Genomic DNA, 144179 nt, shown 5'->3' on the forward strand with positions numbered 1-144179 from the left:
ATCTCAAGGTCTTGTTCACGATTGAGGGAAAGAAGGAGCGTGAGATCAATGGGTGGATTGGTGCTGCATCTGCAGTGATGCGGGCGTTGTACCGATCTGTTGTGGTGAAGAGAGAGCTGAGTCGGAAGGCAAAGCTCTCGATTTACCGATCGATCTACGTTCCTACCCTCACCTATGGTCACGGGCTTTGGGTCGAGATCTCGGATACAAGCAGCTGGAATGAGTTTTCTCCGCAGGGTGGCTGGGCTTTCCCTTAGAGATAGGGTGAGAAGCTCTGTCACCCGGGAGGGGCTCGGAGTAGATCTGCTCCTCCACATCAAGACGAGCCAGTTCAGGTGGCTCGAGCATCTGATTAGGATAGAAAATGGATGGAAGGATATTTGTTTCTTATTGTAATAAAACTTACTTTGCTGACTGAATCCAGGACTGTTTTCTCTAAGTTTCTAATAAAATCCCACAACACTACACACGGCTCCATCAGCTGTCCTTTCATCTGGTGGTGGGGATGTCCAGAAGCAGCTGAGAGGCTGACCCAGACCCGGCGCCAGAGGACTTCACCTGGAGGGGCAGTGGGTTTTTCTGGGGGGGGCCCAGTAATAAACTGTGTTTTTTTCAACCCCTTTGCATGTTTATGATCTGTCTGGTGGACGTTACATACATATACTTCCGGGTCAAATCCGCCGTTTTGCGTCACCAACTTGTTCTACATAACTAACTGAAAAGCTAAGATTTGTCAATGTTTAATTTCGATTATGTATGCCAATTAAAAATGCAATCAAAACTTAAGACAAAGTAACCAATTTTACTGAACCTCTTAGAAAAATACTTGCAACTCACCGTTCTTAGCTGCGCCTGCGCACCACAGAGTCACCATCTCAAAACAATCCTTACGTCCAGTTAATGTTCTCCAATAACGCACTTAGTCCACAAGTCATCTTCCAAATCCTGCCCTGCAGCTTGATACCTTAGTAAATTCTTCTTTTTGCACGTAGTTCTCATAATGTTTACATCACGAATACTAGTTAGCATCAGGTTAGCATGCTACTTCTCGGCTGCGTGCTTCTTCTTCTTCTTGGTAAACATTGACTTGGTGCGTTACTGCCACCAGCTGGTAAGAAGTGTAAACTAGGTCTTCTAAACAATATTTAGAAAATCTAGAGTGTTTTCTTTCTAAAAAGCAGTGTTGGGAACGTTACTTTAAAAAAGTAATTAGTTATAGTTACTTATTACTTTGTCAAAAAAGTAACTCAGTTACTAACTGAGTTACAAGATCATAAAAGTAACTAATTACCAACAAAAGTAACTACTTAGTTACTTTTTTCATTAAAGAATGCAAGAATTACTACAATAGTAAAATATAAATGACTAATGACTGGAACATAATAAAATGTATGTCCAAATGTTTTATGTAAACCTGAATAATTTAAATAAGCACTTAACAGGAGGAACTACTAACAGGAGCATTACACTAATCTAGACTATTAAAAGGTCACTGTGTGATATTTAACAAAAACCCAATCAGCTAAAATTTAAAATTGCAAATAGAAACACCTGTAAAGGTTCCCGAGCCTTTAAATGGTCTCTCAGTCTAGTTAAATTACAGAAATAAATGTAATTTTGCACAGCATTCTAATTTTTCCAGCTTCACATAATTGTGTGTTTTTAGTAGCATTTCTGTTGCTGGTAATCTAGTAACGGTTAAATAAATAAATAAATATCCTTTAAAATGACACTAGAAGAGGCACAGATCTGATGGAGGACTTAAATGTACTAACGTGGGTCAGACCCAACCACAGAAGAGCTGAAGCTGGGTGGTAAACACACACAGGTAGTTCTAATAACACCTGAGCTCCATGCCGTCTGAGACTGATGCATCAGTGTTACAGCGGGACTAAACACATGATCAGAAACAGGTTACAGCTGGATGATCTAGGAAGGTAGAAGATCAGGACGTCTGAGCGGTGAACAGGTGAGCGGACCTTCGGGACGTCCCGCTGTCATGCTAAGGGCACGGCTGCAGACCCCCGCAGATTCGCTGCTGCACGCATTTTCTTATCAGTAACAGGAACGACGTTTTGATAAAAGAAGACGTATTTAATTAGTTTGCTCGTTACAGAAAGAAATATTTTTTATTAACGCGGTTATTTTAAACAGAGTTATTCCCGTTGTGTCTACAGAATGCAGCGACTGAGACCGTGAGGGTCTCCGCCCACCCAGCCAATCATCATCGTGTTTGTAAGTGCGTTACCGACACCTCTCTCTCCCAGGCTGCAGCTGAAGTGTGGCGGTCAGAAAGCCTCACGCAGCTGCTCAACGTTTGACAAGCACATAGTAACGCACAACCTTCCGTCCCCAGTAACGGTAACGGCGTTGCAACGGCAGGAAAAGTAATTAATTAGATTATTCCGTTACCTATAAAAGAACGCCGTTAGAAACGCCGTTATACTTAAACGGCGTTACTCCCAACACTGCTATAAAGAGAACAGACAACCCTGTATTTAAGATGGTTCAAAAACAGTTTAAACTGCGTTTTAAAACATTTGAATCAAAAGGACAGCAGACACCCCTGAATTCAAAATGGTAACAAAGAGTTTCAACTTTAATGTGCTTCTTAAAACATTTTAGTCAAACATTGTAGGAGTTTTTTTTAATCTAAGCACATAAATTAACTTTATGTGACCTTTGAAATGAAATAACCTGGTTGTTTATGTACACAAAATTATAATAATGCCAAAGGTCTTAGAAGCAAATCAACACTATGTTAAACTATAGTACAGTATGTGTAACATATTTTGTGTTTAAAACAAATGTATTCCAGAAACTTGAGAGCAGCTTTTCACGAATGTCTACTGAAAAAACAATGTTTTGAAAAAATACTAATTATTTTAACCCATCAACACCCTTTTTGCTCAAACTTGAAAACAAGCTCTATTGAATTTCTTAATAAAACATAGTGGAATTCAAATGTGGGATTTTCAGCTTCTCTGTGGTGAGAATGCATTGCATGTGTTCATTTGCAGTATCTTCTTTGGATTTTGAGTAAAAACACCTCTGGGGTTACCGGCCTGTTTAGGTCTAATACAGCTGCAGTCTGCGTTTTCCTGATGAATGAAATCTCCTCAATAATCTGTCCTTCCATTCTGTCTTGCATTTCCTGGTCAGATCCTTCTCAAAGGCAAGTTGGATTAAACAAGCTTTTCGGGTGTGTAACATGCTTCTTCTGTGCTCGCTGAACACATTTTTCAAAGTGGAAAAACTATTCTCACACAAGGCTGTAGAGGCTCCAAGGGTCAGTGCAGCCTTATATGCAGTGATGACACTAGGCATTGCTTCCAGGCTGCTGTGAAAACGATGAAGCACTGTTTTTATTGTCCATTTCCCTTCATCTGGCGGTGTAAAGGTCTCTGTGTGTTTTAGAATGTGTTGACGGGCAACCACAAACTCAGCTTCATTTACTGTGGTTCCTGTTAGAGCAAGCAGAGGTTTAATTCTTTCAGGATCCAGGAAGGAGGTACTTTCTGGATTAAGAGAAGCCATACTTTCTATCAATTTGCTGTTTCGCTCTCCAAAACGGTGCACAATTTCACCTGCAACAGCATCAATGCAGCTGTAAAACAATCGCTGTTGTTCTTTGATCTGGTTTTCCTGTGGTTGTGCTCCTGATGTCTGCTCCAAAATGTAATCGTTTAGGTTTCTGTTGACACTGCACTTTCTCTTACTCTGATGGCTGGCAGTGTCATTGGCCTCCGTTCCACAACACTCCTTCCACAACTCCATGAAGACTTCCTCAGTGTGCAGGGCCAAAATGCACTCCCTGGCACTGTTCACAAGCTGGACAGCTGTTTGGAGATCCATTTCTTCTGACTGTAGCATCCTGTTGGGTGGCTCAAGAATGGCCAGAATCTTCTGCACAACAAGAGCATGGAAGCGGAAGCTTGGTTTGGACACAGCGCTACGCAGCCCTGCTGCCTCCATCCTTGTGTCTGCTGGGAATGAAGGTGTGTTTTCAACATGATCCAGCACTTCAAGAATCTCCTGAAAAGATTTGAGAATGACTCCTACTGTAGCCAGGTGTCCTGTCCAGCGCTGTTCCAGTAAACGCTTCAGTGTGTTTCCTTTATATCTAGCTGCAACAGTGGGCTTTCTTGTGAACTTGAACAGGGCATTGCAGACACTGAACAGATCTTCAATAGCTCTCTCAGCAGACATGACATGAACTATTACCAAGTGAAGCTGGTGATTAAAGCAGTGCACGTATGGGATTTCTCTGCCAAGTTCATCTTGCAGGAGAGCTTGAACCCCACCCAGTTTTCCTGACATCAGAGAGGCTCCATCATACACCTGGCTGATTATTTTGTCTGTTGTCAGGCCAGCTTTTCTTATTTCTGAGATCAGTGTCTGTGTGAGAGTTTTAGCATCACCTGCGTCTGATGTAGCAATAGTCAGCAGTCTCTCCTTTATTGCATCCGTTTCATCAAGAAAGCGCAGGACAATAGAGAGATTTTCACATCCTGTTGGATCTCTGGTTCCATCCATTTTGACCGTGTAAAAAGAGTTCCCTATTTCCTCAACAATATGCTCAGTCACCTGTCGACTCATTAGTTCTATGATTACATTCTGAATCTCGTGGCTTGTGTATGTTGCATTCCTTGGGATGGCAGGAATTATTTTAGCCAAATTTGGGTCTTTTTCAAAGTAATCAATCAATCAATCAAAGCTTTATTTATAAAGCGCCTTCCGCAACCCTGTCAGGAAGCCCAAAGCGCTGAACATTGTACAGTTGTATGTAAATATATTGAATAAATCAACAATAAAAGAAATTCAAATTACAAAATACAAATTACAAAATACAAAATGGAAATTACAAGATAGATGAAACATTCTGGTAAAGGACAAATGTGTGAAACACATTTGGATTGAGTGGATGGATTGAGTGTACCAATGAAAACTGTGGAATGGATTCAACATAATAGAGGGCCAAAATCAAACATGTTCTGGAAACTCCAAGTGGAGGAGGTGTGTTTTTAGGTGATTCTTAAAGACTGGCAGAGAAGGGGACAGCCTAACTGAGGGTGGCAACTGGTTCCAGAGTAACGGTGCTAGGACTGAGAAAGCCCGGTCCCCACGGGTACGACACCTAGAACGAGGGACAGCGAGCAGGCCTTGGTCAGAGGAGCGCAGAGCGCGTGATGGGGAATGTTTGTTCAGGAGAGTGGCTAGATAGGGGGGACCACCACCCTGGAAGAAATGATAAACAAAGACGAGGATTTTGAATTGTGAGCGATAGGAAATCGGAAGCCAGTGCAGGGAGGTCAGAACTGGACTGATGTAGTCCCGTTTCCTGGTCCCAGTCAGGAACCTGGCAGCGCTGTTCTGCACAACCTGTAGGCGACGCAGTGTTGACTGACACAACCCTGCATATAGAGAGTTGCAGTAGTCAAGCCGAGAAATTACAAAGGCATGCAGTACCCGCTCCAGGTGGGCTCTCGACAGCATAGGCTTGATTTTAGCAAGGTGTCTCAGGTGAAAGAAACTGGACCGGATCACAGAATTGATGTGAGCATCAAATTTAAGTCCTACATCAAGTTTCACCCCCAAACTGGTAACAACTGGTTTTGAGTACGGAGAAAGAGGGCCAAGATCAGCATAACGATCCACATTCCTGCTGTTGGGGTGAAAAACAATGAGCTCTGTCTTTCCCTCATTCAAATGTAGATAGTTGCACATTAGCCAAGACTTCACCTCATTAACACAGGAGACAAAGGACTGAATAGAGTGACCTTTCTCCTGACACAATGGAGAGTAAATCTGGCAATCGTCAGCATACAGATGGAATGATATGCCATGTTTACGAAAGATTGACCCCAGAGGTAGCAGATAAATGGCAAACAAAAGAGGACCAAGGATCGACCCCTGCGGGACCCCCCAGCGGAGCCCCTCCCAAGAAGAAAAAACATCACCCAGTTTAACACAGAATGTCCTGTTTTGGAGATACGATCTAAACCAATCCAGAGCTGACCCTTTGATCCCAACCCATCGTTCCAAGCGATCGAGTAGAATCGCTTGTTTTCCAGAGTAAACTCAAACAATGATAAGAATAAGCCACTACCCGTCTGTCCTGCTGAATCCCATGCATAAGTGTCTCCTCTGAAAGGCAGATTGATAGCAAGAAAAGCTACAATGTCAATGATTGAGCTTACATAATATCTGTTGTGGGCCAGTTGATCTTTGTGCACCAGGGTTGTGATTTCAGAATCAGTCTCAATGCGCATTCTTTTCTCTCTCCAAAGTTTCTCACACAATATGTGGTCTTTTGATGATGCATGCTTGTTCAGTCCTTTATCTTTTTCTGTTGCATTCTTCCAATCTTTAAAGCCTGATTCTTTGAATGTTGAGTCGGATGATGAGGAATGAGAACTAAACTGTCTGCAGGGGAAACAGTATGCTGCATCTGTTTTCACTGAATACTCCAACCAGGTTCTATTTTGGTACCATGAAGAAGAAAAACTGCATTTTTTCCCAGAGAAAAGTCTAACTGGATAATTTTCCAGGCGCACCTGATTTGGTTTATCCACCCCGAGGTCATCTGAGCAGCGATTTGTTTTCGTGGTGCTGCCACTCGGTTGCGCAATTGCCTGCTGAGACTGTGCTGGAGTCACGGAGAGAGGAGGAGCAGAAGCACTTGTAGCTGCAACTTCTGGCTGCACTTGCCTTTTTGATGATGCGTCATCCCTGCTTGTGCTAGTATTGTTTTTCTGTTTGCTAAACCAAGTTCTGATGTCCATCTTAGCAAGCTACTGTACCAAAGCGTCTTCTTCTACTGCATCTAAAACTGTCGATTAGTAACCTAGAGCGCCCTCTGTTGATCGTCTCGAGCCAATACATTTGCATGAGGTGCTGTAACAAGGGCGCCGAATGAAGGCGGTCCCATTTTCGCTGCGCTTCGCGGCCGGTGTGTCCCCGGCGTTACACTTGATTTATTTATTTTATTTAAAAAATTTTATTTATTTTTTAATATTACGTAAAATCTATTATTTATTTCTTTATCGTTCATATATAGTTGTCATTTATTTAGTAAACCTTATTTTTGTTTGTCAATTTTTATTGTGTGTTTTCAGTTTTCCTGTTGCACAACGTGGTGATTATGATATATTCTGTCGTAATCTAAGACGTAATATTAAAAAATGAATGCGTTTGTGAGGAGAGTGATTCAACCGAAATAGCAGTCGTGATTTTATTTATAAATATGACGACCGGAAGTATGTTAGCGTTTTATGTTGAAACCTATCCCGGCCATTCGTTAATTCATTTAGAAAAATTGCAACCGTAAGCATGTTAAATGGCAACTACATATGAACTATAGAGAAATAATTAATAGATTTTACGTAATATTTTATATTGAAACCTATCAATTACAAACGTAAGTATGTTTGCCGTTTTATTTTGTAATGTAGCCCGTGCATTTCCCATCCTGACAGTGGAGCCTCCACCGGAAGCAGCCTGCAGTGGAGGTCTGCAGCCAGGTGCTTTTGGAGAGAGGAACAATAAACATTACGACAAATATTTTGTCTAAAAAACCACCAGCAGAAGTTATGTATGAGAGCCAGGTGTGTTTTATTCTGCTCCAGCAGGTGGCGGTAGTGCACCTTTACGCTGGTCACCGACCACCGGAAGAAGCAGAAACCGGAAGCTGCTAGCAGAGCTAGCTTGTTGTTGTTCTGGTATGTGAGGAGAATATTTGAGGCTCTGCAGTAAAAATGTCTTCACTTCAGTCTCTGGGAGAGTTGATCAGCTAAAGCGACTAACTGCTGCTGCTGCAGAAATCTTCTCACCAGGCTGTGGAAACTTTCTTCTCCTCCTCAACAACTTGGTGGAGTTCTTTCCAGAACCAGAGAAGATATTCTGCGGTCTTCGTGACAATCGGAGCTCCAGAATCAGGTTGTGGGTGAGAAAAGCTTTTCTCTAGACTTCCTGCCCTCTGGATCTGCTGCTGTTCCTTTGGCCAGAACCAAAGCGTTGGATCTTTAATCTCCTGCGTTGTTCTGAAGCAGCATCTTAATCAGCTCTCCTGCTTTGTTTCTATTGCAGCTGTTAGCTAAACACGGCTAAAGAAAACCTGCTACCACTTCAGGATCATCCATCAGCTGGGACTGATTCATCGTGTGTTCTTCACCACCTGGACCTGGACAGCATGGACACAGGTACTGGTGGATGAATGAATATATTGTCAGTCTATTGTAACCCTGGCGTCAGATTAAGTTACCACTTATTCAAAAAATAATAATAAATAGGCCAGACTCTAGGTCCAACAGGATTACCTTACAAATTACCAGTGAGTGGGAAATGGAATAGCTGGATCCAAAGAATGAGCAAAAGAACACAGTTGCACCAGATTTGGAATTTTATATAGATATATGAAAATAGAACAAAAAATACAGCAGCTGCAATAGACATATAATTAAACAATTAGGCCTTTCCCCCTATATCAGTAAACCTAGTCAGGTTGAGCTCAAAGTCAGTCTTCTTTTTGGTCGTAGTCTAGTCAAAAAGAAAGTCTCCTCGGTCTTGTAAAACTCAGGTTCAGTGGTCTGAGTGGTTACCACTGGAATGTTGGCTCAGTATAGAAGAATGATGTTCTCCTGATCGGGATTCAGTTCAGTTCGGGCACAGGCTCGCCATCTCCATCCGGAGAGAATCCAGGACTCCAATCCACTTCAGTCCCGTACCGAGCATAAAAACCTAGCCTGCACAACAATAATGCAATTATTGTTTACAGCAAAATAAAATTCTCATCTCTTATTCTCATAGCTCAGGGGTGGACATTAACTTCAAAACCAACCGGCCTGCAGGGCCGGTAACTCTGAATATTTACCTGCCCCGCTGGTCAGCTGCCAAAACGAGTCAAAATAACAACTGAACTGTTTAAAATGTAATAAACCTTTATTTTGTTCACATTCACAAACATAATAACATATTCAAGTTTGAATTTGTTTGTTCCCTCAACAAAACTCAATTTTGTCTTTACATACTTCCGGCATACAACGCAGTACATCACCAACTCCGCTTTGCTGTACTCGAGCCATCGGCTGTGTTCGAGATGAGCCAGTTCTGCGCAGATTAGACCAGCAGTGATCGGCGAGCGGTGCATGCCGGTTAGATTTGTGTCCCAATTGACGCCGACTTGCTCTGACGTCATGCATACGTAGACAACGATAACCTCGTGAGATCAAGGCGGCCGCAGATTTTGGAGCAAGGCGCTGCAGTTGCTCTCCCTCGGCTGCAAAACCTAGAGGATGACGGGAAACGCCTGGCTCTCACCTGATCTAAGATCTGATTGGTTCATATTTTGATCCAAACATCCGGTGGTAGAACATGAAATGTTAGTTGGTCACATGTATTCTGTAAATCATGTAACGTTGATGATGACAACAATATAGGCCATGAAGAGAAATGTGTTTTGTTTTCTTTTGTCACGTTTCCTATGAGCACTCTAAACCTACAGCTGATGACCTTTACTTATTATTACAGTCATGTTTTCATATTCAATATATGATATCCACAAGCACGTGAGGATGTGTTTCAGCTGCTAACAGGCACCAGAATTAAAATTGAAAATTGAACGAGTGTGAATGCTAACGCGATATCTTCAGCCACCGTCACCCCCGAGCTACACATGTAGGGAAATCCAGAGCCCCCTTCAGACAGGCCATGAAAAACGGAAATGTTCCGGACTCTGTCCGTAAGACCTTTCTGTCTGAATACAAACATCCGGATAACGTGTTCCGGAATTTATCCGGACGAAGCCGCTAGTAACAGGTCCGGACTTGTTACGGACAGGGTGGCTGCTTCAGACTTGTGAGGTAAAGTTCCGGACAAGGGGGAGGAGGAGGAGGAGGGGACCGGGGGACGCTGTGCGCACCTAGATAGCCCGCTGCTGTAGCATGCGGCGAACCACGGCAGCTCGCCTCCTACGGTACCGCCTAGACGCGCGACGGAGCGCTTCACACCGCTTCAGTGATTCCTTTAACCATTGAGCTTCATCATCCAGGTCTCTTATGCGTCTTCGTGTGCGCAGAATTATGCTTAAGCGCCTCGTGATTTTTTATCTTGGGAGGCGCTATAGAAATGATAGTTTCTTCTTCTTCTTAATATAAGTCCGATTCCCCCCACCCCCCCCCCCCCCCCACCCCACCCCCCACCGCAGTCAGACTTCTGGAACTTTTCCCTGCTGTGCGAACGCAGCCGAAAGGACAAGTTCCGGTACAAAAGTGGTGTGTCTGAAAACACAGTTCCGGTTAAAAACCGGATTGAATTGTCCGCAAATGTTCCAGAATGTCTGTCTGAAAAGGGCAAGAGATTCAACTGGCAGAAACAACTGGTTCACACCATAGGCTGGCGCTCTCTCTCTCTCTCTCTCTCTCTCTCTCTCTCTCTCTCTCTCTCTCTCTCTCTCTCTCTGGCTCTCTCTCTCTCTTTCTCTCTCTCTCTCTCTCTCTCTCTCTCTCTCTCTCTCTCTCTCTCTTTGGCTCTCTCTCTCTCTCACGTAGAGGAAAAGAGCTGAGAAAAGATAGAGAGGAAATGGAGGACAAGTAGTTAAAAGAAAAACTACAGCTGAGCCGAGGCGCGCCTCGAATGGGGCGTGTCTGATCTGAACTGAGGAGCGGCGAGCAGCGGCCAGATTTCGTGAGCAATTCGCTTCTCGGCGCTTCGGGCGCTTCCGCGGCCAGTGTGTCCCCGGCGAAACGCCGGCTTTCAGCCACTCCCCCCGCTGCTTCCGTGTTCTCTCGTCTGTTTTCCAGGCGAGGCGCTGCTCAACTCGAACACGGCCATTCTCTGCGCCTCCCGTCTTCTTTAAACCGCCAAGAATCATTCCACCTACGCACATGCTTCTCTGCTTCATACCGTTTCGAACTGTCTCGCTTCTCCTCACCAGTTTTAAAGTGTTTTGCCGGAGATTTCATCAAGAAATCCCATCCCTGTGGTGGCGCGATCTTCCTGCGTGCTTGTGTGTTTCTAGCGTGGTTCCACTTCGTCTTTAATAGTGAACTTATAGTTCACGTGACTATAACTAGAATGTGCAGTACGTGCACGAATCGTACAAGTGCAGTACGTGGCTAGAGGCGCGCAGGTTCACGCGCGCGAAATGAAAACGGCGGCTTCCTGCAGGGCGGGGCCATGATGCAGGTGAAAGCCAGTGTGTAAATGACAAATAAGGCTTGGGCGCCACCCGGGCGGTAAGTCGTCAAGTATTTACCGCCCGACGAGAAAATTTAGCGCCATTGGCGCTCGGGCGCTTTAAAGGTCCACCCCTGCAGCTATAGCTTTTACAATCTTTTCTTTCTTCATCCTTCACATTACCATAGTAACAATTTACATGCATGTACATTTCTTTTCTCAAAATACATTTTGGCAATACATGAAACAGTTTTTAATTCACGTAACTAATAGTTTGAATCTTTTTTTCCAGTTTTTCACCAGTTGTTTTTTTTAACAAGGATTATGATTAGCATGTAACCATAGAGCACATATGTCAGACTCAAGGCCCGCTGAGCATTTTTATGTGGCCCGCGAGATAAATATCAAAAATATATTAAAACTGGCCCGCTGGCCGATTTTACCGCAAAGACTTCAACTCCCATGATGCTTTGCGGCGTCAGCGCGGAGCCGACGCGCCCCCTCCTTTGTGTTGTTTTCCAGCGCCTGCTGCCGGTGTCTGCAGCTCCGCTGTCTCGGACAAACTAGACTCCTCTCACTCAGCGCCGAGTTCACTCAGCTATTTTCTGACGTTGAAGCCCAGAAACGGAGATTCTAGCCGCTCAGTAATGTGTTCACGACTGAAAGAGAAAGTTTTCAAACTAACGTCCAGACAGAGCTGATATAACTCCAGCGAGCAGCGACACGCTCAAACCAGCACCACTCTGTGGCTGCTATCGTTGTGTTTCCTCCCCGACACACAACAACGTGGTCAAGCTGCTCAGACATGTTCAGCAGCACAAACCTATGTGAGCACCTGTTGTCATCTAATGTTGTCATTATTATGATGAAGATGAACAAAACAACAGGAGTCTCCTCCTCAGCTCAGATCAACCCCATGATGCAGGTATCTGGCTGGAACAGGTGAGCATCACAGTAAACCAGTGGAGCAAACTGAGCTTTAAATATGTTGGTTTTATGCTATTTTTCTGCTCCAAAACATGAAAGTTAACAGGTGAGATGTTGCATTTTCATTTAAGATAAAATGATATTTTTATTTTGTTGTTGGCCCGTGAGAAAAGATTTTAAAAATGCTGATTATTTATATATATAGTTTATTTATATATATATATATATATATATATATATATATATATATATATATATATATATATATATATATAAGTAATTAATACCACTGATGTGATGACTTGCTCTTGTGTAATTTGGTTATTCCACATTCAGTGTTAATGCAGAAATAAGTTTGCTTCCAAATTTAAAGGTTCGAAATTGCACATATGTTGATAAAGAAAATGTGCAAATTTGCCGTCACTTTTTAAAAAAAAATTAAGTTTGGCCCTCGACTCCGTCCCAGAGTTTCATTTCGGCCCCGTGTGAGTTTGACACCCCTGCCATAGAGTAATACAAAAATTACACAATAACAATATGATAATCAACAAAACTGACGTTTAAGATCCACAATATTCACATTCATTTGGAAAAATAAAACAAAAATAATTATTTGTTCCCTTCTTTTAGCAGAATTACCATTAACATCCATTAAAATGAACTCATGTGGCTGGCCAAAGTCAATTAGCTTTAGTTAGCAGGTTGCTAGCAGAGCTTAGCAAGCACATGGTGTTAACTCACCAAGATGGGGTATTAGCGTGCTTGACGCGCCAGCACAGCCACCTGGTCTCTCTAGCGTGGGCTCCACGCAACCCACTATAACACATAACCTAAATTAGCCGTCTAGAAAACTCAAATACTCTTAAACTTCTGTTCTGTATAGCGACTCACCCAATAAAAGGTATATACGGCTCGACTCAATCCCCTGAAATATGGTTCAGTGCGGCTCCTCTGCAATCTTCCTCCAGCTCTCCAAAGAGCAAAAAACGGCGCCTGAGTCGCTCACCTTGTAGGAAGGCGGGACTAACGCCACTCTCAACAAATGAGAGGGCAAGTTTAACTCGACGGGAGCGCCAACCGGAATCAGGAACGAACTAAGGAATTACACTTCCGTCTTTTCAAACTAAAAATATTTTCCAAAATGAAAGCATGGAAGTAAGCTGATACAAAAAATAAAATAAAATTAAGGCGTTTTATCTACTGGGTTACGTTATGGTGGGACATCACAGTGAAATTATGAGAATGAGGTTCAATCTTTAAAATAATGATCTGTATATGTTTAGCACTACTGGGATTCTAAAACCCCCCAAAGCATTTTACATCACAGTCATTCACTCGTTCACCGACTGTTGTAGAACCCTGAAGTTTTAGAGTGAATAGATCTCTCCAATGAACGATTTTTGAAGCCAAGTATAGTGGTGATCTGACTCGTTTTGATCCAAATAGTTTTTTGTTTTGAGGGGAGTAAGGGTTGGTTTATGCTTGACGCGTCCGCGAGGTTCGCACGGCTCCGCGCGGAAAAATTGCGTCATCTTAACAACCACGCCCCTCCACCGCACCTTCACACGGCCCAAACTTTCCGCACCGCGCACCTAGGAAATTTTCTAACCACGCGGACGGTTGGACGCGGAAAAACATGGCGGACTGGCAAGAACTAGTAAGGCAGAGGTTCGTAAATACAGACATTTGTATGATTCACCTCTCAAAGATCACCGTGATCAACATGTTGTTAATAATTTTTGGAGAGAAATAGCTCGCACTGTCGGAAAAGACGAGGACGCTGTTAAAAAATGCTGGAAGCCATGTTTTAAACAACAGTAATTTTTACTTCTACTATGGTGTAGTGTTGGATGCATGCCATAGAGCTCCACGCTGCCCCCTACAGTTTGGGAGAATATTGGCTCACCGCAGAGACAAGCCGCATGAACCATAAACGCTGCAAGTTGTGAAGCGCGTTCCATCCGCGAGCCGCATCACCAAGCGGAAAGTAAATGTGTCAAGCATAAACCAAGCTTTAAAGTCCCAAAGTCATCGTCACACACTGGTGAAGTTATGTCCTGCATTTGACCCGTCCCCATGGGGAGCGGTGAGATTAAGCTGTGGGAACTATTTGGTCTTCTGTCGGGTTTCAGTCACTACGAGAATCAGTCAGAGACAGGAGAGGTTATCATCTTGTTCACAACCTACCTTTGTTGTAGCGTCAGTCACGCATCATCATTTGACCAATCACAGTTGGGGAGACAGCATGCTGCAGACACGACGGCAGCGGCGCTGACAGCACGTATGACTGCTGTTGCGTCAACATGTCGCTGTGGTTTAGAGCTTAAAGGCCCAGCGTGTAAAACCATTCTACTCTTTAGCGCCACGCAGTTCAGAGTAAGTATTGCAGCTCCGGTAGCCCACACTAGGGTTGGGCTGTTTTTCCATTCGTCCACCATTAGTCCAATAAATGATGATGGGCCGTGGTTTGTGCATGTGACTGGTTAAGGTATGATTCACTGACTGATTTGTGAACACAGAAGTCTAAAAATGGATTATTTTATGGATGCGCGCCACAAATTAGAATTTTCTTTTAGTTTAACTCATTCACTGCCAGCCGTTTTCTGATCAGAAAAGCTCTTCACTGCCAGCGTTTTTCAGCGTTTTTACTGTTTTTTAAGAGTCACAGAACGTTGCTCTATGATGGATGTCAACGCCAAAACTACCAAAACAAAGAGTAGACTCGCCTCTTACATCAGGAAGAATCCACGTGTTTCGAGCGTTATTTGTTCTTTCATATCCGTTGTTGAATAGTGATCGGTAGAAGCTTTTCCGGTTCTCGCTTTACTTTTTTTCACAGCAGTGGCCCAAATTGATCTCCTAACACATAGCTTTTCTGCTTCCTAATCATGTGACGTGTGATGTAAGTGGATGAAGATCGGCTTCAGAGCTGGGATGTTTGTTCTCACGGTGCGGGGGCTCGTTCCGATGCCCACACAGTAAAAAAATGCCAATGACAGTTGAAGAGTTGTTAAAGTGCTGAAAGGAAGTAGGGCTGAAACGAGTCATCAAATGGTTCGATTCATTAAGTTCCTCGATTCATTTCTTTACTGATTCGAAACTTCGTCAAATGTGCGCTCCACGGTCCAGTGTTTCCCCTAGGAATTTTTCCAGCTGTGGGGGGGGGGGGGGGGGGATGACACGCCTCTAAATAAAGTAAAATTTTCTAGTGCAGAGAGGAGCCAACCCATAGAAGCACTGATTTGATCTCATTTCAGAGAACAATATAACAGGTCAGATGCACCTAATAAATAGAATTACTAACAAACTCAGGAATCTTTTTCTTTGCTTCACTGTTCTGGTGCTGAGAATATCACTAATGCGGATCAAAGGAGATACACAGATTAATGCACCTCTTATTTATTATTTGGAAACTACATTTACTGCAGCTGGCAGAGGCAGAGATTGTTTCTATTGATACACGGAATTTACAGAATCATTTAAAATTTTAATAGGGGAAGACTGCAGGAGGGAGTGGTAAAATACAGGGGGTCCCCAGCAAAAACAAGAAACTTTACGAGTCTGATGAAACCCGCTGTGTTGGGTAATTTCTAATTACTCTCATATTACCTCAAAGAAAGTCAGAGCACACACAGAGGGATTAGATTGATAATTTGTAATCTGCCCTCAACAAACAAACATCAAAATACTCTCACAAACATCAAAATACTCTCACAAACATCAAAATACTCTGCGAAGAGAAACTTTGCAGAGGGTGAGAATCAAACACATCAGAGACGAAATGCAGTTTGCTCACACCGAGTTGAAAACTGTAGAGCGTATTTATTGGCAAGAATACACACACCCACCAAAGAAATACACACCCATAAACAGGCTCAAAAACCCCCTTTGCCTCAGGAATCCACAGAAAACAGAAGGGATTCTTCAGATAATAGATCAACGAGTCTCTTGGCCTGGCAGGACCGCGTTCCTGCATAAGAGTCTCCCAGTCTGGTTTCTATATAATAGAACAAAAAGTGCCTGAAGCAAAAAGGAGTTCCTGAAAACACCCAAATGTAAATAAGTACCTCAAGCAGAAAATAATTCCTGCAAACCTTTAAGTGTAACTCTGTTTGACAAATCAGTTTTTACCTAACAATCCCCCCTGTTCAAACGTAGTTCACCTTAAATGATTATAACAATGAAGGATAAGACAATCTGAGTTGATAACAAGAACATCAAACAACAATGGTTACAGAAACCGTAATTTACATTGTTGAACTCATAAAGAAACCAACTTTATCCGGCAATATATTCATCTTCTGCAAGCTCCTCTTTTTGTCTCAGGAACCACAGCGTTCGTCATCAGTTTGCTTACCATATTCTTCCTAAAACTAAGCAAATCATGACCAGGATAACAATAACAGGCGCAAGAAATTTTAACACGAGCTGATACCAGTTACCAGATACCAGCCAACTCATTAAAATGTGAATGTACGCAGCTCTAACTGTGGCAGAGATGAGGTCCCAGCAGGGTTTCCCTTACCCGTGCGGGCCACCATGGCTGAAATCTTACCGGCACGCCTACAAGATCCCAAGTTTTATTTATTTATTTGCGCTGTTTCCCGAAGAAGCAGCGGGAACTACTATGTTGTCGCTTGTCACAGCCGGCGGGCAGCAAGAAGAAAGGAGCAGGCAGAGCAAGGTGCAGTTACAGCATAAGTTACTGAGTTTAAAATTAGAAAGGTAGCAGTGGATATAATGCTTTTTGGTTTACATGTTTCAATAGCATTAAAATAAACGTGTTGACGATCTTGACAGGGTTTCCTCCAGTGCTTATTATGCCAGATTTTCCACCCCCCACCAGGCTAAGCATCACTTATTCATGTAAAAAAAAATTTTTTTTCATGTCTGACTTTAACCGCATCTAATACTGTATTACGGCGTGAGCACAACAGAGACAACTTAAGATCGATGTGTGAGCAGCCTGAGAGGTCGAGTGTTTCATCTGAACCCTTAAAACCTCCAGCAGGCTACGTTGCACTATTGATGTTTTAGCGCGCGACGCTAACAACTTAGCCACGTGACATGTCTCGGAGAAAGCGTAAAAACACGTTGGACGCTTCTTCTGAAGCGAGAAAATGACGCTTCTTCTTAAGCAGAGCAAGACATCGCCTCGGCTCGTTCACGGCCGAGCCGGTACCGGACTGGGCTCGATAACTGACCCAGCACAGCCACTGGGTCGTTGGAGCTGCCCCGTGACTGCCTGATGGAAATCCAGCGGGTTTCATCAGACTCGTAGTTTCTTGTTTTTGCTGTTGACCACCTGTATTTTACCGCTCCCTCCTTGCAGTCTTCCCCTATTAACATTTAAAATAGGGCTGCAACTAACGATTATTTTCATAATCGATTAATCTGTCGATTATTTTTTTCGATTAATCGATTAATCGGTTTGTTATTGTTTAGCTATTTAACCTATACAAGTGATGGATGCATTTCAGTTAAGAAAAAAAAACATAAGAGAATTGTGCAGTTGACTGCAATCTATTTTATTGCACATGAACACAGTCAGCAGTATAAAATGAGCTAAACAGTGCAAAATATCAGTCCAGAATAATATTTTAGCATTAGCTGGAAGCCTGCTCCTTCCACCATGGATAGTGGCCTCATGTCTTTTACCAGCATGTTTAGAATAGAGTTTGTAAGTGGTATGAATTGCTGGGGGGTGAGTGTCTTGTTCCCCATGTAGTTGTCCATCGTTGCTTGTTTTTTTTTCTGCATAAGAAACACAAATAGACTGAAATAAGTACACATATAAAATAAAGCAGCACACACACTACAACACTAAATCAATATTATATTATTTGAATTAATTAACAATATACAGTGATCATTTATTTTGAGGGTTACGTTCTACAAAATAGCCCGCAACAGGAGATATTCAGAAAAAATTCAAATTTTTTTACTATTAAAAAGCTCTAAGTAAGAAGCTCATGAGGTTTTTACTTTGAGTCGGGAGTGTTTAAATTAGCTAGAGAAATGTGAAAAATGTTTATTTTGTGTAATACTGTTTAAGAAACATGATAAAAATGTGTTGTGAGGCGTTTTACAGCGTTAGACGGTAAAACAGCCTTTTAATAGTAAAAAAATGACTTTTTCTGAATTTCTCCTGTATTTAAAAATTGAAAGCGTACAACTATGCTGCGTTATATTCACCTGGACACAGCTCGTCTGTAAATTTTTCACCGCGGAGTTGTCCTTTTTTGAATGAGGAACATAGTTATGGGTTTGTGCCGTTTTTCTCTTAACGAGAACATTCTTATAAACAGACGTGCTGAATTTGGCAAGCGCATGATTCACAACACGGAGGAGATTCTCGATGGCATCTAGTCAATCAGAAGTAGAACACCGTAGACTGACGCGGCAAAAAAACATGTTTAACATCCAGTATAACAAACTCAGCTAAAACACTAAGTCCAGCTTGTTTATTTTCTGTTACTTACCGGGCTGGCTCTTCCAAATGACGGCTCACTTGACCGCGGTGCTCTTCCTCTGCTGCATCAGCCCCCACATGTTTTCGTCTCAAATGTTCACTTAGGGACGTCGTGCTTCCGTGCTATGCTAGATGGTTTTTGCATATTTTACAGGTCACCCGTCTTTTCAAGGCATCTAGAGTAAAGTGCTCCCATACTCGTGAGGTTTTTGTCCGGGGTTTCTCTTCGGTTTTGTCGCTTCTATTTTTCTTCCGTATTTCCTCTTGTTCCGCCATCTCTCACAGCAAGATGAGCGTCAGTAACGTGATACGTCATGAAAACCGAGGGCACTCATTGGCTCATTTCTTCTTCTACGGCTCCACTGGTAGATCAGTGGCTCATTACTGCCACACACTGGCGGCAAATTTAACAGCTTGTAACCGATGTCAGATTGTGGTAAAAATAGACTTTATGCGGTAAAATATGATTATTAAACAACTAATCGATGACTAAAAAAGTTGTTAACTATTTTAATAATCGATTATAATCGATTAAATCGATTAGTTGTTTCAGCTCTAATTTAAAATGATTCTGTAAACTCCGTGTATCAATAGAAACAATCTCTGCCTCTGCCAGCTGCAGTAAATGTAGTCTCCAAGAATAAATAAGAGGTGCATTCATCTGTGTATCTCCTTTGACCCGCATTAGTGATATTCTCAGCACCAGAACAGTGAAGCAACGAAAGATTCCTGAGTTTGTTAGTAATTTTATATATTAGGTGCATCTGACCTGTTCTATTTTTCTCTGAAATGAGATCAAATCATTGCTTCTATGGGTTGTCTCCAATCTGCACTGGAAATTTTTACTTTATTTCGAGACGTGTCATAATTTCTCCCCAAGCCCCCCCCCCCCCCCCCCCCCCCCCCGCCACAGCTGGAAAGATTCCAAGGGGAAACACTGCACAGGGCTTGTCCGTGGACTGGAAACTGTAGTTTGAGCAAAACCATGCATTCTGCAGAATGGTGTTGCACTTTCGTCGAGATGAAACAGAAGGGTCATCTCAGACCCATACTCTCTTACTTCAGCTCGAATGTCCTCGTAGGGACGCCCATCCTCATTCGACGTGAGGCGGGGGCAGGGAGCCAATCTCCACTTTGGGCCACACCAGTTGTGTGGTAGGAGAGAGAGCCATTCTGGGCTTTTTGGACAGGGAGCCATGAAACCAGACGGGAGATTTGGGGAACTGGATCTTGACATCGTTGGAGGCAGGTCACAGCGTCGTGTGGACGGACCCAGGAGGGACCCGCTCTTACAATAATTCACAACATTCTCCCCGCCGATGAACTGTAGTTCATCTAAAGTTCCAAAAGATACAACAGTTGAACAGGTCTTCTCAAGACAGCCCCAGTGCTGGTGCAAACCAAGCATGAACGCACAGACCCTTCACGGCCAGGGAACAGTTCCTCAACTCTTCCAAGTTTCCAGCACTGTCGGGGTACGTTGTCCTTACCTATGAGCACCACATCCCCCACCTTTGGTATGGAGGGTTTTGGTGTCTCACAGCGACAGCCTGGAAGAACTGTAAGATTTTGCAAACAGTGATTCCTGTGTCACAACTCAACATTCTAGATGAGATTGTGATTGTGTGTGCTGCTCTAACAAACCTCTGTAAGAGTGTTGTTCCCAAAAAAATCACCAAAAATTATCAACTCCCATGATCCCATGCAGACAAGAAACAGTGCTACTGTCATTTGCTAGAATATGTAAAACTGATCTTGCATTAGTGTACGAAAAAAATGGAAATCTGCTACTATGTTTTTTTTGTACTAAATAAACAATTTTAAATTTTCTTTGTATGTGATTGTCAGAAACATTTCGATTGTGCACTAATTAAATCTTTGTGGTTTCAACATTAGATGCAAACTAAAATACACACGTACAAACACCGTTGAATCCTAAAGAATTGTTTATTTGAAAATAATTTGAGCATCAACACCATTCTTTTAAATCCAAGAATTAGCCAGAAGGCTTGCTTACATTTAACTTGGAAAGCTCAAGACTCAGCACAGTCCAGACATAACCACATTGTTGGTTTGCGTCTGATGTTTACATAGCTGTAATGAAGGTGACTGCTGCATTTATTACAGTCTATTGTTTTGCCAAACTCTGGCCTTCTGCAGAGCTTGCATGCTCTCTGTGATTCCAATGCAGGATTGAATCTTCTCGTTAGGAGCTCTGGCAACACTTGGGAAACGAAGGCCTCCTGAGCTTTAGGCAAAGTGTCCTGCAGAAGTGTGTGGTCTTTACCAACACGCTGCACAATGAACTCTTTCTTCGTCCACACCACAAAGTCACAGTAGTTTACATCACACACAAACATGTGGAGCTGAATCTGGCAGTAGTATGTGTGTGAGGGCTTCAACACTAACGAGTTGTCTAGGCAGAACTTGGGGTCTTCGGTACTTCCCTGAAGACTCTCCCTGTACTTGTAGGGACATTTGATCTCCACCACTCCTTTACCACAGCAGGTACATGTAACTATCCCATCTGGGGATGATCCAAGGTATGGCTCAGATGGCTGAACAACTAAACCGCCGGTGCTGACCAGGAGTCCTTGGTGATTTTTTGAAATGAAATCACTATACTGTTGTCTAGCGGTTTGCTCCATATTTTCACCCCAGATAACAGATGGGACATGTAATGTGGTCTTATTGTACTGCAATATGTCCATTATGTAATTTTTGCTGAGCTTGTCTGTTGTGGCCACATGGTGACATTTTGTACTTGTGATCCTACCAGCCCTATGGATATGCCAGTCATGTGACTTTGACTGCTGCCTTGTTGCCCATTGTAGTTTTTCTAGTTGATGATGCTGCGTTGTAGTTTTTAGTCTTTGAAATGTTTCTTCACACTTCACATTTAATTCCTGTGGTGAGAGCTCCCTGAGTGTAGTGTCAAATAAAGCAGTCAAGGGCTCTGGCCAGCCAGTTTGTTCCTCTGTATCCGTGTCTGATGAAGCTGTATCTGTGTCACTGTTGTCCATGCTTGTCCGGACTGCAGCTTCTGGCTCCACTGCCTTTAGTTCCAGGATGTCATCATCTGGCAAGGCTGGGGAAAGCGTAATAAGACATAATTAGAATGCAGTTTTAATACATTTTATGTTTCTATCTTTTCCTTTATCTAATGACACAGAATAAATTATTACCAATTAATTAAGAAATAATTAGGAGTGGGCCGTTATCGGCGTTAACGCGCTGCGGCAAAGCCAGACTCTTATCGCGCGATAAAAAAAATGACGCCGTTAATCTATTCTCAAAGTTGGGTTGGGATCTGGGTCTATACTAAGTAAGCTATGATGACTTTCACATTGCGCGGATGGATACCTGGTTGGCGCAGATGTATACTCGGCGCGGATCATCGTACGTATGGACGGACGCCAGGCTCGCGGAGTTTAATGTTCCCCATGCAGCCGAACAGTCGCAATTTCGCCACCAGCAACGCTTCTCCCTTCTCATCGCGCGGGACAAGTAAATAATTTATGTGCTTTCACCAGAGTTTAATCCATAAATCCGACTTTCATTCTTTTTTATTTTGTTTTGTTTACCCCCGACATTTCCAGCCGGGCTTTCCCCGGGCCACACTTCACCGTCCGCGGCCGAAGCAGCGCTCGGATGTGAGAAAACCAAGACAAGACTTTCTCAGACAGGTGCGGTTTCCAACTAAGTTTAGCTCTTTTAGCAGCTGTTTATTGTGATCAAGTGATAAATTGTTCCTACAGGTCGTTGTTCATGTGGCTTCGACTCAAATTCACCTGTAATAATAAACGTTTTACTCATACATTTTTATATTTGTTTAGAAAAGTTGAGCTAGGATAACTCCCCTTGCCGTTTTCAGAGACAACAACAGCAACAGTTGGCTTCTGCTCATACAGGTGAGCTGTGGCATCATTTCCAGCTCTCGCTCCTATTCACCAGAGGCGATCCTACATGCAAACTAAAGGGGGGCATCGGAAGGGCACCCCAGAAATTTAACCCCCTCCCCAGGCCAGATAGTTTGTGTGTGTGTGTGTGTGTGTGTATGTATATATATATACTTTTTTCTTTAGCAGGCCATATTGTGCAGAAGAGAAGATCTAGTTTGTCACCAGACAATGTGAACAAGCTGGTCTGCTTGAGTGACTGGTGGAAGAAGGAGAAATAGAGCTTGGACTGATTGACCAAATGCTACTGACTGTAAATAGTTAATCATGACCTATTCTGTAGACCTACAGTGCAGAATTTGTTGAACTGAATAAACAGCTATTAAACACAAAAACTTATTGATCATTATTTATTTTCATCATCAGTTATCGTAGTAAAACTGCTTTATCAGTCTGTGATGCATTATTGAAACAAGAAATATGCCTCCATTCTCAACGACTTGCTTTTATTCATTATCTAGGTAGCACACACATATGCCCTTGGCAGAATTTTGAATGAGCCATTTTAATCTAGATTAATCTAGATTAATTCCAAGATTACAGTGAGATTAATCTAGATTAAAAAATAATCTATGCCCACCACTAGAAATAATACATTCAATGTGCAACCACAAACCAAAACTTAGATTACACTTGTCATTTGTTACATGCCTCATAGTGTGACACTGCTCCTCCTAACAGTTCCGGAAGCAGCTGGGAGCTGTCTGCAAATCTTCTTCGGTTTGTGGAAACTGATCTTCTTCAGTGGAGCTGGTTCTACATTTTTCCTGCTCAGGTCTTTCCATGCACATGCCTGAGATGTAACTGCAGCCTTTTCTTTTTTTCCCATCCTAACACAAAGCTCAACTTTGAATAAAATTGCTGCTGCGTGGCTGCAGCATGACCCAAGTCTGGAACATCAAAATGACAGAATTAAACAAATTTATACGCTTTATTTCATGCTTCAAATTAACATTTCATTCTGATTCATCTGTATTTTCCCTCTGCATATTAGTATAAACTGTATTTCTCTAAAATTAACACGATTATACTCTGAGCACGCTAAAAAAAGAAACCTATGCTATACTCACCCTGCCATGCAGGTACAGATGGCTGTGAAGACGTAGTTCTCTGGTTTGTTTACTATGACCCAAGCCTCGTACATAGCAGTCTTGTGTCCTTGTCTTTGGCTAGGAAGGACTTCTGCCTTCAAGACGCAAAACTCAGAGTCTGTGTCGTGATATTTTACTTTCTGTACGTGGCCACAGACAACATAGTTGTATGCATCTAACGATTTGTATGCCCGTAGCTTCTCACGTATGTACTTACTGGGCCTCTCCACTAAAAACGTATACATATCGAGCCACTGGATATCTGGCCACGCACCTACATCTTCCACCCATTCCGTAATGCCACAGGGATCCGGGAGTCTGTTGCCATTCGTTAAAGTGAGTTTAATAATATAACATTCAAGATTTGCCGGTGATAACCCAGCAGCGTAGCTTGATAAAGCCTGACACAACGCCATTCTCTGTTGCCAAGCTGCGCGCGCATTCTCGCTGACGTCATATTGTTTACAAACAGTAAAAGGGTCTATATGTTTTTATCTAAATGAAGTTCATGTTCTTGTTCAGGGGTGGACATTAACTTCAAAACCAACTGGCCAGCCGGGCCGGTAACTCTGAATATTTACCGGCCCCGCCAAGAATCTACCGGCCCCGCTGGTCAGCTGCCAAAACGAGTCAAAATAACAACTGAACTGTTTTAAATGTAATAAACCTTTATTTTGTACACATTCACAAACATAATAACGTATTCAAGTTTGAATTTGTTTGTTCCCTCAACAAAACACGATTTTTTCGTCGCATACTTCCGGCATACAACGCAGTACATCACCAACTCCGCTTTGCTGTATTCGAGCCATTGGCTGTGTTCGAGGTGAGCCAGTTCTGTGCAGATTAGACCAGCAGTGATCGGCGAGCAGTGCATGCCGGTTTTGTGTCCGACTTGACGCTGACTTGCTCTGACGTCATGCATACGTAGGCAACGATAACCTCGTGAGATCAAGGCGGCCGCAGATTTTGGAGCAAGGCGCTGCAGCTGCTCTCCACCGGCTACAAAACCTAGGGGATGACGGGAAACGCCTGGCTCTCACCTGATCTAAGATCTGATTGGTTCATATTTTGATCCAAACATCCGGTGGTAGAACATGAAACGTTAGTTGGTCACATGTATTCTGTAAATCATGTTACGTTGATGATAACAACAATATAGGCCATAAGGAGAAATGTGTTTTGTTTTCTTTTGTCACGTTTCCTATGAGCACACTGAAGCTACAGCTGATAACCTTTACTTATTATTACAGTCATGTCTTCATATACAATATATGATATCCACAAGCACGTGAGGATGTGTTTCAGCTGCTAACAGGCACTAGAATTAAAATTGAAAATTGAACAAGTGTGAATGCTAACGCGATATCTTCATCCATCGTCACCCCCGAGCTACACATGTAGGGAAATCCAAGAGATTCAACTGGCAGAAACAACTGGTTCACCCCATAGTCTCTCTCTCCTCTCCCACACACACACACACACACACACACACACACACACACACACACGTAGAGGAAAAGAGCTGAGGAAATTGAGGACACCGGGTAGTTAAAAGAAAAACCACAGCGGAGCCAAGGCGCGCCTTGAATGGGGCGCGTCTGATCTGAACTGAGGAGCAGCGAGCAGCGGCCGGACTTCGTGAGCGATGCGCTTCCGCGGCCGGTGTGTCCCCGGCGAAACGCCGGCTTTCAGCCACTCCCCCTGCTGCTTCCGTCTGTTTTCCAGGCGAGGCGCTGCTCAACTCGAACACGGCCATTCTCTGCACCTCCCATCTTCTTTAAACCGCCACGAATCATTCCACCTACGCACACGCTTCTCTGCTTCATACCGTTTCGAACTGTCTCGCTTCTCCTCACCAGTTTTAAAGCGTTTTGCCGGAGATTTCATCAAGAAATCCAATCCCTGTGGCGGCGGCATCTCCCTGCGTGCTTGTGTGTTTCTAGCGTGGTTCCACTTCGTCTTTAATAGTGAACTTATAGTTCACGTGACTATAACTAATCGTGCAGTACGTGCACGAATCGTACAAGTGCAGTAGGTGGCTAGAGGCGCGCAGGTTCACGTGCGCGAAATGAAAACGGCAGCTTCCTACAGGGTGGGGCCATGATGTAGGCGAAAGCCGGTGTGTAAATGACAAATAAGGCTTGGGCGCCACCCGGGCGGTAAGTCGTCATGTATTTACCGCCCGACGAGAAAATTTAGCGCCATTGGCGCTCGGGCGCTTTAACGGTCCACCCCTGTTGTTCCTTTTTCCCACATCATGTAGCCAGTATCACTCATGGTGTAAATATAAAGGTATGGTGGTCTGTAACATCATGTGTCTGTGTTTCCTACAGATGTTCCACAGCTGGTGCTGGTTAAAGAAGAAGCTCCTGAAGAACAGAGTGCTGGTGTGGACCAGCAGGACCCAGAACACCTCCATATAAAGGAGGAACAGGAGGAGCTCTGGACCAGTCTGGAGGGAGAGCAGCTCTGTTTGAAGGAGGAGACTGAAGCTGTCGGGTTTCCTGTTACTGCTGTTTCTATAAAGAGTGAGGATGATGAAGAGAAACCTCTGGTCTCACAGCTTCATCAGCAGCAAATAGAAGACAGAGATGTTCCAACCAGCAGCTCAGCTGACCAGATGGCAGCAGAAACTGGTGGAGGAGCAGGAACTAGCAGGAACCCAGATCTGAACCCTCATGAACAAACATCTGATTCTTCAGAGACTGAAGTTAGTGGAGATGATGATGATGATGATGATGATGATGATGATGATGGTGTGAATCTGGACTCTGAGCTGTCAGACTCTGGGTCTGAAACTGGAGATGAAGATGATGACTGGAATGAGAGCAGGTCTTCGGAGTCAGATGGTAAGTCTGTCAACAAGTTCTTCACAAGTGGTCTCTCCAGAGACACGTGAGGGAGACAAGTCATCCAGCAATAAGGTCTTCAGGCTGTTTGGTTCATAAGAAATGTGTTAGAGTGAAGCAACATGTAGACTCGTGCAGGAAAGTCCAGAAGAAACCTAAATCATTTAGTCATGATGACTGTGGAGAAAGGTTTCTGCTCAGAGTTTATTTATAATAAAGATAAGACTGTCTGTGGGGGAGTGTGTGTGTAGGCTTTCAGGCATAGAATAATACATTCAGTTAGAGCTGAAACAACTAATCGATTTAATCGATTATAATCGATTATTAAAATAGTTAACAACTTTTTTAGTCATCGATTAGTTGTTTAATAATCATATTTTACCGCATAAAGTCTATTTTTTACCACAATCTGACATCGGTTACAATCTGTTAAATTTGCCGCCAGTGTGTGGCAGTAATGAGCCACTGATCTACCAGTGGGGCCGTAGAAGAAGAAATTAGCCAATAAGTGCCCTCGGTTTTCATGACGTATCACGTTACTGACGCGCATCTTGCTGTGAGAGATGGCGGATCAACAACAAATACGGAAGAAAAATAGAAGCGACAAAACAAGAGAAACCCCGGACAAAAACCTCACGAGTATGGGAGCACTTCACTAGATGCCTTGAAAAGACCGGTGACCTGCAAAATATGCAAAAACCATGGCACGACGGAAGCACGACGTCCCTAAGTGAACATTTGAGACGAAAACGTGGGGGCTGATGCAGCAGAGGAATGTCCGGTAAGTAACAGAAAATAAACAAGCTAACGCAGATCACATTTGGGACTTAGTGTTAGCTGAGTTCGTTATAGTGGATGTTAAACATGTTTTTTTTTTTTTTTTGCCGCCTCAGTTTACGGTGTTCTACTTCTGATTGACTAGATGCAATCGTGAATCTCCTCCGTGTTGTGAATCATGCGCTTGCCAAATTTAGCACGTCTGTTTATAAGAATGTTCTCGTTAAGAGAAAAACGGCACAAACCCATAACTATGTTCCTCATTCAAAAAAGGACAACTCCGCGGAGAAAAATATACAGACGAGCTGTGTCCAGGTGAATATAATGCGGCATAGTTGTACGCTTTCAATTTTTAAATACAGGAGAAATTCAGAAAGTCCTTTTTTTAACTATTAAAAGGCTGTTTTACTATCTAACGCTGTAAAACGCCTCACAACACATTTTTGTCAAAATAAATGATCACTGTATATTGTTAATTAATTCAAATAATGTAATATTGATTTAGTGTTGTAGTGTGTGTGCTGCTTTATTTTATATGTGTACTTAATTCAGGTTATTTGTGTTTCTTATGCAGAAAAAAACAAGCAACGATGGACAACTACATGGGGAACAAGACACTCACCCCCAGCAATGCATACCACTTACAAACTCTATTCCAGATTCTACATTATTTTTTATGGAATTTACCTCTTATATTTTGATGCCAAAAAATTATTCTGGACTGATATTTTGCACTGTTTAGCTCATTTTACACTGCTGACTGTGGTCATGTGCAATAAAATAGATTGCAGTCAACTGCACAATTCTCTTATGTTTTTCTTTTTCTTAACTGAAATGTATTCATCTCTTGTATAGGTTAAATAGCTAAACAATAACAAACCGATTAATCGATTAATCGAAAAAATAATCGACAGATTAATCGATTATGAAAATAATCGTTAGTTGCAGCCCTACATTCAGTTAATAATAAACATAACATAATCCCTCCTGTTTATCCGAATAGGATAACCAAACAAAAAGAAAACAAGAACAAATAAAGTAATCAAAACCTTCAAAACCTCTCGATTCACTGCGCTTCTCTCTCCAGCTGCTCTCGGGCCCTGTCCACACGTAGCCGGGGATCTGCCAAAACGTAGATATTTTTCTACGTTTTGGCCTGTCATCCACACGAAAACGGAGTTTTTTCACACGAAAACGGATATTTTTAAAAACTCCGGCCAAAGTGAAGATCTGCGTTTTCTCCGTTTTGGGTGTCTGCGTGTGGACGGACAAAACCGGAGTTTTAAGGTCCGCATCGTCACTTTCCGCGACAAAAAAATGCTGACATCACGTGTGCGACCTGTGTTTACACTAGCCGGCATCACGGAAGCCTTCAGAGCTGCGCTCTGTCACTACCCGATCCATCAGTCGTCCAAGCGCTTTCTGCTTGTTTGTTTTTGCAAACGGAATTACTGCTCCTTGCGGAAGACCACAGACGAAGGACGAGGTTAAGAACGGGGGAAGTACTGCCGCCTACAGGTCTGGCATGTCCTTAACAACGTATTTATCCGGGTACGTGTGGACAGAGTTTGTTTTTAAAACGCGGTGGTGTGGATTCAAGTTTTTGGAGGGGCGGATATTCGTTTTCAAAAAACCCGGCTACGTGTGGACTAGGCCTTAGTCTGGCTTTTCAACTGTTTGTGCAGACCTCTTAATCAGCTGATGTGCACCAGCTGCCCTGTGGGGAGCAGCAGCAGGCCAAAGGGTTCCAGATAATGGCTCCCTCTGGTGGGGGAATGTAGCTGGATCATGGGGTTCACCTCACAGGATGAACAGAGGGAGATAAACTCATCAGCCCAAATACAGGGGGCTGTAACATGAGTGTGAATTAGTCTCATAAAATGTTTAAAAATATATGATGATCCCTGATCATTTTTGTCAGGCATATTTTTTGTTTCTCTGAGCAGAGACTGTCTAAACGTCATGGTAGAAAATAGTTTGCATTTAGCAAAAAATCATGTTGATGAGTTTATTTTAATTATTCCTACAAGAAGTATGTAAATGCCAGAGCAGGTCACTACAAACCCCACAGACGGGAGGGGGCATTGTAGTTGTCACCTTTTTCCACACCCCGAGTTTGCAGGTATGTTACCACCAGCGTAATTAGCAGTCTTACTGTATTTACGCTTATCCTTAGCCAGCAGTTTCAGGTAGGATTTAATGTCGCCCGCTCTGGCCCCAGGTAAACATTTGACTATGGTTGCTGGAGTCTCTGCCACGTTTCTGACTATGGAGCTGCCAATTACCAGAGTTGGGTTGTCAATGGGTGCATCACTGAGTGACCCCAGCAGGGTCTAAAAAATCCGGTCACAATCTATTTTTATCTGCCAACGTTTACTGCAGTTACGTTAATCACTTCAGACAAAAAGTTGGGTTGGGCATCGTTTGAATTTGAACGATTCCCCTGTTTCAATTCCAGTTCCTAACGATTCCTGATTCTTTCAAGGTCAAAAACATTACATTTTTCAAATGAGCCAACTAACCACAGGTCCTACTTGGACTTGAATTTTAATTCTATGAACAATAACATCACCTTTGTTTAGACTAAAACGTTTTCAAAAGAGAAACTAAAGAAAGACCATCAGTGTGTTTATTTCTGACCATAACTCACAGCCTTCTACTCACAACCAATGTGAAGAAGCTTCTAGGATGATAAGAAAAACGTCTTCAAGATGACCAGAAATGTCCAGCTGTTTTTATATTAAAGCTCAGGATGATCATGTCCAGGATGACAGAGAATCTTCACCTAATGCAGGAAATGTGAGCAGAAGTGGAAGAAATCTAGGTCACAGCCCTCATTTTAAGACATGAGGTCTGCATGGTGTTCCTATCAAATGGCTGTAAAAAAGGCAAAATCCACTTTTTTATCTGATATTATTAGCTCTAATGAGCATAGCCTAAGAGTACTATTTTCTACCGTGGATGAGATTTGAAATCCTTCGTGTGCAGGTGGACTTAAAGTCTCCTCGACTACTGCTGAGAGGTTTCTGACATAATTTATAGGCAAAACTGAAACTATTCAAGCTCAAATTCCCAGCAATTTAGTTTTATTGATGAAGAAATCTGTTTTGATTCAACTATTTTAAATTCTTTTGACTCTGTATCCCCAGATATGTTGGATGAAATTGTTGGAAGGATGAAACCATCCAACTTTGCACTCGACATCATTCCGTCTATTGTTAAAAATGTTTGGCCAGCTATTTCAAATATGGTTCATAATGTAATCAACTCTAGTCTGCAGTGTGGGCAAGTTCCAAAGAGTCTGAAAAGAGCTGTAATCAAACCCCTTCTAAGGCTGGGCGATTAATTGAATTTAATCTCAATTACGATATGGAATTTTAACGATCATGAAAAGAAAAAATCCCGATTTTTTTGTTCCGTTCATTTGTTTCCCCCGTGCTGCTTTGTGTGTAGACACTCTCTCACACTAGCCACGTTGTGTGAGGCACAACATAACACAGTGCTGGAAGCCCGGGAGACTGTCAGACTGCTCTCCCCACAGCCACCCCCATGTGTGCTCGTCTTCAGCAGCGGTGCTAAAGTTTCAAGCAAGGCTAGTGTGTTAGCAGTCACGCAGAAAAGATGAGGGGGAGATAATGGCTGAAGAAAGACAACCGCTGGTGGAGAAAAAAGGAAAAATCGCTTCTGTGGTGTGGAAACACTTCGGGTTCGAGGAAGCAGATGTGTGTCAGCAAACAATAATATGTAAATATTGCTGTGCTTGCGCCACAAAGAAACATGATAAATCTTTTTAACCACTTAAAGTCATCAAACAAAGTGATATACGATCAGGCAAAGAAAGAACAAATACAAGGAGTGCAGAATTATTAGGCAAATGAGTATTTTGTCCACATCATCCTCTTCATGCATGTTGTCTTACACCAAGCTGTATAGGCTCGAAAGCCTACTACCAATTAAGCATATTAGGTGATGTGCATCTCTGTAATGAGAAGGGGTGTGGTCTAATGACATCAACACCCTATATCAGGTGTGCATAATTATTAGGCAACTTCCTTTCCTTTGGCAAAATGGGTCAAAAGAAGGACTTGACAGGCTCAGAAAAGTCAAAAATAGTGAGATATCTTGCAGAGGGATGCAGCAGTCTTAAAATTGCAAAGCTTCTGAAGCGTGATCATCGAACAATCAAGCGTTTCATTCAAAATAGTCAAAAGGGTCACAAGAAGCGTGTGGACTAACCAAGGTGCAAAATAACTGCCCATGAACTGAGAGAAGTCAAGCGTGCAGCTGCCAAGATGCCACTTGCCACCAGTTTGGCCATATTTCAGAGCTGCAAGATCATTGGAGTGCCCAAAAGCACAAGGTGTGCAATACTCAGAGACATGGCCAAGGTAAGAAAGGCTGAAAGACGACCACCACTGAACAAGACACACAAGCTGAAACGTCAAGACTGGGCCAAGAAATATCTCAAGACTGATTTTTCTAAGGTTTTATGGACTGATGAAATGAGAGTGAGTCTTGATGGGCCAGATGGATGGGCCCGTGGCTGGATTGGTAAAGGGCAGGGAGCTCCAGTCCGACTCAGACGTCAGCAAGATGGAGGTGGAGTACTGGTTTGGGCTGGTATCATCAAAGATGAGCTTGTGGGGCCTTTTCAGGTTGAGGATGGAGTCGAGCTCAACTCCCAGTCCTACTGCCAGTTTCTGGAAGACACCTTCTTCAAGCAGTGGTACAGGAAGAAGTCTGCATCCTTCCAGAAAAACATGATTTTCATGCAGGACAATGCTCCAACACACGCGTCCAAGTACTCCACAGCGTGGCTGGCAAGAAAGGGTATAAAAGAAGAAAAACTAATGACATGGCCTCCTTGTTCACCTGATCTGAACCCCATTGAGAACCTGTGGTCCATCATCAAATGTGAGATTTACAAGGAGGGAAAACAGTACACCTCTCTGAACAGTGTCTGGGAGGCTGTGGTTGCTAATGTGGGATTCAAGAAACTTGTCGAGACTTTAGATAAAAGGTACGACTTTCCATCCCGAAATCATTTCAGTCGAGTGTGTCTTCCTGCTCTTTATGATGAGTGTCGCCAGGGCGTTCTAAAGGACCTTGCTAATGTTAAATATTTCGCCACCACTACCGACCTGTGGTCAAGCCAAACAATGGAACCGAATATGAGCCTCACAGTTCATTTTATAGATGCTGATTTCAACATGGAAACTAGATGTCTACAGACGTCTTATTTCCCAGAGGATCACACAGGGCAGAACATCGCTGCTGGACTGAGACAAGCGATAGCTGCTTGGAACCTAGATGAGGGGAAACTCATCTGCATGACCACAGACAACGCCCGCAACGTAACACTGGCTGCTCAACTCAACGGCTGGATGAGGCTTCAGTGCTTCGGACACAGACTCCATTTGGCCATAGGTAAGCTGGATATGATTTACGGATGTAATTATTAGAATCGAATGAAAAAAATTACCATACAGTGTTTACAACCTCAGGCTATGCATGTCTAAAAAAACCTTCATGAAAATGCAGAGGCCATCACATTTTTATTGTTTAATTGTTTACAGTCATTACCTACCTTTGTTGATTTTTCCCACATAAGTGTGATATTTGAGATTTTGATTCATGAGTGATATAACTTGCTTTGACATTTGATTCATTCTTCAACTAAAGGCCAGTAGTAGTTTAATTAGGTGGCAAAGTGTTCTTTATATTTATTCTGTTTATTTTTATACAGTGTATTTTTGTACTTTTCAGTTGAACTTTATATCTCAAGACAAAGTTACTGTTTGTTTAGTAATTTATTTATTCAAAATGAATCCGTTATGAATTAATTATATGAATGAATACGTAATCTGAAAGATATTCTTTCTCTCTCACACACACAAATGACAGTCTTATCTGTGGATTGGATTATAACAAATAAATTAAAATTAATATCTTAACAGAATGTTCTTTTTTTTCCCAATCACAGAGAGAGCCATGAAAGATGCTAGGATTGATTGGGCAATTGGGGTCTGCAAGAAGGTGTTCAGCACCTTCTCCTACAGTTGGAAAAAGAAGAAGGAGCTGGCCAAGGCGCAGAAGGCCCTGAGTGTCCAACAAGATGGGGTTCAAGGCATGCAATGGTTTCCAGAGTCCTCGAGCAGCAGAAGGCTATTGCCCAGGTCCTCTCTCAAGACAGGGGAACCCGGCACTTCATCCCCACATGGCAGGACATTGATGTCCTTGAGCAAGACCCTGGGCCCTCTGGTTGATTTCACCGATGCTCTTTCTGGTGAAAAATATGTGAGTGTGTCCTTGGTGAAACCAACACTACATCTCTTCAATAACTCAATCCTGGCAGACCAAAATGATGACAATCAAGAAAAAAATTCTGGACTACCTAAATGAAAAATACAATGACCCACCAACCCAGGAGCTGCTAGACATTGCCACTGCCCTGGACCCGAGGTTCAAGATGAAGTACAGCAGTGAAGTCAGCCAGGAGTCAGTGAAAGCGAGATTGACAAGAGAGATGAAGGAGATGACGGTAATAATTCTATTCTATTCTAATATAATTTATAATATACATTTATTCAGTTTGTGTGTAGTAAAATCGTAATTTAATTTGAAGCTTTAATGTTAAAATCATAGTTGTACTACACAGACAAACATGTTTTTTCTTTCACACTCTGACCTCTAATTTTTCCCTTAAAGGAGACTCCAGTGATGCAGATGCCTGCTGAATCTGATGACACAGAAGAAGCAAAGAAGAAGAGGAGGAAGAAGGGCCTCGGCAGTTTCTTCAAGGTCCCTGAGGGCACTTCTCCAGTTGGTGTGGAGCCTGCTTTGCATCCAGATGAGGCCATAGCCTTAGAGCCACAGGCCTACCTCCAGGCAGTGACTCTTGACACTGAGGAAGACCCCCTGGAGTGGTGGAAGCAATCCCCGAAGCTCTTTCCAAAGTTGTCCCTCCTTGCGAAGAAATATCTTTGCATCCCAGCCACAAGTGCCTCTTCGGAAGGGGTCTTCAGAACAGGTGGCAATATTGTCACCTGTCTGCGTGCATCTCTGACGCCAGATCATGTCAATAGGCTTGTCTTTCTGGCTAAAAACCTTACATAAAGAAAGAGTGTAAAAGTAAAGGACTTGAGCATGCACATTTGTTTTCTATTTTAGTTTTTAAAGATCAGTAGTTTAAGTCGTGGAATTCATTTCATGGCTAAATGTTCTTTATATTTATTTTATTTTCATACACTGTGTACTTTTCAGTTGTTGAACTTTATATTTTATATTTCAAGACAAAGTTACTATTTGAGTCCTTTTTATGTATACAGTATTGTTTACAATCAGTGGTGCCCTACTGGATTGTCTTTCCCAGGTACCACACACTAAGATTTACATACCTCAAAGTAACGTGTGATGTTTGACCGTGATTCATGAAGGATGACTGAAAATAAATAGCTTTTACATTTCTTTTTTTTTTACTATTGAAAGTAGTTTCAGTAGGTTGTGGAAGTTCATGGCAAAATGTTCTTTATATATATATTCTATTTTAATACAGTGTGTTTTTGTACATTTCAGTTGTTGTTGCACTTTACACAAAGTTACACTTTTAGTTTGGGAGAATTAAGTCAGTTTTGCTAAATGTCTGTAAAGCTACAGATGATAAATGTTAGAAAGTCAATTTTATGTTCAATAATTGGCTTTAATCAGTTACTGAATAATTGTGTTAAATAATCGAGATATAAATTTCATTCAAAATAATCGTGATTATCATTTTTGCCATAATCATGCAGCCCTTAAGAAACCCGGTCTTGATGTCTCTGTATTATCCAATCATCGACCGATTTCTACGCTGCTATTTCTTTCTAAGGTTCTTGAGAAAGTCGTTTTTAAGCTGGTTTCAGACCATTTAGATAATAACAATTTTAAGAAGTTTTTCAGTCAGCATTTAGAACAAAGCATAGTACTGAAACTGCGCTTGTGAGAGTATTCAATGATATTTACCAATATACTGATGTGGGTGACAGTATTTTTATTACTCTTAGATCTGACCGCTGCTTTTGATACTCTTGATCATGTTATACTTCTCAATCGACTGGAGAATTTTTTTGGTCTCTGGTTCAGCGCTCTTCTGGATGAGTTTATACCTGGCTGACAGGTATGTGACTGTTAAGATTGGCATCTTCTTCTCAAGGTATGCTCCCCTGAAATATGGGGTCCCACAGAGCTCTGTAGTAGGTCCTCTGCTTTTATTTTATGTTTGCTCCCTCTTGGGGCCATCTTTAGGAAATATAAGCTTGACTTCCATCTTTATGCTGATGACTGTCAGGTCTATGCTCCTGTTAAAGCTAAGGATTTAGATCTGAGTTGTCTTTGTGAGGATAATAATTGTGTATGGGTTGTAATTTTCTCCATATTATTGAGTCTAAGACTGACTTTATTATGTTTGCACCAAGTGGTGCTCTTGTAGTTACTCAGTCTCATATGATGCAAAGGATGATGTGTCTAATTTGGTTGTTAAGAATGATTCACAGCTTACATTTGATGTTCAAGTCAATAATGTGGTTCAAGTATGCTTTTTTCACCTAAAGAACGTTGGTTACGTATTGTAATCCCAGCTTCTGAGTCTAGTTGCAGCCCTTAAGCTAGCTGCTATTGGAGCTAACCAGTTAGTTATTATTAGATATTTATTATTATAATGCATTTAATGCATTTTGTTTAGACAACTGCAATAGTCTTTACTTGGGTGTTGATCATGGGTGTATTGCTAGGCTGCAGCTACTTCAAAATGCTGCAACCCGCCTTTAGACTGGCACTGGTCGATTTGATCATATCATTCCAGTTGTTGCCTCTCTGCCTTGGATCCCAGTTAAGTTCTGTGTTCAATTTAAGATTTTGGTTCTGGCCTACAAATGTGTAAATAGCCTTGCTCCTAGCTCTTTATCTGGAATTCTAGTGCCATATATCCCATCTTGTGGATTAAGATCAGCTGTCCTAGTGAGCAGAACTAACTGTCTTCACAAGCTGCTGATCTAGCAGCATGATGCTCATTATTATTTTATGGGTTATAGACGAGTGTTGATGCTCTGTGTTTGTATTTCTGCAGTGAGCCTTACAATCTCACCTCTTTCCACCCACAGTTTCTTCTTAAAACACGTATTATGTTTATCGTTTTTGATGCATTTTAACGAGCTTCCGCTGAGCCATGATTTCATTATAGGATACAAACTTTACAGCACTCTCACAGAGTAAACGTTCGGCAGATATGTTTGTTTACATTTTTGCCCCGCTACAGTGTTAGGGAAAGGAAGGGCGGGGCATACGCGATGCTGCTGTAAGGGTATCTCTAGGCTCCACAGTAGCAGCGACGGACGGCTGGTTTGACCGGCTCTGAGAGGCGCTAATTAGAATTTGCAGATAGCATTTTTTTCCTTCCACCACTCGCATAGTGATGTCTGGACTTAAAAGCAACTCATTAGATTCATAGTTATTTGTTAAAGTATTGCATTACCATAAATAGTAATGTGTTTACTAGGGATGAGCCGGATACTCGTTTCAGACGAGCATTTTTGACGAATACGAGCATGACACGAGTAAAATGAGTCAATATCTGTAATCGTGCTGAAGGAAAATCCTCATTGGGTAACTGACTGTCTTCACGCTCTGTGATTGGCCAGTCACAAAGAGCGCCCGCCCCTCCCTACACACAAAACTGCAGCCGGCTGGGAGCGCATTCCGGCTCATCCACGCACAAACACAGACAGTAACGGATCTCGCTCTGTGATTGCTTCACTTTCTCACGTTTCTTCAGTTTTCCCTAGGTTTTCTTCAGCGGGCCTCTTTTTCGGTTGAATATTTAAAGTGACTTTTTTCGTAACTTACATGGTGCATTTGACAAGACAGATCTGACGTGCTGTGTTAAGTCACTACCTCCGCTCCGGTCGGGTTTTTTATTTTTTTGATCTCTCTCTCTCTCTCTCTCTATCTCTATCTCTCTCTCTCTCTCTCTCTCTCACCCACCCCCACCCCCAAATTCCACTACCTCCACTCCGGTCCGCAGCCGCTCGCTTCCGAACTCAGTTTTTACTGCTACCCGCTCTACAACGGCTCCGCTCCGGTGCGGAGCCCTGAGGTGGGCAAATAAGCATGCGCGGGATTTTCGAGATCTTGCGATACAGTCCGAGCAATAAACGCGGAAGTTAGATCCAAACACCCGTTGTGTGGGAGAAGCATCGAAATGAACTGTTTAATCTGCCTATCATTTCTGTTGAGAGATCAGCAGTGTTTGGATCAACCAAGTGTGACTACTTTGATAGTGGAAACTGTATTTATGGCTTACTTTTGTGCATTTAAACTTCAGCCGCCACTGATAGTTGTTAAAAGTTGTTAAACCTGTGCATATGTAACAAAAAACGCCTTTTGTTTATCGATGTATTGTGAAAAACGGAAGTTGTGCCCGCTCCTTTTCCTGTTGGACGGTTGTGATTTCTGTCCATTTACTGCGGAGGTGCTCCGGTGTCCGGCGAAAATAAGATCGATTCTATTTTTGCCGGACGCCGGAACAGAGGGCGGCGCACGGTGCCGCACTGCCGGAGCACAGCCGCAGTAGTGGAATTGCTCTGATTGACTACAACGGGACCGATTTTGCTCCGGTGTTTGTGTCGGAGCGGAGCGCAGCAGAGCGGAGGTAGTGGAATTTGGGGGTCACTCACTCACTCACTCACTCACTCACTCACTCACTCACTCACTCACTCACTCACACACACACACACACACACACACATTAATCAACATTGTTTTGTTTAACTTTGTGTGGGAAAATGCCAAGAACGTTAAGAAAAAAATCAGTTTAATCAAATTAAAATTAAAAAATATATATAAAGTTGTGTCTGGCTCTAGCATTTCATATTTCCTAGTTCTTACTGCATGAGTTCAGATGTATTAATCCATGCACTCAAATATTAATGTTCTGATTTTATTGAAAAACTTGTTCTGTAATAGTTCCTTTACTATTGTGATCAAAAATATTTCATCTCAATTCTGAGGCTGCTCTGTAAATAGTTTTCAAATAAACAATACAAATAGCAACTTCTGATCAATCCATATCAATTTCAGACTTAAAATAATATATTGACGTAAACCACGCCCACTTCCAGTTAAACCACGCCCACTTCCGGGTTATGCCACGCCCATTCCGAGTACAGATACAGATACAGATAATTTAGTTGGTTGAACAGATACAGATACAGATAGTGGTGTACTCGCTCATCCCTAGTGTTTACCAACATTGGTTATGTATATTACTGATTGCAAAAACACCCCTAGGTCTTTTGTCTTGTCCTTTTACTGAATATTTATCTTTTATATATTTCTGCTTGGTTCACTGCAGTTTTAAGGAAGAGAGAAGAGACGGATGAGAAACCTCTGCTCTTACATTTCCACAACCATCAAATGAAAGACGGAGGTGTCCCAACCAGCAGCTTGGCTGGGCAGATGGCAGCAAAAGTTGGTGGAGGAGCAGAAACTAGCAAGAACCTAGATCTGGACCCTAATGAAAAGACATCCGATTCTTCAGAGATTGAAGTTAGCGGAGAAGATGAAGATGATGTGAATCTAGACTCTGAGCTTTCAGACTCTGGGCCTGAAACTGGAAACGGAGACCATGGCTGTAAGGAGAACAAGTCTTCGGAGTCAGATATTAAGACCATCAACGAATCATTTAGCTGCCCTGTGTGTGGTATACGGTTCCTCCACCAGTGGTCTCTTCAGGAACATGTGAGAGTGACAAGTCATTTAGCAGTAAAGTCTTCCGAGTGTTCGGTTAATACAAAATGTGTGATAGAGAAGCAACATGGAGGCTCATGTAGAAAAGTTCAGAAAGAACTGAAATCATTTAGTTGTGATGACTGTGGAAAAAGATTTAGCCTAAAGTCCAATTTAACCCGTCATATGAAAGGCCACACCGGGCAGAATTCTTTTGCCTGTGAGCTCTGTGGATACAGATGTACCCAAAAGGCAAATTTAAACACACACATTAGAGTCCACACAGGAGATAAGCCTTTTGCCTGTGAGCTCTGTGGATACAGATGTACCCAAAAGGCAAGTTTAAACACACACATGAAAGTCCACACAGGAGATAAGCCTTTTGCCTGTGAACTCTGTGGATACAGATGTACCCAAAAATCAGATTTAAACACACACCTGAAAGTCCACACAAGAGAGAAGCCCTTTGTTTGTGAGCTCTGTGGATACAGATGTACCAAAAAGGCAAGTTTAAACACACACATTAGAGTCCACACAGGAGATAAGCCTTTTGCCTGTGAGCTCTGTGGATACAGATGTACCCAAAAGGCAAGTTTAAACAGACACATGAGAGTCCACACAGGAGATAAGCCTTTTGCCTGTGAGCTCTGTGGATACAGATGTACCCAAAAGGCAAGTTTAATCAGACACATGAAAGTCCACACAGGAGATAAGCCTTTTGCCTGTGAGCTGTGTGGATACAGATGTACCCATAAGGCAAATTTAAACACACACATTAGAGTCCACACAGGAGAGAAGCCTTTTGCCTGTGAGCTCTGTGGATACAGATGTACCCATAAGTCAAGTTTAAACAAACACATGAGAGTCCACACAGGAGAGAAGCCTTTTGCCTGTGAGCTCTGTGGATACAGATGCACCCATAAGGCAAATTTAAACACACACATGAGAGTCCACACAGGAGCGAAGCCTTTTGCCTGTGAGCTCTGTGGATACAGATGTACCCAAAAATCAGATTTAAACACACACATGAAAGTCCACACAGGAGAGAAGCCCTTTGTTTGTGAGCTCTGTGAATACAGATGTACCAAAAAGGCAAGTTTAAACACACACATTAGAGTCCACACAGGAGATCAGCCTTTTGCCTGTGAGCTCTGTGGATACAGATGTACCAAAAAGGCAAGTTTAAACACACACATGAAAGTCCACACAGGAGATTAGCCCTTGCCTGTGAGCTGCGTGGACAAAGATTTAGCCGAAAGACAAATTTAAAGAGACATACGAGCATCCCCAAAAGGCTCGAGGGATTTATTTAACAACAGTACTTCCAAATGTACTTATTAGACTATTTAGTTTTTTTTACAACCTTAATGTTAGTCTTGTACCTCTGCTCAACTATCGTTGATCAAGTCTGTACTCGGCCCTTGAACCACCTCTTCTTTTAATTTTCTTTTTCCAAATCTCCTTTGTTTTTTAAACTCAGACCTTACCAAACATTTGAGATGTTCATTCATGAATTCTGAATAAAAAAAAATTACTTAAAGATTAAGAAAAAACTGTTATACCCTCCTGTATTTAAGAAACAGACAAGATAACAGACACATGATGGTTGTAGTACATAACCCACTGCAATTTACAGCTGTTGGATACCGGTGGCGTCTGCTTTAAACAATTTATCTGTATATAAAGTAATAGCATACAATGTTGTAATAACTGCAGCTTAAAAATAACGTGTCTTCATTCATTTGGAGCCCCTAGGAAGAAATCCCACCTTAAAGGCTATTGAGAGAAAGCTGGGACTGTTGTCAAGAAGTCATAAATTACAAGGCGGCTCTGTGGAGACTCCATTCTCCTACAATAGCATTTTGCTATTCTAAGCAGGCTTAGGAATGTGCCTGTACCAGAGTTTTTAGAGATGCTTTTGCAGAGTTATAAGCAGTGGACAGATGCCGGAAAGACAGAACCACTTTTGGGCTGCATGGTTCTCCACCGGTGTACCGATGCTTGTATTAACATGGACTAGATTGTAATAAACCGGTTATCTTTTTTAACTCAAACTTTGCCATGATTGAGTCATAGCACTCCAAGAAACAGCTCAGCATGAAAATTAACCACATTCCCTTTATTTCTGATGACACAACTAATCACTGCTGGTGGACATTTAATCACAGACACTTAGCACTTCTGCATGCGTTCTGTATTCAGTGTGAACGAGGCTTCACGCCCTCTCTCAGTAGCGCAGCATCGTGCGGTTGTCCTGTTCTGATTTTTTTCATGTAGTTGTGGTTTAGGCATTTTTTTTTTTTTTTGCCATTTTCACTGATAAAAGCTGTGGGTTTTTTCATTTGTGAATTAATTAAGCAATACAGATCACAGTCCAATGCTTTTGTTTTGTTTTGATTTTTAAGTAAGGTTCAGCAAATGCTGTCGAATCACTGAACGCCATCGTCTGGGAAGTGAAATATGAACTGTGTCCAAGTACCCCTGTAATGTGCTTGCATACCACTAGGCAGAAGAAAAAATATTTGTATTTAGTGTCTCTCAAGGTAAGCTCACAAGGTGCTTTATAAGAACGACAAAACTGGAAAAAAAATGAACAAATAATAAACCATAATAAAAATAGAAAAAAAAGTAAATTTTTAGACTAAAAATGAATCCTGTTGTGTGAAAAAAGCTGCTGAGGAAGAATCATGAACAATGTGTGTTTAGATGGTAAATGACAGAGTTTAGAGCGGTTCTGGTTCAGTCCGCTGTTGGATCATCAACACTTGACAGGAGACATGATCGTCTTTTATACAGAAGGTCTCATGTCTTCATCTGTGTACGGCTGTTATGATGGTTTAATTTTTGAATTATTTGAACATTTAAGGTTCTCTGCAGACCTGTTAGTGTCCTCCATCATTCAGGTGTTATAAGTGTGTTCTGTTCTTCTGGGTAAAGCAGCTGTTACAGGATGGTGGAGATTTCTTTCAATCTTTGATTTTAGTCATTTTTATTTTCTATCCTGTTTAGTTTAATGAGACGTTGTTGTTTCACTAAGATTAAAGTACACTTTGCTACAGCAATGATCTTTATGTTTCATTATTTGTTTATGTGGTGTTGAGGGCATTCATTTTGGTGGCCAGAGGATTAGATCTCTGCTTTTGGCAGATGATGTGGTCCTATTGGCTTCATCAGAACAAGATCTCCAGCTTTTGCTGGAGCGGTTCGCAGCCGAGTGTGAAGCAGCTGGGATGAGAATCATCTCCTCTAAATCTGAGACCATGGTCTTAAATCAGAAAAGGGTAGAATGCCTTCTCCAGGTCACGGACGAGGTCCTGCCTCAAGTGGGGGAGTTCAAGTATCTCAAGGTCTTGTTCACGATTGAGGGAAAGATGGAGCGTGAGATCAATGGGTGGATTGGTGCTGCATCTGCAGTGATGCGGGCGTTGTACCGATCTGTCGTGGTGAAGAGAGCTGAGTCGGAAGGCAAAGCTCTCGATTTACCGATCGATCTACGTTCCTACCCTCACCTATGGTCACGGGCTTTGGGTCGAGATCTCGGATGCAAGCAGCTGGAATGAGTTTTCTCCGAGGGTGGCTGGGCTCTCCCTTAGAGATGGGGTGAGAAGCTCTGTCACCCGGGAGGGGCTTGGAGTAGATCTGCTCCTCCACATCAAGATGAGCCAGTTGAGGTGGCTCGAGCATCTGATTAGGATAGAAAATGGATGGAAGGATATTTGTTTCTTATTGTAATAAAACTTACTTTGCTGACTGAATCCAGGACTGTTTTCTCTAAGTTTCTAATAAAATCCCACAACACTACACACGGCTCCATCAGCTGTCCTTTCATCTGGTGGTGGGGACGTCCAGAAGCAGCTGAGAGGCTGACCTCAGCATTCTGACTGGATTGTGTTGCTGCAGCTAACCAGACACATTTCTTAAAACCTCCTGAACTGAATAATGAAACGAACAGGAAGCCAGTGTAGAGAGGCCATGCAGATGTGATGTGGTGGTGCCGTCTCCTACCTGTCTTCAGGTGAGCTGCTGCATTCTGTGCTGAAACTGATGATTTCAGATGTTGATAAAAGCTTCTCTCTGACACACCTGGAGAATGAAGACTTGAGCTTGGTCACATGACCCATCTGGCTCCATGTCATCTATATGTAATCCATTCTATCTAGATGTAACTAGAGGCTGATTCATGTGTTCACACACAACTGTTGGGGAAACATTTTCTGTCAGCCTTTCCCAAGGTGGCCCAGCTCCAGATGTTCTCAGAGTGGTGGTGCTACAGCTTCTTCTGCAGTAGAGAGGTGGTCTTAAACGCTCTGAGCAAGGATGATATGGCACATCTGGACTCTTCCTACTAACCATCAGGGGGCGCTTGTCCAGCTCTGCTAGGCAGACATTGGTTTCAACACTTGTGGCTTCATTCTTTCGATTCCGAAATCTTAGGTGGATGCAGAGTCTGTGATGCTGTTAGCTGAGGACCGTCAGCTATGGAGGCACCACCCACATCAAGCAAGCACTTTGTTTGCTCACAAAGAAATGATACCAAGTTTTTGTGCAGCTTTCATTTGAATACCATACCACCTTTATTTATATAGCAGTTTAAAAACACAGCCATACGGCCAACCAAAGTGCTGAACAGTCACACAATAACAGAGATAAAAACATAGAACAGAGCAATAAAATACAGTTAACAGATAAGAAACAAGCCAATAAAAAAGCTCAGATAAAAACCTTACAATAGTTCCGATAAAAACCATTACAATGGATGATAAAATAAGAGTAGTAAAAACCAAAATAACAGCTAACTGTTAAAAGCAAGGGTAAAATAGTGTGTCTTTAGTCTAGACTTAAAAACTGCCATGGAAGATGCCAGTCGAACTGCGGCTGGAAGTTCGTTCCACATTTTAGGACCGGCAACAGAGAAAGCTCTTTGTCCACATGATTTATAACATGCTTTTGGTACCTCGAGGAGCAACAGGCTAGAGGACCTGAGTGTGCGACCGGGAGTATAAATCGCAAAAAGATCAGACAGGTACACGGGGGCAAGACCATGGAGGGATTTGAAGACAAAAAGCAATATTTTATATTGGACCCTGAAAGTGATGGGCAACCAATGAAGGGATTTTAGAACCGGAGTTATGTGCTGGCGCCTGTCAGTACGTGTGAGGAATCTAGCCGCTGCGTTTTGGACGAGTTGAAGTCTGGCAAGGGTTGACTTATTAACACCCAGCAATATTGCGTTCGAATAGTCGAGCCTAGATGTGATAAAAGCATGAACAACTGATTCCAATTTTTTCCTAGATAAAACTGCTCTTAATTTGGACAGACGGCGGAGTTGGAAAAAACAGGATTTTACGGTGGCATTGACCTGGGCGTCCATCCTAAGAGATGAATCCATCTTTACACCCAGGTTAGTCACAATGGTTTTTAGATTTTGAGAAACGGATGAAAGATCTGGGGTTTGGAATGGGCTAGATCTGACCGGATTAAAAAGGATAAGTTCAGTCTTGGAATCGTTGAGATGCAGGAAATTTGAGGCCAGCCAACATTTCACGTCTCGTAGGCAATCTAGAAGAGGCTGGATCGATTGCTGGGGTTTCACCGACATGTAAATCTGGCAGTCATCAGCATATAAATGATATTGAACAGAATGTTTTTTTAGGATTAAGCTGAGTGGAAGGAGGTAAAGGCAAAACAACAAAGGGCCCAGAATAGACCCCTGCGGGACCCCACATGAGAGAGGAGCAGAGCGAGATGAGATATTGTTTAGCACCACCCGTTGGGACCTATTAGACAAATAGGACTTAAACCAAGTTAGGGCTGGACCACGTATTGAAGCAACCTCCTCTAAACGTAATAAAAGGATGTGGTGGTCGACGGTGTCAAAGGCGGCGGACAGATCGAGAAGTAATAACACAGCAAAAGCGCCAGAATCCGTAGCCATAAAAATGTCATTAAAAACACGGAGGAGAGTGGACTCAGTGCTGTGCAGGGGTCGAAAACCCGACTGAAAGATATCCGTTACGTTATGATCAGCTAGATGAGCCGATAGCTGATCATAGACCACCTTCTCCAGAATTTTTGCCAGAAATGGAAGCTTGGAAATAGGGCGATAATTTGAAAGAACTGAGGCGTCAGAGCCAGGTTTTTTTTAGAAGCGGCTGAACCACAGCATGTTTGAAGACAGGGGGTACAACACCGGAACTAAGACTGGTATTGATAAAGTGTTGGATATGATGACCTATTGTTGGGAACACCTCTTTCAGGAGGCGCGGAGGAAGGATGTCGTCTGGGGAACCAGATGGTTTCATCGACAGAAGCAAAGATTGCAGACATGGTAGGGAAATCGGTTGAAAGCTGAGGAAGGGCGCTGTATTAAAGGTTAAGGTAGGTAGGGTGTACAGAGGTAGTGATAAGCTAGTCCTGATAGAGGAAACCTTATCAGAAAAGAAACCAAGAAACTGATCGGGGAGATTTGGTGCAATAACTGAAGAGTTGGATTCACGAGGAACGAGAACTGAATTAATAGTTTTATGAAGAACTTTTTGATTGGACCGGTTTGCAGAAATAATTTTAGAAAAATAATGGCTTCTGGCATGCATAACTGCTTGTTGATATTTGGACCAGAGGTCCTGCAAGATCTGATATATAATCTGGAGGTGGTCTTTTTTCCATTTGCGCTCAGCTTGTCTACAAAGTTTTCTCAAACTTCGAGTATGAGAGTTGAGCCAAGGGTCAGATTTATGTTTGGAGTGAGCAGGTTTCAGAGGAGCAACAGCATTTAAAACTGTAAGGCATTTTTCATAAAAAAAAAGCGATCTGATCATCCAGACTAAGCTGACTAGGCAGATCAGACACAGAAAAAGCACTGACAAAAGATCCTGCTGTTTCAGAGTTAAAGAAGTTGTAACTCCCCCCTCAGAGTCTTACTCCACCCACGTATCAATTTTAAAAACCAACATTAGTAGGCGTTGCCTGGAGGACCGAGAGGGCAGAGCCGCGGCAGTGACGAAGACGACGGCTAACTAGACGATGCTAGCTCCCTTCACTCTGAGCAGTCATTAGAAGTGGAGGATGTTTCTCCCCCTCCTTACCCAGACACTCGAGAAGAAAGGGACCAAGTCTATTTGGAGGAGACAAGCGGACCTGAGCCTTATTGTTTTGAGCTTGTGAGTTGCCTGAAACTACAGGAACCGACCCAACAGAACCATCTCTGAATGTAAGTAGCCGTTAGCCATAGCATCAGATTAGCTGCAGGGTTTGTCTCCACGGCCCTAGAAAGCTAGTATTCAGCATGTTTTAGAGGTTTATCTGCTTCAACACACCTGGTTTTAATCAGCAACAAATAGCTGAGCTGCTTAACAGCTAATCTAACCTGTTAAAGCAGGAAAACCACTGAAACGTGCTGGATAGCAGCTCTCCAGGAGCCTTGGGCTCAAGTTACAATCTGCTGCATAAAGTTATGAAAACACCCCATGAGAAAATTATTCTGTAATGTGTTCAGCCCACTAAAACTGCCCTGATTTCTTTATTTATTTACTAATAACAGCTGCTTTCTCGGTTCTAGGTCCTCTGGTGTCTGCAGGTGGTCTCCTCTGCTGGTGTCGTCAGGATCAGGAGCTTCCAGAAGAATGTGCCTTTCAATGACTCTTTCCCCCTTATTTGTTAAATTAATTAAATAAATCTCAATTGATATATTTCCTATTTTTGTTCATGTCCATAAATACTTAAACATGCTTGAAATTAAAACAAGCTTTTAACAGTGAGGTGCTAGTTTAATTAATCACAATAGAGCTAGTTAAACATGCAACAATGTGATAATTCAATTAATGTAATTTATAAATATCCATTAAAATATCAAAACTGGAATCAAAATGAGATATTTGGCAGCACAAAAAACTTGTCAAACACAATATTTATTATAATAATTGTAGGCAGACAGGAGACAGAGCTGATGGAGGTTCTCAGTCATCAAAGGATGGCTGAAGGCTTTCCAGTGTAGCGTTATGGTTTATGCTCTTTTATGAAAGAGGAACTATTCTACATGTTAATTTGTGATATTAATTTTATTAAATTAATAACCAAATTGTATAGTTTTAAGAAGACTCAAAGGTTGTTTTCATCGTTAAACTGACGATGATATCCGTGTGTCTGTGTTTCAGTTCAATGAAGAAACAAGTTTGAAAGTTAAAAGTTTTAATTCTTCAAATTAAACTACGGTAATGATTTTTGAAATGACAAACATGGAAATGACAATCAACATTGGCAACTTTGTGGGACAATCTTTAACAGTTGAAATGCTTGCTCAAATAGACCTTGTGGTGAATGTGTGAAGATTGAACATGAGGTGAGCTGAGTGCGTGTGTGTGCGTTAGATTTTGCTTCAGGAAGAAACAGGTGTCTGAGTGAACGTGACGTTTTGGATAAACTTAGGTCTTATTGGAAAAGACGCATCAAACGTTATCTGCCGTGGACTGCCTCACCTACAGTCGGACCCTCGTTTAGATCTGGGACGCCAGAGGATGGTGATGTTTCATCCAGGTGACACCAGCGGCTGGCAGAGGAGACTGAGATGTCCGCGACCCGGTCCAGAGATGCCCGCGGTACACGTTGATGGAAAAACGTTTGCAGATGCGTTTTCTTAAGCTTAGTTTACTCAGAAATCAAAGGACTCGAGGCGAGTCCGCGTTAGTTGTTGCAATTCAGCTATTCCTAGGAATAGCGTGGGGGGGAGGGGGGGGGGGGGAATGAGCCGATCGGCTCGGTCCCCCCTTTTGCGTTTATTCAGGTCTTCTCTCTTTCGTTGTCAAGCACGAACTGAATCATAAGACTGAAAAACTTACCAAAAGCCTTTCTTTTCTCAAAGCAAAACGTGTGCGTCAGCAAATGTGTTTTGGAGTTTACTGTGAGAGCAGATGTGTGTGTGTGAGTGTTTGAGTGTGTGAAGGTCACCACTATAACATCCTCAGAACATTATTTAATTAAGCAGTGATTCATTAGTTATTATGATTACCCAAAGCATAATAATCATTCATTTGATTAAAACACATTTATAATTAGTAAAGTGATAATAATGATCATTTAACAACTTAAAATAAAGGGAAGGAAGTTTGTTATGTTATGACTACTGTTCCATGAGAACACATCTTCTGGCGCTGCAGGTGGCAGATGTTATGGTTTCCAGCAGACTCTTGCAGACTTCATGTCTGCAAAGGTCTCAATCTGTGGGTGAAAGTTCTCAGCGACCCAGCACTTGACCCAGCCGAGTCAAATGACCTTTGGCACAGAAAACCCATATTTCCTCACGTTACACCAGGAACAGGAGATGTGGTGTTGTCTCTTCTCTCTCTATTCTGCCAGATGAGCTGATAAGTTACAGGTGTGTGAGGACATCCTCATGCTGTCACAACCAGATGACAGGAGTTATCAGGTGATCAGCCAGGCTAATGATGAGATGCAGAAAGAAAACAAATCCAGGACAGTGTACAATAATATGTGGTGTTGCTCACCTTATGTGCTCTTATAAGTATTAATGTGTGCCTGCCTCATGGTGTAGAGTCCATATTTTGCTGAGTGTCCTGCAATAATGCAGGTTATTAGTTAATTTACTTTTGATAGCAAAAACAAAATATTTAATGTAAAAGTTATTTACCAGGTGAATCAGCTCACACGTCACCACCAAGTGTCACAGGGCCAGAATCAGTAGCCTACATGATGTCATGATATAATCACATACTTATTTAATTATTAATATCTTAAAAATTCTGAAATGTTTTAATTTTTTTTACCTTGAACAGTTCACTGAGCTTGCACTGTCACTGAGGTGGAAGCTGGAATCAACAGCAAACACCTCACATCGTGGTCTTTTCAGGGGTGTGGACGCTGCTCTGGGACTTTCTGGAAGATGAATTTCCATCATGGTCCTTGTGTCACAAGACACACTGCGGCTGTGAGCTCTTCTGGCTGGCTATGTACAAAAACAAAGAAGTAGCACATTTATAAATGTTTAAAAGAGCATAAAATCACGTGTAACAATAATCTGTAAAACAAATTAAAACTAGAAGGTAGTAATAAAATGTTTACATAGAAGATTATTAAAAATATTTCACCTTTGCTACGCCGGTAAGGCTTCATGTCAGCCTGGACAAGTGCATTCTTGCAGCTAAATCAGTCTGACAGCCAGTGTCTTGGGTAGATTTAGCCTGAAAAAAAAATAGAAGCACATTGTTGTTGGAGTTTATAAAGTCAGATAATATACAAAAGAATCTCCTATATAGGCGCTTTATAACATTCCTAGTGTGTGATCGTTGTTATAACGTAAAAGTCAGAGTCACATATGATGTGGAGAGCCTGAAATGCGACCTCCTGAACAGAATTCCTCACAAAACCTGTTCACAAGCTGGATTTCACGCTGTAATGCTGTCTGTCAACTAGTGCTGCGTCAGTTAGAGACACTGTTGCAGAATTACCGACTGACTAGCTAAAGGAAGTGAACCACGTCTCTCGGACTTTGCATTTAGGTAGGGAATTGTCTTTAGAAGATGTTAAAACTTTATTTAGCTTACTCACCTCAGACTGGAGCCCGCCGTGGTGGGGGAGCAGAGTCGGTGGGCTGCATCTAAATCGCGGAAGAGCCACGGTGGGCACAGCCTCCCTCTTCAAACGGAGACGTGCAGAATCGCGGGTAAAATGCTGGTTGCAAACTACAGCACCAGGCGGGAGTCCAGCGGAAAGGAGGGCAACCCCACAGAGCTACCGCAACCATACTACACTACATCATCTCACCATGCTAACACGATATGGAGCACTAAACCCGAACTACTTTTCTAATTACACTAACAGCCAAACACTAACTAAACTACAATATCCAACAGCCAAGCTAACACTAAATAAGTATGTATAACACTAAAAGCTATGCTAAAGACTAGGATATGCTAATGCTATATGCTAATGCTGAACTACGGCTAACCGTCCTACACTCGCTTGTAAATCCAACTCCCAACTCGCCACAAGGCGTGGCCGAGACGCTTGATCCTTTTATAACGTTGACACAGAGCTGCTACTGGTTTACGTAGTATCTTACTCTTTAGCCATTGGCTAAAATTTATTCAAAATGACTCAAATTCTATGTTTTAAGCTGAAGGTGGAGCTATACTGTGGTATTTAGGCAGAATTTTTAATTTTTAAAGAAAATGCACCAAAATATTAAAATAATGAATACACACATTTAAAACACTATTAGACACTCATTTATACAGTTCATCTGCAAAAAAAAGTTAATTTAGACATTACTTGCTCTTTAATGATGCGCCATAATGAACGTGACGGACACAGTGAATGATTGTTAACAGGCAAAAAAAATCAAAAGAAATACAGGTGCTGGCCAGTAAATTAGAATATCATCAAAAGGTTGAAAATATTTCAGTAATTCCATTCAAAACGTGAAACTTGTACATTATATTCATGCAATGCACACAGACCAATGTATTTCCAATGTTCATTACATTTAAATTTGATATTCATAAGTGACAACTAATGAAAACTCCAAATTTGGTATCTCAAAAAATTAGAATATTCTGAAAAGGCTGAATATAGAAGACACCTGCTGCCACTCTAATCAGCTGATTTACTCAAAACACCTGCAAAGGCCTTTAAAAGGTCCCTCAGTCTTGTTTTGAAGGCACCACAATCATGGGGAAGACTTCTGACTTAACAGCTGTCCAAAAGACAATCATTGACACCTTGCACAAGGAGGGCAAGACACAAAAGGTGATTGCTAAAGAAGCTGGCTGTTCGCAGAGCTCTGTGTCCAAGCACATTAACAGACAGGCGAAGGGATGGAAAAAATGTGGTAGAAAAAAGTGTACAAGCTCTAGGGATAACCGCACCCTGCAGAGAATTGTGACGACAAACCCATTCAAAAATGTGGGGGAGATCCACAAAGAGTGGACTGCAGCTGGAGTCAGCGCTTCAAGAACCACCACGAGGAGACTCATGAAAGACATGGGATTCAGGTGTCGCATTCCGTGTGTCAAGCCACTCTTGAACAAGAAACAGCGCAAGAAGCGTCTCGCCTGGGCCAAGGACAAAAAGGACTGGACTGATGCTGAGTGGTCCAAAGTTATGTTTTCTGATGAAAGCAAGTTCTGCATTTCCTTTGGAAATCAAGGACCCAGAGTCTGGAGGAAGAGCGGAGAAGCACAGAATCCACGTTGCATGAGGTCCAGTGTAAAGTTTCCACCGTCAGTGATGGTGTGGGGTGCCATGTCATCTGCCGGTGTTGGCCCACTCTGTTTCCTGAGGTCCAGGGTCAATGCAGCCGTCTACCAGGAAGTTTTAGAGCACTTCATGCTTCCTGCTGCTGACCAACTTTATGGGGATGCAGACTTCACCTTTCAACAGGACTTGGCACCTGCACACAGTGCCAAAACCACCAGCACCTGGTTCAAGGACCATGGTATCCCTGTCCTTGATTGGCCAGCAAACTCGCCTGACCTTAACCCCATAGAAAATCTATGGGGTATTGTGAAGCGGAGGATGCAATACCCTAGACCCAACAATGCAGAGGAGCTGAAGACGACTATCAGAGCAACCTGGGCTCTCATAACACCTGAGAAGTGCCACAGACTGATCGAGTCCATGCCACGCCGCATTACTGCAGTTATTGAGGCAAAAGGAGCCCCGACTAAGTATTGAGTGCTATACATGCACATTCTTTTCATGTTCATTCTTTTCAGTTGGCCAACATTAGAGAAACAAACATTTTTTCATTGGCCTTTAGAATATTCTAATTTTCTGAGATACCAGATTTGATGTTTTCATTGGTTGTCACCTATAAATATCAAAATTAAACGTAATAAACATCGGAAATACATTGGTCTGTGTGCATTGCATGAATATAATGTACAAGTTTCACGTTTTGAATGGAATTACTGAAATATTTTCAACCTTTTGATGATATTCTAATTTACTGGCCAGCACCTGTAAGCACATGGTCAGACCAGCAGACTTCTAAAAGAGATAGACCATTTAACAACAGACCAGATGAGAGCACAAGGTCGAGAGTGTGTGAGTGCACATGAGTTGGAGCATGTACAGACTGGGCCAAACCAAAAGCATCAATTAGACTAATAAAATCTGTGACAAATGGTTTTTCCAGACAGCAGATGTGAATATTAAAGTCTCCAAGAATGAGAACACGTTGATATCAAGTGAAAATCTCAGCTAGGAGAGCAGAGAAGTCAGTTATGAATATAACGGGGGGGGGGGGGGGGGGGGGGGGGTAAATTAACTCACAAAGGAGGGGGGAGAAATTGCCAGTTCAAAAGCACTCAGTTCAAAGGAGGTAATTTCGGTGGAAGGAGGAAAAGGGTTAGAGGTAAATGAAGATTTAAAAATAGTTAAAAGGTCTCCTCCACGGCCGCATTGTCTTGGAGAGTTTATGACTGAGCATGCAGGGGGGAGAGCCTCCGCTAGAACAGCTGACTCACCCGGGGCGATCCAGGATTCCACGACGCAGAGAAAGTCCAGCGCTCGATCACGGAAAAGATCCCTTAGTATAAAAGTTTTCTTTCTGATGGATCTTGCGTTTATAAGAGCAAAGCTGACAGAGGTCGAGTTTTGACGTACGTTCCGAGTCGTGGAACAGACTGCTGATGACGTAGGCACTAGGAGAAGGTTTTCTGGGCAGATTCCACGACAGCGCAGCACCATTGGCACAGAGCGGATCTGTGGGCCCGCCAGATCCCCGGGCAACTCCAACGGGATCAGACATGGAACTGCCGGATTCAGGGAACGCCAAGTGGAACACAGACTGGGCCCCACAACGACTGAAATCCTGAAGGAGGCAGGTGAGCGGGCCAGAAGACCTCTAAGCTTCACCAGTCGCCCGGCTCGACAGCCGCGACGTCAACGCTTCCAACCACGGAAGAGACACGGCATCCGGCACAGGTAGAGAGGAGGTCCAGGGAGCAGCTTGCAAGAGGTGTGATGTAAATCCTTCACGGCAGGTGGAGAAAGGCACACTGCCAACCGTATATCCAAAAGAGTGGAGCGATCATACTTAAAAATTGCAATTATCGGGGCAAGTTCAAAAATATCACTAAAAACAATAAGAGACTGCGAGGTGGACGGCCGGCCAAAAACACTGGCGCCATCTTGCCACACCCACTCAATGTACTGAATGGACCTATAGGTGTTAACCTAGTTTTTTCTTGTCCAGTTCAATGGAATGGAGACTGAAAATCAACTCAAAGTCCAGAAAAACATGAAAGTTCCAGAATGATTTGTAGTTGGCCAGATGATTTCCTCATCAGGTTGCAGCTTTCACGTAATTTCTTGTTGATTCTTGATCTTCAGTCTCTCCCTGAGAAACCCATTGTGTGTGTGTGTGTGTGTGTGTGTGTGTGTGTGTGTGTGTGTGTATACTTTCTTTGACATTGAATTTGGTACCATTAGTTTACCCGTTTAATTATAGATTCACTAGGATAAATACAATAAAGTTTATATCTCACCAAATAAAATATCTACTAAGGAATCACAATGTAACCATAGAGACACTACTTGGTTATTTATGTTCTGTGTGTGTGTGTGTGTGTGTGTGTGTGTGTGTGTGTGTGTGTGTGTGTGTGTGTGTGTGTGTGTGTGTGTGTGTGTGTAGTCAGTGACTTGATGCAACCTGCTGGGTTCCTTATACAGGAAACGTTTTACTGACTGGCTTAATGAACTGACCTGTATTGGAATGATTACTGTGTGAAGTGCCTTGACATGACTGTTGTTGTGATTTGGCGCTTCATAAATAAACTGAAATGAATTTTATCATGACCAAATCATCTTAGGACACGTTTCCTGTTCCTTTTGAGCTCAGCAGTCTGTTCTATACCTTCACTAAAACAATTAGGTTATGGGTCAGAATTGTAACAAAATGTAGTGTACTTGTTTTTTCGGGGCTTTTGACGAAACCATTAAAAAAAACAAGAGAAACCTGGCTGCAGACCTCCACTGTCAGGGTGCTTCCGTTGGAGGCTCCTGTTGGGTAAAAAATCTGATATTCACCTATTTCTTTTCAAGAGTGTTGTTCTGTCAAACAGAGTTCATTAGCCTCATTCACATTTATAGTGGTAAATACAGTATTGGATGCATGGAAGATGATTTTGTCTGGGAACCATCTGGTGTTGTTGTCTTGCTCCTGCCGCAGGGAAAGTCGACCTTGTAAGTCTGCAGTTCTGTTATCACAAAAAGCTCCCTAGTGAAGTCCAGACGGAGTGTTTCTCTGAAACTGGGAAAGTTTGCTGTCTGTGAAGGGGATGGGTGTGGTCATCTTTAATGAGTGTGTGCTATGTCATCTGTGAATAAAACCTTTTGATGAGCTCCTGCTCGTTGAGAGACTAACCAGACCTCCCACAACTGGTGTGTTTCTTTTTTCTCTCCGGTTTTGCAAAATCTGATTATTGATTATTGGTGTTTATTGGTAAATGGTACTGATAACAATAATATCTCTAACCCCCTTGTGTGTTTTGGACTTTCTTTGAGGTACGCCTGGATTGAATTAAATAAAATACCTAACAGCTCCACTGTCAGGACGGGAAATGCACGGGATACATTACAAAATAAAACGGCAAACATACTTACACTTGTAATTGATAGGTTTCAATATAAAATATTACGTAAAATCTATCAATTATTTCTCTATAGTTCATATGTAATTGTCATTTAACATGCTTACGGCTGTAATTTTTCAAAATGAATTAACGAATGGCCGGGATAGGTTTCAACATAAAACGCTAACATACTTCTGGTCGTCATATTTCTAAATAAAATCCCGAATGCTGTTTCGGTCGAATCGCTCTCCTCACAAACACATTTATGTTTTAATATTACGTAAAATCTATAAATTATTTCTCTATCGTTCTTATGTTGTTGTCATGTATTTAGTAAACCTAGTTTTGTTTGTCATTTTTATTGTGTGTTTTCAGTTTTCCTGTTGCAGAACGTGGTCATTATGATATATTCTGTCATAAACTAAGACGTAATATCAAAAAATGAATGCGTTTGTGAGGAGAGCAATTCAACCAAAACAGCATTCGGGATTTGATTCAGAAATATGACGACCAGAAGTATGTTAGCGTTTTATGTTGAAACCTATCCCGGCCATTCGTTAATTCATTTAGAAAAATTACAACCGTAAGCATGTTAAATGACAACTACATATGAACTATAGGGAAATAATTCATAGATTTTATGTAATATTTTATATTGAAACCTATCAATTACAAACGTAAGTATGTTTGCCGTTTTATTTTGTAATGTATCCCGTGCATTTCCCATCCTGACAGTGGAGGTCTGCAGCCAGGTGCTTTTGGAGAGAGGAACAAAAAACATTACGACAAATATTTTGTCTAAAAAACCACCAGCGGAAGTTATGTATGAGAGCCAGGTGTGTTTTATTGTGCTCCAGCAGGTGGCGGTAGTGCACCTTTACGCTGGTCACCGACCACCGGAAGAAGCAGAAACCGGAAGCTGCTAGCAGAGCTAGCTTGTTGTTGTTCTGGTGTGTGAGGAGAATATTTGAGGCTCTTCAGTAAAAATGTCTTCACTTCAGTCTCTGGGAGAGTTGATCAGCTAAAGCGACTAAGTGCTCTGCTGCAGAAATCTTCTCACCAGGCTGTGGAAACTTTCTTCTCCTCCTCAACAACTTGGTGGAGTTCTTTCCAGAACCAGAGAAGATATTCTGCGGTCTTCGTGACAATCGGAGCTCCAGAATCAGGTTGTGGGTGAGAAAAGCTTTTCTCTAGACTTCCTGCCCTCTGGATCTGCTGCTGTTCCTTTGGCCAGAACCAAAGCGTTGGGTCTTTAATCTCCTGCGTTGTTCTGAAGCAGCATCTTAATCAGCTCTCCTGCTTTGTTTCTATTGCAGCTGTTAGCTAAACACGGCTAAAGAAAACCTGCTACCACTTCAGGATCATCCATCAGCTGGGACTGATTCATCGTGTGTTCTTCACCACCTGGACCTGGACAGCATGGACACAGGTACTGGTGGATGAATGAATATATTGTCAGTCTATTGTAACCCTGGCGTCAGATTAAGTTACCACTTATTCAAAAAATAATAATAAATAGGCCAGACTCTAGGTCCAACAGGATTACCCTTACAAATTACCAGTGAGTGGGAAATGGAATAGCTGGATCCAAAGAATGAGCAAAAGAACACAGTTGCACCAGATTTGCAATTTTATATAGAAATATGAAAATAGAACAAAAATACAGCAGCTGCAATAGACATATAATTAAACAATTAGGCATTTCCCCCTATATCAGTAAACCTAGTCAGGTAGAGCTCAAAGTCAATCTTCTATTTGGTCGTAGTCTAGTCAAAAAGAAAGTCTCCTCGGTCTTGTAAAACTCAGGTTCAGTGGTCTGAGTGGTTACCACTGGAATGTTGGCTCAGTATAGAAGAATGATGTTCTCCTGATCGGGATTCAGTTCAGTTCGGGCACAGGCTCGCCATCTCCATCCGGAGAGAATCCAGGACTCCAATCCACTTCAGTCCCGTACCGAGCATAAAAACCTAGCCTGCACAACAATAATGCAATTATTGTTTACAGCTAAATAAAATTCTCATCTCTTATTCTCACAGCTATAGCTTTTACAGTCTTTTCTTTCTTCATCCTTCACATTACCATAGTAACCATTTACATGCATGTACATTTCTTTTCTCAAAATACATTTTGGCAATACATGAAACAGTTTTTAACTCACGTAACTAATAGTTTTAATCTTGTTTTTTTTTGTAGAGTAATACAAAATACAAAAATTACACAATAACAATATGATAATCAACAAAACTGACGTTTAAGATCCACAATGTTCACATTCATTTGGAAAAATAAAACAATAATAATAATTTGTTCCCTTATGTTAGCAGAATTACCATTAACATCCATTAAAATGAACTCATGTGGCTGGCCAAAGTCAATTAGCTTTAGTTAGCGGGTTGCTAGCAGAGCTTAGCGAGCACATGGCGTTAACTCACCAAGATGAGGTATTAGCGTGCTTGAAGCACCAGCACAGCCACCTGGTCTCTCTAGCGTGGGCTCCACACAACCCACTATAACGTCCCCGGCTCTCTAGGAGAGATGAGGTTGGGAGAAGTAATAAAAGGGGTGTGTGGGTGAATTAATAACGGAGTGCTGTGTCGCTAAAACAAAGGATTTTATTACAAACAATATTTACAACAATAATAAATATATATACAAAACGAAAAGGAGCTATATACAAAAGGGGAGAACAAAAAACGCCACCCCAGAAGGTGGTGGGGATTTAACAACCGAGAATAATAAGAGCTTTCCTGATAAGCAGGAAACCTCTGGGGAGATCCAAAGTCAAAGATGTTCCGAAGCCAAATAGTCAAATCCTAAATATCCAAAATCCGAAAGAGTGTGTAAACCAAAGACTAGCGAGCGAAACAAGTTTTTACCAAAGAAGCATCGAGGAGAAGAGAATAGTATAACCTCAAGAAGAGTCTACACTACCCGGTACCTTCTCGCCGAATGAGAGGAGAGGCGAGCCTTTTAACAGAGTGACCAGGCATGACTAATAGAGAACAGCTGCAAAGGGAACCGGATGAGGAGGGAGCTGCGGGGATCATCTAGTGGCGAGCGTACATAACACCCACTGTAACACATAACCTAACGTTTTCAGTTACCTTTCTCAGAGGCCTAGTGGTAGAGTGTCCGCCCTGAGACTGGGAGATCAGGGTTCGACTCCTGGTCGGGTCGTACCAAAGACTTTGAAAAAATGGGACCCAATGCCTCCCTGCTTGACACTCAGCATTAAGAGGGTTGGATTGGGGGGGTTAAACCACCAAATGGTTCCCGAGCGCGGCCGTGTCTGCAGCTCACCGCTCCCCCAGGGGATGGGTCAAATGCGGAGAACAAATTTCGCACACACACACCTGTGTGTGTGACAACTAATGGGACTTTAACTTTTTAAATTAGCCGTCTAGAAAACACAAATACTCTTAAACTTGTGTTCTGTATAAATACCAATAAAAGGTATATACGGCTCGACGTTTTTCCGATTCTCGACTCACTTTTTTTTTTACAGCAGCAACCCAAAACGATCTCCTAACACATAGATTTTCTGCTTCCTGATCACGTGACGTGTACTTGTACTTCTCTTGATGTGGCACACCTGTGAGGTGGGATGGATTATCTCAGCAAAGCAGAAGTGCTCACTATCACACATTTAGGCTGATTTGTGAACAATGTTTGAGACAAATGGTAATATTGTGTATCTGGAATGAATTTTAGATCTTTAAGTCCATCTCATGAAAAATTGGAGCAGAAACAAAGGTGTTGCGTTTATATTTTTGTTGAGTGTGTGTATATATATATATATATATATATATATATATATATATATATATATATATATATGTGTGTGTGTGTGTGTAAACAACAATAAATCTCCCAAAATGCTAATTAGTAAGATTCCTTTGCTTTGTAGTGCTCTAGCCTGCTGAGAGCTTAAAAGTGAAAGATTGTTACTGACAGCAGCTACATCTAAGTGTTTATTCATTTTCCTTTTGACTGAATAGTTGCTGATTTTATCTTGGAGACGTTTCTCCTCACATAAGCTTCAGATCTAAAGCTTGGGTTGTGAGTAGGAGGCTTAGAAGTTCTGGTCAGAAACAAACACGCTGATTGTGATGGAAGATTTTATTGTTCCTAAAGTAGAAATCTGTTTTTATCTAAATGAAGTTCATGTTCTTGTTCCTTTTTCCCACATCATGTAGCCAGTATCACTCATGGTGTAAATATAAAGGTATGGTGGTCTGTAACATCATGTGTCTGTGTTTCCTACAGATGTTCCACAGCTGGCGCTGGTTAAAGAAGAAGCTCCTGAAGAACAGAGTGCTGGTGTGGACCAGCAGGACCCAGAACACCTCCACATAAAGGAGGAACAGGAGGAGCTCTGGACCAGTCTGGAGGGAGAGCATCTCTGTTTGAAGGAGGAGACTGAAGCTGTCGGGTTTCCTGTTACTGCTGTTTCTATAAAGAGTGAGGATGATGAAGAGAAACCTCTGGTCTCACAGCTTCATCAGCAGCAAATAGAAGACAGAGATGTTCCAACCAGCAGCTCAGCTGACCAGATGGCAGCAGAAACTGGTGGAGGAGCAGGAACTAGCAGGAACCCAGATCTGAACCCTCATGAACAAACATCTGATTCTTCAGAGACTGAAGTTAGTGGAGATGATGATGATGATGATGATGATGATGATGATGATGATGGTGTGAATCTGGACTCTGAGCTGTCAGACTCTGGGTCTGAAACTGGAGATGAAGATGATGACTGGAATGAGAGCAGGTCTTCTGAGTCAGATGGTAAGTCTGTCAACAAGTTCTTCACAAGTGGTCTCTCCAGAGACACGTGAGGGAGACAAGTCATCCAGCAATAAGGTCTTCAGGCTGTTTGGTTCATAAGAAATGTGTTAGAGTGCAGCAACATGTAGACTCGTGCAGGAAAGTCCAGAAGAAACCTAAATCATTTAGTCATGATGAGTGTGGAGAAAGGTTTACCTCAAATGTAAATAAACAAATCACATGAGAGTCCACACATAGCAGCTGCTGTTCCAGAGTATGGGCCAGCCTCATCCCACCCATACTCTGCTTCTGGCCGCTAACAAGATGGCGCCTGTGTTTGGAATAGCCACAGGTCCGTTTCCACATTCCCGCCTGGCCACGGGGCAGCGCCGTGTCTCCGTCCATGTTTCCTCGGGTCTGTTTATCCTGGTTCTTCAGTGGTTTCCCTTCCTGTTCCCTCCATGAGTGGACTTTACACACCGTGGATCTGACCTGCTAACTCCAGCTGTTTCTGCTTCTGGCAGGATCCTGGTGTAGGTACCCAGGAGTCCAGATGCTGCAGGATGAAGTGTAGAGCCATGCTGATGGTGTAACGTGATGGAAGTGGTTACTTTTACTGAATGATCAATAAGATGTGATATTCCATCTAATTATAAATGATCAATCTTATTGGTCTTTGAATATTTGATTTAATACGACCTTAGGAACACACACTTCATATTAATTCAGACAGAGTCAAGAATATAGTTTATAAAAATTAGTTTAATTTAGGGTCGGGACTTTAACGAGTTAATTACGATTAATTAATTAGAAAAAAATTAACGCATTTAATCGCAGCTTGCATTTCGAGCACGGCGGAACCTTTGTCATTGCACAACTTCCTCGTAGACTGAATATCACTGACGCACACAACAATGCACAGCGCTAATGGCTACTGAAACGGAATAAAAACAGAAAGAAGTTGCCTTGCTTGGACTGATGCAGGATTTAGGAAACCCGTCCGCCTCTTTTCTGAACTTGGAAAAACAAACTTCCAGACAACAACGGAGTCCGTGTCGCGGACATTTTTCAGAGATCGTCTCTGCCGCGGCTGCCCGGTGGCACCGGAAACTTTACAAAAGTTGCGGTAAGCTGTATTTTTAACATTTACGTAACATCTGTGCAGCACTGAAAGCACCAGACAGAATAATTCTGTGCCCTAACAGTAGTTAATGAAAGTAGTCAGACAAACGAGAGGCACCTGGCTGCCGCTGGGAGAACGCTCCGTGTTCTCACTACTCTGTAAATAATCACAGACAACGTGTCTTACAGTTGAAAACAGAAGTTTAAGTTAAAACAGAAACACTCTGAAACTTTTCTGATGATTTTCTAAACAATTCTGTTGGGGAGTTATACGTTTCTGAGACGAGTCGCTGTCTAAACATCACATGCATTACTATCATTAAGCAGCGAGGTGTGTTGAAGCTGTCATCAGCTAAGGGGCGGATGCTTAAGTGTATCAGGGGCAGCGAGGAACGAGGAAGTTGTGATCAGGCTGGAGATCACACCTGATTCACTGCTGCAGGTGTGAATCTGCGGGTCTGCAGCATCCCCTTCTTAACGTGACATCAGGACTTCCCATGTAAGGAAGGTCCGCTCACCTGTTCGTCACATCATTATTTCCTCGCCATGACCTTTTATCTTCCCATCATCCTCCAGTCATCCAACTGGAACCAGTTAGTGTTCCTGATCATTCTCAGAATATGCCATGCCTGCTCTGGTGTTAAAAGTTAGTACATTTAAGTCCTAGATCATATTTGTGCCTGCTCTACTGTCATTTAGAAGGATTATTATTTATATGTGTTTTTACTACATTATGAGTAGAAATGCTAATAAAAACTCCCAATTATACAAAAAAGTGAAACAGGAAAAATCAGAATCTGGTGCAAAGTCAAATTTATTTCAGTCATTCAACTAGACAGAGAGACTATTTAAAGAGCAAGTAACGTCTAAATTAACTTTTTTTTGCTGATGAACTGTATAAATGAGTGTGTAATAGTGTTTTAAATGTGTGTATTCATTATTTTAGCATTTTGGTGCATTTTCTTTAAAAATTCTGCCTAAATACTACAGTATTGCACCACCTTCAGCTTAAAACATAGAATTTGACTCATTTTGAATAAATTTTAGCCAATGGCTAAAGAGTAAGATACTACGTAAACCAGTAGAGTACTACGTAGCAGCTCTCTGTCAAAGTTATAAAAGCATCGAGCGTCTCGGCCACGCCTTGTGGCGAGTTGGGAGTTGGATTTGCAAGCGCGTGTAGGACGGTTAGCCGTAGTTCAGCATTAGCGTATAGCATAAGCATATCCTAGTCTTAAGCACAGCTTTTAGTGTTATACATACTTATTTAGTGTTAGTTTGGCTGTTGGATATTGTAGTTTAGTTGGTGTTTGGCTTTTAGTGTAATTAAGAAAGTAGTTCGGGTTTATTGCTCCATATCGTGTTAGCATAGTGGTGAGATGGTGTTGTGTAGTATGGTTGCGGTGGCTCTGTGGGGTTGCACCCCTTTCCGCTGGACTTAGAAATTAGGCGCCAGTGGTTGCGCACAATCGGTGTCTGGAAAAGATTCAGCTCCCGCCTGGTGCTGTAGTTTGCAACCTGCATTTTACCTGCGATTCTGCACGTCTCCGTTTGAAGAGGGAGGCTGTGCCCACCGTGGCTCTTCCGCGATTTAGATGCAGCCCACCGACTCTGCTCCCCCACCACGGCGGGCTCCAGTCTGAGGTGAGTAAGCTAAATAAAAGCAGGAGACCAGCTGCAGACACCAGAGGACCTACAACCAAGAAAGCAGCTGGTATCAGTAAATAAATAATGAAATCAGGGCAGTTTTAGTGGGCTGAACACATTACAGAATAATTTTCTCATGTGGTAGTTTCATAACTTTCTATGCAGCAGACTAACTTGAGCCCAGGACTCCTGGAGAGCTGCTATTGAGCACGTTTCAGTGGATTTCCTGCTTTAACGGGTTAGATTAGCTGTTAAGCAGCTCAGCTATTTGTTGCTGATTAAAACCAGATGTGTTGAAGCAGATAAACCTCTAAAACATGCTGAATACTAGCTCTCTAGGGCTGTGGAGCTAATCTGATGCTATGGCTAACGGCTACTTACCATTCAGAGCTGGTTCTGTTGGGTCGGTTCCGCTAGTTTCAGGCAACTCACAAGCTCAAAACAATAAGGCTCAGGTCCGCTTGTCTCCTTCAAATAGACTTGGTCCCTTTCTTCTCAAGTGTCTGGGTAAGGAGGGGGAGAAACGTCCTCCACTTCTAATAAGTGCTCAGAGAGTGAAGGGAGCTAGCATCGTCTAGTTAGCCTTCGTCTTCGTCACTGCCGCGGCTCCGCCCTCTCGGTCCTCCAGGCAACACCTACTAATGTTGCAGTTTTTAAAATTGATACGTGGGTGGAGTAAGACTCTGAGGGGGACATTACCACGTCTTTAAGGTGTGTAGTCCTCATCACCGCCGTCATCAGTACCGCTGTCCATCTAGATGGTTTTGTCCTCCTCTGAAGACGAATCAACTTCTGGTTCTCTGGTGGCCATGTGTCATCTGATGACTCTATCCTGAATACACACAAAAAAAGTTTTTAGTATGGAAAATTAGACACATTTTGTTAACATCTGAATACTTACACAGAGTTTTGAATATTGTACTCTTCCTCGTCAATGTTTTCGTCAATTCCCACAAAAGATAACCTACAAAAGTAATTATTGGTTACTTTTCCTGACAAATGTGACAGCCGTATACAGATAAAACCTTCTACTTAAATATGTGAAGATCCTTCATTTTCAGTTTCACCTTGTTATATCACCTCCTCCAAATTTTCATACCTATGAAAATAAATTACAAGCACAAGAATATGATTAGAATCAATACATATTTTGTCATTTTGAAGGTAATAGACCTCGTCTATTGGCCGCCATCATCACCCTCTCCTTATCATCACCCTCTCCTTATTTTTCTCCCTGTACTTATCACGCATTTCTCTGTATCCACTGAATTCCTTCTTTACAAATAATTCTGTCTCTTTCTTTACCTTTTAAAACCACAATTGTGTTATTTTTTCTCATAAACTTTGTTTAAAATAAAAATATAAATTTTTATTTATATTTTTTTAATTTTGTTGTGAAGCGCCTCAAGAGTTTTATCTTGAGAGGCGCTATATAAAATATAGTTTTACTTATTTATTTATTTCTATACATTTTTTATAGTCATTCGTTATCCCATTTCCAGAATTTCTTCAAAATAATCCACCGCTAACTTAAAACAAACAGAGGCAAAACAGCTGTTCCATCGTTGGCCAGATGCTGAAAAAAACGCATAAATCTGGCTTTGTTTAAGTTTCACAAATCAGGGAAAGGTTTCACAAATCCCACACTGTGTTTTATTTTATCTGCTATTATAGTAGAATAATTTAGAACAGGTTTGAATAGTGTAGGGGCTGTACTTCTTGAGCTACAGCTGTTCCATCGTTGGCCAGATGCTGAAAAAACGCATAAATCATGCTTTGCTGAAGTTTCACAAATCAGGGAAAGGTTTCACAAATCCCAAACAAGGTTGTATGCAATCTGCTATTATTATAGAATAATCTAGAACAGGGTTGAACAGTGTGGCTGTTGTAGTTTGTGAGCTAGAGCAGATTAAAGATGGTCAGAGTAGAGAAAAATTGGGTGTATTGGCCCTTTAGCCGTTTCCCGAGTCGGAAGCTAACTTTAGCCTCGTACTGATATGGCCTATAGTTAAACGCCACACTAATCATTAGCTCCTGTACAAATATAACTAAAATCCCCTTTCGTTACTCAAACTTCTTCCAAATATAGCATAAATAGTTCAAGACTAACATCGATTCATGTCGACTTAGCATTCAAGCTAATGCTACATTAGCCAATAGGACACAAAGTATACAAAGCTTGTTTGCTCTATTACTTCTTTCAGTGAAAGAAAGATTTTAAGTAAATTTATCTGAAAAAAAAAACTTACCTGTCCAAAATATACTTTGCCAACTTCATCCGTTTTCAGGCCGCGTAGATCACGAAACAGTGAGCCGAGTGAGGCGCGTGACACTGTTGTGCTTGTGCACGCTGAGATCTAATGCTCGTTCTCGATGATTGACAGCTGCCCCTGGTGGTAATGCAGCGCTATAGAGCTCCGGGAGTTGACGTCACTTCTCCCGGCATGCAACAGTTCAAATGGAAACAGCGCCATATTGGCAGGTAGAAGCCGGCAGCTGGACTATTTGTTATTGTCAGAAAACTCAATCAGACAGGAAATATGGTAGATTCCTTTTGTGCCCCAGGATGCAGAACAGACGCGGACGACATAAGGAATGAGCCATCTACAGGATTCCCCAAGACCCGGAGCGCCGCAAACGTTGGATCATTGTAATAAAATGCACTAGTGACCGGGCTGAAATGAAACTGTGGGATCCCGAGAGTAAAGGTTTTCGCTTATGCAGCGACCACTTCATATCAGAATCAGGATGGGTTTATTGCCATTGTCAGTGAACAAACAATTCACAAACTAGGAACTTGCTTCGGTACTAATGTGCTACATATAACATGAATAATAAGATTAAAAATAGAATAAATATAATAAAAAAACTAGAATAAAACTTTCATCTATAAAAAATGGCAGGTAATGGTAACATGGCCGATAACGTGACTTTGTGTCGAGTACAGAAGACTAGCATGGTTGTGTGTTTATAATTCAATTCAAGTTTATTTATATAGCGCCAAATCACGACAAGAGTCGTCTCAAGGCACTTCACATAATAAACATTCCAATTCACAGTTCATTAAGCCAATCAGAAATAATGTTTCCTATATAAGGAACCCAGCAAATTGCATCAAGTCACTGACTAGTGTCAGTGACTATACAGCAATCCTCATACTAAGCAAGCATGCAGCGACAGTGGAGAGGAAAACTCCCTTTTAACAGGAAGAAACCTCCAGAGAATCCTGGCTCAGTATAAGCAGCCATCCTCCATGGCTCACTGGGGATCGAGAAGACAGAGCAGGCAGGCAGGCAGGCAGGCAGGCAGGCAGACACACACACACACACACACACACACACACACACACACACACACACACACACACACACACACACACACACACACACACACACACACACACACACACACACACACACACACACACACACACACACACACACAAAGACAAGTAATGTGTCTATAGTTATATTGTGATGTCTTAGTAAATATTGTATTTGGTGAAAGATAAACTTTATTGTATTTACCCTAGTGGATCTATAATTAAACAGATAAACTAGTATTAGCACATCAAAAGTCAATGAAAACAAAAAGTTATTATCAGGAGAGAGAGAATGTATTAGTGGTTAGCAGCAGTGTGCTAGTCGATGGCCCCCTCCATGAGGCCACCACAGCTGAGCAGAACGTCATTGTAGCTTCTTCTGGGGAGAAAAACACTTGCAGAGAAAATAAAGTGAACAGCTGAAATTGCACAAAATAGTACAGTTAAAGAGCAGACTGTAGAAGAAAGCAGTAGAGTGTGAAAAGTGGTCAGTGTGTCCTCCAGCAGTCTAAGCCTATAGCAGCATAACTACAGAGTTAACTCTGGATAACCTATCCTATTTAGATGTAGGCATGTTGGAGGCAGGGCAAGGGAGAGCCGTCTTTACCGACTGTACACTCCACCTCCCTGTAATCCCCAACTTGTCCAGATTTAGGCTAACATCAGATTTTAACTATAAGCCCTATCAAATAAAAATGTTTTAAGCCTATTCTTAAAAGTAGACAAAGTGTCTGCCTCACGGACTAAAGCTGGGAGCTGGTTCCACAGGAGAGGAGCCTGGTAACTAAAAGATCTGCCTCCCATCCTAAGTTTAGATATTCTTGGAACCACCAGTAGACCTGCAGTCTGAGAGCGAAGTGCTCGGTTAGGAACATATGGAACAATCAGATCACTGATGTATGATGGAGCTTGATTATTAAGAGCTTTATATGTGAGAAGAAGGATCTTAAAATCTATTCTGAATTTAACAGGTAGCCAATGTAGGGAAGCTAAGACAGGAGAGATATGATCTCTCTTTTTAATTCTCATCAGAACTCTAGCTGCAGCATTTTGGACAAGCTGAAGACTTTTAACTACATTCTGTGGACTTCCTGAGAGTAATGAATTACAGTAATCCAGTCTTGATGTAATAAATGCATGAACTAGTTTTTCAGCATCACTCCTGGAAAGTATGCTTCTAATCTTAGCAATATTCCGAAGGTGGAAAAAGGAAATCCGACAAACTTGTGAAACCTGGGATTTGAATGACATGTCCTGGTCAAAGATAACACCAAGGTTCCTTGCTTTGTTCTCGGAGATTAATGTAATGCCATTAAGGTCAGGCGATTGGCTAAGCAATTTCCTTTTCTGGATTTCTGGTCCAAAGATGAGAACTTCCGTCTTGTCTTGATTTAAAAGCAAGAAGTTAAGAGTCATCCAATTTTTTATGTCCTCAAGACAAGACTGTAATCTACCCAACCGATTAGGTTCATCAGGGTTAATGGATAAATATAACTGAGTATCGTCAGCATAACAGTGGAAGTTTATCCCATGCTGTCTAATGATTTTACCAATTGGGAGCATATATATAGTAAAAAGAATTGGCCCAAGCACTGAACCCTGTGGTACTCCGCAAGTAACCCTGGAGTATGAAGAAGATTTGTCATGTACATTTACAAAATGAAATCTGTCAGACAGGTAGGATTTAAACCAGCCTAACGCTGTTAATTTGATCCCTACAACATGTTCAAGTCTTTCTAAAAGAACATTGTGATCAACTGTGTCAAAGGCAGCACTGAGATCTAACAAGACTAGAACAGACACAAGATTCTTATCTGAGGCCATAAGAATATCATTTGTAACTCTCACTAATGCAGTTTCAGTGCTGTGATACTCTCTAAAACCAGACTGAAATTCCTCAAACAGAGCATTAGTGTTTAAATGCTGACATACTTGGATGGCCACTATTTTCTCCAGGACTTTGGATAAAAATGGAAGGTTAGATATTGGTCTGTAATTCATTGGGTCATCTGGATCCAGAGAAGGCTTCTTAAGTGAAGGTTTGATTACAGCAACCTTAAAATCTTGTGGTACATACCCATTTACTAAGGATAGATTGATTATATCTAGAATGGGGGCAGTAACCAAAGGAAATGCATCTTTAAATAATTTGGTTGGGATTGGATCCAAAATGCAAGTTGAAGGTTTAGATGAAGCTAATATTTTTGATAACTCTGAAAGCTCAACTGGATCAAAACGGTTCAAGCACAGATGAGGTTCTAGAGTCACCTCTGAAGCTGCCTCACTTACTGAGGAAGAAGAAATCGCATTAGGGAGGATGCTAAAGATTTTGTTTCTAATAGAATTACTTTTACTTGTAAAAAATCCCATGAAGTCATTGCTGCTGAGGGCTAAGGGAATAGATGGCTCAGAGCTACGATTCTGTGTAAGTTTAGCAACTGTACTGAAAATAAATTTAGGATTATGCTTATTCTCCTCAATTAATGCTGAAAAATAAGCAGTTCTAGTTTGTTGAAGCTTATTTTTATAAAGCACAAGACTATTTTTCCAGGATAGGTAGGCCTCCTCATGGTGCGTAGAGCGCCATGTTCTCTCCAATTTCCTAGAGTTTTGTTTTAAGGCTCGTAGATGAGAGTTAAACCAGGGAGCCAAATTCCTGTCCCTAATTACCTTCTTTTTTAAAGGGGCAACATCATCTAATGCCACACGTAAAGAGGAATTCACATGATGAACTAAGGCATCAATTTGTGAGGGGCTAGAACTGAAAATATTGCCCTCTGCTACATGCCTCTGAGATGCTGAGGACAGTAAAGATGGAACAGTTGATTTAAAAGACGCAACAGCGTTGTCAGATAGAGACCGACTATAATGAAATTTACTTTCATGTCTCGAGAACTCAGTTATAAAAAACTCAAAGGTTATCAGAAAGTGGTCCAAGAGGACTGGATTATGTGGAAAGATTGTTATTTCCTCACACTCAATGCCATAAGTCAGAACAAGGTCCAATGTATGATGGCAGGAGTGGGTGGAGCTATGTATTCTTTGAGTAAAACCAATTGAGTCTAAGATATTGCTAAAGGCTACATTGAGGCAATCATTTTCGATGTCCACATGAATGTTGAAATCCCCCACTACAATGACCTTATCAGTATTTAGCACCAAATCAGATAAAAAAATCAGAGATCTGATCCAAAAACTCAGAGTAAGGGCCTGGTGGACGATATAAAACTACAAACAAGAGTGGTTTTACAGTTTTGCAATCTGGATTAGGAAAACTAAGAATAAGATGTTCAAACGAACTGTAGCTATTAATCTGTAAGGGACTGATTAATAAGTCCGAATGAAAAATGGTTGCCACTCCTCCTCCTCGCCCTGTACTTCGAGCAATGTGATGATTTAAATAATTTGAAGGAGTCGACTCGTTTAAGCTAACATAGTCCTCTTGCTGCAGCCAGGATTCTGTGAGAGAGAGAGCAAAGAGATCTGATTATCACAAATCAACTCATTAACTAACAAAGTCTTAGAAAAAATGGATCTAATGTTCAACAACCCACATTTAATTTTTCTAGTTTTCTGCTCAGTTGAATTTGTTCTAATATTTATGAGATTTCCATGATTTGCTTTATTAAGCCTGATATTTAATCTGTGTGATTTTGGCCGTGGGCAGGACACTGTCTCTATGGGGTAGTGGGTGGGTAACAGTACAGAAGCTGCAGAGGGGTGGGTTAAACTACGACTCTGCTTCCTGGTCTGGACCCTGGGTTGTCATGGAGGACTAATAAAACTGGCCATATTCCTAGAATCTATTCACAAGTCTAACGGCAGATGGAAAGAAGATGTTCTTATGGCGGGAGGTTCTGGTCCGGATGGACCGTAACCTCCTGACTGAGGGACGTCACTCAAAAAGTCTGTGACCCGGGTGCGAAGGGTCAGTTGCTATCCGACCTGCACGCCCCCGGGTTCTGGAGACGTACAGGTCCTGGAGAGATGGAAGGCTGCAGCCAATCACCTTCTCAGCAGAGCGCACAATGTGCTGCAGTCTATGTTTGTCCCTCACTGTGGCTCCAGCGTACCACACAGCGATGGAGGAGGTGAGGATGGACTCATTGTTGGCCGTGTAAAACTGCACCATCATCTGGGCCGGCAGCTTGGCCTTTTTCAACTGCCGCAGAAAGTACATCCTCTGCTGGGCCTTTTTGATCAGGGAGCTGATGGATGGCTCCCACCTAAGGTCATGTGTGATGGTGGTTCCGAGGAAGCGGAAGGAGTCCACAGTGGTGACGGGGTTGTCCGTCAGGACGAGGGGGAGAGATGGGGCTGTTACTTTCCTGAAGTCCACAATCATCTCCACTGTCTTCTGAGCATTGAGCTCCAGGTTGTTGCTGCTGCACCAGTACACCAGCCGTTCCACCTCCCTCCTGTAGGCGGACTCATCACCGTCAGAGATGAGCCCGATGAGAGTGGTGTCATCCGCAAACTTGATCAGTTTAACGGAGTCATGGCTCGAGGTGCAGCAGTTTGTGTACAGGGAGAAGAGCAGAGGAGAAAGTACACAGCCCTGTGGAGATCCTGTGCTAATTGGCTTAGTGGTGGAAACATTCTTCCCCAGCCGCACGCACTGCCTACGGTCTGTCAGGAAGTCAGTGATCCACCTGCAGGTGGAGTTGGGTACGTTGAGCATGGAGAGCTTGTCCTGGAGCAGAGCAGGGAGGATGTTGTTGAACGCAGAGCTGAAGCCAACAAACAGGATCCTAGCGTAGGTTCCCGGGGAGTCCAGGTGCTGCAGGATGAAGTGGAGGGCCAGGTTGATGGCGTCGTCTACAGAACTATTAGCTCTGTATGCGAACTGCAGAGGGTCCAGGAGGGGGGAGGTGAAGGACTTGAGATGAGGGAGGACCAGGCACTCAAAAGACTTCATGACTACAGACGTCAGCGCCACAGGCCTGTAATCATTCAGTCCAGTGATACGGGGTTTCTTAGGGACAGGGACAATGGTGGACAGCTTAAAGCAGGCTGGAACATGGCAGGACTCCAAGGAGATGTTAAAGATGTCCGTGAAGATTGGACACAATACCTCTGCGCAGTGTCTCAGGGTAGCGGTGGAGACACCGTCCGGGCCCGGGGATTTCCGTGGGTTTTTGCTTACAGAAAACCCTGAGCACATCCTCTTCTGTCACTGAGAAGGCAGTGGAGGGGGAGGGGTGGTCAGCGGGGACTGTACTATTCACAGTGGTGAAGGTGGTGGGGGAGGCATGTGACACCAGAGTGGCTGAAGAAACCTGTGCAGTAGGGGGTGTGGGGGATGGGTGTTGCATTTCAAACCTTGCATAAAAGGAGTTAAGTTGTTCAGCCAGTTGTAGATCGTCAGCAGCATGTTGGGCCCTAGGCTTGTAGTTAGTGATTTGCCTGAGCCCTCTCCAGACAGAGGTGGTGTCATTGTCGGAGAACTGCTCCTTTAGACGCATATTGTACCGGGATCTCGCCTTTTTCAACTCTTTTGAGAACTGGTACTTAGCGCCCTTGTAGCTTTCTCTGTCCTTGGCTCTGTGGGCTGCTTCTTTCTCCCTCCTCAGCTGTCTCAGTTTGGGTGTGAACCAGGGCTTATCGTTAAAAGTGACCCTGGTTTTTGTTGGAATAATGCTGTCCTCAGAATTTTATGTATGACGTCACAGTGTCTGTATATTCATCCAAGTTGTCTGTGGCAGATCCAAACATGTTCCAGTCTGTTGAGTCCAGACACATGCGAAGCTCCTCCACAACCTCACAGGTCCACTTCTTAGAAGTTCTCACTGCAGGTTTGGAGAGCTTCAGCATCTACCTATTTGAGGGGATGAGGTGAATCATGGCGTGGTCAGAGAAGTCGAGAGCAGCTCGCTTTACGGCTCGATAAGCTCCACTGACTGTGGTGTAGCAGTGGTCCAGCGTGTTCTGCTCTCTTGTCGGGCATTTAACAAACTGTCTGTACTTAGGCAATTCCTGGCTCAGATTTCCCTTCTTAAAGTCACCGAGGATAATAACTAGAGAGTCCGGAAAGGTCTGTTCCACACTTAGGATCTGCTCCGCGAGCGCACGTTGAGCCTCGTGCACGTCCGCGCTCGGCGGGATGTAAACAGCAGCCAGAATGAATGAAGCGAACTCACGTGGGGAGTAGAATGGCTTACAGTTTATGAAGAGGAATTCCAGAGCAGGAGTGCAGTACTGGGAGATCACAGTCACATCCGAACACCAGGCATTGTTGATGTAGAAGCAGACACCTCCACCTTTTCTCTTTCCTTCGGATAAGACCCGCTGTCTGTCTGCGCGGAGGAGCTGGAGTCCCTCCAAATGGAGCGCGCAGTCTGGGGTCTGCTCGTTGAGCCACGTCTTCGTGAAGCATAAGACAGAAGAGGAAGAAAAGTCTCTGTTTCGTCTAATCAGCAATGCCAGTTCATCCGTCTTGTTGCTAAGTGAGCGGACATTGGAGAGGAAGATCCCAGGTAAGGGCGTACGTGAGCCGCGTCTTCGTAGACGCACGAGCACTCCTGCACGTTTCCCTCTCCTACGGCGTCTCACTTTCTTAATTAAAAAGTGGACCAAATCCGCCACACCCACTAAAAAAACTGGAAGTAGGTCCGTCGGCGTTGATTTTCTGACGTTTAGAAGCTCTTCACGGGTGTAAGAGCACGCTGACACACAATTTGCAGACAAAAACAAACAAAACATGACGCACGTTAGCACCAGGGCGTCCTTCCTCGGCGCCATCTTGGTTGGGTCAAGTCCCATCTTGGTTGGGTCAAGTCCCCAGGTACATATAAGGTACTTAAACCAACGTTTCCTCAACTGTGTATGGTATTTATTTTAAATGCTTTTATTACGATTCTTAGTGGGCTTCCTAAACTTATTTTGGCGTAGCTTTTTCTGTCTTATTACTCATAGCAGCAAGTAAACATCACGTAAAACGTTGCCTCGTGATTTCTGCGTGCTGCCGTTTACGGGTCTTATGATCACAGCTATTAACCGGCTAAGCTGTATTTCATTTTTAAGCAATGGTTGATCAATTGTCAGATCACACTTAAAAAGCACTTTGGATTGCTATTATCTGTCTCATCGAGACAGATCTCAGACAGATCCTGAGACGCTCCTGCCTGACATATTTATTTTATTCACGGAAAAAAATCTGACTAGTGATTTCTCTTGGCATTCAGTTTATAATTTCAAACAGCACAGCACTCTATTTAAACTACTTACGTGTAAATCTGTTATTTGTCCATCCATCCATTATCATCCGCTTATCCGGAGTCGGGTTGCAGGAGCAGTAGCGTCGAGAGTCCCAGACTTCCCTCTCCCCAGCCACCTGGGCCAGCTCCTCCGGGGGAATCCCAAAGGGTTCCCTGGCCAGGTCCGGTAAGAAGTCCGCTCCGACAGCTTCTGGCGTTTTTAAAAAGTATCCCAGGGGCACGGTAAGGGTCGGAGATGTTTAGTCTATTTAATTTCTGACTATATAAAACGATTTATTCGGTTTTAAAGTGTGAAGTAAACTCCGACGAAGTAAAATCCAAGCTGATCCCGTTCACGTTCATGTTTACATCCGTGTTTGTTTAGCTTCTTTTACCTGCCAATATAGCGTCTACTAACTGAGAGTCACGTGGGGTCCGGAGCTCTATTGGTCAACGCGTTAGGCATGCAGAAATATTGGCTGAGCTCTACAGGGCAGGGGAGGGACTTAGGAGAAAATTGAAATATTAAAGATTATTTACTTTTTTAAATAAAACTAGGTCAGATGGTCAAAATTAAACATTTTTAAAGTTATTTCACATTTAAATCATGCGTACCCTGCCTTTAAAGAGTCAGATCAGCAATTTGCCCTTAGCAGTGGTTAATTAAAGTATTCAAGCTGAGATAATGCTACATTTACCTGCAGCTGCAGCTCTTTCTAAACATTTAATCACAACAAACTCATCAGAGCAGCTGCATTTATGACCCACAACAATAACCTTTTTGGGATGGTTACAGTATTTGGGAATATTGGAATATTTTCAGATGTTTCCATGTTTGCTGTTCTGAGTGTTACGGGCCCTGAGCAAGACTCACTAGGAGTGGTGGACCCGCAACATAACCAAGACGAGACGATTTTAAAATGATGAAAATAAACTTTATTTGGAACTCCTGGACTCTGCGCCTACAGGTGGGATGCTCCAACAGGCCTGTAGGGGCAATGACAAAACACAAAGTGAGAGGATTTAATCCACTCAAATAATAATATCCACTTAGGGAAAGAAAACTGTCTTTTTTCAACAATTATCGGAAAGTATATTTAACCCTATTTGGGAGTAAAACCACTAAGGTGGTTTGATAACACACAAAGGGCGTTGCAGCCTGAATCTCTAAGGCCATACTCCCAACCAAAGCCAGTGAACTCAAAATACAAAAAGTGAGTGGGCACTCAACAAGTATTAATTTATCATTAATACAAAGGCTCTAGGACCAACAAAGGAAGTCGACAAATGAGTAAAACACAATCAAAGGGGTCTAAGGAGGAATATTCAAGAGTATTAACACTCAAGGAGACTACGGAGGATTATTTACAAAAGGAGCTTTAAACCAAAATGTGACTGGTGGAGGGACGTTAGTGATGACAGTCTATTAATGAACTTCTTGATAAAATAAGCTTATTGGTACTCTTCACTCGCTCTGACTCCAGCCAATAGGGTGTAGAACCCAACCACTTGGAGAATGCTCTGGATGTCAGCTCAGAGATCCTAGGAAACTCGTTCCAACCAGAAAAGCAGCAGCTTTTCCCTCTCGGCACCTCTCAGTCTGGTCTCAGTCACAGCTCTCCAGCTCAGCAGTTCAGCCACAACCGATTCCTCTATATGCCAGCTCCTCTCTCCAGCTCCTCTCAGTCTGGCTTTTCAACTGTTTGTGCAGACCTCTTAATCAGCTGATGTGCACCAGCTGCCCTGTGGGGAGCAGCAGCAGCAGGCCAAAGGGTTCCAGATAATGGATCCGTCTGGTGGTGGAATTTAGCTGGATCATGGGGTTCACCTCACAGGATGAACAGAGGGAGATAAACTCATCAGCCCAAATACAGGGGGCTGTAACATGAGTGTGAATTAGTCTCATAAAATGTTTAAAAATATATGATGATCCCTACTCATTTTTGTCAGGCATATTTTTTCGTTTCTCTGAGCAGAGACTGTCTAAACGTCATGGTAGAAAAAGTTTGTATTTAGCAAAAAATCATGTTGATGAGTTTATTTTAATTATTCCAACAAGAAGTATGTAAATGCCAGAGCAGGTCACTACAAACCCCACAGACGGGAGGGGGGCATTGTAGTTGTCACCTTTTTCCACAGCCCGAGTTTGCAGGTATGTTACCACTAGGGCTGGGGGTAAACGATTATTTTTAAAACGATTATTCTGACGATTATTTTATCGAATAGTCGACTATTCTAATGACTATTTATACAATTAATCTAATGATTATTTTTCTATTGCACAATTAACAAAAACCAGAAAATCTCAAATAAATTCCTCAAAAAAATTGATAAATTCTTACTGTAAGAGAATAAACACTACAGGCCTTCCATTTTGTATAACACTGCTTTTATTGTGTTGGTTGGTTATGTTCTGGTGACATGTAGAACTTGGGAGTGCAGGCTGCTGCCTGAGAGGTGGTAGAAGATGGAGTGTCTCCATGCTGCTTTGTTTTGGTCACTTATGTGCGTGAGGCGAGTGGTCTTACGGGTTAAACCAAACTCAGGTGATATTTTACACTAAACCGAAAACCCACAACACTCTAAATGTAATAAAAGGGAGATCTACACCACAAAAAAGATGAACTCTAAACCAAAACATAACAGCTTATCCCAACGCAAGAAGCTGTTAGCGAAGATGCTAACAGTAGCTTTACCAATGTTAAGTTCAAGTTGCCAAGTTTAAATAAACCAAAATACCCAGCAGCAAACAGACCAGCACGGAGGAGAGACTGCTACCACCAAAACAGCTCTCCTCATGTCTGAAAGAAGCTCCTTTATTAAGGGAGAAGCGCTCCCGGTGATTTTCTACATCTGCGATAGACACGAAGTAGCGCATCTGACCCCGGAAGTTGTTGTCCGTTGCCGGGAGACGAAGGCGGGCAAAACAGGAAAGGAATCTAGTAGTGGACGGACATTGTTCAGGGTCTTCGGTATTTGGCGGAGATGTTAGTGAAGGCGGAGAAGAGGGCGAACTAGAGGAAAAACGGGCAGATTCCTCCTCTATTTACAAACTCCTGGGGATGCAACATGTGGGCGCGGTGCGTCGACTTCCGGATCTGACGTCGACAAATTTTTAGAATCGAGCCGTCGACTTCGTCGAGGCTTCGCTACAGCCCTAGTTACCACCAGCGTAATTAGCAATCTTACTGTATTTACGCTTATCCTTAGCCAGCAGTTTCAGGTAGGATTTAATGTCGCCCGCTCTGGCCCCAGGTAAACATTTGACTATGGTTGCTGGAGTCTCTGCCACATTTCTGACTATGGAGCTGCCAATTACCAGAGTTGGGTTGTCAATGGGTGCGTCACTGAGTGACCCCAGCAGGATCTAAAAAATCCGGTCACAATCTATTTTTATCTGTCAACGTTTACTGCAGTTACGTTAATCACTTCAGACAAAAAGTTGGGTTGGGCATCGTTTGAATTTGAACGATTCCCCTGTTTAGATTCCAGTTCCTAATGATTCCTGATTCTTTCAAGGTCAAAAACATTACATTTTTCAAATGAGCCAACTAACCACAGGTCCTACATGGACTTGAATTTTAATTCTATGAACAATAACATCACCTTTGTTTAGACTAAAACGTTTTCAAAAGAGAAACTAAAGAAAGACCGTCAGTGTGTTTATTTCTGACCATAACTCACAGCCTTCTACTCACAACCAATGTGAAGAAGCCTCTAGGATGAGAAGAAAAACGTCTTCAAGATAACCAGAAATGTCCAGCTGTTTTTATATTAAAGCTCAGGATGATCATGTCCAGGATGACAGAGAATCTTCACCTAATGCAGGAAATGTGAGCCAAAGTGGAAGAAATCTAGGTCACAGCCCTCATTTGAAGACATGAGGTCTGCATGGTGTTCCTATCAAATGGCTGTAAAAAAGGCAAAATCCACGTTTTTATCTGATATTATTAGCTCTAATGAGCATAGCCTAAGAGTACTATTTTCTACCGTGGATGAGATTTGAAATCCTTCGTGTGCAGGTGGACTTAAAGTCTCTTCGACTACTGCTGAGAGGTTTCTGACATAATTTATAGGCAAAACTGAAACTATTCAAGCTCAAATTCCCCAGCAATTTAGTTTTATTGATGAAGAAATCTGTTTTGATTCAACTACTTTCAATTCTTTTGACTCTGTATCCCCAGACATGTTGGATGAAATTGTTAGAAGGATGAAACCATCCAGCTCTGCACTCGACATCATTCCATCCTCTATTGTTAAAAATGTTTGGCCAGCTATTTCAAATATGGTTCATAATGTAATCAACTCTAGTCTGCAGTGTGGGCAAGTTCCAAAGAGTCTGAAAGTAGCTGTAATCAAACCCTTCTAAGGCTGGGCGATTAATTGAATTTTAATCTCAATTACGATATGGATTTTTAACGATCATGAAAAGAAAAAAAAATCCAATTTTTTTGTTCCGTTCATTTGTTTCCCCCGTGCTGCTTTGTGTGTAGCACAGCGCAGCACCGCATGTAAGCCTGTGACGACACTCTATCAGACTAGCCACGTTGTGTGACGCACAATATAGCACAGCGCCGGTAGCCCAGGAGACTCTCTGTCAGACTGCTCTCCCCACAGCCACCCCCATGTGTGCTCGTCTTCAGCAGCGGTGCTAAAGTTTCAAGCAAGGCTAGTGTGTTAGCAGTCACGCAGAAAAGATGAGGGGGATTTAATGGCCGAAGAAAGACAACCGCTGGTGGAGAAAAAAGGAAAAATCGCTTCTGTGGTGTGGAAACACTTCGGGTTCGAGGAAGCAGATGTGTGTCAGCAAACAATAATATGTAAATATTGCCGTGCCGTTGTGCTTGCGCCTTTTCTTGGACATTTTTTCTTCTAGTTTCTCAAGAAAAACTGTATTTTTTGGACACTTTACTTTTCTGTTTCTGGTGCTGTGAAGCTTGGAGGATTGTTACTGCTATTTTTTAGCTTTTTTCACTTTTTGAGCATTTGTTATGATGCGTAACCATGGCAACAAGCTGGTTTACAATCGGGAGCAGCTGATTAACATTGGAAAGGCTGAAATAATACCTCATTTGAAGCCACAAATCCCAAATGAGCTGAAACGTAAAAAGCGTGGGTGTAGAGCGGGAGCAAAATGGAGACAAAGAGGAAATTCAAACCATCTCTTCCATCGATCATAATGGGCAATGTGAGGTCACTGGCCAACAAGATGGAGGAACTCCAAGCCCTTTCAAGGACTCAGCCAGAGTTTCGGCAGTTTCAGAACCGCTGGAGGAGATGATGCAAAGAAGGATTCTCCAGAGAATCAAGAAAATGATGGACAACCCTGAGCATTCTCTTCTCAAGACTGTCCGACAACGCAAGAGTGTCTTCAGTCAGAGGCTTCTTCAGTTTGGCTGCAACACTGACCGCTACTGAAGATCCTTCCTGCCAACAGCCATTGTAATATACAACAACTCTTTGATGACTTGATTATTATTATTATTCTGAGCTACTACAGCAATCCATTTCCCTCTGGGATTAATAAAGTATTTTTGAATTGAATTGAACAAAGCAACACAACAAATCTTTTTAACCACTTAAAGTCATCACACAAAGTGATATACGATCAGGCAATGAAAGAACAAATAGAGTAGAAAACCGTCTCAACCCCGACAGCTTCCACGTCCCAAACATCCATTGAGGACACCCTCTACAACACAACAAAATACCGAACAAGCTCTCGAAGACACAAAGAAATAACAAACGCCATTGCTTTTTTCCTTGCCAAAGACCAGTGCTCCATTAACACCGTAGCTAATGTGGGATTCAAGAAACTTGTCGAGACTTTAGATAAAAGGTACGACTTGCCATCCCGAAATCATTTCAGTCGAGTGTGTGTCCCAGCTCTTTATGATGAGTGTCACCAGGGCGTTCTAAAGGACCTTGCTAATGTTAAATATTTCGCCACCACTACCGACCTGTGGTCAAGCCAAACAATGGAACCGTATATGAACCTCACAGTTCATTTTATAGATGCTGATTTCAACATGGAAACTAGATGTCTACAGACGTCTTATTTCCCAGAGGATCACACAGGGCAGAACATCGCTGCTGGACTGAGACAAGCGATAGCTGCTTGGAACCTAGATGAGGGGAAACTCATCTGCATGACCACAGACAACGAACACCCGCAACGTAACACTAGCTGCTCAACTCAACGGCTGGATGAGGCTTCAGTGCTTCGGACACAGACTCCATTTGGCCATAGGTAAGCTGGATATGATTTACGGATGTAATTATTAGAATCGAATGAAAAAAATTACCATACAGTGTTTACAACCTCAGGCTATGCATGTCTAAAAAAACCTTTATGAAAAAGGCAGAGGCCATCCCATTTTTATTGTTTAATTGTTTACAGTCATTACCTACCTTTGTTGGTTTTTCCCACATAAGTGTGATATTTGAGATTTTGATTCATGAGTGATATAACTTGCTTTGACATTTGATTCATTCTTCAACTAAAGGCCAGTAGTAGTTTAATTAGGTGGCAAAGTGTTCTTTATATTTATTCTGTTTATTTTTATACAGTGTATTTTTGTACTTTTCAGTTGAACTTTATATCTCAAGACAAAGTTACTGTTTGTTTAGTAATTTATTTATTCAAAATGAATCCGTTATGAATTAATTATATGAATGAATACTTAATCTGAAAGATTCTTTCTCTCTCACACACACACACATGACAGTCCTATCTGTGGATTGGATTATATATATACATTATAACAAATAAATTAAAATTAATATCTTAACAGAATGTTCTTTTTTTCCCAATCACAGAGAGAGCCATGAAAGATGCTAGGATTGATCGGGCAATTGGGGTCTGCAAGAAGGTGGTCAGCACCACCTTCTACAGTTAGAAAAAGAAGAAGGAGCTGGCCAAGGCGCAGAAGGCCCTGAGTCTGCCTGAACACTCACTAAAGACTCTGACTTCTAATTTTTCCCTTAAAGGAGACTCCAGTGATGCAGATGCCTGCTGAATCTGATGACACAGAAGAAGCAAAGAAGAATAGGAGGAAGAAGGGCCTCGGCAGTTTCTTCAAGGTCCCTGAGGGCACTTGTCCAGGTGGTTCGGGACCTGCTTTACATCCAGACGAGGCCACAGCCTTAGAGCCACAGGCCTTCCTCCAGGCAGCGACCCTTGACACTGAGGAAGACCCCCTGGATTGGTGGAAGCAATCCCCGAAGCTCTTTCCAAAGTTGTCCCTCCTTGCGAAGAAATATCTTTGCATCCCAGCCACAAGTGCCTCTTCGGAATGGGTCTTCAGAACAGGTGGCAATATTGTCACCTGTCTGCGTGCATCTCTGACGCCAGATCATGTCAATAGGCTTGTCTTTCTGGCTAAAAACCTTACATAAAGAAAGAGTGTAAAAGTAAAGGACTTGAGCATGCACATTTGTTTTCTATTTTAGTTTTTAAAGATCAGTAGTTTAAGTCGTGGAATTAATTTCATGGCTAAATGTTCTTTATATTTATTCTATTTTCATACACTGAGTACTTTTCAGTTGTTGTTGAACTTTATATTTTATATTTCAAGACAAAGTTACTATTTGAGTCCTTTTTATGTATACAGTATTGTTTACAATCAGTGGTGCCCTACTGGATTTTTTTCCCAGGTACCACACACTAAGATTTACATACCTCAAAATAACGTGTGATGTTTTACCGTGATTCATGAAGGATGATTGAAAATAAATAGCTTTTACATTTCATTTTTTTTACTGTTGAAAGTAGTTTCAGTAGGTTGTGGAAGTTCATGGCAAAATGTTCTTTAAATATATATTCTATTTTAATACAGTGTGTTTTTGTACATTTCAGTTGTTGTTGCACTTTACACAAAGTTACACTTTTAGTTTGGGAGAATTAAATGTCAGTTTTGCTAAATGTCTGTAAAGCTACAGATGATAAATGTAAAAAAGTCAATGTTATGTTCAATAGATGACTTTAATCAAAGTTACTGAATAAAAGTGGTAAATAATCGAGATATCAATTTCATTCAAAATAATCGTGATTATCATTTTTGCCATAATCGTGCAGCCCTTAAGAAACCCGGTCTTGATGTCTCTGTATTATCCAGTCATCGACCTATTTCTACGCTGCTATTTCTTTCTAAGGTTCTTGAGAAAGTCGTTTTAAGCTATTGTCAGACCATTTAGATAAGAACAAGTTTAAAAAGTTTTTCAATCAACTTTTAGAGCAAAGCATAGTACTGAAACTGCGCTTGTGAGAGTGTTCAATGATATTTACCAATACACTGATGTGGGTGACAGTCGTTTTATTACTCTTAGATCTGACCGCTGCATTTGATACTCTTGATCATGTTATACTTCTCAATCGACTGGAGAATTTAGTTGGTCTCTGGTTCAGCGCTCTTCTGGATGAGTTCCTACATGTCTGACAGGTATGTGACTGTGAAGATTGGTAGCTTCTGCTCAAGTGATGCTCCCCTGAAATATGGGGTCCCACAGGGCTCTGTACTTGGTCCCCTGCTTTTCAATTTATATTTGCTCCCTCTTGGGGCCATCTTTAGGAAATATGAGCTTGACTTTCATCTTTATGCTGATGACTGTCAGGTCTATGCTCCTGTTAAAGCTAAGGATTTAGATCTGAGTTGTCTTCGTGAGGTTAAGGATTGTGGATTGGTTGTAATTTTTTCCAGATTAATGATAAGACTGAGTTGATTATGTTTAGACTACTGCAATAGTCTTTACTTGGGTGTTGATCATGGGTGTATTGCTAGGCTGCAGCTAGTTCAAAATGCTGCAGCCCGTCTTTAGACTGGCACTGGTCGATTTGATGATATCACTCCAGTTGTTGTCTCTGCATTGGATCCCAGTTCAGTTCTGTGTTCAATTTAAGATTTTGGTTCTGGCCTACAAATGGCCTTGTTCCTAGCTCTTTATCTGGAATTCTAGTGCCATATATCCCATCTTGTGGATTAAGGACAGCTGACCTAGTGAGCAGAACTAACTGTCATCACAAGCTGCTGATCTAGCAGCATGATGCTCATTATTATTTTATGGGTTACAGACGAGTGTTGATGCTCTGTGTTTTTATTTCTGCAGCGAGCCTTACAATCTCACCTCTTTCCACCCACAGGGTGTGTCCGAATCCACAGGCAGGATGCTTATGAGTACGGGTTCTCGCCGGTCTAGAAAGGCTGGGTCCTTGCCAGACCGCTGAGACCTGAACCCGCTGACGTCGTTAGGTCCGTTTTAGGGGGGCTTCAGCCCCCCTAAAATAATCACAAGCCCCCCTATCATTTTGGTTTATTTTATTAAATTTTTTTCAGTGAACTTTTTTTTATTTGTTCACATCTACATGCTCAACACAATCACGACGTGTAGTTGGTACATGAGTTTTTTAGTCTGAAACAGAAATAATAATTAATGAATATAGAACTACACCGTCGCACACAGGAAGTATCAAGAAAGGACTTCATCCACTTCCCGCAGCTTTGTTGACAAGTCAGGGGGCGGGGCGATACAGCAAAACCTATATATCGTTGAGCAAACCCTGCTCAGCGCTCATGTAAGTCACTCAACATCACATTAGGGTAAGACAGCAACAGCAGCACACCGTTAATCAGGCCCGGAGTGGCTAATCGGGAGGGTCTGGAGAATTCCCGGTGGGCCGCGCGATGTTTGGGCCGCATGGGGCCGGTGCTCTCGTTTTTGTTTTTTATCATTTTATTTTTATTTTTTGGTGCCGGTGTTCAGTCATGGCACTGAGGCCGCCGGGCTGATCACATACGCTCCTCCCGGCTGTCTCTGGCTGGCTCTACCTGCAGGCTGCAGCTCGTTTTTTTTCCCCCAGTATGCGCCTGTGCGCACCACGTGACCACGCAGTTGACGGAAAGATGGAAAGTAGAAAGAGCAAGGGTGGCGCGGAGAAGGCAAGAATTAAAAAGAGGAAAGCGTTGGAAACAGATGCAGCCAAGGCCGGATTAACCATATGGGCAACTGGGCAATTGACCAGGGCCCACGAACTCTAAGGGGCCCAGGCCAGCAAGCGCACGAGCAAAATACTGTAGGCATGTCTGTAATCTCCCGCATTATATTAAACTAGGGTGACCGTATGTCCGGTTTTCCCCGGACATGTCCACTTTTCACTCTCTGTCCGGGCGTCCGGACTGCGGGTTCTTGTATTGATGAAAATGTCCGGCTTTTCATCCAGGAGCAGGGATCGAATTATGGGGGAGCTGTATATCTTACACATCCAGGGGAGCCGGAAACAAGTTTTCTATCTATATTACATCATTTATGGACTCTTCTGAGCAGAGAGCACAAAGAGCGGCACAGCGCGTTATTGCGCAGCGATCCAGGCAGCTGCGTCCAGCGCACGGTCCATTCTCAAAGTGGCGCAACCAAAAAACTATAATTAGCACACGATCGTTCATGTCCGCACATATTCTCTATTTTCTGTCTTATTTGTGCCTGAAGCGCTCTGCTGCTGCGCAGCTCATCACCTGTGCTGCGCGGTGCTGCGGTGATTTCACCTCACTGACGCAGCATCGAAAGGCGCACTCCGCTTTGCGGTCAGGAGATCCATTTGATCTGCTCAAAAGTAACTGATGAGGTGAAAAAGTAAGAATCCTGGCAGCAGTTTTTTCTGGAGAGTTTAGAGGAGACGCAGGAAGACGAGAGACAGACAGGACAGGAAATAGTTCAATAAAAACAAGAAAACAAAACTAAGTGTAAAGTAAAATGTAGGTAGATTTATCTCCACTACAAGTTTTTACCAGTAAAAAACAATAAGTTATACACATGTCATAGTTATACATCTGATACAATTCAAATCACCTTCAAAACTCAGTCACACACCCAGGGCCGTTTCAAGACATTTTGGGGGCCAAGGCAAAATGACCCCCCCCCCCACCCACCCCATAACTGGGCTCCCCAGAAGCCTCTGTGTAATTGTTACCCTCTCCAGTATTGTTAGTTATCCAGTGTTTATAAAAGCTCCTCAGACATTACTGACATGTTCTAATATTATCAGATGAAATTGAAAGCCACTATTTGTGGATTCTCTGAAAGTTTCCATGGAGTGTGTGACAACTTATTTTATCATTGATCCTATCGTCTAATCTCACAGCTGAAACAAGCACCCTTAATAATCTGTGCACAGGAAGTGTACCGATGCTGTAGTAAAACAAAAGTTATAATAATTTATTATTATTAAAACCTTGTTGCAGCACTAAAGCAGAAAAATGAGATTTTGCAATACATATGCTAAATATTTACATATGAATTGTTTTAGAGCCCTTTTATTGGCAGAATCTGATATTAATTTAGTTCTTACAAGAAAATGGGTCCCAACGTGGTTTGTGTGGTGTTGCCATAGTGTGACGTCATAGGCACAGATCCCCTGTTCTCTTGTTTGGAAATGGAAATATGATCACCCTGTACTAAACAAACTGTCCACCCGGGCTTTTGTGCTGCACAGACGCTTCGCTGCCTATGACTAAACGTCAGTTGAGAGTCAGTCTCATGCAGACTGACCAATGAAGAGAGGGCCTCAAGTTAAGACCCTCTCGTCATTGGTCAGTCCACACAAGGTGGGTCAAAGGTTACCCTGAGCGGGTTACGTGATGTCAGGCATTCAAGCATTGAGTATATTTACTGCATATTACAGTAAAATATTCTGTATGTGACCATATTATGGTGATCCTTGGGTCGTGATGATGGGGCCCTTGAATATTGTTGCCCAGGGTACAACGAAGTCTTAATCTGGCCCTGGATGCAGCTAAATGTGCAAAAATGAGCACCTTTTTTTCTCAAACAAGCTTGCGGTCTTTAACTTCAAATGAAGATAAAACGGGTAAGGCAAGTCAAGATGTTAAACTTTACCGGCTGCAAATCACCATTCAAGTTAATTAAGCATCAATAATGAATTATATGGCATCATGACATAACGTTATGTAATATAATTTACAGTATGATGTGACTGATGCCACCAAACTGTCTTGTCAGAGTCAAACACAAGATCCAGTAGGCCTAATAAGCACCAGGCAGAAACCCACAATTCCAGAGCGGGCATGTACAGGTAGGATTACTTATTGAGTCAGTGAACTGAATATTATTGAAATTTATATGATGAAAACTATCCTGGCTCTATATGAAAGTGTCCTAAAATGCTAGATGATTCAGCATTGATCAGAAAGCATGTAAAAAAGGAAAATGAATGCTGAATTGTGACAATTTTCACACAATGTAGTGTCAGAAGAAGAGCCAGGAGCCAGCAGTGAGGGTATTGCTCCTGTTGGGATAGAAGGTGAGCCAACTCATGTGCAAACAAGCAAACATCAGTTTCATTATAATAATTTTAATGCCCAAATAATAGTAGTGACCTGATGTATTTCTGTTAGTAAATGCACAAAGCCCACAACAGATCGTTATTAGAATGAAAGTAAAATTAAATAAGCCTGCATATTTTGCCATAGAAAATATTTTAATTGGTTACAAAGATGTGTTTTCCATATGAAATGTGCCAAAGCTTTACAGATGATTATTTTAATTGTGTGCAGGTGAGTCTAGGGAAACTGGAAAAAGTGTGAAAGGGAGTGCTGAGTCATTTCATTTTAAAGGTTTGAAAATCTCAGAACAGCTGTTTGAACAGAATGTAGATTGTTATATTGTTAGAGAATGTGTTGTAAAGAACAATGTTGGAGATGTGCACTGATGTTCAAATAAACCTACATTGTAAAGCAACTCTTTCTTGCTTTACAAGAAAGAGTTGCTCTTTCTTGTAAAGCAACTCAACTCTTTCAACTCTTTCTTGCTTTACAATTACAAGGCTTTACCGAGTAGTGTGCTTTTGTAGACTATACATATAAAGTTCTAACATGATTTTAATAATAATTCGTTAAGTGGGCCGGTCTGGGGTCTGAAACTCCAGGGCTGAAAATGTGTCCCACTCCGGCCCTGCCGTTAATATTTCAAGGTTATAGTTCAGACTTCAGAGAAAGGAAAATGCTACCGCACCGACATGCTAATGCTAACTCCGCTAGCATGTTTACATGCTTCAAACCATAATGAAAAGCTTTGATGTCAAGTAAAATGGTCGGAAAACTCCCCTGAAGTGACATGATTAACGAGCCAGCCAATTCATTGAGTGACTTAGTGCCACCAACTTGAGCGTACAGAACCTGCTCTGTGCTTGTGTGCAGCAGCTGCAGCCCTCTCTGTGGGCTCAACTCTGTCTCTGCGCATGCAAATCTCTCCCTGCTCTCCTCAACAAGTAGCCTCTCCAACAGTCAATCACAGACAGCTCTGTTTTATCCAATCAAAGCATGTCCAGGAAATACTGCTTTACAGAAAAACACCCATTTAACAGCTTATTGATCTGCTTTCTGCTGCTGGTTAGCTACCAGTCACCATCCACTGCCTGCAAAATAATTTGTTGTAATTCATGTGTCATGATTAGGGTGACCATATTTGACTTCCAGAAAAGACACATTGCCTATTCCTAAAACTGTTAAATTGCACTCTTTTCAGTTAAAGAGGACTTTTAATTTCACCATATAAAGTGTTTCTTCTCTGTTTGGTTAGGCATAAATGATCCCTTGATGTGTTAAAGGAAGTGAACAGTGGAAATGTCCCAGGAAAAGAGGAGGGTTAATCAACCTAATTAAATATAATTATATAAAGTCCTCTTTATCTGAAAAAAGTGCAATTTTCCTGGCAGTATTTCCTGGACATGCTTTGATTGCATAATGGAGAGCTGTCTGATTGGCTGACGGAGAGGCTACATTGCTTTAAAAACTGCTAATTGAGAAACAACAGGGAGATTTGTGCAGGCAGAGACGGAGTTGAGCATGCAGAGAGAGGGCTGCATATGACTGCAGAGCAGGTTGTGCTCTTGCAGATTGATCACTGCACGCTCCAGTTGGTGGCACAAAAATCACTACACACTAAAAACCTGAATCAGAATATGGCCGAATGTGTCTATTATTGACCATTTTTCTATATTATATATTTTTTCTATTATATATATATATATATATATATATATATATATATATATATATATATATATATATATATATATATAATATATTATAGGTACATATATGTATCTATAATATAGTAAACAGCCAGTTTTATATATGTCACATATATTCAAAAGCTACATCAAAACATATATTAAAACCTATATGTTTATGACTTCTTTCCATGTGGGTTGTCAGTTGCTTAATATTTCCTATGTTTACCTATGGGAAAGAAGGGAGATATTGTACTCGTCTAACTTTAACATAAATGTTGGCAGCTTAATGTGACATTATGGAAAATGCCATCATCATGAGCAACCAAACATAGGCTATATTAGGCTAACAGTTGTCCATATTCTGTCCCATTTATCCACCAATGGCTGTTTCAATTATAGTGAGTGAAAACTAAATGGCATGGTAGCATTTGTCTTGGCATTAGAAATTGAAAATGTTTTTCAATGTGTTGGCTAGATGGCTAGATGGATGGCTAGATGGATATACGAAGATTTTTTAAGAGAGTGAGTGAGGAACAGGAGAGAGACCAGGTGGTTGATGCTGAGGAGATCTGCATGGTCAAGGTCAGTGATCTACAGCGAAAACAGGGGGCCTGAACCCAACGGCTCTGAAATCGGACGTTCTAGCCTTCACCTCTACATTGGCCCGTAGGTCCCGTCACGCAAAGGAAAAACGCTAAAGCTAGCGAAAATCGAGCAGGAGCTACAGCAGCTTCATGTCCATCAGCAGCGTTGGTTCACAACCGTTTTCAGGTAAAGTAACTTTGTTTGTTCTAGAAGCTTTCAGGACTTACATGTTAACTTAAGATGGTTTAATGTATGTTTTAAGCTACAGAATGAACTTGTTAAACATATACAACACATTTCTACAGAGTATTATCATGTAGGTAATTGTTATAAACCAAATGCATTATAAATGTTGAATGCAGTAGGATGTTTTCTAATGTAAATTGTACCTTAGATCTTATTTTGCATCAAATGGGAATAAAAGGCTTAAAAAACAGGCTTTTTAATCAAATAGCACTGAAGTGTTTTCAATGTGCATTTGTTTATTCAACTTAAGCCTAATAATGATTAGATCTGTCTTAAAAATGTAAATTCTCTGTAGTTTTCCCTGCTGCTTTTCTTTAAACTGAACAGAATCAGTGTACTGCAGGTTATGTTTTGTTTTACATTTTTCAATTAAAAAAACTTTTAATCTATTACAGGTCAGCATGCACTGTGCTGCACAAATGCCTCTGTGCTGGTGAAGTTGTGGGTCTGGAGGATGAGCGTGAAGATGATGTGTGTGGAGGAGGTCAGTGGTGCTCTGTCCTGGAGGAGGTACCAGCATACCAGCAGACCACCACTACTGTTAACAGGCAAGTCATTCACAGAGATGTAACAGCCGTCGTCTGAGCCAGCCCAGCAGGCCCTGTAGATGGACGATGGAGTGGACAATGAGACGAAGCGTCCCAAAGCTCTCTCTGCAGACCGTCATGTGTGATGTTCCTCTGACCAGAAACGTCCAGCCACGGGTCTGCTCCAGCCCTCCATCCATGTCTGGATCCTCCTGCAGCAGATCCAGCTGCACTGTTAAAGACTTCCTGCTCACTCAGTTTAAATATATGATCCAGGAAGAGTCACTCAGGTTATTCCTGCTTTAACCTTACAAAACTGGTCCATACTGGTTTTGATCTGTAAATATGTGTAACGTATTATAAATAATCTTGTCTCCTTACCATATTTTCATTTTCTGTTCATGTAACATGTTCAAAAAACATCTGTAATAATAAAACTGGTGATAAAATCAATGACCAGAAAGTTATTAGTATTTGTTTTAATAAATGTGTTCAAATATCAAACAGCTAAATAACATTAACATGATGACAGTAGAAGGCCTCTCTCCCAGGATGACCAACAGGTAAATCCTCTCCTGACCCTGGACACCTGCAGTCCTACAGAGAATGTCAGACCACAGGTGACAAAAAAGCAATAAACAAATTTTTACATTCATCCACATGAGAAGATAAAAATTATATTCTTCACACAAACACTTTTTACTTCATTAAAACGTGTCAGCTGTGTAAATCCCTGAATGTAAAACTACTTTTCACAGAAGAACTTCTGTGGTTGTGTGTAAACAGCTTCACTCTTCACTTCTAAGCTTAATAAAAACGCTTCTTTGCTCCATTGTCCTTAAAACAAATGACAAGTTTAATTCGCCACATACACCCACCCACACACACGGGAATAACTGGGACCTGCGAAACAAACTCGTTCTGGCTGATTTCTGCCTAAAATGTAATTTAAAAAACAAATATACAAACGAAAAATGTCTATAAACTGAACCGCTTTAAGCTTTTTAGGTTTCTACGGCTAGTTTTTAACAAACTTACGTTTAAAACTTCATAGCTCTCCCCATTTTCTCTTTCTGTTGAAAATCCACAGCCGGCGCGCAAAGCATGCTAGGATAGCCTTGTTCTGTGAGGATACAACAGACCCGTCCTCGAAATGTGGGCGGAGCGAGGACGCCTTTGAGGATGCGAGAATGAGTATTCTTGGAATTCAGACAGTACTCGTTGCTGTGCTGTGACGTCATAAACCTCAAAATGCACTCTTACAAGCATCCTTCCCGTGGATTCGGACACACCCACAGTTTCTTCTTAAAACACATATTACATTTATTGTTTTGACGCATTTTAATGAGCTTCCTCCACGCCGTGATTTCGTTGTAGGATACAAACTTTACAGCACTCTCACGGAGTAAAGGTTCGGCAGATATGTTTATATTTTTGCCCCTGCGCGCCTACAGTGTTTGGGAAAGGAAGGCAGGGCCGACGTGATGCTGCTGTCAGGGAATCTCTAGGCTCCACAGTAGCAGCGACGGACGGCTGGTTTGACCGGCTCTGAGAGGCGTAAATCAGAATTTGCAGATAGCGTTTTTTTTCTTCTACCAATCGCAGTGATGTCTGGACTTAAAAGCAACTCATTAGACTGATAGTTATTTGTTAAAGTAATGCATTACCATAAATAGTAATGTGTTTACCAAAATTTGTTATGTATATTACTGATTGCAAAAACACCCCTAAGTCTTTTGTCTTGTCTTTTTACTGAATATTTTTCTTTTATATATTTCTGCTTGGTTCACTGCAGTTTTAAGGAAGAGAGAAGAGACGGATGAGAAACCTCTGCTCTTACATTTCCACAACCATCAAATGAAAGACGGAGGTGTCCCAACCAGCAGTTTGGCTGGGCAGATGACAGCAAAAGTTGGTGGAGGAGCAGAAACTAGCAAGAACCTAGATCTGGATCCTAATCAAAAGACATCAGATTCTTCAGAGATTGAAGTTGGTGGACAAGATGAAGATGATTTGAATCTAGACTCTGAGCGTTCGGACTCTGGGCCTGAAACTGGAAACGGAGACCATGGCTGTAATGAGAACAAGTCTTCGGAGTCAGATATTAAGACAGTCAACAAATCGTTTAGCTGCCCTGTGTGTGGTATACGGTTCCTCCACCAGTGGTCCCTTCAGGAACATGTGAGAGTGACAAGTCATTCAGCAGTAAAGTCTTCCGAGTGTTTGGTTAATACAAAATGTGTGAAAGAGAGGCAACATGGAGGCTCATGTAGAAAAGTCCAGAAACAACCGAAATCATTTAGTTGTGATGACTGTGGGAAAAGATTTAGCCATAAAAACAGTTTAAACACACACATGGGAGTCCACACAGGAGAAAAGCCTTTTGCATGTGAGCTCTGTGGACAAAGATTTAGCCGGAAAAATAATTTAAACACACACATGAGAGTCCACACAGGAGATAAGCCATTTGCCTGTGAGCTCTGTGGATACAGATGTACCCAAAAGGCAAGGTTAAACGATCACATGAGAGTCCACACAGGAGAGAGGCCTTTTGCCTGTGAGCTCTGTGGACAAAGATTTAGACGGAAAAATACTTTAAACACACACATGAAAGTCCACACAGGAGATAAGCCATTTGCCTGTGAGCTCTGTGGATACAGATGTACCAAAAAGTCGCAGTTAAACGATCACATGAAAGTCCACACAGGAGAGAAGCCTTTTGCCTGTGAGTTCTGTGGATACAGATGTACACAAAAGGTAACTTTAAACAATCACATGAGAGTCCACACAGGAGAGAAGCCTTTTGCTTGTGAGCTCTGTGGACAAAGATTTAGACAGAAAAATAATTTAAACACACACATGAGAGTCCACACAGGAGAGAGGCCTTTTGCCTGTGAGTTCTGTGGATACAGATGTACACAAAAGGTAACTTTAAACAATCACATGAGAGTCCACACAGGAGAGAAGCCTTTTGCCTGTGAGCGCTGTGGACAAAGATTTAGTCAAAAAAATAATTTAAACACACACATGAGAGTCCACACAGGAGAGAGGCCTTTTGCCTGTGAGCTCTGTGGATACAGATGTACCAAAAAGTCACATTTAAACAATCACATGAAAGTCCACACAGGAGAAGCCTTTTGCCTGTGAGCTCTGTGAATACAGATATACCCAAAGGGCAAGTTTAAACGATCACATGAAAGTCCACACAGGAGAGAAGCCTTTTGCCTGTGAGCTCTGTGGACAAAGATTTAGCTTGAAAAGGCATTTAAACTATCACATGAGAGTCCACACAGGAGAAGCCTTTTGCCTGTGAGCTCTGTGGACAAAGATTTAGCCAAAAGACAAATTTAAAGAGACATACGAGCATCCACACAAGGCTCGAGGGATTTATTTAACAACAGTGCTTCCAAATGTACTATTTAGTTTTTTTACAACCTTAATATTAGCCTTGTACCTCTGCTCAACTATCGTTCATCAAGTCCGTACTCGGCCCTTGAGCCACCTCTTCTTTTCATTTTATTTTTCAAATCTCCTTCGTTTTTTTAAACTCAGACCTTAACCAAACATTTGAGATGTTCATTCATGAATTCTGAATACAAAAAAAGATTATTTAAAGATTAAGAAATAACTGTTACACCCTCCTGTATTTAAGAAACAGACAAGGTAACAGACACTTGATGGTTGTAGTACATAACCCACTGCAATTTAAAGCTGTTCGATACCGGTGGCGTCTGCTTTAAACAATTTATATGTATATAATATAATAGCATACAATGTTGAAATAACTGCAGCTTAAAAATAATGTGCCATCTTTATTCATTTGGAGCCCCTAAGAAGAAATCCCACCTTAAAGGCTGTGAAGAGACAGCTGGGTGTATTGTCAAGAAGTCATAAGTTACAAGGTGGCTCTGTGGAGACTCCATTCTCCTACAATAGCATTTTGCTATTCTAAGCAGGCTTAGGAATGTGCCTGTACCAGAGTTTTTAGAGATGCTGTTGTAGAGTTATAAGCAGTGGACAGATGCTGGAAAGACAGAACCACTTTTGGGCTGCATGGTTCTCTACCAGTGTACCGATGCTTGTATTAACATGGACTAGATTGTAATAAACTTTTTTAACTCAAACTTTGCCATGATTGAATCATAGCACTCCAAGAAACAGCTCAGCATGAAAATTAACCACATTCCCTTTATTTCTGGTGACACAACTAAGCACTGCTGGTGGACAATTAATCACAGACACTTAGCCAGTTTAACTCGTCATATGAAAGGCCACACCTGGCAGAAGCTTTTTGCATGTGACCTCCGTGGACAAAGATTTAGCCTTGTAATGATTCAGTAGTTACATCTTACGTATGAACCATAGAATGTGAAATTCCATATAAATATGAAATCTCAATCTGATGGATCTTGGAATATTACTTTAACCAGAAGATCGGAACTTTTTATTGTAGGGATTAGATAACACTTCGTATTAACCAAGAGTCAAAGGAGATAGAGAGACCAGTTTTAAAAGTTTCAAAAGATTTATTTCTAAACAATTTAAAATAGGCTAACTAACTAAACACTCTGTGTGATGGATGGATCTAGGTGTGAATGAAGCAAGATGGTGGTGTGATGTGGAATGTTGTTATCAGAACTCTCATTTTCGGAGAAGCGTCAGTTCTGTGTGGGAGCGAATGGGTTACTCTAAACTACATTCAGAGTTTCAAAAACACCTTCAGACGCTATCTTGTCGTTCTATATACCCTTGCGGAGACCTCCATGGTAGATCCAGAATGCCAGGTCCTCAGACCCCCTTTTGGTACAGAAACCGATGAAACAGCGTTCGGTACGACAGACTAGTCTTTGGAATGCCTCCAGGTAAGTGACAGGTGGTTTACAGCATCAACAGGGACCCAGCCGGGTCAGTGAGTTCAGCTCTTATTCTGAAGGACGTTGCATTCAGATGTAGCTCGCAACAGGTTTTGTTATCCAGCCTGTCAAGGTTCTTGTTGTTAAAAAGTGACGAGTGGCTGGCTCAAAACTCTAGAACGTTGAACTTAGTTAAGGGTGACGTGGGAGTTTGTTTTATAATCCAGATGTTTTGATTTATGGTCGAATCAGAATTTGATAAACACACACAAAGCCATGCCACGCCAGGCTGGATAGCTGTACCTGGTAGACCTTAATTACTGGAGGTAAAAACACAGACGGCCATCTTTCTCCTGCTTGGGTTGAGAGAGCTCACACCCGTTTATTGTCCACAATTAACTTAAATAGTCTCCAGGTGCACGCAGGCACGCACAGATCACGTGACGTCATCTCCACAAATCATGTGACATGCCTTTGCTACAAACAATACGTCCAACACTCCCACTCAAAGACATGCACATTGACTCCCCATTGTACCAAACGAAAATGATTAATACACACAACACAACCTTAATAACAAAAATAGAAGAACAGGCTTAACCTTCTCTATGTTCTCTTGTTTTCCCTTTTTTCTTCTTTTCTTTTTTTCTTCTTTTTGTGTGTATCTTCAGTACATCACATTAGTGTTCCCGTTTCGCATTAATATCCAAACAAGTACTCTTTAAAATTCTCAAACTTTGTTTTTGGTACTGGCTTTGTAAATTTATCTGCAACCATGTTTTCTGTAGAGCAATACTCAATGTTTATATCTCCCTGATTGTGTGAAGATCATACAAAATGATATTTAATATCTATATGTTTACTTCTGTTTGGTTACTGGGTTTTTGGATAATGCTATTGCTCCCTGGTTGTCTCCATATATTCTGGTAGGTATGTGTCTGTTACCACTGTCTATCCCTTTCAGTAGTTGTACAAGGTGCATGCTCTCTTGTGTTGTGGCGGCTAATGCCATGTACTCGGCTTCACATGTTGACAGTGCAACTGTAGGTTGTTTTCTACTCTTCCAGGATATAACTGGACCCTTAGTGCTTCTTCTGTCATCTTTGTCAGCTGCCCAATCGGCATCACTGTATCCTTCGAGTTTTAAGTTATGGTTATTTTTGGTAAAATGCAGTTCTTGATCAGAAGTCCCCTTTAAGTACCTCAAGAGATGTTTAGCTGCCGTCCAATGCTGTTGTCTTGGTTTTGCTAGACTCTGACAGTTTACTCACTATCCAGCTCAAGTCAGGTCTAGTACTTGTCAATGTAGATCAGGCTACCTATAATTTTCCTGCATCCTGAGGGATCAAGAACCTCACCCTCAGCGTTCAACTGCAACTGCTGCTCACATGGGGTGGCTCTTGGCTTACAATCCGACATTCCAAACTTCAACAGCACTTTTTCTATATGCTTCTTTTGAGACATTTTAATCTCTCCCTTATCCCGTGTGAAGTCGATGCCCAAGAAATGCAGAAAGTAGACCAATGTCCTTCATCTTAAACCTTGATTTCAACATAGCTTTCACATTGTTGAGTACAATATCATGACTTGCAGCTATAAGCAAGTCATCTACCCACACTAATATAATGACCTTGCCATTCTCTGATTCCCTGTGATAGACACAATGATCAGCATCATTATGAATAAAACCATTTTCCATCAGGTACTCGTGCAGTAACATGTTCCAGTTACGACCCGATTGTTTTAAACCATACAATAATTTTGTTTAGTTTACATTCCAGATGTTGTCCTGACTTTGATTTCACCTCAAAACCCTCTGGTTGCTCCATAAATACTTCACAGTCCATTGGAGCATGGAGGTAAGCAGTTGTCACATCCATCTGGTGTAGCACACGATCCTCCTGCACTGCCTCCTGCAACAACGCTCGAACAGAAGTCATACTTGCTGTTGGTGAGAAAGTTTCTTTAAAGTCAATTCCATCTTTTTGTCTATATCCTTTAGCAGCATATCTTGCTTTGTGACACTCTGATCCATCTGGGTTTTCTTTTACTGCATACACCCAACAACCTCCCACTGCTTGTTTACCTTCTGGGAGTGGTGTCAAAGTAAAAGTATCATTCTCCTTTAAAGAAGTCATTTCCTCTTTCATTGCATTTTCCCATAGTCTTGAGTTCTTAGAGTCTATGGCCTCTATTTAAGTTATAGGTACACCATAAATAACTTTATAGAAATAATCCACGTCTTCACATTCATCATTACATACAGTCTTACACTGGTAGTCTTTCAAATAGTCAGGTGCTTTCCTTATTCTGGTGGGGTACCTCTTTTCAGCTCCTTGAGTGTCCTCTGATATAGTGGGTTCTGTCTCCGTCACCTCCTCAGCATCTGTCTCATCCTCAACATCTGTCTCATCAGCCTCGTCAGGTTGTACTTCCTCCTGAATGTCCCTCTTGGGTGTGTATTCAAAAATCTCAATGTCATTTCTCATATTGTTGCCAGTCCCCACATGCCAAAGACAGTGGCAAGCTGAAACACACTGAACTGGCTTATGCGAGTAAAATCAGCCAGAAGACAGGAGCCCAGCTGCACATTAGGGCTGCAACAACGAATCGATAAATTCGATGAAAATCGATTCCTAAAAGCGTTGGCAACGAATTGCGTCATCGATTCGTTGTGTCGCACAACTCTTCCAAAAGCGCCCCCCCTTCCCGCCCGCCGTTGCGCGCAGACCAGAGCAAGTCAGATCAGCGCGAGGGAGAGCCGCAGATCAGCGCGAGGGAGAGCCGGCAGATCAGCGCGAGGGAGAGCCGCAGATCAGCGCGAGGGAGAGCCGCAGATCAGCGCGAGGGAGAGCCGCAGATCATCGCGAGGGAGAGCCGGCAGATCAGCGCGAGGGAGAGCCGCAGATCAGCGTGAGGGAGAGCCGGTACCGGCAGATCAGCGCGAGGGAGAGCCGGCAGACTTGCGCTGCTAACCGGTTCCGCATTGTTGCACAGCGATCCAGGCAGCTGCTTCCAGCGGTCCATTCTCAAAGTGGCGCAACCAAAAAACTATAATTAGCACACGATCGTTCATGTCCGCACATGTTCTCTATTTTCTGTCTTATTTGTGCCTGAAGCGCGCTACTGCGGAGCTCATCACCTGTGCTGTGGTGATGTCACCTCACGCAGCATCGAAAACGCGCTCTGCGCTTTTCGGTCAGGAGATCCCTTTTACCTGCTCAAAAGTAACTGATGAGGTGAAAAGGTAAGAATCCAGGCAACAGATTTTCTGGAGAATTAAGAGGAGATGCAGGAAGATGAGAGACAGACAGGACAGGAAAATAGTTCAATAAAAACAAGAAAACAAAACAAAGTGTTGAAAAGTAAAATGCAGGTAGAGTTATCACCACTACACGTTTTTACCAGTAAAAAACAATAAGTTATACACATGTCATATTTATACATCTGATACAATTCAGATCACCTTCAAAACTCAGTCACACACCCAGGGCCGTTTCAAGACATTTTGGGGGCCAAGGCAAAATGCCCCCCCCCCCCCCCCCAATAACTGGGCTCCCCAGAAGCCTCTGTGTAATTCATGCCCTCTCCAGTAGTGTTAGTTATATGGTGTTTATAAAAGCCCCTCAGACATTACTGACATGTTCTAATATTATCAGATGAAAAACTAAATTATCAGACATGCTGTCTCATCTGCTTCTTTTATAAACTTGCAAAAAGTAACAAAACCATTTGAAAGCCACTATTTGTGGATTCTCTGAAAGTTTCCATGGAGTTTGTGACAACTTATTTTTTCATTGATCCTATCGTCTAATCTCACAGCTGAAACAAGCATCCTTAATAATCTGTGCACAGGAAGCTTACCGATGCTGTAGTAAAACAAAAAGTATAATAATTTATTATTAATAAAACCTTGTTGCAGCACTAAAGCAGAAAAATTAGATTTTGCATTAAATATGCAAAATATTTACATATGAATTGTTTTAGAGCCCTTTAATTGGCAGTATCTGATATTAATTTAGTTCTTACAAAAAATGGGTCCCAACATGGTTTGTGTGGCGTTGCCATAGTGTGACGTCATAGGCACAGATCCCCTGTCCTCTTGTTTGGAAATGGAAATATGGTCACCCTACATTAAACAAACTGTCCACCCGGGCTTTTGCACTGCACAGAGACGCTTCGCTGCCTACGACTGAACGTCAGTTGAGAGTCAGTCTCATGCAGACTGACCAATGAAGAGAGGGCCTCAAGTTAAGACCCTCTCCTCATTGGTCAGTCCACACGAGGTGGGTCAAAGGTTACTCTGGGCGGGTTACGTGTTGTCAGGCATTCAAGTATTGAGTATATTTACTGCATATTACAGTAAAATATTCTGTATGTGACCACATAATGGTGATCCTTGGGTCGTGATGATGGAGCCCTTGAATATTGTTGCCCAGGGTACAACAAAGTGTTAATCTGGCCCTGGTTCCGCCGTCACATTCCCGCAGAAACTGGTTGATCACACCGGGGCCAGACTACTAGCATGTGGTTTTACAACCACAATGTCCTCAGAAGCAAAAACGCTTTTAAAAGGGAGGGAGGAGTCCTAACTGTTGCTGCAGGCGTGTTGTGTGAGAGTGCAGTTATATACTGGTTAATATATTTTTGGGTTCAGTTGCTTTCATGTGGCCTAATGTGAGTCTATTTGGGATCATTGGAATGATCAGCAGCATTTCTTGATGTGACTTTATGGCAGTTGCCCAGGGCATCATCGCAAGGAGGATGGCATTCATTTACTTTTGTTTTATTTGGTATTTTTCCAGTCATTTTTGGAAATAAAGATCAATTTTGATTAATTCACAGCCTATGTTTAATTACATTTAAAATAAATGTCAACAGATGAGATCAAACAAAACAGATGAGAATTGCCCTTAAGCTGTTTAACTTGGACCAAGCATTTTAGGTCACAGATAGATGTAGCTTAGGGTCTCTGTCTATACACCTTATAAGACAATTTAGGTGATGGCATGTTGTTTTTCTGCTATTGAACTGTTTTCTAATAATGTTGTGTTAAATAAAGTGAAGGAAGGAGAGAAATAACGTTTCCCTAGCAGTTTTTAAAAATTTCCCCATGTAATCCGATTAATCGATTAATCGTGTCGAGACCCCATCCGATTAATCGATTATCCAAATAATCGTTTGTTGCAGCCCTACTGCACATACAAGCATCCAAGCTGAGGGTCACAGAAGGGTCACAGGGACAAGAGGACAGAACTGGGCAAAAGGTCAGGAGGCAGTCTGGCTTCACCTCTGGCTCCACCCCTGGATCCACCTCTGGCGGGAAAAGAAGGACTGGACTAGAGTGAAAACAGCCCATTGGATCCAGAAGTCCTCTCAGGAATGCTGAAGGAAGACCTACAATTTGCTACAAACATTATGATTTATGACCTGTGCCCTCATGAAGAGTGCTGATTGTAGTGTTCTGTGCCCTCATGTGGAGTGCTGCATGTAATGACCTGTGTTAAGAAGAATGCTGTATGTAGTGAAAATGATACCAAATGTCTTGTGTTGAGCAAAAAAGTGTGTGTCTGGTAAATGACCCCATGACCTCTCTGTCATGAGGTAATGATATGTGCCTTTTACCTTGCCTAAGCTGGCCCAGGAAGGGTATAAAAGAGCAGCTCTGAGAGAGCTGGGGAGATTCGACAAGCAGCTGGGGCATACGACAGAGAGAGACAGAGCAGATTTGGAGAGGTCATCCTCCGTCCTCTGGACGGGGGATGACAGGTCAGTTTTTTTGGAGAGAAGCAGAGCTAGACAAGTTTTTGGACAGAAGTTTGGGGCGATTCACAGAAGACCGAGTTGGTGTAAATCAACTCCTTATTTCTTAATCAATCATTAGAACTAATTCCTCCTTGGGGGAAGCAGTTAATTTTATATCTACTCATTTTTGTATTTTTTAATCTTGTAATAAACTTTTTGAAAAAGAATCTACATTCCTGATTCTTAAAGGGGTCCTCTTCGAAGGGGCCAGTGGGAGCCCTGACCATTGTTTGCACAGAGGTAAGCATATTAATTATAGGTTCCTGAATTATCAGGATTTACTTTACGGTTTGTGACAGATTAATATAAAGAAACCTTAAGATAAGAGGAGCTTTCCTCCTCCCTCACCCGCGAGTAACGAGTTGTCTTAAGGATGATAAAACCAGAACATTAGTGGTTAATTTTGGCTCTGATTCGCAAGTTGAAAAAGTCTCTATCAGCGCTGGAGGGTTGGATTAATTAAATAAATTGATAAATCTATGTTAGCCTGATCAACTAACAAGAATCATTTTATAGTTACCAACCACCCACATAAGCTGATAGGGGCGCAATTAATCCAAATGACCCAAACAATTGCCAGAAGGGTTGGCCTCCCGCCGGGCTTCGTCCCCAGTATTTTAACTAAAAAATTACGGGATTGCTTAAAAAGAAGTGGGCTACCACAAAGGGACTAGTCTTGCATATCATTTCACCTTTAAAATAGAAGATATGATTCTAACTTAGGAAGTCCAAACCAGGGTCTAGTACGATAATACTCACCGACATCCCCACCGAACCCTGATAAATGCACAGTCTCATAAGTTCTAACGGAACCGACAAATGGAACGTGCACGCGACAATATCACCATCTGTTTGAGTCTGACCTTCTGCACTGTCTCTGGTAAGGAACTTCACCAGACTATGTTTTAGGACTTTCTCTAATTTAGGATAGTATACATTATACGCTGGACTGTAGTTATCATAGCCTATGAAAATACCTTTCTCACATCTAGAATCCAGTTTCTTTTCATCCTGTTTGTACACATAACATTCTGAACCAAAAATGTTCATGTTGGACAGATTAGGTGTCTTTCCAGTAAACGCATAGTAGGGTGTCTGCTGCAATTGCCTACTATAACACCGGTTGCGGATTTGTGCAGCTGTTTGTACAGCATATGTCCACAAATGTTTTGGGAGATTACTCTCCAACAACATACATCGCGACATCTCCAATAAGGTTCTCCAACCTCTCTCTGCAGTCCCGTTCTGGTGTGGTGAGTAGGGTGCACTAGTCTCGTGCCTTATCCCATTACTCCCGAGCAAGGATTTAAAAGTTTGTCCAGTAATTTTTTTTACCATTATTGGACCTCAAACATTTTATCTTTCCATACGGCGCTATGGCTGCTATGAACCACTCTGTAGCCTTTGTTGCATCACTCTTTGCTTTTAAAAAAAATAGGGAAAAATCATGCCACTAAATTCATCCGTAAATGTTATGGCATATCTGTACCCATCTTTAGCTACTGGTTCAATAGGACCACAAAAATCAGTGTGTACCATTTCTAGCACGGAGTTAGCATTAGCGTCTGTCCTTTTGTTTCTGGTTTGTGTGAACTTGCCTTGTATGCAAATTTCACATGTGTGATCTGACTTGTCACGATTTCCATTTATGGTCATGCCGTCTGTTAGGTAAATATTGATATTATAGCTTAATTTCTTGACTGTTAAATCATCTGGTGCTCCTTAAGAATAAATAAATGCAGGATTCATCCTGTTGCCTTTACAGGGAGGACGTGACGTTCGAGCTGTTTCTGGCAGACCAAGCGAGTCGGTTTTATCAGTAAAATTCCCATGAGAAAAGTCTAGAAACTGCTTTGTTGATTCAGTGTGCACCTGGAGCCGAGCAGCTTCCCACCTGATGGTCTACGTAATACTGTGATATTTGTGTGTGTTCCATGCTTTCGTTCTTTTTTAAACACAGAAACAGAACGAAAGCATGGATTTACAAAGACACAGCAAGAACACACCTAAGATATGTGTGTGTTTTTTTTTTCAACTCTGTGCTTCAATAAATTCTGTCGGAGGACGTTAATCTGATGAGAGAGCAATCTGAATGCATGCTTGGTGTGAATTGATTTTTCTCTCCACTTTGCAAAGTCTAAATTGATTGTTTATAATTGGTATTGGTGTTGAATGATTATTACTGTAACCTGTGCATTAAACTTTCCCTAAGGTAATCCTGGATTGATAAAATTACCTAACACCGTCAACCACTTTCTCTTATTTAACCACATCATCAAAGTTACAATGACCCAGTATCCTATGCCAGGTCCGAATGTCGTGACAACCATACATGTTATCATTTTCTACATTGTCATCATGTCCATTTTCATTTCATTTTCTACAGTGTCTAAATAATACAGCCTTCCACATACAGATATACTGAATCTGGTACCGTTTTTGTTTAACAACCAGCTATCTCCATCCTGAAAATGTACCTCGGCCACATTGGCTGTTGCTGCTTTAACTGAAAAGATGTTCTGGGGAAAGAAGGGAATACAAAGCACATGCTTCAGTCTTTTCTTTACCTGTCGTCCTTTGCTGTCCAGGAAGTAGACCTCAGCGTCTCTTCTCATCTTTGCCATCCCTTTCACCTTGGTGCCATCTGGAAGTTCGACCACATGATTTTCAGCTTTGAAGTTCTTGTCCACTTTTTTGAACTTAGAAGCATCATTAATCATGTGAGTGGTAGCTCCGCTGTCCACCAAAAGACCTTTCTTGTTGTCCTTCCGCGTGGGGCAAACCCTCATTTTGAAGAAACAAGATGCAGACTCTGTCTCGTTGCTTTCCTTCGCCTTCCTCATGTAGTCTCAACCTCGTCCACAACCACCATGCCCTCGTCTTCAATATGTTGCATTCCACTGTCGCTCGTCTCCGGTTGCTCAGGAACTTTCTGGACATGTCAGGGTCACTCGTTGTCCTCTTTGTCTTTCCCAAGATCTGGTCATCCATGTTGTTTTCATCACATTATCTTCCTCTGCCCTCACTTCATTCTTCCCGTATTTTTCGGTGCTTTTGAAACTTCTGAGTTTCGTCTTAAACTCGCTGAATGTCATGTCGTCCTCTGTCTGAGTGATATGCACGATAAAAGGCTTATACAAGTCCGGTAGCCCCTTTACCACCATGGCTATCTGCAGCCCGTCGCTGGTATTTTCTTCAGCTCATTTTAACGACGTGAATATAGCTTCAGCTAGGGCTGGGCGATATGGCAAAAATAGAATATCACGATTTTTCCAATATTTTATCACGATTTCGATTTTATCACGATTTTTATCCATGAATAGCATAACTTCAATTGCGTATTAAAGAAGAGAAACATTGAATAAATAAACATTTATTCATATTAGGGATAATCAGCACAGTGCTAACACACTTATATTTTAAACTCACACCAGAGATGATAAAAGCCCTGAGAGAAACAATTACAAAAATCAGTTTTTCTCATTTTTCTAGTAACTTAACATAAATCAAAATCGTAAACATATTTAAAGTGCAAACATGTCAATTGCAAACGTATTGTGCAAACATTAACTTGTTCAAAATACTATGTAGCTCCCAGTTGCTCATGTAGTGGATAGTTAAGCTCAAATAGGGCTCTGATGTGCGGCTGGACCAGAGATCGCTTGTGGTAGCAAAAAACTGCGCATTCTGAATATTTTCTACAACAAGTCTCTAAATAAAGTAAAATTTTCCAGTGCAGATTGGAGACAACCCATAGAAGCACTGATTTGATCTCATTCAGAGAAAAATAGAACAGGTTAGATGCACCTAATAAATAAAATTACTAACAAACTCAGGAATGTTTCTTTGCTTCACTGTTCTGGTGCTGAAAATATCACTAATGCGGGTCAAAGGAGATACACAGATGAATGCACCTCTTATTATTTGGAGACTACATTTACTGCAGCTGGCAGAGGCAGAGATTGTTTCTAATGATACACGGGATTTACAGAATCATTTTAAATGTTAATAGGGGAAGACTGCAGGAGGGAGCGGTAAATTACAGGGGTCCCCAACAAAAACAAGAAACTACGAGTCTGATGAAACCCGCTGGTTTTCCATCAGGCAGTCACGGCGCAGCTCCATCGACCCAGTGACCGAGCTCAGTCCGGTACCGACACCGGCTCGGCAGAGGGTGAACGAGCCGAGGCGACGTCGTGCTCTGCTTAAGAAGCGGTGTTATTTTCCTGCTTCAGAAGAAGCGTCCAACGTGTTTTTACGCTTTCTCCGAGACATGTCACGTCGCTAAGTTGTTAGCGCCGCGCGCTAAGGAAACCCTGCGTTCCTCTTCGGAACGTGCCGCTTAGCCGCGGCGAAGCCATGTTTGTTCACACACAAATGAAAACAAGCGGGGCACTAATATATTACTCACTCTGATTGGTTAAGGGTCAAACAAAGGTGTGTCATTCGCCGGAGGTAAGTTCCCTTTTAATTCAGAGGCAGAAATTCAACAGCAGAGCTGTGAATCGTGATAAAACGGTCTCTCAAAAATGACAGACCGTCAGATGTGTAGATCGTAAAACGGTCTAAAATCGTCATATCGCCCAGCCCTAGCTTCAGCCCTAATTATATAGTCAGTAACTGTTTCTGCACCAGCCATTTTAAGCGAGGATAGTTCAAAATATAGGCTCACAACATGGGGATTGTTCTTTCCTGCATAGTGTTCGCGAAGAATCTCCAGCGCTCTCCGTCCGTCTCGTTTGGCGTCTTTCATAATCAAAGACAGGCTCTTATCGTCCAAACATTGCACCAGCTCTGCATATACTTCTCCATTCTTTGCTTCGTCAGCAGCAATGGCGCCGTCATCCTCTTCTCCGGTTTCTGGTTTCACAATGGTATCACCCAGGCCGCGTAGCTCCATGTGTACAAGGAAACGTGTCTCCCAGAGCTCGTAGTTCCTCTCGTTGCCATCGAATATCAGCTTAAACCATCGTTGGCCGGTATGACTGGGCCCATAACCTGTTACGTTTGACATCTTTCCAGTGTGAAACCTGCTGCCAAGATGGATAGCTGTACCTGGTAGACCTTAATTACCAGAGGTAAAAACACAGAACGCCATCTTTCTCCTGCTTGGGGTGAGAGAGCTCACACCCGTTTATTGTCCATAATTAACTTAAATAGTCTCCAGGTGCATGCACAGATAACGTGACGCCATCTCCACAAATCATGTGACATGCCTTTGCTACAAACAATACGTTGTAACGTGAGGAAGTATGGGTTTTCTGTGCCAAAGGTCGTATTTGCCCGGCTGGGTCAAAGCTGGGTCACGCAGCAACTTTTACCCACAGATTAAGACCTGAGCCGACAGCAAGTCTGAAGAATTCCACAACAATCCAACACCTGCAGTTTCAGAAGAAGGACTTCTCCACAGTCTAGTCATAATAAACAGAGTCTTAAACTTTCTTCATTATTAAAGTTAAATAATCATTTGATCACTTTGCTCATTATAAATGTATTTTAATCAAATGAATGATTATTATGCTTTGGGTAATCATAATGAACTATAATGAATCAGTACTTAATTAAATAATTTTTTTGAAGTTGTTTAGCAATGACCTTCACACTTCTCACACAGGTCCCACTCCACAGTAACTCAAAACACATTTGCTCTGACGCACAACAAGTTTGCTTTGGGAAGAGAAGTGGTTTTTGGTAAGTTAGTGAACGAGAGTGAGCACGAAAGAGAGAGGACGTGCGGAAAAAACGCCAATGGGGAAAGGAGCCCTGCCTGCTCTTTTCTTCCCCCCACGCTATTTCTGTCAAGCCAGACAGAATAGCTGAAATGCAACTAGCTAACGCAGACTCGTCCCAGAGTCTTTGATTTCTGAGTTAATTTAAACTTGAGAAAGCGCATCTGCTGAACGCTTCAGCAACGTGTACCGAGGTCAACTCTGGACCGGATCGTCGCACACCTTTGTCTCCTCTACTAGCCAAGGTGCGACCTGGATAAACATCCTCCGAGGTCCGTATCTGAAAGAGGGTCCTGAGTACGGTGAGGCAGAACACATTAGATAGCGTTCTGATGCAGTTTTTCTAATAAGAACTAAGTTTAATTACAAAACATCATTTTTCACTCAGATTCACCTTTTCTCTCCCTGAAGCAATCTCAGACACCTGCATGCACGCATTCATAATTATATCATCCTCAATCTTAGCACATCCAACACAAGGTCTATTTGTGCAAGCTTAAAATATCAACTGTTAAAGATTGTCCAACAAGGTTGCCAATGTTGATTATTTTTCCTATGATTGTCATTTCAAATCGTTAGTTTAAATTGAAGAATTAAAAATCTTAAAATTTAAACTTGTCTTTGCATTGAACTGAAACACAGACACACGGATATGATCGTCAGTTTATCAATGAAAACAACCTTTGAGTCTTCTTATCTCTATAACATTTGGTTATTAATTTGTAAAAATTAATATTCCAGATTATTACGTAGAATGGTTTATCTTTCATAAAAGAGCCAACAACCATTACGCTACATTTTGGCGAGCCGACCAGTCTTCTATATCTGCGATATATCCGTCCTGATTCCATCAACGAGCTAATTTTTGAACAAAATTAATCGTTTTCTCTGTTTCACTTTGATGTCTTATTTTGAAAAACCGGAAGTTATTCCACACTAAAATCTTTCCTCTGGAGACGTCCTGGGAAGGATTTTACCGTGAAATTTCCATTCTAAATTAAACATCCAAATCCACAGATCCTGTGAGTTTTTCCATCTTCGCCCTTCAGTGAGTGAATGGGTGACGATCTGAAGAAGCCTGGCCTTGACACCTCTGTTATGAGTAATTTTCGCCCGATCTCCAAGCTTCCATTTTTATCAAAACTGTTAGAGCGTGCTGTTTTTAACCAAATTATGTCTCATCTAGATGATCATGGTTTAATGGATCCCTTCCAGTCAGGCTTCCGATCCCTCCATAGCACCGAGTCAGCTCATCTTCGTGTTTTTAATGACATTTTATTAACCCTTGACTCTGGTTCTAATGTATTGCTGGTTTTATTGGATCTGTCGGCTGCTTTCGATACGGTTGATCATGCTATTCTGCTGACTCGGCTGAACCAGCTGGTCGGCATCCAGGGGACTGCCTTAGACTGGTTTAGGTCCTACTTCTGTGACCGCACCTTTAATGTTATGATGGGTAGTGCTGCCTCCCCCTCTGCGGCTTTGACTTGTGGTGTTCCTCAGGGCTCTATTCTTGGACCCCTTTTATTTAATTTATATATTTTGCCCCTGGGTGACATTTTTAAAAAACACCACATTGATTACCATTTTTATGCAGACGATTGCCAATTATATGCCTCTGTGAAGCCTAATGACTCCTTACTGCCCCTTGTTGAATGCTGTAATGATGTGAAGAGCTGGCTGTCAGAAAACTTTCTTTTGCTGAACGACGCTAAGACAGAGGCCATCATTTTCAGCCCTGGTACTTCTCAAAGTCCCCAACTGACCCTTCCATTTATCACAAGTGGGTTGAAAAACCGTGTCACAAACTTAGGGGTTGTGATGGACGCTAAACTAAAAATGGACATTCATGTCAACCAGGTAGTTAAGACCTGTTATTACCACCTGAGGCGTCTCTCTAAAGTTAAGCCCATTTTAAAAAGGCATCATCTTCATTCAGTTGTCCATGCATTTATTACTTCCCGTCTCGACTACTCTAACTCAGTGCTATACGGTATCTCCTCCTCCACTCTCGCTCGACTTCAGCTAGTGCAGAACGCAGCAGCTCGCTTCTTGACTGGCACCAGGCAGCGGGAACACATCACACCGGTTTTAGCAAATCTTCATTGGCTCCCCATCCATCTCCGGATAGAGTTTAAGATCCTGGTTTTTGTGTTTAAATCCCTAAATAACTTAGCACCTGGCTACTTGTCTGAGCTCATTCACCCATATGTCCCTACAAGATCCCTCCGATCAGCTGACCAACACCTCCTACATGTCCCTAGCTCTCGCTGTAAGTCCCGCGGGGAGCGCGCCTTTTCAGTTTGTGCACCGAAGCTTTGGAACCACTTGCCCCTCCCGATCAGACTCTCTTCCTCTCTTTCCCTTTTTAAGTCTCGTTTAAAAACTCACTTTTATTCTCTGGCTTTTAATTCTGTCTAACTTATTCCCTTTCTACCTTTCCTTTTAGGGTTGGATTACTTGATTTTAATGGATTTAGTTTTTATTTTTGATTGTTTTTATTGTGTGTTTTGTTCAGCACTTTGGTCGGCTCTCATGCCGTGTTTAAATGTGCTATATAAATAAAATTGGTATGGTATGGGGAGTTGTGTCTTTGACTGTATGTTGTCCGCTTTGGAGAGACATCGCGTCTCTGAACTCTACAGGTCGGAAAGTTTTCTTTCCGCTCTGAACCCGCTGTGACGAGCTAACCACTAAACCGCTTAGCTTAAATAATTCATCCTTCGCCAGAAAGTAAAACTGAATCTCCGATTTCTCTGACAAACCTTTTGAGCGCCGTGAAAGCTGTGTATTTTTATGTGTCTGAACGGAGCGCCAGATGCCCATTCTCCGGTACTCTGTCTGATCAGCAGTTAACCAACAAACCCGTTAAATCCTTAGTCAGCGGCTACCGCTGCATTTACAGGTGCTGAAGAGCTCGTAGATGTGTTCGCTACGTTGCTAAATCGGTGAATAACTTCCACTGTTCACGGAAGTGGGTTATCCGACCGCCAGTTCTAGGTCCTTGTTAAAAACCTAACGCTCATTTCAGCTGATGAGCCCCACTAAGTTACTTAGCCTGACACTACAATATGTCCCTCGGCATAATCCGGCATGTGAAATTGTGCACGTTTCCGTCGTAGCCGTCCCAGGTAGGCTGTCTGCGGACAATTTTAAGCCTTCCCTCGGAGTAAAACGCGAAGTTTTATCCGAAAAATACAGCATAACTGCTTAGTTTTGCTCTTTCTTTTGGGTCCGGTGACAATCAGGCTTCAGGCCTCCATCAACCGGTTCCCTGGCCTTTGCTGCCATCTTGTGGTGATTTTGTGTTCCATTCGGTTCTCTGTTCAACAAACCTATTTTCTCCGGTGCCGTAAAAAAATTAACACCACGGTCAGTCATTAATTGTGAGACGAATTAAGAAGCTGAACCGGTGTGTTTACCTTGGGCTCAGACGACTAAATAACGGATTTGCTCTGCAGGATGAGAGTAATGGACCAAACACAGCGTTATCTTGATTGTACTGTTACACCTGATGTAAAGTTCTCTAATGATCTGCTTCCAGAACACACCCAGACACAGGACACTGTTCACCGGCTGCCGGACCCACCTGGTCCTGCCGTGCTCGAGAACGGCCAATCCGTGTTAGTCAGAAGCCGGGCTGATGCGGTAGGGTTACTGTCTTTGGAGCACAACTGCCCAGGACAGAGTACAGGTGACAGTAATAGGGTGCCAGTTAAACTGGGTCAGAGGTTGTTCTGCTACGCACTTCCTGACGTGAGCTCATGCATTTCGATGATTTCAGTCACAATGTTCTTTCTCATTTGTCTTTCTTTCTTAGGGGGGGTCGTAACCCCGCAAATCACATCATGGTTTGAAATTAACGACACTCTCTCTGCTGATTTAATTCTAGATGAATCTCTCGAACCTATGGTTGACCATACTGACAAACAGCTTGTGTTTAAACCTGTGGTTCTTGATGGGTTTTCTCTTTCCGCCATGTCAGGTGATAACCGCCTCTCCGGCATGGATGTGAAGTATTTCAGCAATCATCAGTCCGCATCACGCACAACCCTGCTTGTTTCTCGGTGCGAGGTGGAAACATCAGACGCCGGGAAACACTTGTGGACTCCAGACAGGCCCATCATACCATTTGAAGGGTTTGTGCCCGGACTTCTTGACCTTTCTGTGAATGACCTTGTCAGTTCTCAGTTTGTGACCTCTGCTGACACGGAGGCAAATTCTCTTCTTCTTTCACAGGAGTGTGACTCTGTCTCTGGCCTATGTGCACTCTTTCCTGTGATTTTTCTTTCAGGTGACCGCGGCGGCGCAGAAAAACCTGCGGTTTCCAGTAGCCCTAGGTTCAGTGATGATATTGAGAAGGCCGCGGGAGTTGCTGCGGACACCACACTCACGGGCTCGGGATCGCCACCCGGCCCGGGAGAGGTGGGTGCGTGCAGCGACGCTCGGCTCAGGGCCCCGCCTGACAAAGGGGGGGTGCTGAGTGGCACTGAGTCTTCCAACACTGACCTTACAGCACTTCAGCTGGCGAAGTTGACCTCCGACCCTGGGATAGGTGATACACCTTCTAAGGGGGAGGGCTCTAGTCAGTCTGTAACTTCTCTGGTTAAACCTGGTATTTCTGTTCCTGTGTGGGATCCTCCATCATTCTTCGGCCGAAATTATTCTTGGCCTCAGTCTTCAGGACAGAACATGTTCCTTTCGCTAGCAACATGTCTGTGTCTGATTCTACACATGGCTGGGTTTGCTTTGACACCCGTAACGCAACCATTCTTGCCTGAATCCTTTTCAGAACCTCCAAGTCCAAAACCTTCAGGTCTTTGGACATCTGAACACCTGCTCTTCCAGCATGATCCGGGTGACATTGTGCATCTTCTTAGTGAGCAGGCTCTTAAGAGCCTAAGAACTGTTGTTTTTTCTGATTTTCCTATCTCACAGACACGGCATAAGTTTGAGAAACAAAAGGGGGGTGGAATGCCTCCTCCTGATCTTCGAGCCTCGTCTCCTCATCTCCAGATAAACAACCTTGAACAGGTAAAATCAGGTTCTGATCTAACTACTAAATCATCCGCTTCGCTCCAGTTCCAAACGGGACCCACATGTAAATTCAAACAAGTTTCCCTGTGGGTTCGTAACACCAGATTCAAACCGCTTAATGACACAATCGATTCTGACAGGACACTTTTCCACAACCTGGTGGAACGTTACAAACTCACTCGATTCTTTGTTGGGTGAATTTTTAACAGTTGTGATATCCTTTGAGTTTTTTTTTTTCAGGTTACCTGCCTTCAGCCAGGGTCCTTTTACTAACCCACATTTTAGGGACTACTAATCTGCTGATTTACATTTTTAGTATTGATTTACATCTCTATCTTTTAATAGTGCTTTGTGTAGAGTGATTATGTTTGATTTCAGGGTTTAACTTGTTAAAATTTCCCTTAAAGGGCTACAAGCCAATTTGCCCTTCTTATTATATATATATATATATATATATATATATATATATATATAAGCCTTTAATCAGTGCAGCCTGATGATTTTCACATATCAGTTAGGACTTAATTTCTTTTATTTGTGTTTTCTCTGCATCACCTTTTCACATGACATGTAGAAAAGGGTGCAGAACATTTCTTCTTTAGATAATTCACAAAATACCTTCACATGGTTTCAAAAGGTACTCAGATAGGTTTGTGATTATTTTCTTTGATTTGCATCAAACGCAATCTATCGTATGGCTGCCTCACTCTGTGTCTCCTTCTCCTGAGCTCGTCTGGCCTTCGATGTCTGCTTCCAATCCATGGGGGTCTCCGCCATCAGAGGGTCGTCTTCACCTTACTCCACCTGGTTCCTGTCGCATGGGGCTTCGGTCGTGGTTCGAGAGGTATCTGGGTCTCCACTGGACTTCGCCTGGACTACGTCCGAGGATTACATCACCTTCTCAGCTCCGTGTGGACACACGGGCTACCTTATCCTTTTGAATATGCCTTTGCATTATTGCTAATTAAATTAACTGCTATTGAAATAGCTCTGCTTTCAAGTTCTCCTACGTGGATTACTTTACAATGATTTGCAACAGTTTTGCCTTAATCACCTAATCAGGATATAATCCTTTCTTCACTGGACGTGGGGAGAGGCTTCCTCGCTCCTGCCTTCATCTGGAACACTGTAATGTCTTCCTTCATGAGTACATCACGTTGTTGAGGTCACAACGTCAGGTGGTTGTCGCTGGACCACCATGTCGTCGTGAAAGGGGGGATTGTAACGTGAGGAAGTATGGGTTTTCTGTGCCAAAGGTTGTATTTGCCTGGCTGGGTCAAAGCTGGGTCACGCAGCAACTTTCACCCACAGATTAAGACCTGAGCCGACAGCAAGTCTGAAGAATTTTGCTTGGGCAGAGCAAATAGAGCAGGGTCTTTTAGGTCAGAAACAGTGTTAATTTTGTTGACAAAATATTTTCGTCTTTTTTCGTCACGAAAATATATTTACAGACGAAAATGAAATAAAATTTCAAAATAAAAGCTCGGAAAAAGACGAAGACGATAATTAAACTGATTGAAATTTTTAGTCAATGAATGAAAGACGAGACGAAAATCCACGATGACGCTCTTCTACATGGCACTCTCTGGTGCGGTGCGCCTATTGTGTTGTTGTGAGATGCGAACGCAGTAGAAGACAAGGGGCGTGGCGTGCCGTGAACGTGCGGCACGTGAGCGAAGACAGACCCCGAATAGTATAAAGGGGCAGGTATGCGTGGTATGCTAAACATAGCTCACTGAATATATCGACAGCATAAGAAGAAGGAGTAGAGGAAAATGTTAACTGCTGGGCGAAAAAGAAGAGAAGATGTGTGGAGTCATTTTTCTTATGATAACATTGCTACCAAAACTACATGCCGAGTGTGGACTGTCGTTCCGAGGAAAGAACAGAACGAATCTGAAGAGGCATCTACAGAATGGCCACTTCGCCATTTTCTCCAAAGTAAATCCACTTAAATGTTGTACACGTGACGACCCGAAAAGTAATATACAGGCAAATAAAACTGTATCAACTCTGTCATGTTGGGATAAAAATTCGGAAGTACCGTATTTTCACGACTATAACGTGTGTTATTAGGGAAATAGCGGGAGAGCAGTGTTGATGCATGATTGCGCATGCGCCGTGAGCGGTTCTAGTACTTTTTGGGTCGCAGCCACTCGCTGCACGTGCGCTCTAAACCAGGACTAGACCAGTAAAGTGAAGCATGCTTTTGGCTGTTTATAATTTTCACAATGTCTGGTTTTCACTGATATGATCCGAGTCCCGAGCCCGCACAGATGTTTTACCGGTACGTTTTATAACCCAGTGCGCCTTTTGCATGTGTTAAAGACCAAAAAGACGCCCGTAACACGTTGCGCCCTATGGTCGTGAATATACGGTACTGTCTTTAGGTTGGCTTTGTTAAAATCCTCTGCTAGTAGCCTATATGAACGCCCTCGGGGTAGACCCGCTGCTGTTTGTTAGAAGTGTTCTGCAGGAGAGAGAGAGAGCCGTGTTTACATTAGCATCAGTTGGGATAAACACTGCTGTGATGACTACTACTGTTAGCTCTCCCCCCTTACTCAGCCTGGCGAAGTGAACAGTGCAGGGGCGCCATCTAGTGTTCATATCTGTGATATATCTATATATATATATATATATATATATATATATATATACCGTAAATCCTCTGATACAGGCCCGGGCCTGTATTTGACTGAAGCTCATCAAGCTCCAGGCCTTTATTGGAAGGAGGGCCAGTATTAGAGGCAGGCCTCTACTTCTATTTGAGCAAAATGAACTAATGGTTCGCTGGAGTCTTTGACAATTAATATTACGCCCACATTTTCAAAGTTAAACCCATTTCTTTTAACAACGGTAGTTTCTGCTTCAGCCATCTCCCCTCTCCCCCTGCGCAGCGGCCGCAAACTCACTGATGCGCCTGCAGCCTCTCAGTGTTCCTGCTGCTCTAAACATTAAAATAATTATTTCATTTTTTCAGTGCATCGGAGGACAATGTGATGTGCCCCGCTCCCCAGCAGCGAAACACATCAGGCGCAAATAAAAGACAGAAAACATCAAAGGAAATGAACTGACATGAACGATCGCATGTTAAATTAGTTTTTGAGGTGGCGACACCTGATTGTTACTGTGGCCGTGCTCAGGAGGCAGATCTACCGACCGCAAAAACAGCGGAGTGCTCCCTGCTTGGCGGCCGCATCAGTGATCGGTGCGTCGGAGGACAAGGTGAGGTGCCCCGCTCCACAGCAGCGAAACACATCAGGCGCAAATAAGACAGAAAACATTAAAGGAAATGAACCGACATGAACGATCGCGTGTCAGTACCGACGCTCTGGCACAGCGCATTGCCCCCCCCCCCCCCCCCCCCCCCGAGCGCAGGAGCTTGTCACCTGCTGACAGCAGGCTGCTGTCTTTTTCGAGGGCTGCATCTTGCCGGTCATTAACGCGTGACAGCGACTAGTCAATGACAGGCATAAAAAGTCACTATAGTGAAGTCGACTAGTTCATACAACCCCTGCTACTGCTCCCCAGAGTGTTCTGCAGCATAATCAGCACGTTCTCTTTGAACTTGATATCAAATTTTCGCCTCCTCTTCGTCTCCGCACGGTTAAAGTTACCCTTGCGGTCTATCACTGGCAAATCAAAAGTGAGACGATGACAAAACCACCCCCCGTACTTGCTTGTTACCACATTCCACCCGGCCACAATAAGAGACCGTCCATTATTCACCTCCGCCGACTCCGACACCGGCCAAAATTGGAGACCCGGCCTTTAATTGAATACCGGCCTGTATTAGAGGATTTACGGCGTGTGTGTGTGTGTATGTATATATATATATATATATATATATATATATATATATATATATATATATATATATATATATATATATGTATATATATATATATATATGTATATATATATATATATATATATATATATATATATATATATATATATATATATATATATAATGTATGCAGGTCCGGAGTGGGACACATTTTCAGCCCTGGAGTTTCAGACCCCAGACCGGCCCACTTAACGACTTATTATTAAAATCATGTTACAACTTCATATGTATAGTCTACAAAAGCACACTACTCTGTAAAGCCTTGTAATTCAGTGCAAGAAAGAGTTGCTTTACAATGTAGGTTTATTTGAACATCAGTGCACATCTCCAACGTTGTTCTTTACAACACTTTCTCTAACAATATAACAATCTACCTTCTGTTCAAACATCTGTTCTGAGATTTTCAAACCTTTAAAATGAAATAAAATACTAAATGAAAATATAGATTTCAAATAGTGATAAATAAACTAAAGTGTTGCACTTTCTATTAGCACTAGTTTCTTTTTTCTCTGTAAGAAAACAGTTTCACCACAACTTAGTTTTAACAAATACGCTCTATGACACTTTTTACAACATCAAATTGTCCTTTTCTGCTAAATCAAATACCAATCAATTAGTGTTCACAGACATCTAATCAGTATGAACAAAGAATGAAAAAAATTGCACTGTTTTTTTGCAAGTTTGCAATTCACAGTATAAGATCATGTTCTAATGATGCCATTATACCCCCTAAACAAGGTTCTTCATTATCTTGTTTTTCCTTTGCATAGTAGTTTCAAAAACACATGCCCAACCTACAACAATAATAAACGCTTGAGAAGTGCACTGGTCTCTGCGACTTTGTTTATTACTGTATCATTGTCCAAAGACATGAGAATTTCTTTCAGTGCACATGAGCATGAAGGCCTCATGTTTCTTCTGGGTCAAAGTGCTCCTTAGTCTGTTTTTTATGAACTTCATGATTGTAAAACTTCGTTCACAGGATACCCGTGTGATGGACAGTGTTAATAACAACTTGTAGGCCAGTCCAATCACATGGTAGGCATCCGTTAGCAGATTATACTGAGACAGGATGAGATGAACACAAATGACAGTTTTTACAGGAAGAACACAGTTTGCTCTCTAGTTCAGCATCCTGCTGTGCCATTGAAGGATCCTGCTCGCTTCCTTGTGACATTGCACCAGCTGTCCTGACAGTATAACCCTCCAGAGGGGACATCTTTAGCCTGTCCCACTGACATGCAAGGCTGTAGAGTTCACTACATAATGTGCCAACTGTAGCTCTGTTGTCAAATTTAAGCAGACATTTGCTTATTTCTTCCAGAGCTTAGCTAGGGAGTCTATTTTCCCTCATGTGAGCAAAGTTCTGAGGGTCTAGCCAGGCAAAATGTGAGCACAGTTTTGCATTGGCAGAAAACCTTCTATGGATACTGTCTGTCACTGTGTCCACAATGACATTGTGAACTTTAACCTTGAAGTTCATATCAGCTGATGCTAGATGCTCATCTTCTGTGAGCTCTCCTGGCATTCTTTCCTTTTTCTGAACCTTTTCTCAGGAAGGGCAATCTGCACTACCATCTCACACTCTTCCTCTTCTTGCAACTTCCTATTTGCCCACTTCACAAACTCATCAGCTGCACACTTAACTCCTTCAAAGTCCCTAGCACACTCCCTGAGACCCTCCTCTGTCCCTTCAACCAGACGGTGAGCTGTAATAATATCCATTCCTTTTGTCTGCAAGTACTTTGAAAGAGGAGATGTTTGCTCAAAAATGCGAAGGAAAGTTTGATTTGTGAGCACCGTCCCATACCTCAAAATGCCTTCAATGAATCCTTTTGCCTTGGCCCTCACAGTTGGCTGTTGTGTTCTGTCATCTACAATGGTGTGTAATGTCATAAGAACTTCATGAAACAAGGCCCCCTGAGGGTTCCTAAAGCACCCAAACACTTTACTTAGTGCCTGATCCTTAGCCCGCCACCTGGTTGGCCCTATTGGGCACAGTCGTCTGTGATGCTTGTCCTGACTCATCTCTTCCCACCTCTGCATGCGCTTGTATGACTCTCTTAGAAAAACTGCTATATCATTAAGCAGTGAAAACAGGGATGCACTTTCATTAACACTGCCTGTTGTGTCTGCCAGTACAAGATTCAAAAGATGTGCATAACACCATATATGAATCTGATTGGGGGACTGCTCAGAGAGCAGTGCAGAAAACCCCCGATACTGTCCCTGCATGTTGGCTGCACCATCTGTGGAGTTGCCCACACATGTGCCCGTATCAATATTCAGTTCCAGTAAAACCTTTTTCAGGAGCTCTGCAAAATGCTGCCCTGTAGATGACTCACAGTCTACCATAGCAATCAGTCTTTCATGAATGACATTGGTTACATATCTTATGATGATGGAGCACTGGTCTTTGCTGCTGACATCTTGTGTGGTGTCAATTTGGACTGAAAACATTCCCGCTTGTCTTACTTCTTCCGCTATGATTGCTTTTATCAGTTGGCTGATGACATCCACAGCTTTGTTGAATGTGTCTTTTGACAGCAGTGTAACTAGAGACCCTCTGCCTTTGGCACCAGTTTCATGCTGTTTCTTGCTGTTGTCTATGCAAGTGTTTACATGTTGTTGTAAGCAAATGTCACATCTACTCAAAAGTAGAATCAATTCTAAGACATTGTCATGATTAACGGTGATGTTTTCTAGGCTGAAACCTGCCTCCTCTTTATCTCCCCTGCAGCTAAGGCCACATTTGCCAGTAACTTTAATAACATCCACTATTCGCTCCATCACCTGACGTTTCTGTTTCACTTGTTCAGCACGCAATGACATTTGCTGCACTGCCTCTGTGTGTCTTACTTTTTTCATGTTCCACTATCCTTTGGTGAATGTGTTTCCAGTCTTTCATGCCTCCTTTTATGAAAGGGCTGTCATTAACCACAGGTGCAAATGCCAGACAAACAGAACAGTACAAAGAATGATTTTTTTCACCGTAAGTCAGCCACTTGCGGTTGGTTCCATCTTTGCTTTTAAAAACTTTTGGTATAGTAATATTAGGGGTTTGATGAGGGTGATAAGAAAAAATGTATTTATATCCTGTGACTGAGGGTGAGTAAAGTAATCAAAACTATCAACAGGCTCATCTTCATTTGTCTCATTCCCAACTAGTGGTTCAGGGTTCTGCTGCTGAGCTGCTGCTTCTGTAACCGTAGTAGACTCAGCACTCCTATTCACACTTGTTCCAGTTTCCCTAGACTCGCCTGCACACAATTAAAATAATCATCTGTAAAGCTTTAGCACATTTGATATGGAAAACACATTTTTTGTAACCAATTAAAATATTTTCTATGGCAAAATATGCAGGCTTATTTCATTTTACTTTCATCCTAATAGCTATCTGTTGTGGGCTTTGTGCATTTACTAATGAAAATACAACAGGTCACTACTATTATTTGGACATTAAAATTATTATAATGAAACTAATGTTTGCTTGTTTGCACATGAGTTGGCTCACCGTCTATCCCAACAGGAGCAATACCCTCACTGCTGGCTCCTGGCTCTTCTTCTGACACTAAATCACATTGTGTGAAAATGGTCACAATTCAGCATTCATTTTCCTTTTTTACACGCTTTCTGATCAATGCTGAATCATCTAGCATTTTAGAACACTTTCATATAGAGCTGTTATTTTTTTAAATTGCCCCTCTGGGAAAACGTTTTTCTGATTCTGATCTTGACTTGCCTTACCCGTTTTATCTTCATTTGAAGTTAAAGACCGCAAGCTTGTTAAAAAAGGTGCTCATTTTTGCACATTTAGCTGCATCCTTTTCCAGCGCTTTCCTCTTTTTAATTCTTGCCTTCTCTGCGCCACCCTTGCTCTTTCTACTTTCCATCTTTCCATCAACTGCGTGGTCACGTGGTGCGCACTGGCGCATACGGGGGAAAAAAAATAACGAGCGGCAGCCTGCAGGTAGAGACAGCCGGGAGGATCGTATGAGATCAGCCCGGCGGCCTCAGTGCCATGACTGAACACCGGCACCAAAAAAGAAAAATAAAATGATAAAAAACAAAAACGAGAGCACCTGCCCATGCGGCCCAAACATCGCGCGGCCCACCGGGAATTCTCTAGACCCTCCCGATTAGCCACTCCGGGCCTGAATGTATGAAATCTCAAAAAGCAACAGGTAAATCATTGTTAGAAAGTCAATGTTTTAATTGTGTATTTTTATTTTTTTGCAGTTGCAGAAAACCTTTGCTGATGGTGGCCAACCAGCTACCAAAAAGGCAAAAATGTCCAACCAGAACATTGAGGACGCATTTACAAGTACTACAAAGTACAAGAGTGATGCCAAAGAACAACAAATTAAAGAAGAGGCTATCGCTACATGGACTGAATGTACAGGATTGCCAGTCACAACAGTAGAAGATGATTCTGATGATGGAAAGTTTGGATAAGAAGTTTACTGTGCCAAAGAAAACCAAGTTAAGTAATTAAAAATTTAAATTCTAAATGAAAAACACTATGAAAACAAAAAAACTACATTTAAGAAGACTGTCTAGTGCCAGAAAAGTATGTATTGGGACTGAGAGTGTTCAGTATCACAGGTGACCTCACTAGAGGGAAACGCAACCGAGCAAAGGTCACACTAGCACGAAGTGCTTTTCTCAAAATGAATCGCAGCAAATAAATATTCACACTGTTTGGTTGAGCCTGTGTTGTAACAAGTGAATATCTACAGACTCAGGGTTAACATGTTTAAATTTGCTGCTCTTGTAAATTCTTGTTGTGCAATTGCTAAAAAGAGCACCTTTGTAATTTCCAGTGTGCTTTTTGTTTTTTTATTAAACACGTAAGTGTTAAACATGTGAAGTGGTTCATTTTTTATTCAAATATTCTATGTTCTTAGCTATGTGTGCTATATCTGATCAGTGGTGGTTAAGAGTTTGGACCCTGTGTATTAAATTACACTACTAGTTTTCCATGCTCTATACAAAAGTAGGAAATTACTTCATTAGAAAAAATATATGCATTTTGTTGACTAAAATTGCTTATTTTTATCGACTAAAATTACTTGTTATTTTCATCGACTAAAATGGGACTAAAACTAAAATAAATCTAATGACTAAAATTGGACTAAGACTAAAATTAATTTTTAGCCAAAAGACTAAGACTAAAATAAAATTAAAATTTCCTGTCAAAATAACACTGGTCAGAAATGGACAGTTCATCACGCTACATATGCCCCCTTTTCAAAGGCACGGTGGTCCATCAGAGACCACCTGGCGTTGAATAATATTGAAGGACCCCGTCGACAGATCAAGGTATAATTTCCCAGGCAGATCGTGATTTCCTTTGAAAGCACATAGTTCAGCAGTCAGCAGATCATTAATATATCCACGTGGAGGGGATAATGTGAAGCAGAAGTAGTAGCACTTTGTATATCCATGGGTAGAGAATAATTTCAAAGCAGTATCTTTGATCTTTGTAATTGCACTTAACGTAATCCCAAGTAGGAGGAGGACGAGCAGCAAACAGATCGGGTCCCAGCGAGCGAAGTATCCCAGCAGCCATTGCCGGAACCAACGGACGTCCAGGTCCCACGAGTCGGAACACAAATCAGGAGATGTAGAATCCGAAGACGAATCATAGGCCAACCCAGGAATCGAGGATCATCGACGAAACTCAGGAGGAGAGAAAGCACAACACAGGGCACTTCATTGTAGACACAACAAGATGGCTTCTGATGCAAATCAATAAAGAAAAAGAAACCAAGCCCCCACAATGCAGCGTTAAAATTGAAGCCAACCCGGAAGTAGCAAAAATTGCAGTTCCACCCTCATCCGCTGGGGGGCTGGTGTCAGAAGCGAGCAAATCCTCATTGACTCCCATGTTAAAAATACCAATTTCACAGCAGATTTAAACATGTTTACAGCCTGGTACCAGAACATGTTTTTTGTTTAAATCACATATGTCAGAGTCAAGGCCCGCGGGCCAGACCGCTGGGGATTACCAGATGGAAGAATGGACACAGAAGTCTCACTCCAAGCGCTCCGTCATATTGCAACCCATTTTTATCTTAAATGCACTGGGTTTTACCCATCGAAATATGCCCTATTAATTATTTTACCGTATTTTACATTTAAATTTCATGGTTAAACAGTACATGCTACTTGTTAAACTGATAGTTAGCTAGCTACTTCGGTAAACTCAGCTAGTTTAAAGGCGGCAGTGACATAAAATACGAATATAGATTTTAACTTACCGAAAAAAATGAAGTGGAGACTCCTTGGACGCTCTATTAGTGCAATTAATACCACTGCAAGTCATTTTGTCCAACAATTGCACCAATAATATCCAAAACAGAATTCACAAGCACAGAGACTCAAAATCCCGAAACAGTTTACAGGAGACACCGAGGCTGTACTGAGGCCTTTCCATGGAGCTAGCTCTGTGGTCACGTGGGTCTGAGGCGGCGGTCACGTGTGTCGGATGCTCATTAATTACACAGAATTTTAGGCTTTCAATACACTTAAACAGAAGAGTGAGAAAAAAAATTCACCCCCCTCAGAGTTGTCATGAGTGTAAACTAGATAATTTAGACAAAAAACATGTTCTGGTACCAGGCCATAAACATGTTTATTTCTGCTGTGAAATCGGCATTTTTAACATGGGAGTCAATGAGGATTTGCTCGCTTCTGGTACCAGCCCCCAGCGGATGAGGGTGGAACTGCAGTTTCTCTTACTTCCGGGATGGGACCATTTTAGAGACGCATTGTGGGGGCTTGGTTGACAGACATCATTAGAGCGTGAAATCCAGCACAGCGTGACACGGTTCTGTAACGAATTCTGTTCAGGAGGTCACATTTAAGGCTCTCCACATCATATGTGACTGACTTTTACGTTATAACAACGATCACACACTAGGAATGTTATAAAGCGCCTATATCTGACAGTTTCTTTTGTATATTATCTGACTTTATAAACTCCAACAACAATGTGCTTCTATTTTTTTTTCAGGCTAAATCTACCCAAGACACTGGCTGTCAGACTGATTTAGTGGTCTTCAAGAATGCACTTGTCCAGGCTGACGTGAAACCTTACCCGTAGCAAAGGTGAATTATTTTTAATAATCTTCTATGTAAACATTTTATTATCACCTTGTAGTTTTAATTTGTTTTGCAGATTAATGTTACACATGATTTTATGCTCTTTTAAACATTTATAAATGTGCTGTTTCTTTGTTTTTTATATAGCCACCCAGTTTAGAGCTCCCAGCTGCAGTGTGTCTGGTGACACAGGGACCATGATGGAAATTCATCTTCCAGAAAGTCTGGCTCATCATTTAGCCAGATTTCTAAGGTATAGGCCAAAAATGTTTAGGTTAGTTTTGATAAGGTCTGTGCATCTCTCATTTCATGACATGTCTGTCCCAGGTGGCAGCTGGGTGAGGGTGAGCGTGTTGGAGGGGGGCTAAGGGTGGGTTACCTGGAGGTGTGGATGACGTTGGAGAGGCTGTGTGGGTGGGAGAAGGCTGCGGGCATGGGGGAGCCTGATGAGCCTGGGTGTGATGCAGGTGAGAGAGGGGACAGGGCAGAGGCCGGATGGATGTGCAGAGGGCAGGGGAAGCTTAAGCCTGGGTGGGTGGAGGTGGATCCAGGGCGGGCAGGGAGAGGTGAGACCTGGGCCTGGGCTGGTCGTCACCGGCGCGCCACAGGCAGCTGATGGTGGTGTGGAGGACCAGCAGTCTCCAGCAGGTGATGGCGGGGTGGAGGAGCAGGAGTGCCCAGCAGGTGATGGCGGGGTGGAGGAGCAGGAGTGCCCAGCAGGTGATGGCGAAGAAGATGGCTGGAGAAGCAGCAGCAACAGCGGAGAGAGATCCGCGGCCGGAGACGCCAGGGCACAGAGCGCAACACGGCAGGCGGGCAGAGTTACTCTGCCCCGCGCGGCGCGTAAGTAATTGATCAGTGCCTGGCAGTGTTAGAGTTGCTCTCTCTCTGTGAGTGGTCTGGTGCCGGGGACCTATTTACTGCCGGAGTTGTTGTGTGCCACAGGGGCCGGGCCGAGGAGGAGGCGGATTGGATCCACCGTGCGGTGATCCTGTGGTTCCCAGACGACGATGGCGGCCTTGGAGGTTCCTTGGTCGAGAGCTCAGCAGGGCCAGACTGGACCGCCTTGTCCCTTGGGGCCCTGCGCACACTCGATTGAACGCTTTTTTTCCTTGGCATCATATTCAGGGTTTTGTATTAAACTTACCTTTTTAATTTGCTTTGGCTGTCGCACTGCTTGCTTTGTTTTTTTAGAATCTATTTTAATCCTTTTAATATTAGTGGCACCTTTCATTCCACCTGGATCGTGTCAGATACATAACCCAAACCAATATTACAATAACATAAACTCTTACACAAAACACTCCTCTTGATAGAGCAAATCTGTTCAGCACATTCTGACAGACAGACCACCTTTCTTCTGTCATGTTGCTGTACAGGACATTTTTAGAGTTTTTCTTTTTAAAGATAAATAGTATTACATTTAAAGAGCAATACTTTCACATGATCAATTTTCCCACACTTTTCTGTATACCTGTATTTTATTGTTTTTCAATAAAGAACGACAAATTATTTAAGTTTATGGTTTTTTAGCACACAAATATCTATCTGTAAAAAGTATCTACAAAGCTAATATTTACATAACAAGTATGATTGGGTTTTGCAATACAGCACTCTGTTTATTTTAGTAAGATTTTTAAACCAAGTAAAGTTAGTAAAGAACACATTTCTATTGGCTGCAAAAGAAACTGTTGGACTTAAAACAGGCCTGTTGTAGAAACAACTCGGCATAAATGATTCTTCCTTCCTTTTTTTGTCGTAACCAAAGAAATTCCAGTAATTGAGCAAAAACATTTATTTTTTTACGTCACATTTTATAAAATAACAGGACAACTTTCATGACCAAAAATACCCCATAAAAATTATTCAGTAACTCAGGAGAGCAGGAACAAATCTTATTTCTGACTTTACATTTTTTTACTTCAATTCAAACTAGTTACAATTTTTTGTTTTCATCACACTTAGCTTGTTTTTTAATTAAAATATCATCAGCTTTACAGGTTAGCTGTTCCTGTGTGCTCAAAAGTATACCAACATCAAAAAAAAAAACTGCAACAGATCGTTCAGCCCTAGTGGATGCTTAGATGATCGTTTAAAGTTTTCTATTGGCTAAATCTTCGTCTACAGAGCTCACAAGCAAAAGGCTTATGTCCTTTGTGGACTCTTACGTGACCGTTTAAATTTGTCTTTTGGCTAAATCTTTTTACAAAGAGATCACAGGTGAAAGGCTTATGTCCTTTGTGAACTCGCATGAGAAGGTTTAAATATATCTTCTTGCTAAATCTTTTTCCACAAAACTCACAGGTGAAAGGCTTCTGTGTGGACACTCATGTGATTATTTAAAGTTGGCATTCGGCTAAATCTCTTTTCACAGAGCTTTCAAGCAAAAGGCTTCTGTCCTGTGTGGAATCTCATGTGACTTTTTAAAGTTGACATTCGGCTAAATCTCTTTTCACAGAGCTCACAAGCAAAAGGCTTCTGTCCTGTGTGGACTCTCATGTGTCTGTTTAAAGTTGACATTCGGCTAAAACTCTTTTCACAGAGCTCACAAGCAAAAGGCTTCTGTCCTGTGTGGACACTCATGTGACTATTTAAAGTTGACTTTTGGCTAAATCTCTTTCCACAGAGCTCACAAGCACAAGGCTTCTGTCCTGTGTGGACACTCATGTGACTATTTAAATTTGACATTCGGCTAAATCTCTTTTCACAGAGCTCACAAGCAAAAGGCTTCTGTCTTGTGTGGACACTCATGTGACTATTTAAAGGGGCCTTCAGGCTAAAACTCTTTCCACAGAGCTCACAGGCGAAAGGCTTCTGTCCTGTGTGGACTCCCATGTGTCTGTTTAAAGTTGACTTTTGGCTAAATATTTTTCCACAGAGGTCACACGTTAAAGGCTTGTGTCCTGTGTGGAAACTCATGTGAATGTTTAGAGTTGACTTTCCGCTAAATATTTTTCCACAGAGATCACAAGAATAAGACTTCTGTCCTGTGTGGACACTCATGTGACTATTTAAATGGGTCTTCTGGCTAAATCTCTTTTCACAGAGCTCACAAGCAAAAGACTTCTGCCCTGTGTGGACTCTCATGTGACTGTTTAAATGGGTCTTTCGGCTAAATCTCTTTTCACAGAGCTCACAAGCAAAAGGCTTCTGTCCTGTGTGGATACTCATGTGACTATTTAAAGTTGACTTTTGGCTAAATCTCTTTTCACAGAGCTCACAAGCAAAAGGCTTCTGTCCTGTGTGGATACTCATGTGACTATTTAAAGTTGACTTTAGGCTAAATCTTTTTCCACAGAGGTCACATGGAAAAGGCTTCTGTCCTGTGTGGACACTCATGTGACTATTTAAATGGGCCTTTAGGCCAAATCTCTTTCCACAGAGCTCACAGGCGAAAGGCTTCTGTCCTGTGTGGACTCCTATGTGTCTGTTTAAAGTTGACTTTTCGCTAAATCTTTTTCCACAGAGGTCACACGGAAAAGGCTTCTGTCCTGTGTGGACTCCCATGTGTCTGTTTAGAGTTGACTTTCCGCTAAATCTTTTTCCACATTGCTCACAGGAAAAATGTTTCTGCTTTGTGTGGACTCTTGTGTGTTTGCTTAAATGTGTTTTATGGCTAAAGGATTGAAACCTGGCAGCATCAGTCTCCTTATTCAAATGGAGATGCTCTCCCTCCATACTTGACCAGAGGTTTTCCTGTTCCTCCTTTTTGTGGAGAAAATCTTGGTGCTGGTGGTTGACACGAGCACTCTGTTCTTCTGAAGCTTCTTATTTAACCAGAGCCACTTGTTGAAAATCTGTAGGAAACACAGAAACATTATGTGAATTACAGACAGCTGTAACTTTGTTTTTACACATATAAAAAATGTATTATTTCTTTAAACTGACAGTAGAATGAAATGTATTTCCATCCATCCATTTTCACTCGCTTATCCGGAGTCGGTTCGCGGGGGCAGTGGCCTAAGTCAAGAGGCCCAGTAGGGCTGCTCGATTATGGCAAAAATAATAATCACGATTATGGTGACTGAAATTGAGATCACGATTATTTAGGACGATTTTTCAATTTATGTTGATTTTATTTGTTTTTATTCAGTCATAAAATTGCTCTGGCACAATCAGGACAAAAATAAGAAACAGATGATCACTAAAATAACTCCTGATTCCCAGTATAAAAAGACCAATATACTTATAGATCATAGTCTATGACCCAAGGGCTATAGACCTTGGTTTAACTCATTTAAGTCTAACCAGTACAGACCCAAATACCAATATCTTGCAAGAATTATACAGTGGCATTTATAACAGATAAATGCAAATAAATTGATGTTCACAAAATGTTGCATAACATTTATCGAGTCGTGTCAAGATGCTGTAGGAGAGTGCACTAGCACCGTGTCCTCAGAGAGATAAGTTATTATTTATCAGTGTGAGGAACTTATTTCTACCTTATTTATAAAGTATTTATTTACAAGTCCATCAGTTAATGTAATAACTGTCCCAACCACAGCTGCACCCCCCACCCCCCAACCCGGTCTCACAGCAATCGGGGCAAGCTGCACGTGTGTTTAGCGCGCCGCACGCACATATTTAGCCGTTTTTAGTGGCTCAGGAGTCCGCAGGTACGGTGTGTGTGTCACTCACTCTGGTTACTCCAACAAGCAGCCGGCTCCGAGAGCTGTCTTTAGCGACTGACACATCACTACATCATTCCCTTTCCTAATGTCCTGAAGAATGGTCTGGAGCGCAGGCGGAGTGTTTAGCTAACCTGCAGGAAATGTCGACGACAGTTATCCAGAAAGTAGCTAAGGGTTACCAGAGATGTTTCTGAGGTGTTCGCTAGGTATTTTAAGTTAAAAAGTCAAGAAGGGGGTCTGAAAAGCTGCTAGAAATAGCGTCAAAGTCACTAAGTTGGCAACACTGTGGGAGGAGCGCTTCATTTGCAACTCAGGACAGCGCAAGCGGGAGGAGCAAATAATCGGCTTGTTTTGTTTTTATATAATTGTTCAAAACTCAGATCGTAATCGTGATTAAAATTTGATTAATTGAGCAGCCCTAAGGCCCAGACTTCCCTCTCCCCAGCCACTTGAACCAGCTCCACCGGGGAAATCCCAAGGCGTTCTCTGGCCAGGTGAGAGACATAGTCCCTCAAACGTGTCCTGGGTCTACCTTTAGGCCTCCTCCCAGTTGGATGTGCCTGGAAAACTTCACCAGGGAGGAGTGCGGGAGGCATCCTGACCAGATGCCAGAGACACCTCAACTGGCTCCTCTCGATGAGGAGGAGCAGCGGGTCTACTCCAAGCCCCTCCCGGATGACCGAGATTCTCACCCCATCTCTGAGGGAGAGCCCAGCCACTCTGCAGAGAAAACTAATTTCGGCCTCTTGTATTCGCAATCTTGTTCTTTCGGTCACTACCCAAAGCTCATGACCATAGGTGAGGGTAGGAATGTAGATAGACCGGTAAATTGAGTGCTTCGCCTTCTGACTCAGCTCTCTCTTCACCATGACAGACTGGTACAACGCCCGCATCACTGCAGATGCAGCACCAATCCACCTATCTATCTCACGCTCCAGGTTTTCCTCACTCGTGAACAAGACCCCGAGAAACTTAAACTCCTCCACTTGGGGCAGGACCTCATCCCTGACCCGAAGAAGGCATTCTAACCTTTTCCGAATCAAGACCATAGTCTCAGATTTAGAGGAGCTGATTCTAATCCCAGCTGCTTCACACTCAGCTGCAAACCGCTCCAGCGAAAGCTGAAGATCACTTTCTGATGAAGTCAACAGGACCACATCATCTGCAAAAGCAGAGAACTGATCCCCAGGCCACCAAAACGGATGCCCTCAACACCTTGGCTGCACCTAGAAATCCTGTCCATAAAGGTTATGAACAGAATCGGTGACAAAGGGCAGCCTTGGCAGAGTCCCAACTCTCACTGGGAACGAGCCCGACTTACTGCCGGCAATGCGGACCGAGCTCTGACACCGGTCATACAAGGACCCAACAGCCCACATCAGACAGCCTGGTACCACATACTCCCGGAGTACCCCCACAGGGCCCCCCGAGGGACGCGGTCAAACACGCGGTCTCTACGCACCAATCTTAGAGCTGCGGAATGGAAATGGCGCATAACAAAAGATCCTGGTGAGCAATTGAAATTTCAAGAATTACTGTCCTCATTCTCTGCCAGCATCACTGATGCAAAGAAAGCTTTCTACACTGACAAAATTCTCAGCTCTACTGACTCTCAGAAACTATTTTCAACATTCAAAACTCTGCTCAACCCTCCATCTCCACCTCCTACCAACAATCTATCAGCTGACACCTTTGCCCCATTCTTCACTGACAAAGTGGCAGCTACAAGTAAACAGTTTACTCAACTGGCCACTCCTGAACATTCACTACCACAAACTCCTTCTAGCCCAACAATCTCAAGCCCTACTTCTTCATTTTCCTCTTTTTCACCTCTCACTGAGAACTGTGTCCAAACTTCTCACGTGCAGCCGCCCTACTACATGCCCACTTGACCCCATTCTGACTAAGCTGCTCCAAGCTATTGCTCCTACAGCAGTCGCAGCAGTCACACATGTGATCAACGCTTCACTGATATCCGGTACATTTCCCACCTATCTCAAGCATGCTCAGGTTAAACCGCTGCTAAAAAAAACCCATCTCTTCCTCAAAATCATGTGGAGAACTACCGACCTATCTCTCTCCATTTTCTGTCCAAAATCATTGAAAGGGTGGCTTTCAAGCGGATAACAGAATACCTCTCACAAAACTGTCTGCTCGACCCTTACCAGTCTGGGTTCAAAAAGGGTCACTCCACTGAAACTGCTCTGTTAGCAGTGACGGAATCTTTAAAAGAAGCTAGAGCGACTGCCAAATCCTCAGTGCTTATCCTGCTCGACTTATCGGCTGCATTTGACACTGTCAACCATGGCTTCCTTTTGTCCACACTCTCTAGCATGGGCATCACAGAGAAAGCACACGCCTAATTTGATCGTACCTCACAGGACGATCATTCAGTGTATCTTGGCTTGGACAATCCTCTACCATGCACCATCTTGCCACAGGAGTCCCCCAGGGCTCTGTACTAGGACCTCTTCTCTTTGCCATATACACCACCTCACTGGGTGAGATCATTTGATCACATGGCTTCTCCTACCACTGCTATGCAGATGACACCCAGCTCTAGCTGTCATTTCCACCGGACGACCACACTGTCTCTGCACGAATATAAAACTGTCTCTCTGACATATCAAAATGGATGAAATCCCACCATCTCCAACTCAACCTCTCTAAAACTGAACTACTTGTCATCCCAGCAAAACCATCCATACACCACAATATCTCAATGCAAAATGACTTCCTATCTCTGGCTCCTTCAAAGGCAGTTCGAAATCTGGGTGTTGTCATTGATGAACACCTGAGCTTTAAAGATCATGTTGCCTCTGTTGCTCGTTCATGCCGCTTTGCGCTGTATAACATACGAAAGGTCAGACCATACCTAACACAACATGCCATCCAGCTCCTGGTGCAATCTACTGTCATCTCCCGCCTCGATTACTGCAATGCCCTTCGAACTGGTCTTCCAGGCTGTACTGTGAGATAGGGCTGCAACAAAACAATTATTTGGATAATCGATGAATCGGATGGGGTCTCGACACGATTAATCGATTAATCGGATTACATGGGGAAATTTTTAAAAACTGCTAGGGAAACGTTATTTCTCTCCTTCCTTCACTTTATTTAACACAACATTATTAGAAAACAGTTCAATAGCAGAAAAACAACATGCCATCACCTAAATTGTCTTATAAGGTGCATAGACAGAGACCCTAAGCTACATCTATCTGTGACCTAAAATGCTTGGTCCAAGTTAAACAGCTTAAGAGCAATTCTCATCTGTTTTGTTTGATCTCATCTGTAGACATTTATTATAACTGGGGATGTCAAACAACTAATTTTTAAATGTAATTAAACATAGGCTGTGAATTAATCAAAATTGATCACTATTTCCAAAAATGACTGAAAAAATACCAAATAAAACAAAAGTAAATGAATGCCACATGATGGGGTGGGGCCAGGCTTCACAATGAGCTCACCCGAAATTCTGGCTGAATAGGACCCACACCCACCCTCACACCTTGGCTCATGTGTTTATGTAGAAGATCATCAGGGGGTCTTTTGTTACCTCTTTGGGGGGGACACTCCCACTGGGTTTGAATCTGGGACTCTCCACCATTTGACCTTAGAACTGAAGAAGCCTCTCGGATGAGAGGTGAAACGTCTTCAAGCAACTCAAAGAAGTCCAGACGCTTTTCTTTCAAAGCTCCTTAGACTACAATGACCTGGATGACTGAGAACCTTCACAGACATATGGCCTTCTCTTAAGATCAACCCAGCATCCCCCAGTCTGTTTACTATGTTTCATGTTGTTTTATTATGTGTTTATTGCATTTTTTGTGAAGTCTCTTTGAGTGACCTAAAAAGTGCTTTACAAGTTTGATGTATTTTTGTTATTATTATTATCACCTACAACCGCATAAATAGCCAGGCATTTGTCTCCACTCCCTGTTCAGCTATTTTCCTGCACCAGATCTGGCTTTTACAAATGTTTCACACCTGTGTGAATAACACATCTGTCTAACAGAAAAACCACTTCTCCAACTCATTTACTTATTTACATATATGTGCAGACCAGGCCCAGGTGGTGAAGAACACACGATGAATCAGTCCCAGCTGATGGATGATCCTGAAGTGGTAGCAGGTTTTCTTTAGCCGTGTTTAGCTAACAGCTGCAATAGAAACAAAGCAGGAGAGCTGATTAAGATGCTGCTTCAGAACAACGCAGGAGATTAAAGATCCAACGCTTTGGTTCTGGCCAAAGGAACAGCAGCAGATCCAGAGGGCAGGAAGTCTAGAGAAAAGCTTTTCTCACCCACAACCTGATTCTGGAGCTCTGATTGTCACGAAGACCGCAGAATATCTTCTCTGGTTCTGGAAAGAACTCCACCAAGTTGTTGAGGAGGAGAAGAAAGTTTCCACAGCCTGGTGAGAAGATTTCTGCAGCAGCAGCAGTTAGTCGCTTTAGCTGATCAACTCTCCCAGAGACTGAAGTGAAGACATTTTTACTGCAGAGCCTCAAATATTCTCCTCACACACCAGAACAATAAGCTAGCTATGCTAGCAGCGTCCGGTTTCTGCTTCTTCTGGTGGTCGGTAACCAGCGTAAAGGCGCACTAGCGCCACCTGCTGGAGCAGAATAAAACACCAGTGTGTTCAGAACGGGACTAATTAAGCACATAACATGTGATATCTTCCCCAAACAAATACTTAAAGTAAAGACAAGTTAGTTTTACACCTGTTATAAAAATGAGAATTTCCTGGAGAAATGCTGTACCTCAGGTCCTGCGTGTTTCTATATACTTTGAGTACCAGTCCCCTCTAACTCACAACATTTGACCACAATGACCAAGCGTAGTTACATTTAACTAGTAATTTAATGAATTAGTAGTTTGAACAACATTCAGGAGCAAATACATTCAACCAGGGTTGTCAATCCAATAAAAGTGAAGAATACTGTCTGTCTTTCTGATTAAATCAGGATTAATTCCTTCTAAAAAATGGTGTTAGGATTAGGTTTGGGCAGGATTACCGCATTACCGTATACAGCCAGTGTTAAAAAATAGCAACGGTGTTAGTTCCAATACTGTCATGAAAAAAAGAATGATGCACTTAAGAGACGAGGATTAAAAACTAAATAAATAAAAGTAACCTAATGTATAAAACGGATGTATGGTTCAATTGTCAATTTTACATAAATAGTTCAAATGTTTTTGTCCAAATTTTAGAGATGTTCCGAAAAGTTTATAGACATGATGTCATCACATGACAGCGCTGAGACGGGCCAATAAAAAATGTCAGCTCGTGCACCAACTAACTTAGTGTCTTAAAAGTAACACAACTTCTGTAGTTTGGGAGTAATTGTGCTTCAAAGCAAACTTCAAATGAGAGCCAGTGAACACTGATGGGTATTTGTGCAAACAAAAAATTAGCAAAAGATGCACACCCTGTTCGCACCGCAGAGGAACTTCCCCTTAACCCTCTGGAGGCAGGCGTTGCAGATTTGCAACAGTTAAAACCTACCTACCTGCTTACTCCACATACGTATTTCATGAGCATTTTAACTCTTTTTTCATTTTTTGTTGTTGCAAACCTGGTTTGTGTTTTGTTTTTATTTGTGAATAAATGAAAATAAACTTTAAAAAACAACTCAAAAGTACCCCTGGAGGACTTAGTTGTTTATCCTTTTATCAAAACTCATTTAGAGCCTGAGAGGGTTAATGCAATTATCTAACCAACCAATCACATGGCAGTTGCTTCAGTGCATTTAGTGCTGTGGTCCTGGTCAAGACCATCTCTTGAACTCCAAACTGAAAGTCAGAATGGCAAAGAAATGTGATTTAAGCATTTTTGAGCGTGGCATGGTTGTTGGTGCCAGACGGGCCGGTCTGAGTATTTCACAGTCTGCTCAGTTACAGGGAGTAGACGTGCACCAAGCATTACATCAGACCATTTCTAAATCAGCACCTTCACAACACTTTTTGTTTGCTTCTCGAAGCTGCTTCAAAGAAAAACAAAACATCAAAGGTTTCTCCCACATTCTTTACAGATAATATTTGTCAGAAATTCTTTTTCAGTTTGTTTATAGGTCATGAAATCAAGAGAAAAATAAAATTGGTCACAATGAATTGATAGGACATCTCAAATACAACATTTATTTATTCTTACGTTTGTCGGGGCTTTTGAAGAAACTGTTAAAAAATAATAAAAAATGTGTGTTTTATTAGTCCCATTCTGAACACACAAGTGTGTTTTATTTTACTCCAACAGGTGGCGGTAGTGCACCTTTACGCTGGTCACCGACCACCGAAAGAAGCAGAAACCGGAAGCTGCTAGCAGAGCTAGCTTGTTGTTCTGGTGTGTGAGGAGAATATTTGAGGCTCTGCAGTAAAAATGTCTTCACTTCAGTCTCTGGGAGAGTTGATCAGCTAAAGCGACTAACTGCTGCTGCTGCAGAAATCTTCTCACCAGGCTGTGGAAACTTTCTTCTCCTCCTCAACAACTTGGTGGAGTTCTTTCCAGAACCAGAGAAGATATTCTGCGGTCTTCGTGACAATCGGAGCTCCAGAATCAGGTTGTGGGTGAGAAAAGCTTTTCTCTAGACTTCCTGCCCTCTGGGTCTGCTGCTGTTCCTTTGGTCTCTCTGAGAAACGCGCTCGTTTTGCTGCTTTCATCAGATTGAAGAGGTTCCCTCTATCAGACTCGCTCATCTGAGTTGGTCATGATGCAGGATCGCTGCTCGCTCTCTGGTCCATCCTGCTCACACTCTCCGACGGAAAAGCCCCGAATCTGAATGTGACTCTGGAGGAAAAAGCGGTTAGCTCTACTCCGTGAACTCTGGTGAGCAAAGGTCCTCTTTTCCAGACTGGATCTGTCCTCAGCTGTTCAGAACCAAAGCGTTGGATCTCTAAAGGTGCAGTATGAGATAAGATATAATTTGTGCGTTACCACATCTCAGACAGATAAATGAGTGCAAAAGTTACCAAGAATGCAAAAATAAATAAATAAATAAATAAATAAAAAGACTTTATGTACAACAGTAGTTTCTATGTAGAAACAGACACAGTAAGCATTATGGATGGGGGTTGGGGAACACTGGAAGTAATAATACATAAAAAGTATCAGCTGTTCTGCTACAACTACTATTTACTGTCTAAGTGATAGATATCTGTAAATACAACCATGAACATGTACGCACACGTGTACAAATGTACATACATCAGGTGTATTATGCATGGAGTACTGACCATAGCGTTAAAGGGGGCTGGGTGACTCGTGACATCATAATGTGTAGCAGTCTCTGACTGAAGGAGCTGCTCAGTGCACCCACCAACTCGTGCAGAGGGTGATGTGGTTGTTCATGATGTCAGCTTAGCCAACATCCTCCTCTTGCCCACCACCACAGACTCCAGAGGGCATCCCAGTACAACGCTAGACCTCCACACCAGTTTGTCAGTCCTGTCCCTGTCCGTGCATCCGCTCCCCCAACAGGCAGAGAAAACGGCAGATGCCACCGAATCATAAAATGTCCTTAACAGAGTCTACGTACTCCGAAGGACCTCAGTCTCCTCAGCAGGTGGAGTCGACTTTAGCCCTTCTTATACAACGCTTCTGTATTTGTAGACCAGTCTAGTTTATTGTTTAGGTGAACACCCCGGTACTTGTAAGAATCCACCATCTCAATGTCTTTTCCCCGTAAGAATGTAGTGAGATTTTTACATTGATAAAATCCTAAAGGAGTCAAATGTTTCAGTCATTTTGGAAGGAAGGTTATACTGAAGCATATTTCATATTCAGCTGGCTCTGGGGGTTGTCAGTTTTTCTCCTTTCAACACAAAGGACGGAGAGATGTAACTACTGTTTACCATCAGTGAGTGAAAGGTTGTCTTGTCTCCTGTGAGCTAATACTGCAGCACCAACAACTGCAGGGTTTCCTCCAGCTCTTTATAAGCCAGGCTAAGCGTCATGCCCCGCCCCCTTCCCCAACCCTACTGTGTCCGTTGACAGGAATGGCCGCAACCAAACTAGAGTCCTCCGTGAACTGATACTGGTGAGAAACAGCAGCGGAACGTGCCCCCCCCCCCCCCCCAGCTCTGACGGCCGAATCCACCAGGCTTTACTCATTTTCTGGGGGAAACCCTGAACTGTATTTGATGACGGCCAGCAAAAACTTCCAGAATTGTTTAAAATGTTTGCAGGAACCAAATTATTTCCACAGAGTAAAGTTTTTACTTTATTTTTTACATAATGCACCTTTAATCTCCTGCGTTGTTCTGAAGCAGCATCTTAATCAGCTCTCCTGCTTTGTTTCTATTGCAGCTGTTAGCTAAACACGGCTAAAGAAAACCTGCTACCACTTCAGCATCATCCATCAGCTGGGACTGATTCATCGTGTGTTCTTCACCACCTGGACCTGGACAGCATGGACACAGGTACTGGTGGATGAATGAATATATTGTCAATCTATGGTGGGACATTATGTTAATATTATGATAACTTCCATGAGCTTCAATCTTTAAATAATGATCTGAGGAGAAGAGCCCGTTGATGTGGCACGGGCATCTGGTCAAAATGCCTCCTGGACGCCTCCCTGGTGAGATTTTCCAGGCACGTCCAACCGGGAGGAGTCCCAAGGGAAGACCCAGGACACGCTGGAGGTACTTTTTGACCAAGGCTAGGCTACAAGACACCTCCCGTGTATCCTCGCTCAGCTAGCTAAACGGAGAACACACGCCTCTGTAGAACATGAACATTGGAACACATCTTGGCGGTTCCTGGTGACGTATCTCCTAGGCAACCGGGGCGGGGCCAAGACATCAAGGCGAGGTTCCTTGGCATTACGAAACACCCTATGTCTCTTGGCTGGGCAGGGAATTCCTTGGGATTCCCCCGGAGGAGCAGGCCCAAGTAGCTGGGGAGAGGGAAGTCTGGGCCTATCTACTCGGGCTACTGCCCCCTCGCCCCTACTCTGGGTAAGCGTTTGAAAATGGATGGAGTCAGTCTAGGGCCAAACTTTCATCAGTTCTCCTGTGTTTTATTGATGCCTCTAAAGCTTTAGATCAAGTCAATCACAGAAAACTCTGATAATTTAAAAAAATGAAGAGTTCCTGAGTATTTAATGCGGGCCCTCTCTCACTGGTCAGCTCATCAGAAGATGCGGGGACACACTTTAACTTATCTTAGTTACTTTAAAGATGTAGATCACTTTTTAATCAACACATCTGCATCTGGTGGGGATGAAAATCCCCAGTGCACCAGTTTCAGGATGTAGAAGTGAATGATATCAGAGAGGACATTTGGATTGGATAACAGCAATGCGGCTCAACCAACGACTCCGTTTGCAACGTTCTACAGCTGGGAACAATTTTTTTTTTCCGTGTCCTGTCTGGCTGTGAAGCAAACAGAACTGATGTCTGAATGCTGGTGACAAGCCTAACAGATTTACTCTCAGGTGGAGCATCAGAGCTTCTGGTTTAATGTCACGCCTGATACTTAAAACTTTATTGTTATTGTTTTTTGAATGCTTTGTAATTCCGACCAGACACGGAGACAGAGGTGAAAGAGAAAGGAAGAAATAGGGAGTGGTCCACAAAAATGAACTATCGATGAACAAGAGTCTGCTTCTAGACCTGCAGAAAGGGAAAAACAAACCAGAAAAAAGGGGGACACACAACAATTCAACTAGAGCAAGCAATCACTGCATCAACCTGATGAGGAAACATAAAATAAACATTGTTTTACTGAACAATCACACAATAATAAATCACAGTGCATTAAGTATCAACCACAGCCTTAAGACATGTGTTAACGTGCCCAAGTCCATACTTATGAGAGCACCACGTGAGCACCTGTGTGTGTACACGCGCTTGTATATGTAAGGTTTCTCTATAGGAGCGTCCAATAGAGAGTGTGAGGGGCCACAGATCTGCACCCCAAAGATGTGTAGGAGACAGAGGGAGCTCCAAATCCCAAAAATCCAGGAGCTATTGATCCAGGAGCTATCCCAGAGCGCAGGGACCCCAGGGAGACTGCAACCAGAAAAGCCCCTGCCCCCTTTCGAGAGGCGCGGAGTATTGTCCCGGGAGGTCACAACCAGCAGCCGACAGAGTCCCGGGAGATATCAGCGGCAAGCCCGCAGCCTCTCACCCCCAAGCCGGTCGAGCCTGGAACCCAGCGACCCGGCACCCAGGGACAACCAGCCCCGCCGGGGACCCAACAGAGCCCAGGGTCTCGGATCCCACCAGGCAGCCACCGGGATCGATCAGGAAGACTCCAAAAGTCTTAAACCCCCCTGACCCAGGAGCCGCGAACACTCAGGCAGACAAAGGCATCACACTCCACACCAAATGGGGAGGAGTCCAAGACCCAACCTGACATATACAGCCATGCACAGACACAATCACACACTCACTCCCTCATGCTCACACATACACATTCAACCAAAGACTTACAAAAATGAACGCTAGACACCCACTCACGCTCCCCATACACACCCTATTCACTCTGGTCCCGGTACTGCTGCACAATGAGTACGACCATCACCGGTTCCCAGAGTTCGCCCCTTTCTGCTAGGGGTGATGATGAGCAGGCTCCCTTGCCCAACGCTGAGCAAAGCACCACACCACCCGAGACCCAAACATGACGGCCATCTCCCCCTCCTAGCCTCCAGTCCCGGGAAGCCAAGCGACAACAGAGGTGTGCTGAGACCCCTAGTCTCCCTCTGCTTGCTCCAATATAGTGTTAGTGCGTGTTGATTAGGTATATTCCATGGCTGTGGTGAGCAGGCAGTGCAGGCATCGTCTGGCCTACTCCAGCTGATGCAACCACACAAGCCCACTTCCCCCCACAGCCCTCTGTGTCTGAGTGCAGTTTAAAAATTGGAAGTAGGCACCGGCACTTGGGATGAGGCTGAAAGATCCCCTTGCCAAATGCCGTTGAATGTGCTCACTCCCAAGACCCTAAGTGTGTGTTTGCGTGAAATGTCGTTGCTAGAAGTGTTTAAGGTGCAAATAAAATTGGGGGGCAGGCTGCCACAGGAATGTGGAAATGGGTTCCATACCCGCACCCCCTTACTTGCCCACACCGCAAGATTCTATGTGCATGATTGTGTGATGATGTGAGGGAGCAGGAGGAGAAAAATGGATGGGAATGGGGAGGAATGGCTGGTTGGCCTAAGCCCTCCAGGGAGCCAGCTCCCCCACTGGCCCCAATAGACACCTCCGTTCCCAAAATGCCCCCCCCCCCCCCCCCCCCCCCAGGACATGGAGACCCCTGGGAAGGTAAGACTGAGATCCTCATCTGTACCCCAGACAAGCTGGTTTCCAAAGTCAGAGACTCTTGGTCAGCTTGCTTCTCACACCAAACCTTCTGTCAGGAATCTTGGTGTGACCTTTGACCCAGCTCTCACCCTGGATTCTCATGTCAGTTCTTTTGTTCGCTCTTCCTTCTTTCATCTCAGGAACATTGCTAAGCTGAGTACCATTCTGTCCCACTCTGAACTTGAGACTGTTCTCCACACATTCATCTCCTCACGCTTAGACTACTGCAACTCTCCTTTCACGTGTCTGAGCAGAACCTCCCTGAACCGTCTACAGGTGGTTCCGAATGCCTGTGCTCGGCTTCTGACCAAGTCCTCCAAACCCACCCACATCACCCCGCATCACTCCCTCTTTCCTATTCACTCTCTCTCTTTACATTTCTTAATTACAATTGTCTCTTTTTTGCTCATTTTAAATATATTTTAATAATTTTCTAAATTCTTTTTTCTATTTTACATGTTTTGTTTTTGTGAAGCGCCTCGTGATTTTTATCTTGAGAGGTGCTAGAGAAAAGATCTTTTCTTCTCTCTCTCTCTCTCTCTCTCTCTCTCTCTCTCTCTCTCTCTCTCTCTCTTAATTCATGCACTTAAATATTAATGCTCTGATTTTATTGAAAAACTTGTTCTGTAATAGTTCCTTTACTATTGTGATCAAAAACATTTAATCTCAACGTGATCAAAAACATTTAATCTCAACTCTGAGGCTGCTCTGTAAATAGTTTTCAAATAAACAATACAAATAGCAACTTCTGATCAGACTTAAAATAACGTATTGATGTAAACCACACTTCCGGGTTAGGCCATGCCCACTCCGAGTACAGATACGGATACAGATAGTTTAGATGGTTGAACAGATACAGATAGTGGTGTACTCGCTCATCCCTAATATATATAATAGATAGAAATTCATACACCAACTTGATTGGTCTATATCTAATCAAAATATTATAGTATTTTTAAAGATTTAATTTAATAGCAAAAGTTATGTAATAATTCAGAAAATCTAAAGATCTTTGCTTGTTCAGTGATCAGTATACAACCATTCTGTGTTTATTTCAAGAAAGAGTCAAGTTAAAAAGGTTAAGAAAGTTATTACTAAACAATTTAAACATGACAGTTTAAAAGACAATTTATACAAGCTCTGGTATTAAAAAGCAACCCTGTGTTTGGATGGATCTAAGGTGAAGCGTGTTTTGTTTGCAGGTTAATGCATGTCTCAGAACGTGTATCTTGGAGAGAGGAGATGTTCTGGGTGAAAAAGAATTTGGTTTGCGACTAAGCTTAAAGTTGTACTTAATAAAAGACCATTCAGACGCAATCTGTGTCTACCTCACTATCAGAAGACCCTCATTGTGGATCCGGATGTCAAGGGAGGATGTTGACCAGCCTCAGGGTACTAGGTCCGGTAGGAAGACCAATGGTATCGACCTCTCCGGTCCTAGAGATGCCGCAGGCACACAGGTGGAATTGGTTTACATCTGAGCAGATTCTTAATGAATCTCGTAGCATCAGCTTGTTTTGCAGGTGTCGTTTGTTGCGTCGGAGCAATTGTGCCAGCGTGAGAGAAATCGCTTGTTGATGGCTATTATCATTTCTAACGAATCAGGTTTTGACATGTAGAAGGAAGATTTAACAATCCCTCAGAAACTCCTCCCTGAAGATTGGAAGTTCTGGTGTTATGGGAAAAGATCATGTGTGTGCAGTTACCTTTAACCTAGTTACTTGTGGCTGTGTGAGCTGAGTAAGTGCCCATGATTCTTGTCGTAGTTAACATTACCGATTATCATAAATAATTTTCAACCAAAGAATAATAATTCATTTCAGTAATTAATCTCGGTTATAATGAACCTTGATGATTAGCAGTAAAAATTGTTTACTTAAATGATTCTTTTAAATCTTGAAATGTCCTCTTCCTGCTGTGAATGGAATCAGTCAGATAAGCAGACAGCTGCAGATTAAAGGAGTAGTTGTAGACTTTAAGTCTCCTGTGAAGGACTCTATTGCAGATTGGAGTAGTAGCCAGGGCAAGGTGACCAAGGCTGTGTATTGGGCCATTCCCATCTGTACCGGGTCGGCCCGGCCCGGGTAGCCTCAGTCGGCCCCAGCCTGGCCCGGTTGATTCCACACATCCTTGCCTTAAGCCCATGTGGGCTGATTCTACCCACCAATCAGAGGCTTGCTCTAATGGAAGGTGTGAATTTGCTGTCAGCAGTGGGTGTGTTGGCCCTGGTCGGCCTGAAGCAGACCCCCTCGAGAAGAGGGCTGAGAATGAGCCTTAGTTGGCCCGGAAAAATACCAGGCCACCCAGATATGTAAACAACCTACGCTACCCGGCCCGGGCCAACCCGGTACAGATGGGAATGGCCCATATCTGGCCTGTGAGTCTTAAAATCAGGCCATTCGTGATGTTACACATATAACCACACAACTCATTAAGGAATCAAAAGTAGCCATATATCCATCAATCTCTCCTACATCTAATAGACTACACAATTAAATCTAAAAGCAAACATACAATGATTATTATGAGAGGTGTTCACATAGTTAATGTTAAAGCGAATCATTGCTATAGAATAATTCTTATGCACAAGTGTGTCAAAACAGGTACCAAGGTTTGGTTTTCAAAGTTAGAAAAATGAAAGTCTAAAGGAACAAATATAATTTTGTAGTTCAAACAGCAATGCTAATTATGTTCATTTATATTTGAGAACATCACCTCATGTCCAGTTGTTTCAAGAGTATTCATATTGTTTTTCTCAATTAAAGCAAATTGAAACATTGACATAATCTGCTTTTAGTTATGACAAAATCGGTATCGGCAAGTCAGGTTTTTCTCAAGACCGGTGATCAGCCACAAACTGCAATCGGGGACACCCTAGTAACTACCCAACATTGTTTATGTATTTTTCTGATTTCACAAACACCACTAGGTATTTTTCCAGTTCTTTTACTGCCTGTTTTTATTTTATATACTTCTATTTTTTCCATTGCAGTTCCTATAAAAAGTGAGGAAGATGAAGAGAAACCTCTGTTCTCACAGCTTCATCAGCAGCAAATAGAAGACAGAGATGTTCAAACCAGCACCTCGGCTGACCAGATGAAAGCAGAAACTGGTGGAGGAGCAGAAACTAGCAGGATCCCAGATCTGAACCCTTATGATCAGACGTCGTATTCTTCAGAGACCGAAGTTAGTGGAGATGATGAAGAGGATGATGATGTGAATCAAGACTCTGAACTGTCAAACGCTGGGTCTGAAACTGGAGACAGAAACAATGATTGGAATGAGAGCAGGTCTTCTGAGTCAGATGTTAAGGCTGTCAACAAATCCTTCAATTGCCATGAGTGTGGTAAACAATTTCTCCACAAGTGGTCTCTCCAGAAACATGTGAGAGTTACAAGTCATTCAGAAATGGGGCCTCCAGGTTGTTTGGCCAATAACAAAAGTGTGACCACGATGCAACCTCTAGAATCATGCGGGAAAGTCCAGAAAGAACTAAAATCATTTAGTTGCAACGACTGTGGAAAAATATTTAGTGTAAAATCAAGATTAAACAGACACATGAGTGTCCACACAGGAGAGAAGCCTTTTGCCTGTGAGCTCTGTGATCAAAGATTTAGTCGTAAGGCACATTTACACGATCACACGAGAGTCCACACAGGACAGAAGCCTTTTGCTTGTGAGCTCTGTGAACAAAGATTTAGCTTTAAGGCAACTTTAAACAGACACCTGAGAGTCCACACAGGACAGAAGCCTTTTGCCTGTGAGCTCTGTGGTCAAACATTTAGCTCCAAGCCAACTTTAAACAGTCACATGAGAGTCCACACAGGACAGAAACCTTTTGCCTGTGAGAACTGTGCACAAAGATTTAGTTATAAGGCAACTTTAAACAGACACATGAGAGTCCACACAGGACAGAAACCTTTTGCCTGCGACTTCTGTGGACAAAGATTTATCCGTAAGGCAACATTAAACGATCACATGAGAGTCCACACAGATCAGAAGCCTTTTGCCTGTGAGCTCTGTGGTCAAAGATTTAGCCAAAGGACGAGTTTAAGCAGACACAAAAGTGTCCACACAGGACAGAAGCCTTTTTCTTGTGAGATCTGTGGACTAAAATTTCACCAAAAGACAACTTTAAACAGACACATGATTGTCCACACAGGACAGAAGCCTTTTGCTTGTGAACTTTGTGGACAACGATTTCGACAAAAGACAGGTTTAAACAGACACATGCGTGTCCACACAGAGCTCAATTAACTAATTTAACTACACAAGTACCAAAATTATCATTGTAGTATCTAGATCCTAGATAGTATTACAACCCTGGTTGTTGTCCTTTACCCCAGATCAGGGTATCTTCCAGCCCATGACCCACCTCTTCCTGTCCTGCAAGCCCCACATTCTGGCCACTAAGCTGTAAATGTTTCACTAAATCTCCGTTTCCATCAAGAGGTGGCACAGTATTGTTACACAATGACCTGCTGACCTAAGGTTTCACTTTTGGAGCGTTGCAGGAGTAGAGAGTAGCATGGCATGTATACTCTGCTGTTAAATAGTTAGTGTAGTGTAGAAATAATGGTCTTTTACGAGTATTTTGTACTTTGTGAGTTGCATAAATATAACTGCAGATTTCTTCAGTTGTTTATCCAGTGGTTCCAGGATTGGGCCCTGCTAGTGAAACACATGACAGCCCAACACTTCCATTACTTTTCATTTATTCTTCAAATTCACACAGTTTCCTGCTGTTTGCAGAAATGTGTTTTGTAGACCATAGAAACTATGTACTGATTGTGAGGCAAAAGAAATGAGGGCTGTCTATCAAGCAAAATAAGAGAATTCCGTTTGTCTCTGTGGAAAAAATAAGGATCAATTCCTTCTAAAAAAAATGGTGTTAGGAGATTCCACTGTGTCTCTCTAGCAATGGGCGATACGGCCTAAAATATATATCGCAATAAATTCTGAAACACATGTGGCACGATATTTACGATAAATATCACAATAAATTCTTTTTATACATTTCTAAATGACAGGTATATTTTAATATTCTCACTCACCTCTTTCACTGCGCCCCAGGGCAGCTGTGGCTACATCATAGTTCATCCCTACCAGCGTGTGAATGACTCATTGTGTTGTGAAGCGCCTTGGGGTTTGTAGAACCCTAAGAAGACACTACACATACAGGTTTAAATAAAGTTAAAGTCCCATAGTCATCATCACACACTGGTGAAATTCATCTCCGCATTTGACCCATCCCCATGGAAGGGAGCGGTGAGCTGCAGCAGTGGCTGCGCGCGGGTTCTATTTGGTGGTTTTATCCCCCAATCCAACCCCTTAAAGCTGAGTGTCAAGCAGGGAGGCTTTGGGTCCCGTTTTTAACGTTTTTGGTATGACCCGACCTGGAATTGAAACCCGATCTCCCAGTCCCAGGGCGGACATTCTACTTCTAGGCCACCAAGATGGTTGATGTTCAAAACTCACTTAAAAAATACAAAATATCCCAGAAAGTTTTTATGTTAAGGTACTTTTTATAATAAATAATGAAACAAAATAACTGTCATAAAATGAATAGAGGGTGTATTAATACAAGCTAAATTGTCTGAACTAAAGTGAAAAATGTAAAAACAGAAATAACATCTCTTCCTGCTTTCCTGATTAATGTCTTTATTTTTCATGTTGTTCTTTTGCTCATAGAAGTTAAGTTTGTTCCTCTTGGTGATGGACAGCTTATTGAAGCAACAGGAGAGCAGTAGACGTGGATGGGTTGAATAATGCTGGCGTTTAACAGTAAGAGACGTTTGTGACGGAGAGGGAACAGAGCTTCCAGAGAATCTAGAGTTTATGCCGGCAACGTTTGTGAATGTCTATAACATGTTGCTCATGTTTACGTTTATAACAACAATGCATTATATAGATTAAAACTCAAAATAAAATGTTTTACTTGACCACACTCATGTACATTAAATAATATCTATCCATCCATTCTCTTTCACTTATCCAGAGCTGCGGGGGCAGCAGCCTAAGCAGGGAGGCCCAGACTTCCCTCTCCCCAGTCTCTTGGGCCAGCTCCTCCAAGGGAATCCCAAGGTGTTCCCTGACCAGTCAAGAGACACGGTCCCTCCAGCCAGAAAACCTCACCAGGGAAGCATCCAGGAGGCATCCTAACTGCCTGAGCAACCTCAGCAGGCTCCTCTTGATGTGAAAGAGCAGCAGATTTACTCTGAGCCCCTCCCAGAAGACCAAGCTTCCCACCCTATCTCTAACCCCTTCTTTCCACCGGAGCCGTCAGCAGCACGAGTCGGCCGTGTCTCAGGAGCAGCATGTCGCGGCCCTTACGCGCCGGTTCTATTTTCTACGTGCGACGCCTCTGAAACGGGTCAAGTTCGACATTTTTGGGGACGGAAGAACAGGAAATTGGACGCGGAAATGGAGCGAAGCTTCCCGAGATTTTCAGAATAAAGAAACTTACTGCCTTCCGGTTGCTTTGCTTTTAAAAAGAAGTTACTAACTGTGCGGCCCCGTGAGAAGTTATCACCTAGCTAGCGATCTCCTTTGTTTTTCAGGTCCGTATTGGCGATTATAAAACGGACAGAACATAAAACACAAACCTTTTGGAGCCATGTTGTAGTTTTCTCCTGCTTGTTGTTGTGTTTACTGACAGCGTCACTCGTGTGACTTCGTGCTCTTTCGGTGACAGCTGCTCCCCTGCTGCTTCGCGTCTCGTGGGAAGGGCCAAGCAGCAGCATACGCGAGCAAGACGTGCTGCTGCAGTAACGTGCTGCTGACGGCTCCGGTGGAATGAAGGGGTCAGGGAGAGCCCAGCCACCCTGCGGAGAAAACTCATTTCAGCCGCTTGTATCTGCGATCTCGTTCTTTCGGTCACTACCCAAAGCTCTAGATCATAGGTGAGGGTAGGAACGTAGCTCGACCGGTACAATCCTCACATCACTGCAGACACACACAATAAATGATAATAAATTACAAAAAGTATTTAAATTGTAAATGTACAGGCTTGTAACTGAAAGGCCTGCTGAGGGCTGTAAATTTAACCCTTTAAGTACCAAAGTTGCAATATTGTGACTTTGGCATCATTGCTGGGTTTTTACCCAAGAAGCTATTAGGGTCTGAATTTTGTAACGCAAACAGGAAGTAATTTCTATTCTCTCCTCATCCACTAGGGGCTGGCACCGGAAGTGAGCACATCTTCATCGACTCCCATGTTAAAAAAGCCAGCTTCACAGCAGAAATAAACATGTTTACAGCCTGGTTCTGAAACCAGTTTAGGCTTAATAAATCTAGTTTACATTCATGACATCTCTGAGGGGGACGAATTTATTTGGAAGTCTTCCATTTAAGTGTAATTGAATGCTTGAAATGATGACAGGTAGCGTGACACCAATAGAGTCACTTCCGGGGAAGAAACCTAAAACATCACACCCCCGCATTATTTTCTCGACCGTATTCTCTCCAGCAGCAGGCAAAGTTGGGAACATCATTTTGAAACTCTGGAATGTTCTTAGGAGTGATTCCATCAGCTGTAAACGCGCTATACAAATAAACTGGTATGGTACACTATGACATTAGCTGGTAAATTATGATGCCACAATGTTGTTGTGAGCTTGTGTGTGTGCCATCGACATATATATATATATATATATATATATATATATATATATATATATATATATATATATATATATATGTATATGTATATATATATATATGAATGTATATATATGTATATATATATATATGAATGTATTTATATATATATATATATATATATATATATATATATATTTATATATGGACAATGG

At 42.4% G+C, this 144179-nt stretch overlaps 5 protein-coding genes across 10 annotated transcripts; 4 read left to right on the top strand and 1 right to left on the bottom strand.

Annotated features, from left to right (window-relative positions):
• Positions 1-7660: 7660 nt before the first annotated feature.
• On the top strand, positions 7661-47073 carry LOC129163065 (oocyte zinc finger protein XlCOF6-like). Its single transcript, XM_070548208.1, has 5 exons — positions 7661-7945; positions 8089-8201; positions 25961-26476; positions 38640-46223; positions 46572-47073. Exons 2-4 carry the CDS (start codon positions 8192-8194, stop codon positions 40229-40231), a joined length of 2118 nt encoding a protein of 705 aa, XP_070404309.1. The 5' UTR covers positions 7661-7945; positions 8089-8191; the 3' UTR covers positions 40232-46223; positions 46572-47073.
• Positions 26526-38633, top strand: LOC129163070 (transposable element Tc3 transposase). Of its 2 annotated transcripts, none has more exons than XM_070548319.1 (3): positions 26526-27257; positions 27828-33794; positions 33962-38633. In XM_070548319.1, the coding sequence occupies exon 2, from the start codon at positions 31546-31548 to the stop codon at positions 32713-32715; it is 1170 nt and encodes a 389-aa protein (XP_070404420.1). In that variant the 5' UTR covers positions 26526-27257; positions 27828-31545; the 3' UTR covers positions 32716-33794; positions 33962-38633. The 2 variants fall into 2 exon arrangements, with proteins under 2 accessions (XP_070404420.1, XP_070404421.1); XM_070548320.1 differs by having other exon boundaries at positions 27828-33550.
• Positions 47074-55521: 8448 nt separating the features above from the next.
• LOC129163062 (gastrula zinc finger protein XlCGF57.1-like) lies at positions 55522-98211 on the top strand. Its single transcript, XM_054739998.2, has 4 exons — positions 55522-55776; positions 55920-56032; positions 58870-59388; positions 89834-98211. Exons 2-4 carry the CDS (start codon positions 56023-56025, stop codon positions 91183-91185), a joined length of 1881 nt encoding a protein of 626 aa, XP_054595973.2. The 5' UTR covers positions 55522-55776; positions 55920-56022; the 3' UTR covers positions 91186-98211.
• Positions 98212-122199: 23988 nt separating this feature from the next.
• Positions 122200-129652, bottom strand: LOC107372936 (zinc finger protein 595). Of its 2 annotated transcripts, none has more exons than XM_054740012.2 (3): positions 129363-129644; positions 129109-129219; positions 122200-124216 (listed from the first exon to the last, which is right to left on the bottom strand). In XM_054740012.2, exon 3 carries the CDS (start codon positions 124095-124097, stop codon positions 122799-122801), a length of 1299 nt encoding a protein of 432 aa, XP_054595987.2. In that variant the 5' UTR covers positions 124098-124216; positions 129109-129219; positions 129363-129644; the 3' UTR covers positions 122200-122798. The 2 variants fall into 2 exon arrangements, with proteins under 2 accessions (XP_054595987.2, XP_070404401.1); XM_070548300.1 differs by lacking the exon at positions 122200-124216 and adding an exon at positions 124229-128035 and having other exon boundaries at positions 129363-129652.
• Positions 129653-131129: 1477 nt separating this feature from the next.
• On the top strand, positions 131130-142312 carry LOC107372935 (gastrula zinc finger protein XlCGF57.1). Of its 4 annotated transcripts, XM_054740014.2 has the most exons (4): positions 131130-131628; positions 131725-131960; positions 133367-133479; positions 139358-142312. In XM_054740014.2, the coding sequence occupies exons 3-4, from the start codon at positions 133470-133472 to the stop codon at positions 140620-140622; spliced, it is 1275 nt and encodes a 424-aa protein (XP_054595989.2). In that variant the 5' UTR covers positions 131130-131628; positions 131725-131960; positions 133367-133469; the 3' UTR covers positions 140623-142312. The 4 variants fall into 4 exon arrangements, with proteins under 4 accessions (XP_054595989.2, XP_070404406.1, XP_070404404.1 ...); XM_070548305.1 differs by having other exon boundaries at positions 131130-131960; positions 133367-133704; XM_070548303.1 differs by having other exon boundaries at positions 131130-131960.
• The last annotated feature ends 1867 nt before the right edge of the window (positions 142313-144179 follow it).

Source organism: Nothobranchius furzeri, chromosome 2 (assembly GCF_043380555.1).
Source record: "Nothobranchius furzeri strain GRZ-AD chromosome 2, NfurGRZ-RIMD1, whole genome shotgun sequence".
Taxonomy (NCBI): domain Eukaryota; kingdom Metazoa; phylum Chordata; class Actinopteri; order Cyprinodontiformes; family Nothobranchiidae; genus Nothobranchius; species Nothobranchius furzeri.

What these genes read in the sequence shown, in the direction of transcription:
- LOC129163065 (XM_070548208.1), top strand. An exon ending in CAGGTCTTCGGAGTCAGATG is followed by an intron (nt 26,477 to 38,639) that starts GTAAGTCTGTCA and finishes GGTTCACTGCAG; the next exon opens with TTTTAAGGAAGAGAGAAGAG.
- LOC129163070 (XM_070548319.1), top strand. Translation starts at nt 31,546, where the DNA reads ATGCCACTTGCCACCAGTTTGGCCATATTTCAGAGCTGCAAGATCATT.
- LOC129163062 (XM_054739998.2), top strand. An exon ending in CAGGTCTTCTGAGTCAGATG is followed by an intron (nt 59,389 to 89,833) that starts GTAAGTCTGTCA and finishes GGTTCACTGCAG; the next exon opens with TTTTAAGGAAGAGAGAAGAG.
- LOC107372936 (XM_054740012.2), bottom strand. Translation starts at nt 124,097, where the DNA reads ATGGAGGGAGAGCATCTCCATTTGAATAAGGAGACTGATGCTGCCAGG.